Source organism: Artemia sp. Qi Xiang Cuo, chromosome 4 (genome assembly GCF_049724085.1).
Source record: "Artemia sp. Qi Xiang Cuo chromosome 4, ASM4972408v1, whole genome shotgun sequence".
NCBI classification, from domain to species: Eukaryota; Metazoa; Arthropoda; class Branchiopoda; order Anostraca; family Artemiidae; genus Artemia; species Artemia sp. Qi Xiang Cuo.
Window position 1 is genome coordinate 23,771,060 of NC_142797.1, and position 141,941 is coordinate 23,913,000.

At 36.1% G+C, this 141,941-nt stretch overlaps 1 protein-coding gene across 1 annotated transcript; it reads left to right on the top strand.

Moving 5' to 3' along the window:
• The first annotated feature begins 24,597 nt into the window (after window positions 1-24,597).
• LOC148952910 (uncharacterized) lies at window positions 24,598-102,280 on the top strand. Its single transcript, XM_089087823.1, has 9 exons — window positions 24,598-24,636; window positions 49,950-50,096; window positions 54,987-55,133; window positions 56,356-56,502; window positions 59,503-60,045; window positions 70,508-70,729; window positions 82,726-82,844; window positions 86,993-87,143; window positions 101,109-102,280. Exons 1-9 carry the CDS (start codon window positions 24,633-24,635, stop codon window positions 102,278-102,280), a joined length of 2,652 nt encoding a protein of 883 aa, XP_088943949.1. The 5' UTR covers window positions 24,598-24,632.
• Window positions 102,281-141,941: the final 39,661 nt, after the last annotated feature.

Genomic DNA, 141,941 nt, shown 5'->3' on the forward strand with positions numbered 1-141,941 from the left:
CGTTCAGGCTGGTGGACTGGGTCCCCAATACTGAGCTGGTGGACTAAGACCCCAATTTTCCAACTCTTGCATTTCATGACAGAAATTCAAAATGAACTTTGAGAAATCAAGAGAATGTAACTGTGAGAAGGTAAAGCACAGCAAGTCACTACTGAAATATTCCAAATCTTGCATTTCACGATAGAAATTCAAAATGAAATTTGAAAAATTAAGACAATGTAACTGTGATATGGTAGTTTTCGTGTGTGTGCATAAGTTTTCGTGTGTGTGTGTGTGTCAGTGTTTGTGTGCGTGTGTGTTAGTTTTTGTGTGTGTGTGTAAGTTTGTTTGCGTGTGTTTTTGTTTTTGTGTGTGCGTTAGTTTTCGTGTGTGTGTGTAAGTTTTTGTGTGTGTGTGTGTGTAAGTTTTTGCGTGTGTGTGTAAGTTTTGCGTGTGTGTGTATTTGTGTGTGTGTAAGTTTTTGTGTGTGTTAGTTTTTGTGTGTGTGTGTGTAAGTTTTTGCGTGTGGATGTAAGTTTTTGTGTGTGTATGTGTTTAAGTTTTTGTGTGTCTAAGATCTTGTGTGTGTAAGTTTTGACGTGTGCGTGTAAGTTTTATTGTGTGTGTGTATAAGTTTTTGTGTGCATGTGATTTTTATTGTGAATGTGTTATTTTTTTTTTGTGTGTTCGTTTGTGTTTGTGTGTGTGTGTGTGTGTAAGTTTTTGTGTGTGTGTGTTAGTTTTTGTGTGTGTGTGTAAGTTTTTGTGTGTGTGTGTGTGTAAGTTTTAGTGTGTGTGTAAGTTTTTGTGTGCATGTAAGTTTTTGTGTGCATGTAAGTTTTTGCGTGTGGGTGTAAGTTTTTGTGTGTGTGTGTGTGTGTAAGTTTTTGTGTGTCTAAGACTTTTGTTTGTGTTAGTTTTTGAGTGAGTGTGTGTAAGTTTTCGTGTGTGTGTGTGTGTGTGTGTGTAAGTTTTTGTGTGAATGTAAGTTTGTAGTGTGTGTGTGTAAGTTTTTGTGTGTGTGTGTGTGTGTGTGTGTGTGAATGTTTTGTGTGTGTGTAAGTTTTGTTTTTGTGTGTGTTAGTTTTTGTGTGTTTGTGTAAGTTTTTGCGAGTGTGTGTAATTTTTTGTGTGAATGTTAGTTTTTTTGTGAATGTTAGTTTTTGCGTGTGTTTTTAAGTTTTTGCGTGTGTGTGTAATTTTTTGTGTGTGTGTAAGTTTTTGTTTGTGTGTGTAAGTTTTGTGTGTGTGTGTTTTTTTTTGTTGTGTTTGTTTGTGTGTGTTTGTTTGTTTATGTTTTAGTTTGTGTGTGTGTGTGTGTGTGTGTGTAAGTGCTTGTAAGTTTGTGTTTGTGTGTGTGTGTAATTTTTTATTTGTTTAAGTATTCGTGTGTTTGTATTTTTTGGGTTGTTCGAGTGTACTGTTTTTGCGTGTGTGTGTTTGTAAGTTGTTTTTTTGTGTGTTTGTGTGTGTTTGTTTGTTTTTGTGTGTGTGTGTTAGTTTTTTTGTGTGTGTGTGAGTTTTCGTGTGTTTGTGTGTGTAAGTTTTGTGTGTGTGTAAGTTTTTGTGTGCATGTAAAATTTTGTGTGCATGTAAGTTTTCGTGTGCATGTGTAAGTTTTTGTGTGTGTGTGTGTGTGAGTAAGTTTTAGTGTGTGTCAGTTATTGCGTGTGTGTGTAATTTTTATTGTGTGTGTGTTTAAGTTTGTGTGTGTTAGTGTGTTTTTGTTCTTGTTTTTGTTCGTGTGTGTTTGAGTTTTTTTGTGTTCATTTTTTTTTTTGTTTGTGTGTGTGTTTGTTTGTGTAAGTTTTTTTGTGTGTGTTATTTTTGGCGTGTGTGTGTGTGTTTTCTTTTGTGTGTGTTTTTTTTTTGTGTTTTTGTGTGTGTTTGTGTTTTTGTGTGTGTGTGTGTGTGTGAGTTTTTTTTGTTTTCATTTTTTAGTTTTTGTGTGTGTTTGTGTGTGTGTGTGTGTGTGTGTGTAAGTTTTTGTGTGTGTGTAAGTTTTGACGTGAGTGTGTAATATTTCTTTTGTTTGTGTGTGTAAGTTTTGTGTGTGTGTGTGTGTGTGTAAGTTTTTGCGTTATATTTAGATTTTTTTTGCTTTTTTTTTTTCGTGTGCTTGTGTAAGTTTTTGTTTGTGTGTGTGTTAGTTTTAGCGTGTGTGTGTATTCTTTGGCGTGTGTGTGTAGGTTTTCATGTGTGTGTGTGTGTAAGTTTGTTTGAGTGTGTTTCATTTTATTTGCGTGTTTTTTATTTTTTGTTATATTGTTAGTTTTTGTGTTAATGTTATTATTTTTGGGATTTTTATTTTTTGGGTGTGTGTGTTTTTTTTTGTGTGTGTGTGTGTAAGTTTTTGTGTGTCTAAGCTTTTTTGTGTTGATGTAAGTTTTTTGTGTGTGTGTGTAAGTTTGTGTGTGTGTGTGTGTGTGTGTAAGTTTTTGTGGGTGTAAGATTTTTGTGTGTGTGTGTGTGTATAAGTTTGTTTGTGCATGTAAGTTTTCGTGTGCATGTGTAAGTTTTTGTGTGTGTGTGTGTGTGTGTAAGTTTTTGTGTGTGTTTGTAAGTTTTGGTGTGTGTGTATGTGTAAGTTTTTTATTGTGTGTGTAAGTTTTCTTGCGTGTTTGTTTTTTTGTGTTTGTGTGTTAGTTTGTGTGTGTGTGTGTTTTTTTACGTGTTTGTGTGTGTTTTAGTGTGTGTGTGTGTGTAATTTTTGTGTGTGTGTGTGTGTAAGTTTTTGTTTGAATTTAATTTTTTTTCTGCATTTAATTTTTAGTGTGCATGTGTAAGTTTTTGTTTGTGTGTGTGTAAGTTTGTGTGTGTGTGTGTGTGTTAGTTTTGACGTGTGTGTGTTTGTTGTCGTGTGTGTGTGTAAGTTTTCGTGTGTGTGTCTTAGTTTTTGTGTGTGTGTGTTAGTTTTTGTTTGTTTGTAATTTTTTGTGTGCATGTATGGGGACCGGGGGAGGCCCTTTGGGGCCCAGGGAAGGCGTTTGGGGATCCGGGGCCCTTGAGGATTGGGTGGTCCTTTGGGAGCCCTGGGGAGGTTTGGGGCCGGGGGGAGGACGTTTGTGGGCCCGGGGGACCCTTGGGGGACGGTTGGCCCTTTGGAAGCCCGGGGGACCTTTGCGGACCAGGGGAGGCCCTGTGGGGGTCTGAGGAGGGCGTTTGGGGGATAACATTTCGAAATTTTTACTTTTTAGTTTACTTTTTGTGGCGCATCCCTGCGGCGCATTCCTGCGGTGCCTCCCTGCGGCGCATCCCTGCGGCGCATCCCCTGCGGCGCATCCCTGCGGTGCTTCCCCCGACCCGTGGCGCATCCCCCTGCGGCACATCCCCATGCGGCGCATTCCGGGCCCGTGGTGCGTCTCAGGGCCGGGGGACCTTTGAGGACCGGGGAGAGGGTCTCTGGGGTCCAGGGTGCCCTTTGGGGGTCCGGGGGTCCTTTGAGGACAAGAGGAGGGCCTTTGAGGGTCTGAGGAGGGCGTTTGGGGGGGTTGGGGTTCTTTGGGAGCTTGGGGGGCCTTTGAGGACCGGGGGCTTCCTTCGGGGTTGGGGTAGGAGGATTGGAACCCTTTGGGGTTGGGTTAGAGGACCTCACAACACTGTTCAAATGGAACTTGTGTATTATAACGACCACAGAGTTTCACCATTAAATTCTCTTCTAAAATCTTTCCTAAAATCATCTTTTAAAATGTCTCTAACTGTTTCGCCGAAATAGTTCCATAACCTGTCTAAAACAGTTTCGCCCAAATAATCCCTAAACGTAATTCAGCGTGTTCCTTTTGTTTTTGGTATCTCTGCGCTAATGCATTTAAAATTAATAAGAAACCTGATTCCCGCGCTAAAACAATTCATCGCTAAGATGTTTCTTGGAGAATTGTTTCCATGGCCTTTGGCTATTAATATCCTTTGGAGTTCGACCAAAAGAGTTGTTTCCGAGGCAAAGACATTAATGACTTGGATCTATTCTTGGAGAATCGTTTCTAGGCGAAAATTTTTAAAGTCTGACAGATGATGTCATTGGTTGATTCATCTGTCAAGAAATGGAAATTAATTTGTTGTTTCTAAGGGGAATTATTGATTCACGATAGGTGAATTGTGGTCGACAGCACAGGTGTTCCAAGGTCGATGTTGTTGTTGTTGTAAGTGCACGCTCTCAGCGAATGTCAAGGTCGATGTTGTTGTTGTTGACACACTTTGTTTGGAAATTTAGGTCATTGACCCCATTAACCACGTGTTCTCCCTAATGACTCTATGCCCATATATGGAGTCCCGTCAGTATTCTATGCCCATATAAGGAGTCCCGTCACGACTGGCACCCCCCCCTTCTACTATGGCCTAAGCGTAATAGATCCGCCTGAGTAGAGTCTCAGGTGGGCTACCGAGTTTCAGGATCTACACATGACCGACAAGTCCCCTGGACTCCCAGGCGAACAGGGTAGCCTATATTTTTCATACTGTTTGGATAAACTGTGTAGGTAAACGGCAAGAGTAACTACTACTTCCTTAATTCAAATACTTGTGTATTTGATTTTCGAGAGGCACATCCGCCTAGAGTCTCAGGGGGGGGCCACCAAGCCACCTCGGACTCGCAGGCGAACAAGCGACCTAAGCCTAATGGGCCCGTCCGCCTAGAGTTTCATGAGGGGTTCCAACGGGGAGGTATGTTCTTGGGGGGGGGGGTTAAATTTCGGCTACTACGTTTTGCATTAAGATGATAATAAAAATTATGAAAATCAGGCATCTTTTTTTACGACATTCGAAAGGTCTTTGTCCTAATTTATCAATGAAATTCTCTTAGTACGTAAAATAAGGTTTATTTCTAGAAAATTTTCTATCACAAGCCGGGATGGGTGGAATTCGGACTTTCAAGTAAACAAACAAAATAAAAAAGAACAACTAAAAATCTAGCAACTATGATAGGGCTCGTCAGCAAAATAAAATTATTTTCAATGCAGCTGTAATGAATGTTAAAAAACATAAAAAATAATCGAAATCTACAGGATTAAACATGACACATATCTAGTGCTGTTACTAACAAATACAAAACACAATTTAGTAAAAAAGAAAGAGAGACTATAAAAAGAAGGTGCATGGTAAATAGTGTGCATCCCTTCTCGTTTACTATACTAGTAGTATTGTATTAATGCTTACGAACGCAGCCCTATCCCAGTGTACTGTGAACCATAAATGGTTGCCAGCCCCTAAAACTGTTTTTTAACCCTTTTTTAAAGAAATTTTTTACAAATGTCTCAAATACCTTTTTTGTTAAGAATATTTCAAAGATCAGATAATAAAAACTTCTGGCTCGAAACCACCTCCTAGGGTCCGGGGAAAAGCAATTTAAGCTTTACCCTGGGGGGATATATGTTTTTTATGAAATAGGTGCTCGTACATCCTTCAGAGGGGGCTCATTTGATTGGAAATTGAAAAGTCAAGAGACCTGTTGGCAACTAGTCCCCCCTCCCTCAGTGCTCTCTTTCCCCCAAACCTCTCCAATAAAACTTTGAGATGGCCAGTTTGTTTAAAATAGTCAAAACCTCATGTAGAAAAACTCTGGGGTCAACATAACCCCTCAGAGTCATAGGGCAAGTGTTTTAAGTTATGCCCTGAGAGCACATAAGGTTTTAACGTAAGGGGTGGTCGTATAAACTTCAGAGGGTGGCTCATTTGACTGTACATCGACAGTTCTAGTTACCTTTTTAAGAGTCTAAAGTGATCAGAGGGTATCTCTTCGAGGTCAACATAACCCCTACCCCCCGAGACCGGGAGAAGGGTTGCAGCTTATGCCCCGAGGGTATATAAGATTTTAATGAAACAGGTAGTCACATAAACTTCGGAGGGGACTCAAACTATTAGATATTCAAAGTTCTTGTTCTCTTTTTAAGTGTCAAAAGTGATTCGATGGCCCCTAGCCTCCTCTCCAATCAATATTCTTTTCCCCAAATGTGTCAAGTCGAATCTTTCTATATAGTCATATTGTTCAAAATAGGCAAATATCCTATAGCAAAAGCTTCAGGGATAACACAGCCACCTAGAACCCTGGGGCAAGCAATGTAAATTATAAGGTTTGTTATGTAAGTGATGGTAGTATAAACTTGGGAGGGGGCTCATTTGATTGGAAAATAAAATTTCTAGTGACCTTTTTAAGAGCCAAAAGTGGCCGGAGAATATATACTCCCCCCTGCCACAATTCCTCTTGTCCATAAAAGCCAGTGTTCAAAATGTTGACACACTCAAAGTTTGAAATTGTCCAATGATCAGATAAGGAAAACTTTGGGGTCAACATACCCCCCCCCTAGAGCCCAGAAAGGGTTGTAACTTGGTTCCCGGTGGACATATAAGGTTTTAATGGAATATTTTATTATATAAACTTTGCAGGGGACTCAAACGACTATAAATTGAAAATTCCAGTTCCCTTTTTAAGAGTCAAAAGTTATCCAATGGCAACTAGCCCACCCAAACTAACTTTTTTTTCCACAAATGCGTCCGATCGAATTTTGAGATAGTTATTTTGTTGAAAATGAACCAGAGATCATATAATAAACACAAACCCCCAGAATCTCAAAGGCAAGTGTATTAAATTATGCCCTGAGGCCATACAAGACTTTTATGGATGAGATGGTCGTGTAGCTTCGAAGGGGGCTCCTTCGATTGGAAATTGAAAGTTCTAGTTTCCTTTTTAATAGTCAAAAGGTGGCGGAAGGCGACTATCCCCCTTGCCTTCTTTACCCCAAATCTATTCGATCGAATTTTTCAGATACCCCTTTTGAAGTCCAAAGGTAAATTAACAAAACTCTGGGGTCAAAACAACCCCCCAGAGCCTGGGGACAAGTGTTGTATGTTATTCTCTGGATGCATTAAAGGTCTTTATGCGAGGTTTTTAAAATACTTTTTAGGTCAGATAAGCCCGAACCCCATTCACCAAAAAACTGAATAACGCTATTTTAATCCAAAATTTAAAGGAGCTGACCCCTGGCCCTGCCTACTTGGACTGCCCCCCCCCCCCCACCCATCCAAAAAAAATTATTAACGATATTATATTCCAAAAATCATGGGAATTCAGCTCAATTCTATTAGCTTTTCCAGAACTGTTCAAAACCCCTATAGCTTTCACTATAAACATAAGTTTGGCTACTGCCAGTTTCCCTTACGGTAAAAGCATGAGGCCTGCTGCGTATTTGGCGTTTGAATACAATGAATTATATTAAAAATATTACCTTTTGTATTTATTACAACATTGGAAATAAAATGAAAATTACACTAAAGACAGGCCAGGATTTACCGATAAGCCCACTAGACACTACTACTTCCACTGTCCTCAAAGTTTTGGAGTTTTTCCCGACATTCTTGCAAAAAAGAAGCTGCAGAAATGCCTAGGACTTGAAGCGTCAAAGCTTTAAATCCGACCCTGAGTGAAACAAATTCTTGAGCCGATGAGCTTTAGGCAATTAATATCATTATGTATAAATTATTCCGTTTAATTTATTAGTTCTTGCCAATACTTAAAGAAACATAGTTTTATTTTGGAATTTGTTTTGAAACAAAATGTTATTTTGGAATAGGGAATTTTGAAAAACTTAAAATTTTGGTAATCAAAAACGAAAAGAAATTAATAAAAAAAAACTTCCCGAAAAGAAGTTTTTCAAGGAATAGCAGAGGCTACATTAAATTTAAGATCAGAAGGAATAAAATCCTACAATAACTGAAACTCGAAACGACCAGAAATTACTATTAAAGTATAAATAAAACCCAAAAGGAACAGAAATAAAATAAACAATCATACTTTAAAAATACAACAGGTACTAATATAAATGAATAAATAAGTCTTGAAACGAGTAAAGCTTAAATTCAATATGCAAATCAAGCTTAAAACAAACAAAGATAATTTGCTATTAAGTATGAATGAAACTCAAAACGAACATGAATTAAATAAACAATCATAGCAAAGAAACATACAACAAGTACTAATATAAACGAATAACTAAATCTTAAATGAGTAAAACTTAAATTGGATATGCAAATCAAGCTTAAAACAAACAAAAATCACTGCAAACGAAAGTTTGAAAACTGCCTCATTTCCTAACTGTAGAAGTCTAAAACCTCTTAATTTCTGATAATCTTTCAAATAATGCCAAAAATCCAGCTGCCCCTCCATGGAAAGTCCACTCGCCCCATGGAAAGCACCTCTGATGTAGAATACCCCCCAGACCAAAAAAATTTCCTCCTGCCAGTTTTATTTTTGCTGAAAATTACCTATGAAAAATTTATTGCGAACGGTTCCACCTAAAAAATTCTTATGAGCACACCTTTATTTGAAAATGACTTTAATTTATGATTGTTTTCAAACCCTTAATCAAAAAAACTTTTTGCACAAAATAGGTTTTTCGAAAAAAAAGTAAAGAACTGCATTAAACCTAAAATGAACAAAAATAGAATCAAATAATCTACCAAGCAAACAAATACCAAAAATCAGTATCGATAAATAAATTAACCCCAAAACAAACAGAAATTAAAATAAGTCAAACTCAAAACGAGCAGAAATTAATGTGAGTAGGACAAAAAATTCAAATGAATTTACTGACGAAAATGTGCATTGTCAGTTTAATATACATATGCTGATATTTATTCCATAAAACTCTTAATTAATTTTTGCTTTCTTCAAGTTATAAAAGTGAAAACATTTAAAAGAATTTGTTCAGTAAAGTACAAATTATATTGTGGCTTTTAGAAAGCATATGTTTTAGAACCCTTATCAGATTATTTTCTGCTCGTTTTGAGTTTGACTTATTTTAATTTCTGTTTGTTTTAGGTTTCATTTATTTATTGATACTGATTTGTGGTAGTTGTATACTTAATACGTTATTTGTTTCTATATTTGTTCATTGTTTGTCTCTTGAGGTTCTTTACTCTTTTTTTGGAGAACTTATTTTGTGGAAAAAGTTTTTTAATTAATTTGCGTTTGTATTATATTGACATAATCTTTTTCAGGCAAAAAGACTGAGCCACTTCTGAAGTTAAAAGACCATCCCTTCCATAAAAACCTTTAATACCCCCTGAGCATAACTTACAAACCTTGTCCATAATCTCTGGGGTTTGTTTCAACCTTAAAAACCTGGTTTTATGATATTTAGACTATTTTGAATAGAATAGCTATCTCAAAATTTCTATTAGACGCATTTCGAGACAATATGACGTTTGTGAAGGGGGGAGAGGGTAGCTGCCCTCTGATCACTTTGACTGTTAAAAAGAAACACTAGAGCGTCTGATTACCAATCCAATGAGCCCCCTTTGAAGTTTATATGACCACACTTTCTAAAAAAAAACCTACATGTCCCCAGGGCACACCTTACAACCCTTGCCCTGGAGTCTTGGGGGATTTGTATCCTTATAGACATAATTTCCAGACCTTTCTGATAGGCTTAACAAAAGGGCTATATCAAAATTTTGGTTGGAAGTGTTTGGGGAAATGATAGGCTTGGAGGGAGACATCTGCGCTCTGATCACTTTCGACTAATAAAAAACGCATTAGCCCTCTCAAATTCCAATCGAATGAGCCCTTTTTGAAGCTTCTAACACAAAACTTTCTATAAAAACGTTATATGCCCAAGGGCATAACTTACGACCCTTATCATGAAGGCTATGGGGGGAGGGTTGTTATCCTCAAAGACATAATTTCCAGACCTTTCAACTACGTTGACAAAAATGACCAGATCAAAATGTTGATCAGAAATGTTTGGGGGGGGGGGCGATTCTCCCTCTGATTACTTTTGACTATTAAAAAGGGCAATAATCCTCTGAATTTCAAATCAAAAGAGCCCTTTTTCAAGTTTTTACGACAACACTTTCTGTATGACATTATATACCCCCAAGGCATAACTTACAACCTTAGCCCTGAGGGCTGTTGGGGGTTGTCACTCTCAAAAACATAATTTCCGGACCCTTCAACTGCATACAACAAAATTGCTATATCGAAATGTTGATCGGAAGTGTTTGGGGAAACAATTGGTATGGGGGGGGGCATTTGCCTCTGAACGCTTTTAACTATTATTAAGGGCACTAGCCCTCTCAATTTCAAATGGAATGAGTCGGTTTTGAAGTTTGTACAACAATGCTGGCAAAGACCTAACTTTCAACTACGTTGAACAAAATGCCTATCTCAAAATTTGGATTGGATGCGTTTGGGGAAATGGTAGGCGTGAGAGGGGTGTTAGTTGTCCCCCCCCCCCCAATCACTTTCGACTATTAAATAGGGCACTAGCGCTTTCAATTTCCAGTCAAATGAGCCCCTTTTGAATTTTCTACGACAATGCTTTCTATAAGACCTTTTATGCCCCCAGGGCTAAACTTACAACCCTTGCGCTGAGGTCTATGGGGGGAGTGTCATCCACAAAGACGTAATTTCCGTACTTTTCAACTACGTTGAAGAAAATGGCTATCTAAAAATTGTATTGGATGTTTTTGGGGAAATGGTGGGCGTGAGAGGGGTGTTAGGTTTCCTCCAATCACTTTTGACTATTAAAAAGGACACTAGCCCTTCGAATTTTTTGAAGTTTTTATTACAACACTCTATAAAAGCCTTAAATGCCTTAAAAGCGTTAAATGCCTTAAAACCTTAAAAGCGTTCTACAAAAACGCTTTCTATAAAACATTTTATGCCCCAAGGGCAAAATTTACATCCCTTGCGCTGAGGTCTATGGGCGGAGTGTCATCCTCAAAGACATAATTTCCGTAATATTTCAACTAAGTTGAAGAAAATGGCTATCTCAAAATTTTGATTGTATGTGTTTGGGGAAATGGTGGGCGTGAGAGCGGGGTTAGTTGCCCTCCAATTACTTTCAACTATTAAAAAGAGCCCTAACCCCTTTAGTTTCCAATCGAATGAGCCCTTTTTGAAGTTTTACGACAATAGTTTCTATTAAAACCTCATATGATCCAAGGGCATAACTTAAAACCTTACCCCTGAGGGCTCTGGGGGGAGTGTCAGATTTTTCAACTACGTTGAACAAAATGCCTACCTCAAAATTTTGATTGTATGTGTTTGGGGAAATGGTGAGCGTGAGAAGGGGCATATTTCCCTCCAATCCCTTTCAACTATTAAAAAGGGCATTAGCCCTTTCAATTTCCAGTCATATGAGCCCTTTTTAAGTCTATACGAAAACGTTCTCTATAAAAATCTATAGGCCCCTAGGACATAATTTACAATCCTTGCTTGGGGGGTTTGTGGGTTTGTAGTCCTCAAAATCATGATTTCCAGAACTTTCAACTACGTTGAAAAAAATTGCTATCTCAAAATTTCAATTGAATTTGTTTGGGAAAGTGGTGGGTGTGAGAGGGAGGTTAGTTGCTCTCCATTCACTTTCGACCGTTAAAAAGGGCCCTAGCCCTTTCAATTTCAAGTCAAATGAGCCCTTTTGAAGTTTCTACGACAACACTTTATATAAAAACCTTATATGCCCCCAGGGTATAACTTACAACTCTTGCCCTGAGGGCTCTGAGGGGGCTGTCTGCCTAAAAGACTTAATTTCCATAAGTTTTAATTACGTTGAAAAAAATGAATTTCTCAAATTTTGATTGGATATGTTTTGGGAAATGGTGGGCGTGAGAGGGGGACTAGTTACACTCCAATAATTTCCAACTATTAAAAAATTCAATACCCCTTTCAATTTCCAATCGAATGAGCCCTTTCACGACAACGCTTTCTATAAAAACCTCGTATGCCCCCAGGGCATAAATTACAATGCTTGCCCTGAGGACTTTGGGGGGCTGTTATCCTTAAAGACATAATTTCCAGAAGTTTCAAGTACGTCAAGAAAAATGGCTATCTCAAAATTTTGATTGAATGTGTTTGGGAAAATGGTGGGTGTGAGAGGGGGGTTAGTTGCCTTCCAATTACTATTGACTATTAAAAAGGCCACTAGCCATTTCAGTTTCCGATCAAACGAGCCCTTTTTGAAGTTTCTACGACAACACTTTCTATAAAAACCTTATATGCCCCCAGGGCATAACTTACACCCCTTGCCCTGAGGACTATGAGGGGGGGGGGCGGGGTTGTCATCATTAAAGATCTAATTTCCAAAACTTTCAACTACGTTGAATAAAATGGCTATCTAAAAATTTTGATTGTATGTGTTTGGGGAAAATGTGGGCATGAGGGGGGGGGGTTAGTTGCCCTCCAATCACTTTCGACTATTAAAATAGGCACTAGCACTTTGAGTTTCCAATCGAATGCACCCTTTTTCAAGTTTCTACGACAAAGCTTTCAATAGAAACCTTATATTCCCCCAGGGCATAACTTGCAACCCTTGCCCTGAGGGCTCTGAGGGGAATATCATCCTCAAAGACCTAATTTCTAGAATTTTCAACTACGTTGAACAAACGAAAATTTTGCTATCTCGCTATCTCGAAATTTTGATTGGATGTATTTGGATAAATGGTTGGCGTGGAAGGAGTATTGGTTGCCTTCCAATCACTTTTGACTATTAACAAGGGTACTAGCCATTTCAATTTCCAATCAAATGAGCCCTTTTTGAAGTTTCTATGACATCACTTTCTATGAAAACATTATATTCCCCCAGGGCATAACTTATAAACCTTGCCCTGAGGGCTGTGGGGGGTTTTCATCCTCAAAGACCTAACTTTCAGAACTTTAAACTACGTTGAACAAAATGACTATCTCAAAATTTTGATTGGATGTGTTTCAAGAAAAGGTGGGTGTCAGAGGGTAGTTGTCCTCCAATCACTTTTGAATATTAAAAAGGGCACTAGCCCTTTGAATTTCCAATCGAATGAGCCCTTTTGAAGTTTCTACGACAAAGCTTTCTATAAAAACCTTATATGGGGAATAGTCCTGCGGGGGAATAGTCCTCCTCAAAATATAATTTTTATCTTGAAATCAATTACGCTGAACAAAATGGCTATCTCACAATTTTGATTGGATTTGTTTGGGGTAATGGTGGTCGTGGAAGGGGTGTTAGGTGCCTTCCAATCCTTTTCGATTACTGAAAAGGGCACTAGCCATTCCAATTTTCAATCAAATGAGCCCTTTTTGAAGTTTCTACGACAACTCCTTTGATATGAAGCGCCCTGGTATGGAAAAAAAATAATACATTGTGCCAACATCGTTCTTTATCTAGGCAGCACTTTTGTGCTGCCTGTGATTCCCCGAATTCCTTGCCTTTAACGCGGAAATTTTTTCCCGGAAATCCCCTCCTCCCTCAGTGAAAATTTGGTCCCGTAAAAAAATTCCTCCGTGAAGATTTTTCCCCTGGAAAATCCCCCACCCCATGAAAAGATCCCCTAGACAATTTCAACACGGTGAAAATTTCCCCCTCACTAATATCCTTAACAATATTATCGACACACAAAATTTAGTCCACAAAAAGAAAGTAAAAAAAATAAAAATAGTTTCATACAGGAATACTTTCCCCTGAAAAGTTCACCCACTGGAAACTTCCCTTCCCATGAAAATTATCCTCCTGGAAAGCCCCCTTTTTGCTTCAAATATTTCTTTCAAAATTAAGAGACAAATTAGTGGGATATTCACCCCTCCCTCCGAAAAAAGATGTCTGTTTTCTTCTCAATAACAAACATAATTCGGAAACAATAGGTAAGTTTCATAACTTTCAAACCTTTCCCCAAAGGCTTGGGAGGGGGGGGGGTCAAAATATCCCGAAAGGCCTAGTTTTTGGACCTTTCAATTAGGCTAAATAAAATGGATGTGTGTAAAATTTTAGCGGCCAAGTTTAGGGATAAAAGAACGTAGGATGAGGGCTGACTTGCCCCCCTTTTTCAAAAATTAGGCAAGTTCTCTCTAGCTCGTAGCTTCTGATGGTTAACACTATAGTTTATGATTCGTATATGTTTGGCATCAGAGAAATAGGCTAATTCTGTAAATGTCATCTATAGATATCAAAATTCTGATTTCTGGATTTTCAGTTAGTTACTATTGAGCTGAGTAAATTTCTTTTGTATAGTTTGTTACCAGGAACTGTTTGATTGGGAAGAATTCACAAGAACAAAGAATCCACAAGAACGAGTTCACCAGATTTTTTTGTGCTATTTACTTGAGTTCACTATAGTGAAGTCAGCTTTAGTTCATCTCGAGTTATTTGGGCTTCAAATATTTCTTTCAAAGTATTTGGACAAATTCGAGACCAAACTTTACCCAAATATTATAAAGTCAACTATAGTTCAGTTGAAGGTCCTGGTGATCAAAACTAACACATGCAAAATTCCAGCAGAGTATTACCTCTTAGCGATAAGAATTATTATCTAAATCCTTATTTAGAGGTTCATTTAAGTAGACAGCCCTTCTGACTTTATTTTAAATACACTTGAAAAATTTAAGGGTAGTGTGTTTAATAATGACATTATAAGTTATACTTACAAAGGAAATAAAATTGATCATCACAATGAGAGGGACTGTGCAATTTTTTTGACTTGTACTCTTTTTCTTACCGAAGTTCATTTTTTATTCGGCCTTGATGCGCACTCTTTTGAGATATCAGCAGTCGGCAACACTAAAAAAACAGCGAAGAAAGAAAAGAAATCTTCATTTAAAAAGAACATTTACCAAACTTCTCCTATATTCTCTCAGACCATGACTACTCTTCACTGTCCACTGACCAAAATCAGCTCTCCAAAAATCTCACATTACTACTTCTTGATGCTACAAAACTTACCGTACCCCAGTCCCAAGACCCAAAAACACTGAAGAATAATAAACCCCCTAAGCCATGGTGGACAACCTCTTGCCAAGAAGCTTGGCACAATAGAAGGAATGCCATCAGATCCTTTAAGAGAAATCCATCCACTGGAAAATATATAGCAAAGCTACACGCAGAGGCAAAACTTAAGAGAACAATCAAACTTGCAAAAGAAGAGCAATGCGAAAACCTCCTCTTAGCAGTGTCCCGTGAAACGCAAGAATCAAAGATCCATAAATTCCTAGACAAGATGTGTGGCAAATTTTCCACACAGAACCCCTTCCATTACCAGCTAACTCTAAATGGTCAGCAGCTGAAAACCAACAAAGAAAAAGCTGAATTTTTAACAGATTTTTTTGAGAAGAAATTCAAAAACACCCCTAATAATTCACCTCAGATCGGCCTAACACTCCATTTTGACTTGCCTGGGTCCCAGTATCTACTCCAAAATTTTACAATGATTGAGCTAGATAAAGCAATCAATTCAATTAAACCCAAAACATCTTGTAGCCACGACCAGATCCATCCATCTTTGCTCCTTCCCATCCACTTCTTCCCATCCACTTGGAAAACATCACTCATCATCCCTATATTAAAAAAATGAAACCCAAGAAGACCCCAACTCCTTCAGACCCATTATGACTACCCCAGTTCTGGGAAAATTATATGAGAAGATAATTTACTCCCGATTGTATTGGTTTGCTGAGTCTAACCACCTCATCCCACATACCTAAACAGCCTTTAGGAAATATCATTCTTCCATTGACGCATTTGTTTGTTTAACCAATGCCATATCTGAGTGTCTGACAGATAACCAAATCCTAGTTGCAGCCTTCTTGGACTTCCAAAATGAATGTGATAATATCCAATATCGACTCCTACTGCAAAAATTATCAAAAATGGGTTTTCCACTACCTGTACTGAATTTCTTTAAAAGTTACCTATCCGAACGCTCTTTTGTTCTCCAAGTAAATTCCTACATATCTTTAAAAAGTCTGTCTCCAAAGACCTTCCCCAAAGTGCTGTCCTCAGCTGTTTCCTGTTTTCGCTATATTTATGGGATTTGAACCTACCCCAAACAAATATTCAGTTTGCAGATGATGTAGTCCTATGGTCTACCTCAAATAATTTTGAACTGGCCCAATTCAAGTTACAAAAGTCGCTTTATGCCTTTGAATGTTTCTCCAACAATTCATACCTACCCACCGCCCCATCAAAATCAGCTATAATACAGTTTCATAATAAGAAAAACCTCAAATCTGCCCTACTAACCCTAAATAGTGTTGTAATTCAAGAGCAACAACGCATCAAATATCTAGGCCTCACTCTAGACCAAAAACTAACTTTCATGCTCCACATTGAAAATGTGAGAATAAAATGCCTCAGAAAAATGCGCATCTTACAAAGGCTACTCAATACGCCTTGGGGTTGCCATGGAAAAACTCTAACAAATTTCTATAAGACTTCTATCAGATCTCAGATTGATTATTGACTAATTGTCTATGGCTCATGTTAAAATACCCTATTATACAGTCTGGAGACTGTCCAGAATACTATCATCCGTGCTATACTTGGCCTCAGGAATCACACCGAAACCAACTTCCTCCTCAGCGAAAGTGGTCCCACCTCTATTGCTACGTGCAGAGAAAACCTACTTGCCCGTTACTTTACAAAAATTGAAGGTAACAGTTCCAGTAGATTACATGATTGGCTAAGAAACCCTGGTGCTTTTAGGGGCCTTGCACGGGAATTTTCAACCACCCAAATGACCTTCCCCATACCTCCTGTATTTCAAATATACCCCCGGATACCATCCTGGGCTAACCACTACCCATAAGTAAACCTTTTGTTTGCACCAGCTATTAAGGCAGATCTTTCCGTTGCCTATGTGAAATCATTATACCACAAATTTGAGTCTCAGAGATATAACCACCATCTCCCAATTTTTGTGGATTCGCTCAAAAATGAAATCCAGGACTGCTTGTGGAGTCCACTTCCCATCTTTAGGTATAGCAGCTGCAGAAAGGCTCCAAAATGATGTGAGTATCATGAAAACTGAAATAGCTGCCATCAACATCGCATTGGAAACCATTATAAGGATGCCAAACCCTCCAAGAAACACCCTTCTTATAATTTATTCAGCATCAAAATCAGCCCTTGCCTTAATATCACCAGAGTATTCAGACTACCCAGACAATGATAGCTCTACCACTCTTGTACTATTGAACCACCTACTTAAACAAGGAATATCCACAAAATTCCAATACGTCCAAAGTCATATGAGTATTAAAGGAAACCACAAGGCAGATGAAATAGCTAAATCTGCCCTTCAGTTTGAAATAATATCTGGAAGGCCTATCCCAGTAAGAGATATAAAACCATTGGCGCCTAAAAATTTATCTAGCAATCCAACACCCACCAAATCTTTCTCCATTTACATCCCGGAAAGACTCAAAGATGTACCAAAGAATACGATCAAATGCTACTGGCCTTAACTTCCAAACTTATTACTATCAAAACACAACCCCTCTAACAGTGACAAGCCCTCTTTGCCGCCTATGCCAAACCCATGACGAGACCATCAACCACGTTCGTTTTGGTTGCCCTGTGGCAACTCTCAACCATAAAAAAGAATGGTTAACCTTATCTGCTATATTCAAGCGCCTTAGGCAAACCCCTAATATTGACCAACTAACACAAAGGAGACACTCTTCAATCGATGACGCCGAATTGTTCAAAGCTGTCTTTAACTGCCTAAATATAGGTGGTTTCATCAATGATGTATAAATTCAATTATTAAATAATAATAGTTTAATTTTTATGTTTGATTTCCCAGGATGCCCCTGACATAATCAGACAATACGAAAAATGTTAAATGGATTTATCCAAAGCCTATAACCGAAGAAGAAGAAGAAAAAGAATTTGCTGAAACAGCTTAAAAAGCTGAAATAGCTGCCATCAACATTGCATTGGAAACCATTATAAAGATGCCAAACCCCCCAAGAAACACCCCGCTTATAATTTATTCAGACTCAAAATCAGCCCTTGCCTCAATATCACCAGAACATTCAGACTACCCAGACAATGATACCTCCACCACTCTTGTACTATTGAACCAACGACTTAAACAAGGTATATCCACAAAATTCCAATACATCCCAAGTCACATGGGTATAAAAGGGAACCACAAGGCAGATGAAATAGCTAAATCTGCCCTTCAGCTTGAAATAATTTCTGGAAGACCTATCCCAGTAAGAGATGTAAACCATTGGCGCCTAAAAATTTATCTTGCAAACCAATGTCCACCAAACCTTTCTCCATTTACATCCCGGAAAGACTCAAAGATGTACCACAGAATACGATCAAATGCTACTGGCCTTAACAGCCAAACTTATCTCTATCAAAACACAACCATTCCAACAGTAATGAGCCCTCTTTGCCTCCTATGTCAAACCTATGATGAGACCATCAACCATGTTCTTTTTGGTTGCCCTGTGGCAACTCTCAACCATAAAAAAGAATGGCTAACTTTATCTGCTATACTCAAGCGCCTCAAGCTAACCCCTAATATTGACCAACTAACACAAAGGAGATACTCTTCAACTGATGATGCTGAATTGTTCAAAGCTGTCTTTAACTGCCTAAATATAGGTGGTTTCATCAATGATGTATAAAGCCTATTATTGAATAATAATAGTCTAATCTCTATATTTGATTTCCCAGGACACCCCTGACATAATCATACAATACGAAAAAGGTTAAATGGATTCATCCGAAGCCTATAATTGAAGAAGAAGAAGAAGAAGAAGAAGTTCCTACTTTATAGTAGGAACAGAAACAACAACAGCAATCAATCATTTTCAACAGAAACAACAACAGCAACCGTACAAGAAAATCGAAATATATTTTCTTGATTATTATCGCTTCTAATCAGTAGTTGTACCAAACCTATCCTGCTCAAGTCATCCTCAGGGCTATACTGTGGTGTTTATCCTTCCCATAGTATAGTGCAGACGTTTTTATATCATATATTTTCCCTTCTTATTTTATTTATATATTTTTGTCTAAAGATTTTTCAAATAGGCAATGTTCAGAAGTCCTCCAAAAAAAAACGTCCCCCCAGATCCCAAATCAAAATCCATAGTGAAAGATACCCATCATGGCTGGTCAAGCACATTATCTGAAAGTTCTAATGATGGCTCCGATTCGGAGAATAGGACAATGATAACTGTAGGTCCTAATGCAACCATAAATGATGATAATGGGTTTCAAGAGGTCCTCTCTAGAAGCTCTAAAAAAAGGAAAAAAATCTCCCCAATTAAAAGCATGTCCCCTCTCCCTGCCCAAGATTTTCCCTCCAAACACTTACGAATGGACCTTCAAATTACTCCCACTACCCCCTTGGAAATAAAAATTATCACTGCACTAAGAGTTGCAATTTTTAAATTGCTAAAATCAATGTTCTCTCTTAACATTAACAGTGATGGATCTCTGCTAATAGCTGTAGAAGATCAGAAATCAGCAGATACAATAATTAACCTTAAATCCCTTCTGAATATCCCAATTATTGCATCTAATTGGAACCCAAAACAATCACCAACAAAAATTGTAGTTTACAATGTTCCCCCAGAGATATCTACTCAGGAGTTAAAAGAAGGCCTCTCAGATAGGGCTGGAAACACAATCCCAGTTGAGGATGTTACCCAACTTGGAAAACCTAACTCTACTGGCCTAAAAACTAGTAGATCCTTCTTATTCACACTAAAGGATAAAATTGATATACCAGAAAAATTATTCCTATTTGGGCAAATCAAAACACACAAGGAATACAAACATAAGCCTATTCAGTGTCAGAAGTGTTTCAAACTGGGACACACAACAAACAAATGCAATGAAATTCTCCAAGAGTGTAGTAATTGTAAATCTTTCCATCCTAAAGAGCTGACAACTTGCAAAAACACCCAGCCTACATGCATCAATTGCAAAGGTCCTCATGAATCTACAAATAAATCATTATGCCCTGCATACAAGAAAAGAGCTCTAACACTCCAAATATCAACAGAAAACGCCATCCCATACCCCTTTGCAGCAGTGGAAGCAAATGCTGCCCAGCGATACCAAATAAAGCCTGTAATGAAACCAACCAAAACCCCCAAGTCAAATGCCCTAAATGCATCAAGCACCCCATATAAAACAATATCTTCTAAGCCCCCTAGCTCAAATCCCTATCAGAAGGAATCACCAAGCCAGCAAGCCTCGTTTTCCGGGGAGATGAGGCCAGCCTGGCCCTCCCTCCCAAGAAGAAACAAACCAGAAACACTCCCTGGAATCAATCCCTTAACCAACAAACAGGATGCACTACCAAAAATGCAATCCCCAAATATATGCTTATTCATTCTAAACTGTAATGCAGTTCAGGCCATGAACTTACATCAACTACAGAAAACAAAAATTATTGCAGAATTGGCAAAAATCTACATCCCAGATGATATGCTCATTCAAGCAAAAAAAGACCTTGCTTTACTTTAAACAAAGCTGAACATTGATACACAGTCATATGAAGAATAAATCAACAACACAACATTTATCAATACTCCAATGGAATGTAAGATCACTCACAGAAAATAAGCTAAATGAACTAATATCATTTATGAATAATAATTCCATTAATATTGCTTGCCTCCAGGAAACTCATTTAACCCAAAATCAACAAATTAATTCTCTGGGATACACTATCCTGAGAAAGGATAGATCTTCAGAGAGAAAAGGAGGTGGTGTAGCTTTATTAGTTAATAATAATATAAAATTTTGTGGCATCAATTTTCCAGATTTTGAAAATGATGTTGATGTAATTGGTATAAGTGTTTGGCTGAATAATTTAAAAACCTACATAATAAGCTTTTATAACCCTAATGGCCAAACTTCAGATGCCAAGGATTTCTTTAATTATATAAATAATTCTAATATGTTAAAAAACATCATTATTTGTGGTGATTTCAATGCCCACAGCCTTTTGTGGGGGAATAAACCAGCAAATAAAGCTGGTAAATTTATTGAGCATATGATTTCAAATAATAATGAATTAGCTGTTGCTACCCCTCCAAACCTAATTACATATTTTAACCCCAAAAGTGCCAAATTCTCCACAATTGACCTACAAATTGTGTCTTTAAATTTTTTGAACAAAATTTACATAAATAAAATTGATAGTCTGTGTACAGACCACTTTGCTATAGTTTGCTCCCTAAATGAACCTGCTGAAACTTCTTCTCATACTTCCAAATATATCAAAACTAAATCAAATTTTTATATTTTCCAAAATAAGATAAATTATGAAATTACAAGTTTCACCGAAATTTAATGCATTTCTAACACAACAGTTGACACACATGCTGAAGCCTTGACATCTTTACTAATAAATACAGCTAATCATGCTATCCCCAGGACAACACCTAAGAAAACATTCCCTAAACAAATTCCTAAAGCATGGTGGACAAATGAGTGCCTAAATAAATGGAAGATAAAAAAGGCAGCTAGAACAGAATTCATAAAAAAACCAACACCTACTACATATTTAAAAAAATTACAAGCAGAATCTAATCTAAAAAGGACTATAATAGATGCTAAATATAAATACTGGAATAATTTTGCAAATAATCTCTCCAGAGAAACGCATGAGCCAATTATACATAAAGTCATAAGCCACATATGTGGGAAAAAGACTTCTCCCAACCCACTCCTGTATGAGCTTTTACATAATAATACCCATTATGACAACGATATTGAAAAGGCTAACCTATTTGCAACTCTTTTTGTTAATAAGCTAACATCAAACAATCAAAGCAATCCGTCCACAATTCCTATGAACCCTAGTTACCAACCACGCCCAGGATCCGAGTACATAACTAATCCATTTTCAATCCAGGAATTGAATAATGCAATACATCATATTAGGTCCAAAACTAGCAGCAGCTATGACAATATACACCCTACATGGATAAAGAATCTCACACCTTCATACAAACAAGAACTGCTAAATTGTTATAATCACGCTTGGGCATCCTCTAGGTTCCCCAATATATGGAAATGTTCGTCCCTCCTACCAATCCTAAAGAAAAATAAACCAAAAGATAACCCTGAGTCTTATAGGCCCATAATGATTACACCTGTGATGGGGAAAATAATGGAGAAAATGATTTATCACAGACTCCTCTGGTTTGTTGAGAAAAATAACATGATCCCACACACTCAAACTGGATTCAGGAAATACCACTCCTCAACAGATGCTTTCATTTTGCTAACAAATGCAATAAATGAATCTTTCTCAAAAAATAATATCCTAGTGGCAGCTTTCCTTGATTTTGAAGGAGCATATGACAATGTGAACCACCAAATCCTTTTAAATAAACTTGCAAACCTTGGAGTACCTCCCAAGCTAGTATCCTTTATTAAATCCTTCATAGAAGTGCGAAGTTTCATTGTTTGTGTTGTTTCAGCCTCTTCACCCCAAAAGACAATATCCAAAGGCCTACCTCAGGGAGCAGTCCTCAGTTGCCTCCTATTTGCCCTATATCTCTGGGACATGAACCTACCCCACACGAATCTACAATATGCTGATGATCTGGTGCTATGGTCATCTGGCAACACCTTTCAGATAGCACAGTCAAATCTGCAAAAGTCACTTTTCCAGTTTGAAAAATTCTCTCAACATTCAGATTTACCCATTGCACCCACCAAGTCAAAAATAATCCAATTTCACAGGAAGCGAAACCATGTTAATGCAAAACTAACTCTAAATAAAACAACTATTCCAGAAGATAATAATATTAATTACCTAGGTCTCATGCTTGACCATAAACTTAATTTCCACCTTAACATTTCAAACACAATAAAAAAATGTTATAGAAAAGCAAATATACTAAAAAGACTTCTTTCCACACCCTGGTGTTGTAAGGAGAAAACCTTACTCCAGTTTTATAAATCACATATAAGACCCCATATTGACTATGGTCTCATTGTCTATGGTTCATGTGCAAAGACCAAGATTCAAAAATTTGAAACAACAAAAACTGATATAATTCGTATCATATTTGGTCTTAGGAAACCCACAAGCACCAAGTTTCTGCTTATGGAGAGTGGATTAACAACAATAAGGGAGAGACGTAGCTTTCTCTTGATAAAACATCTTACAAAAATTGAATCAAATAGCTCACACACATTACATAATTGGTTAAGAAATCCAGCCATGTATAGAGGTATTGCAGATGAGTATGCCAATATTCAAAAGAAGTTCCCTGTACCAGCAAAGTCTATTGCACCTACTTTCCCCCAATCCCCTCCATGGACTTGGTCATTTCCCATAATAAATACTGAATTTTCAAAATGGAATAAAGATTTAACCCCCATTGCTTTTGTTCAGAAAAAATTTGCAGAACTTAATACAATTACCTATAAAAATCACTTCCAAATACTTGTTGATGGGTCAAAAAGGAATGAAAAGGTTGCAAGTGGTGTTTTCCTTCCTCACCTGAAAATTGCAATGGGCGAGAGATTATTTAATAATTTATCTATAATGTCTGCTGAGTTAAATGCCATAATCATGGCATTAGAACACCTTAAGCAAAACCAATCTTTGATTGAAAATTCGAATAATATTATCATTTATTCCGACTCTTTATCAAGCCTTGAGATGCTGGCCTCAGCTCCTCAATATAAGTTGGACATTGACACTTATCATTGTTTCAGTATTATTGATAATCTTGCTTCAAGTGGCATGAAAACTTATTTTCAGTACATTCCTAGCCACTCTGGCAGAATTGGTAATCATCAGGTTGATGAAATAGCAAAAAATGCTATAAGTATTGACCAGCCAAGTGGGAGACCAATCCCAATTGGAGATATTTACCGATGGAGGATATCAGATATTAATTTCAATAAGATTAATCCTATCCTTTCCCCCTTTCCCAATAAGTATCTTTCTAAAATTTATCATAGAATTCGTTCTGGAACAAATGGACTAAATTTCCTTGCATTCTCATATAAGCTTTCTAATTCAAGTGGTTCAATTCCCCTGTCCCCTCTTTGCAGGCATTGTAATATGAATAATGAAACAATTGACCATTGCCTATTTGAATGTAATATGCTGACGTCTGCACAACATACCTTGCTTTCTAAACTGTTAAAATACTTCAAACACCACAAAATCCCACTATCAGCCAAGAGCCTAGCCAACTATACCTGCACACAGAGTATAGAAATCGACATCTATCATCTTATATTTGAACTCCTAGAGTCGAAAGATCTGCTGAAAGATATCTGAATATATCTAATAAATATGAGGCAATCAAGCCAGTAGCTCTGTAGCCCACAGAGTGAAGCAAAAGGAAAAGGGCTAAATAGTTATACTGAAAAGCCCGCCTGCTGTTAAATAGAAGAAGAAAAAGATAGTTAGAAAGCCTCTGAAGAAGCATTACCTGCACACAGAGCATAGAAATCGACATCTATCATCTTATATTTGAACTCCTAGAGTCGAAAGACCTGCTGAAAGATATCTGAATATATCTAATAAATATGAGGCAATCAAGCCAGTAGCTCTGTAGCCCACAGAGTGAAGCAGAAGGAAAAGGGCTAAATAGTTTTACTGAAAAGCCCGCCTGCTGTTAAAAAGAAGAAGAAGAAGCATTAGCAATAGTTTTACTGAAAAGCCCGCCTGCTGTTAAATAGAAGAAGAAGAAGAAGAAGAAGCACTAACCTAGAAAATTCTAGTAGCTCTGTAGCCCACAAGGTGAAGCAAAAGGAAAAGGGCTAAATAGTGTTACTGAAAAGCCCGCCTGCTGTTAAATAGAAGAAGAAAAAGATAGTTAGAAAGCCTCTGAAGAAGCATTACCTGCACACAGAGCCCACATAGAAGAAGAATTCTAGTGAGTAGGCTAAACCAAAGGAATATTGATGGGCAAGGATTTTTTTTTTAAGGATTCCGTACCCAGGATGTTTTTTCTGGTGGGGGTTTACTACAAGATTTATTTTGGGGGGCGTTTTACTAAAAAAAAAAAAAAACTCCAAAAGCATTAAAAAAATGCTTATAAGTACTATAAAGTGTAAATTTTTACCAAATCATATTATTGACTTACGAATAAAGTGAATATACCACTAGATGCCTTTTTTTATGCTCTTTTCAAAAATAATAATTATTTTTGTTGGAAATGAATTATACCCCCACCCCTATATATACCAATTCAGGGGGTCAATAAATACCAAATCATAGTATTGAGTTTCAAATAAAGTGAATACACCATTCGATGCCTTTTTTATGCTTATTACAAATAGAATAATCATTTCTCTTGGACCTGAATTTCAGCCCCCCCCCCCCGATATAGGCTATACCTAACCCAACCTAATCTAACCTGGTATTTGTTTAGCCTTGTGACACCTCATAAGGAGACATGTTAAGAAAACAATTCTTACTTTAAAATATGTATAATGATCCTAGTTCTTATATTATCCAAGGGGAGAACCTTTATCATCAAGTCTTTCCTCTAAAAATCATCAAAAGATAAAAAGTTTCCAAATATCACCACTTTTTCAATTCAATGTTTAATTATTTTTAAATTGCCACCAAATAAGTTCTTTTATATATTGCATTAATGCTGGTCTTTTTTATATTTTTTTTTTTAAATATCAGTGGCAAAGGGCGAATAGCAGTGGCAAAGGGCGAATAGCAGTGGTGTAAATACAAAATATTAATAGCAGTGGTTAGGTTAGGTTAGGTTACAAAAGATGCACGGAATTTCTATAATTTCAATTTACCACTACTTTTTCTTTAAACATATTTTTTGACACACGTGCTAAACGCTATCTATAAAACAACTTATTTGGCAGCAGTTTACAGTGGCAATTTCAAAAGACTTAAGAATTGAATTAAAAACGTGGTGATATTTGGAAACTTTTGCTTTTTTGAGGATTTTTAGAGGAAAGACTTGATGATAAAGGTTCTCCCCTTGGATAATATAAGAACTAGGATCATTATACATATTTTAAAGTAAGAATTGTTCTCTTAACATGTCTCCTTATCAGGTGTCACAAGGCTAAACAAATACCCCTAACCCTGAATTGGCAGTTATAGGGGGGGGGGGGCTGAAGATCTATTTCAAAAGAAATTATCATTAAATTAATAAAAAGCATAAAAAAAAGCATAGAATGGTGTATCAAATTTATTACAAAATAAATAAAATTGTTTATTATATATTGACCATTCAGGGTACATATTTGCACATTAGGGCAGGTGGGGGCAAATTTTATTTCTGATTTAAATAGGAGGTAAGTTTAAACTTTACCCACACCCCCCTATTGTGCAAATATATGCCCTGAATTGGTATACAGGGATGGGGGTAAAATTCATTTTCAACAAAAATGATTATTATATTTGGAAAGAGCATAAAAAAGGCATCAATTGCTATATTCACTTTATTTGTAGGCTAAGTCAATAATATGATTTGGTAATAATTTACCCCATAAAGTAGGCTATTGTGACTTGAAACCCCTTTTTGTATTTTTCAATTATATCTGGATAAAAACATTTTTAGTAATTCATTTGTTCTACTAGGCTATATTTTGGTGAGTCACAATCTTGCCTACAAAATATGATTTTTTTTTTTTTTTAATTCAACCTCAAGTAGTAAAACAAATATATTCAAAATTCATACAAAATAAAAAATGGTTCTAAAGCAACTGTAGGCTACCTACATAATTGAAGAAAAATTCCTTAATTTTTTATAGAAAATCCAAGCGTCATAAAGTTAATCATTGATTGCTGTTTCAAATAGTTATGTTTTTGCTTTTCCTGAAACAGGATAATATCATAAATCCTTGTCAGCAGCACTTGTAAGTTTTTTCATTTAAATTAATGTCATATGTAACCTATTTACAAACACAGTAAAAGATATTTCTTGATCTTATACTTGTTTTGTTCCTGCAAGATAGACTTCCTGTATCTCAGGAACAGCATAAGTACCTTTGGGGTTCTATTTTTTTAGTTTCTGACTTGTTATATCGCTGACAGTTCTTTACTTGTGACTTCTTCCAATGCTTAGGGCCACTCATAGCCATTCAAAACACTGCCAGTCAGTTATAAGCACACAATAGGCCTATATAGTGGTTTCAAGTCACCCCCTACAACATGGAAAAATGGTTAGATTTACTTCAAGTAATTACCTGTTTATCAAATAAAAAGAAAGACATGATAGTTTCATGTTCCCTAGCCTAATTTACAGACAGATAAACAAAAGATAAGTTTTGGACATATTCTTTGATATAATGTTGATAATTATACAGTTATAATTTTGTGATTGCTAGGTCTTGACAAGTTAGAATTGACTGTAGATTAAACAAGAAAAGTGAAAGAAGAGATAATAAAACTAGAAACAATATTAAAAAAATGAAAACCAAAAACAATTAACCCCCCTACCCCTAAATGTATTTAAGCTACTCCAACCCAATCCAGGTAATAAGAGTTCAGCCTAATGCAGGTTAAATTTTAATTACTTATAGTTTTATTGACAAGTAATTCTGATTTTCCCCTTCTCTTCTTCACTTAATTAGTTGCAACTCCTTTTTTTCTTATTGTTAGATGTTTTTGTTCTTTTCTGGTTATTATCAGCATTGAACATGCTTGTTTGATGCATCTTAAGATGTTCTTTTTATATATCTTGGTCTTTTTGTGGTATTGGTTTCCAATCCCTCTGGATTTTAAAAAAAGGGACTAGAACTCTTAATTTCTGATCCAATGAGCACACTCCAAATCTTCTGCAACCTTGAGTTGAAGGTGTGGATGAGGAAGGGACAGTCCTCCTCCTGTACAGAATAAATTCTGCTCACTCAAAGTCAAAACAAGCAGAAATTAACATAAGTTGGGTGCAAAACCTCTATGCCTTCCCAAGACCAGAACATAATTTTTATTCTACTGAAAAAAAAATACAAATGAATTTGCATTGTCAGTTAATATACATATACTGATATTTAGTAATCAAAATGTTAATATTATTTGATTTATTAAAGTTATAAAAGTAAAAACATTTATACTTTTTTCCAGCAAGGTGCAAATTATGTTCTGGTCTTGGGAAGGCATAGGGGTTTTGCACCCAACTTATGTTAATTTCTGCTCGTTTTGAGTTTGACTCAGTTATTTATTGTAATTTCTGTTCATTTTGGGTTTCATTTATTTATCAATGCTGATTTGTGGTAGTTTCTGGCTTGGAAGATTATTTGATTTTATTTTTGCAAATTTTTTGTTTAATGGTGTTCTTTACTTTTCTTTGAAAAAGTTATTTTGTGTAAAAAGTTTTTTTAATTAATTTCTGTTTGTTTCATATTGACATAGTCTTTTCAGGGAAAAAGAAAATTGTACTTTAAATCTTTTCGTTTTTAAGACTTTTTAGTTTGGCCTGCTATTTGTATGCTGGAGAAAAATTTTCTGCAATTTTTAACAACATACACCCTTTTAAAAATCTGGACACAAATAATACTATAATACTGTTTAATTTAGTTTCATACCTCCTGTAGTTGACCTGAAATGGAAAACTTGATACCATCTGCAAAAAAAATCTGTTTACTGTCTTTGATAGCTTGGATACACTTACACTCTTTTGATTTGCTTGAATTTTAAGAGCAGAAGTAGCCCCGAAAGTTTGAACATAATACCCTCAGTCATTCTTGGGATACTGCTGAGATCCCTCATTGGAAATTAGCATTATCACAGAGCGTTTTGATTTAATCTTAGGGCAAAATTTAGTTTTTTCAACATAATGGGCAAATGGGAGGGTGGGAGTGGAAGGGGGACTTGTTGCCCTCCAATCACTTTTGACTATTAAAAGGGCATCAGCCCTTTCTATTTTCAATCAAATGAGCCCTTTTCAAAGTTCCCACAACAACTCCTTTGATACTAAGTGCCCTGGTCTAAACAACAACAACAACAAAAATTAATGCATTATACCCACATCAATCTTTACTATAAAAATGTCAAGCCTTCCAATCACTTTCGACTATTAAAAAGGCCACCAGGCCTTTTGATTTCCAATCAAATGAGCCCTTTTGGAAACAACAATGCTTTCTATAAACACCTTATATGCACCCAGGGCATAAATTACAACCCTTACCCTAAGGTCTGTTAGGGTGGTTGTCATCCTCTAAGGCCAAATTTCCAGAACTTTCAACTACGTTAAACAAAATGGCTATCTCAAAATTTTGATCGGCTGTTTTAGGAGAGATGGTTGGCGTGAGAGGGGTATTAGTCGCTCTCCAATCGCTTTCAACTATTAAAAATGACACTAGCCCTTTCAATTTCCAATCAAATGAGCCCTTTTGAAGTTTCTACAATATAACTTTCAATAAAAATCTTATATTCCCCCAGGGCATAACTTACAACCATTACCCTGAGTGCTGGGAGGGGGTCACATTCTCAAAGATCCTATTTCCAGAACTTTCTATTACGTTGAACAAAATGGGTATCTGAAAATTTTGATTGGATGTGTTTGGAGTAGTGGTGGGCGTGAGAGGGGGGTTAGTTACCCTCCAATCACTTTCAACTATTACAAAGGACACTAGCCCTCTCAATTTCAAATTGAATGAGCCCCTTTTGAAGTTTTATGACAACTCTATCTATATAAACCTTATATGCCTGCAGGGCAGTACTTACAACCTTTGCCCTTGGGGTTCTGGGGGGTTTGTCATGCTTAAATACATAATTTTCAGAACTTTCAACTACGTTGAACAAAATGTCTGTCTCTAAACTTTGATTGAATGTTTTTGGGGAAATGGTGGGTGTAAGAGGGGGGTTAATTACTCTCCACTGACTTTTGACTATTAAAAAGGGCAATTTCAATTTCCAATCAAATGATTCCCTTTTGAAATTTCTACAACAACTTTCTATATAAACTTTATATGCCCCCAGGGCATAACTTACAACCCTGGCACTGAGGGCTCTGAGGGGGGTCATCATCCTAAAAGACCTAATTTCAAGAACTTTCAACTACATTGCACAAAATGGATATCTTAAAATTTTGATTGGATGTGTTTGGGAAAATGGTGGGTGTGAGAGGTGTGTTAGTTGCTCTCCAATCACTTTCAACTATTAAAAAAGGTACTAGTCCTTTCAATTTCTAATTGAATGAGCCCTTTTGAAGTTTCTGCGCTTTCAATAAAAACCTTATATGCCCTCAGGGCATAACTTACAACCCTTACCCTGAGGGCTGTGGGGGGGGAGGGGGGTGTAGCGATAAAATGAAATTTGTAGCGGTAAAAGAAATGACTGAGGCAATTGTGGTCATAAATATTGACCTTGTCAAATCTAATATCATACTTTAAAGCTGTGAACTTACACCTAATAAGTTCTTCGATAGCGCCACTTATAGCGCTTAAGACTGTGCCGTTTAAGGCGTTAAAGGTCGCACCGTTTCCGCTGAGTGAATTTTTCTTAGGTCGAGTGATAGGCTAAGCAAACAATAAAAATGATAAGAAAATCGATGGTTCTGCCGGGTAATTTTACAATCGCATTGTTTGGTTTGAAATCAGATTCCTTCTGGGAACGTACCTTGGAGACATACGAACTAATTACCTGTCGTGTGACTAGATACAGACGTATAAAATAAAATAAACACAGAATAGGAAAGCAATGGTTTTATTGAGACTTACATGTTTATGTGTACAGCAATGGGTCACTTCAAATGACGGCAAATAATAACCAAGTCTCTACAATAACTGCATAATTTGAATCGCAATGCCTGAATGCCAATATAATTCTGTCGACAATAATAAGAGCACGAAAAACACTTTTATTCACTATATATCTTAAGCCCTGATCATCTGCCGTGGGAGCTACCCACGATTAGCCTAAGTCCTGAGGCGGGCCAAACCCTCCGTCCAATAATCCGTCTTAATTATTTCTGATGATTAAAACGTTCACACGGCTCTTATAATTTAAACTTCTTTAGAAATGTAGTGTATAGCATCTTTTTTATTGCCCACTATCTTAGCGAAATTCAAAGCTGGATAGTGCCGTGCTTTGTTTGAGACTAACTGCAATTTTTTCTCTTTGCTGATTAAGGACTTTTCTTTTTTTTGAAACTAGATTTAAACTTAATTAGAGGAAGTCGGAATTATCTTTAGAAAGAAGGAACTTTATTCTTTGTATTTTAAATTTATCATTTTACTCATGTACATATTACCCTTCCCATTATATAATGACGTCCCGTCATTAGAACTTGCTTGCCTTTGGGCTTTTGAAATGTTTGCAATTTATTAACTATTTATTCTACATAATTTTGATTTATATTGTATTATTATTATTTTTTTTATTTTGGCTTAATCAGGAGTGCTAAAAGTTTTCTCTATTGCTTTTCTTATTTTATTCTACATACCTATCTAAAATTCATCTACCGGACTAAGATTATTCATGGTTCTAGCCTAGCTACTATACTAAAGATTTTTCTTTCTACATCTAACACGGATTACTTTTACATTTACAACAAGGTTGGGGCTATTCTACCTTTACATAAGATTTATTTTTTTGAGAATTCACCTTTTACAATTTTTTTTTATTTGCTTCCTATCTACGCTAAATTAAATGAATAGTACGAAAACGCTACACATAACTCTATCTGAACATCTAACACTACATATAAGAACGATTTAAAACACACAACATTGGGTTTACCAGGTTCACTGGTAACATTAGAACATTTTCACTGGGGATGTTTGCTACGCAACGTTAATGATAGGATATTGGGATTTTTTAGTTATCGAAGTTATTAAGAAGTAACATTCATCACCATTCATGTCCGTTTAACGTACTCAATCCTTCTGTTGTAAATTATGGTCCTTCACTAATTTCGTCTTGGCAAAATTTTTAAAGCACTTACAATATAGTTTCTTCATGGAACAGATCGAGCCTGATTGTGTTCATGCGACAAGCTTTCTCTAATTGTCAACTGGGAAATGATGCTTCCAATTACAGGTGTGGAAATATGCTATCAGAGTTCATTCTCACCTGCTTTTTGATAGTTTATATGGTGCCTTGTCATTAAGGGGTCGAACACTGGGAGTGCGTTCATTTTCTTCTCAGCATATTATTTTTTGGGATATTTTAAGGCACATAGAGAATGCATTTCTCGTATAAAATTGTTCATTCGTGCACTTAGGGATCACAGATCTCTTATAAAATTGTTAGTTCATGGCTTACGTCTATTAACCTTTGCGGTGATTCCTAGGTTAATCACAGGGGAATTGAAGTTTGGATTTGGAACAGGTCGACATCAAACTATAGTGACTCCTTCGACATATTGTCTTTAACTTGTGGGAGGGGTATACTGTCACTGAGGGGTTAGTCACTGGGGTTAATTTTGGTTTCTATAATTCAATGGTGGGTTTCCAGGTCCATTTTTCAGAAATTATCTCGTAATATTATGGGATAACAGAGATATGAACTTTCCACACAGAGGGGATAGGATGGATCCATAATGATTATCAAAGGCGATATTTATGTACTTATATCTTGTACTGGTCGATGAGGTTCTCAGAATTTATGTGATTATATAGTTCGATACTGCACTGGATACTGAGATTCCAATATAATGTTACCTGGTACGTAATATGGTTCATGGTCGAGGAAACAACGATCAAAGGTAACTGTTGTTTCCGTAGACGAAGCTGGGATGAAAATTGCCTGGAGTGTATGGTGAGTACTCTTCGTTGGTTGAGGTTTGATGAAAATAGATGCTACTAGGTTGTATCTGCGCTGGACTACGCATTGTAATAATCGATTTCCAATATGTCGATCCACTTCCTGTAATAAAAACAACGAGGCAGAATCACACGCTCTTTAAAACAAATAGTCATAATATATAATAGACAATACAAGCAGGTGCATTTCAGGGTGAAGATTACCCTACAAGACAATATAAATATACACTTATATTACTACATAACACGACATTATTATCATGTTGGTTTCAAATGCGTATAATTCCCATTGGGAAATCTAAGACAGAGATGTCTTCAAATTTGATTTGAGAAAGGAAACAACAATGAAAGAATTATTTAATTGCTCAATACATAATTAATTCTACTCTTTAATTTAAAACAATCCTTTAAACATAGGTAACTTAGAATTGTTAATTTTGAGGTCTAATGCCACAACAACTTTCATTCCTGTATTGTTCACGCAAATCTTTGCTGTTTAAGAAACGTATTCTGGAGCGTCGTAGTCACACGGTTTTACGTAAACAACCTTACAATGAGGGAACAAGACATAGCAAGGACGAGTGGAGACCACTATACCCAATCGTTTTCTAATGTCTTCCCTTTTTATTGGCTCAAAAGTTCTCATGGGGTTCCGGGTTTAACCTCTGCATTTCAGCTGCTTCCCCGTGTTCTTTTCTTAGTTTTCACCTTCTTAGTCTCAGGGTTTTTCCGTAAGTACAAGTCAATGGGGTTCTTATGGTCAGTGAAGTTGCGATTACGAAACATACGACGAGTAGCATGTTCCACCAGAAATGGGTTGAGAACAATCCATATCTATTATCCACGTACGTTAATCTCTGGTCTTCATTTGTAAATAGGGGGATCAGGGAATCTTATGCTTCTCTTATTTTTGTAAGCCTTAATGTTCCTTTATTCTGTTTTATTTTGGACCGTATCGAGGTTTTCATTCCTCATTCTCTATATTGGGAATAGTTTACGACAGGTTAATTGCCTTGAAGTTGGTTATTTTGGGACTTAATATATTTGTGGTCGTGGTAATTAACGGCGTTCGAACAGTTGACTCTTTAGTTACAAGTCGACATCCTTGTTTTATGGTTATTGTACCCACATTTTGTAACAGTAATTCTGTTTTGTAACTTGGGTCTATTCTTTCTGTATTATTGTAACAAGACAAAGTTCCAACAATTTCTCTTGGAACAGAAAATAACCAAAGATCATTTCTAAGGTGTATGAATATTTCTCACTTAGTACTTCCTATCACGGCTTCTTTCAGTTAGACTGGATGCATTGTACTGGAATGGTACGGGTAGACTTTTTATATAAAAGGAAATTATTCGAATTAATTATATGCAACTTTCTTATTAGAATTTATTTTCGGGAACTGATATATGTTGAACAAAATTTTTCTATAGCGTTTTTATAATAGTATGATTTTTACTCATAAATTAAAAGTTTTTAGATTATTGTTCTTTATGACGCCTATCCATAAAAATCTTTTAATCCTATACTGATTAAGTGTAATTCCATCTATCGGGTTTTTTACCGTTATACCCGATTGTGTCGTTACTTTCTCCTCAACTTCTTGCGGTTTTTTCTTTTTAGTTTTTGCTAGCGAAATGAGATCAAATTTTTTTGTATTGTTTTTTCAAAAATTCTTGCCCTGTTAATTTGTGTCCTTTACGTTTGTAACTGCTGAATTCGGTCTTGAATTCACTATTTTTTTAACTACTATATTTTCTGATTCTCCGTCAGACTCTTCGGAACTAGTTTCCGATGATTCTGTATCATAAGTTTTAGAATTTGCACCTTGCGTTTTTCAGGTATCACCTCCCCTTCCTTCGTACATTTCTACTCCTCTGGTAGTAGAAGGTTTATTCCCTAAGTCCTCATCTTGAGTTTTCAACTCGGGAGATTTGAAAGAATCTTGAGAGCTTTTGGAGGAATCAAGGGTTTTTGCGGGGTTCCTCCGCTGTTTAAATGCCATGTCTTTAGGGGGATGGGGCATTCTTTGCACTAGGGTTTCCCTCCATGAAGTCCACTGTTTAGGCTTGACCTTGGACACAGTTCTATCATGATATTGTCCTTGCTGGTCATCCTTGGGAGTTTTTTTCTCGGGCAATTCACTTTGACTCGTTTTTATGGGGAAATTTATTAAATCCATAGCTTCTCACAGATTTGTTTTAGTTGAATCTTTAGGAGGAGTTTTCTGTAAAGTAATATCGAGGGTTTCTACAGCTCTGTTCAATTCTTCCTGCAATGACAAGGGCCTCTCTATTGGTGTTGCTGGGGAAACAATATCGTCTGGAAATCTTTTGGGAGGACAAGGGGTCGATATTCTATCAGGGAAAAATTGGGTTTTTGGAGATATTGTATAATCTAATTCTCCCGCGCTCTCTGATGAATAAATTTTTGGATTTTTTGGCGTTTTTATTTCAAGAAAAAATCCTGGTATTAGGGATTTTTTCTTAGGAACAACTAGATTTTTCATTGCTAAAAATTCTTCAAAGTTTTCCTCATCACTGTCATCTTCAAAATAATCTTGTTTAAAATTAAAGGGTTTTAGCTCTGCCAATCTTAATCTAGGGGGCTCATTTTCTGAATCTGACAATTCAATAGAAGAGGATCGTGATACCCATCTTTCCAGACAGTTGGATCTTCTTATTCTGCCAACATATGCCCTGTAAGTTCTTCCACTATTGGGGTTCTTCATTTTAAAAGTATAATCGTTATCGTACTTTTTGACTATTCTGTACGGTCCAGAATATTTGTTGGAAAGTTTTTTGCCTTCCGTTTTTGCTTCGTTCTTTAGGTAGACGCAGTCTCCTATTTTGAAATCTATGCTCCCCTTGACTTTGGGTTGGTTTCTTAGCTCTTGGTTTATTTTACATTTTTTCAACTCTTCCTTAACTATTTTATAAGTTTTCGTCATCCTATTAATGAATTTTTGTTTGTAATCCTCCGAGTTATTATAATACTGGCGAGATTCAATAATCTCATCATACGGGATTCTAAAATCACGACCAAAAAGTAAATAAAATGGACTATCTTTAGTTGTTTCTGAGTAAGCAGTATTGATTACGTTAGTTAAATAAGGTAAGAATTGATCCCAATCGTTCCTGTTGTCTTTTGTATAAATACTTAATACGTTCGAAAATATTTTATGCCTATTTTCTACTTTACCATTAGCTTGTGGGTGATACGGATATGTCAACATTTTCTCTATGTTAAGAAAACTCACTAAATCTTTTGTTAACTTTGAAACAAAATTACTTCCGCTTTCACTTAAAACCTTATTTGGAATACCAAATTTTAAAAATAATTTCGCTAACGCCTTACTTGTGGCGTAAGCGCTTTGATTTTTTAATGCTTTTGCAATAGTAAAACCAGAAAAATGGTCTATAACTGAAAGAATACAAGTATGGCCTCTGTTGGAAACAGGCAAGCCTCTGCTGGTTTCATATAAGTCAAATGAGACAATATCGAAGGGGAATCTCGCTACCGGGACTCTTCCCATTGGAGGATTATGATATGCTTGGGTTTTTTTTTATTAAGTTACACGCTTCGCATGTACTTACAAATTCTTTAAGTTTTGTTATTCCCGACGGCACGTAAAAATATTGTTTTAATTTATGGAAAGTTTTTGTTACTCCTAAGTGTCAACCTGTATGTGAATGAAAATAGTCGAATGCACTAGCTATTTAGTTATGGGGTAATACAGGTATTATTGAGGTTAGGTTTCTATTTGTCTCAGCAGTCACGACTCTACATAGTATTTCTTCATCAATATAATAGTAAAAATTGTCTATCTCTTTTCTAAGAGTTTTTAATTTATCCTGTAACACATCGTCATTCACAAAATAATTAGTTAGTGCTATAAATCTTTTGTCCTTTTTTCGTTTTCTTTGAATATTTTATATAGACAAGGAACAACAGATGTCCTTATTTTCTTTTACTTAGCCATTATTTTTGTTTTTCTTACAGTTATGTTTGCTCCTAGCGTGGATAACGTTAGCTTCATTTTTCTCTGTTTTCTATGGCATATTTTCTGGGTATCTACTCAAAAAGTCGCAAGCTACATTTTGTTTACCTTTTAAATATTCAAATTCGTAATCTAGATCTTGGATTTTCATAATCCTTCTATCTAGAATTCCCGTGGGGTTTTTAAATGTGCGTAGGTAGTGGAAGCTTTTATGGTCTGATTTTAGTATAAATTTTTTACCATTCAAATAGTTTCTAAGTGTGTCCAATAGGCGATTTATAGATAATAACTCTAGCTTTGTTGAGGAATAATTCCTTTCGTCTTTTGATAAGGTTCTACTCGAATAGAACATAACTTCTTCTATTTGATTTTTTTTAGACGGTCTCCCTAGAGGAATAGAGTTTTCTACCGGGATTTTATGTAAAAGAATAGTAAAAATTCTATTTGAACTAGCATTAGCTGTGTCCAAAAATTTTCTGTTTTTAATATTAGAAAGCAATAATATTGGTTCAGAAGTGAGTGTTTGTTTGAGACGGTCTAGGGAAGTTTGAGCTTCCTGGGACCAGGTAACATTATGGGAGTTCCCTTTAGTTAATCCCGTGAGGTGTTTCGCAATTTGGGCGTAATTGCGCACGAATTTTCTAAAGTAGCGAGTAAGACCTAAAATTCCCCTTAATTCTTTCATTGTTCTAGGGGTTTGAGGTTTTCAACACATTTTATTTTATCAGGGTCTGGGGATATCTCTTCTTGTGTTACTACTACTCCTAAAAAATAAAATTTTAGGTTGAAATAAATTTACTTTTTCAGGCCGGCATTTTAAATTGCCCTGTCTGAACTTCTCGAACACCTTAGCTAATGTTGCTAAGTGTTGTTCAGCGTTTTCTCCCTCGCATATGACATCATCAACAAAATGAATGATATTCTTTAATCCTCTTAACAGGTGAAATAGGGGTCTACATAGCGCCCTTGAACTTGTTTTAAGTCCAAAAGGTACTTTTAAGTATTCATATGAACCACATTCAGCCGTAGAAAACGCAGTTCTATAGACATCTTTTTCGGCTATTTTCACTTGGTGGTAGCCTTGGGTAAGGTCCAAAGAAGTAAAAATTTTGTTTTTGCTTGAAACAGAGTCAAGAATGTCATCTATTCTTTGTAAAGAAAATTTATCGCTAACTACTTGTTTTTTGAGGGCTCTCTAATCTATTGCAAGTCTTTGGTCTCCATTCTTCCTTGATACTATTGCCACTGGTGCACCATATGGACTTATGCTGGGACGTATAATTTCATTTTTTTCTAATTCCTGGATTTTATTTTTTAATCACTCTTTATGGTTATACGGTACACGATATGGTTGTTTCGCTACGGGGCTACCAGTCGATAAAAATGAGTCTTAATTAAATGGCATCAGTCCGATGTCATCTTCGGATTCGGAAAATAAATCTTTAAAATTCCATAATAATTCGCATAATTTTCTCTTAAGTTCCAAGTCCGTAATATTATCCATATTAAATTTGTTTAAAAATTGCGATTAAGTTGGAAGATATTTGTTATTTGAGGTTTTAATGCCGTTAACTAGGTTTGTTTTAGAATTTTCCCATCTATTTAAATCATTTTCCGAGATAACTTGGATTTGAACTAAACACGTCCCCTTATGTATTGTAATTGTATCATTTTCGTGGTTATTAGTTACCCAAATAAAACCTTCTCCTTTGTTGTAAGATATAATCTGTTCCTCACATAGTAGACTATCGTGAATTTCATTTGACGGGGTGACAAACCATATGTTAGATTTGCTAACCACTGGCTCGATCATCTGTGTTATTTGAATGTCTTGCATCGTTTTGTGAGGGACTTTCGTTTTCTTTATAGCGAATCCGTAATATTTCTCTTTATTTTCATCATTTATTAGATTCATACTGGCGCTATGCTGTGCCATTGCGGCATCTTGCGGCGTCACGCTGGGTTTTACTATGTTTTTCCATAATTCCGCTATGTTCTTGATTTCGTTTGACCTGTACTGTCGCATATCTCCTATTTTTATTTTCGCAGATTCAATACCCTTATTTTTCAAATTTACTTCATCTCTGCAATTTCTCTCAGAATAATTGAAAAAATTTTCAACTATGCCATGTCCTTTTTGCGAGACATGAGGTTCAAAAGATTGTGACATTATACAACCAGAAATTCTATTTACTGTTACATTGTCTTCGTAATCTCCGTTACAATTTCTTAATGTAGAAATTCCTTCCCCTACCTAAGCCAGTTAGACAAGCCTTTTGTTCGTTACGTCTAATAATACTCTATTAGACCTTAAAAAATTAGCCCCTATAATTGCTTCATACAGAAAGTTACCGCAGATTGTAAAATTTGTCGGAAATATTCTGTTATTCCTTTTTACGTTTTGGCAAATTGAACCTCTAGCGTCCAATTTATGTCCTGTCACACTAGTTAAATTGGGATTATTAAAATTTCTTTGTTGTCTAATATGGGGAGACAACATATCAAATAGGCAAGAGTTTATAATATTCACTGCAGCACCAGAGCCAATTAAAGCCTTAAAGTAAATATTTGCCACACAAAAGTCATTAAATATAGGTAACTTATTATTACTATCACTACAAGACAGTACTACTATTGTTTTGAACCATTAAAATATTCTGGGCACCTTCAGGGTCCAATTTATATTTCTGAGGGGCCTGAATCATTTCCCTGTGGAATTGTTTCATACGTCGGTATCTGTAGTGGTGATTAAGACACGTGAAATTTCATAGGCATATCTAATTGATTCACGTTTGTCTTTTGATTTGGTCTGGTATTACTACTATAGTTTGGATTTTTTGTGTCAGTGGCAGCAGTTGGCGCTGACTGCAAATTTTGTTGGCTTGAAAAGTTTTCATTTCTCGTTGGCCAATTAACTATTTGGCGTCTGCTTGAAAAATTTGTATTTCCCGTCGGCCGATAATTATTTTGTGTATTGGGGGGAGGGTTATAAAAATTTGGTTGGTACGCGTTGTAAGGTACTGATTGGCACAATTTTCCCTGGCTATAGCCTAGTGCACCACCAGCGTTAAAATTTGTTCTTCCGAACAAATGGTTGCCATAATTTTGCCTACTGCCGACAGCAATTCTTGGTGTGTTATTGGGGACATAACGGCACTCCCTCGCGATGTGTCCAGGTCGATTACTAATATAGCATCTTATTATTGTATGGTTATTTTCATAATTAGATTGTTTGACAGGCTGAAAACGTACTGTTTTCTGCCTAGCGGCCTCTTGCGTATCATTTCTTTTTGGCACTGGGGAGTTATCCCTTGAAAAGAAATTGGGAGACGCCTGATCGCCCTTGAAGATTAGGTTCGCGTTTGAATCGTCTAGGCTATTTATTTTCGCTTTAGTGTGATTTGCGACCATCGTGTCGACTTCGATCAATCGATCTACCTCCTGAACTGCAAGATCCGACATCTGAATATTTTTGGATATTACCATTCTATATAGTTTTGGGGGTAGCCCTTGCAAAAAGGTATTTAGTATTACTTTTTCATACAGTTGTCCTGAACCTCTTCCGTATTTTTAATCTTAATAGAAGCATGTCGACTAACGTTTCTAGCTCTTTTTTTGTTAGTTCTACAAACTTGGCCAATTGGATCTTATATTCGTCAATATTTAATTGACTATTGTACTGCAGGATAGACTTTGCTATTTCTATATATTTCGAGACTAATTTTCGCATTATTGATTGTTCTTCTAAGTCATTTGACATTTTTTTTGAGTTTGAGTAACTTGAAATAATTTTTTTTTTCACTTTACCTATTTCGGGGGAAGCCATTATCTCCTATGAAATAATTTATAGGATATTCTGTAGTAGCCTATCGGTTAGAGGCCTAATCACTTTATTTATGAATCTATATCTTTCCAATAATTAAATTTAAATTATAAATTCGATAGCGTCATTAGTTCGCATGATTTTCTCCAATTTCCGACTGCACCATATGTAGCGATAAAAGAAATACCGACCGACGCCATTTGTAGCGATAAAAGAAATAACTGAGGCAATTGTGGTCATAAATATTGACTGCGTCAAATCTAATATCGTACTTTAAAGCTGTGAACTTACACCTTATAAGTTCTTCGATAGCGCCACTTATAGCGCTTAAGACTGTGCCGTTTAAGGCGTTAAAGGTCGCACCGTTTCCGCCGAGTGAATTTTTCTTAGGTCGAGTGATAGGCTAAGCAAACTATAAAAATGATAAGAAAATCTATGGTTCCGCCGGGTAATTTTACAATCGCATCGTTTGGTTTGAAATCAGATTCCTTCTGGGAACGTACCTTGGAGACATACGAACTAATTACCTGTCGTGTGACTAGATACAGACATATTAAATAAAATAAACACAGAATAGAAAAGCAATGGTTTTATTGAGACTTACATGTTGAGGTGTACAGCAATGGGTCACTTCAAATGACGGCAAATAATAACCAAGTCTCTACAATAACTGCATAATTTGAATCGCAATGCCTGAATGCCAATATAATTCTGTCGACAATAATAAGAGCACGAAAAACCCTTTTCTTCACTATATATCCTAAGTCCTGATCATGTGTTGTGGGAGCTTCCCATGATTGACCTAAGTCCTGAGGTGGGCCAAACCCTCCATCCAATAATCGGTCTTAAATATTTCTGATGATTCAAACGTTCACACGGCTCTTCTAATTTAAACTTCCTTCGAAATAATGTGTGTAGCATCTTTTTTATTGCCCACTATCATAGCAAAATCCAAAGCTGGATAGCGCCGTTCTTTGTCTGAAGCTAACTGCAATTTTTCTCTTTGCTGATTAAGGACTTTTCTTTTTTTTTGAAACTCGATTTAAACTTAATTAGATGAAGTCGGAATTATATTTAGAAAGAAGGAAATTTATTCTTTGTATTTTAAATATATCATTTTACTCACGGTACAGGGGGGTTGTCTTCCTTATAGACCTAATTTCCAAAACTTTCAACTATGTTGAATAAAATGGCTGTCTAAAATATTGATTGGATGTGTTTGGAGAAAAGATGTGTCAGAGGAGGGTTAGTTGCCCTCAGATCACTTTTGAGTATTAAAAAGGGCACTAGCCCTTTGAATTTCCAATCGAATGAGCCCTTTTTCAAGTTTCTACAACAAATATTTCAGTAAAAACCTTATGCACCCAGGGCATAACTTATAACCCTTGCCCTGAAGACTTTGGGGGGAGTGTTCTGCTGAAAGGTATAATTTCCTGAACTTTGAACAAATGTGTGGAACAAAATGGCTATCTCAAAATCTTTATTGGATGTGTTTGGGTAAATGGTGGGTGTGGAAGGGGTGTTAGTTGCTTTCCAATCACTTTTGACTATTAAAAAGGGCACTAGCCATTTCAATTTCCAATTGAATGAGCCCTTTTTGAAGTTTTCTAGGACAATGCATTATATAAAAACCTTATATGCCCCCTGGGCACAATTTACAACCCTTTCCCTGTGGGCTGTGGGGGGGGGGGTGTCATACTCAAAGACCTAAGTTCCAGAACATAAAACTACGTTGAATAAAATCTCAAAATTTTGATTGGATTTGTTTTTGAAAAAGGTGGGCATGAGAGGCGGGCTAGTTGCCCTCTAATCACTTTCAACTATTAAAAAGGGCCCTAGCCCTTTGAATTTCCAATTGAATAAGCCTTTTTTGAACTTTCTACAACAACGCCTTCTATAGAAAACCTTATATGCCCCCGGGGCGTAACTTACAACCCTTTCCCTAAGTGCTCTGGGGGACTCTCCTCAGGAACATAATTTTTATCTGGAAATCAACTATGCTGAACAAAATGGATATTTCAAAATTTTGATTGGATGTGTTTCAGGAAATGGTGGTCATGGAAGGGGTGTTAGTTGCCTTCCAATCACTTTCGACTATTAAAAACGGCACAAGCCACTCCGATTTCCAATTGAATGAGCCCTTTTCGAAGTTTCTACAACAACTTCTTCAATATGAAGGGCCCTGCTCTAAAGGACAAAATTAATGCATAATACATTGTGCCAACATAATTCTTATATGCCCCCAGGGCATAACTTAAAACCCTTGTCCTGAGGGTTGTCGGGGAGTGTCCTCCTCTTTACTTAGTCCCTGTTTCTTGTCTTGTTCTCGGTGTCCCTGTTCTTTACTGAGGCAGCGCGATCGTGCTGCCTATGATTTTTAAAACAACTTTCTGTATAAACCTTATATGCCCCCAGGGCATAACTTATAACCCTTGCACTGAGGGCTCTGAGGGGGTTATCATCCTAAAAGACCTAATTTCCAGAACGTTCAACTACGTTGAACAAAATGGATATCTCAAAATTTTGATTGGATGTGTTTGGGAAAATGGTGGGCGCGAGAGGGGTATTAGTCACTATCCAATCACTTTCAACTATTAAAAAAGACACTAGCCCTTTCAATTTCCAATTGAATGAGCCCTTTTGAAGTTTCTACTATAATGCTTTCAATAAAAACTTTATATGCCCCCAGGGCATAACTTACAGCCTTTGCCCCGAGGGCTGTGGGGGGAGAGGTTGTCATCTTTAAAGACCTAAATTTCAACAACTTTCAACTACATTGAATAAAATGGCTATCTAAAAATTTTAATTGGATGAGTTTGGGGAAAAGGTAGGCGTGAAAGGGGGATTAGTTGCCCTCAAATCACTTTCTACTATTAAAAGGGTACTAGCCCTTTGAATTTCAGATCGAATGAGCCCTTTTTCAAGTTTCTACGACAAAGATTTCAAACCTTATATGCCTCCAGGGTATAACTTATAATCCTTGCCCTGAGGGTTGCAGGGGAGTGTCCTCCTCAAAACGATATTTTCTATCTGGAAATCAACTATGCTGAACAAAATGGCTATCTCAAAATTTTTATTCGATGTGTTTGGGGGAATGATAGGCGTGGGAGGGGGGGGGGCCTTGTTGCCCTCCAATCCCTTTTGACTATTAAAAAGGGCACTAGCCCTTTGAATTTCCAATTGAATGAGCTTTTTTTTAAGTTTCTACGACAACGCCTTCTATAAAAACCTTATATGCCCCCAGGGCATAACTTAAAACCCTTGCCCTGAGGGTTGTGCGGGAGTGTCCTCCTCAAAAACATATTTTCTATCTGGAAATCAACTATGCTGAACAAAATGGCTATCTCAAAATTTTGATTGGATGTGTCTTGGGGACAGGTGGGCGTCGGAGGGGGGGGGGCTAGTTGCCCTCCAATCACTTTTGACTATTAAAAAGGGTACTAGCCCTTGGAATTTCCAATCAAATGAGCATGTTTTGAAGTTTCTATGACAACGCCTTCTATAAAAACCTTATATGCCCCCAGGTCATAACTTAAAACACTTGCCCTAAGGGGTTTGGGGGAGTGTCCCCCTCAAAAATTATTTTTCTATCTGGAGATCAACTACGCTGAACAAAATGGCTATCTTAAAATTTTGATTGGATGTGTTTGGGGAAATGATGGGCGTGGGGGGGGGGGGCTAGTTGCCCTCCAATCACTTTTGACTATTAAAAAGGGCACTAGAACTCTCAATTTCCAATCGAATGAGCTTCTTTTGAAGTTTCTACGACGACCCCTTCCATATGAAGTGCCCTGCTCTAAATAAAAATAAATAAATAGTACATTGTGCCAACATCGTTCTTATATGTCCTCAGGGCATAACTTAAAACCCTTGCCCCGAGGGTTGTGGGGGAGTTTCCTCCTCAAAAAAATATTTTCTATTTGGAAATCAACTACGCTGAACAAAATGGCTATCTCAACATTTGGATTGGCTGTGTTTGGGGGACTGATGGGCAGGGGGGGGGGGCTAGTTGCCCTCCAATCATTTTCGACTATTAATAAGGACATTAGTCACTCCAATTTCCAACCGAATGAGCCCTTTTCAAAGTTTCTATGACAATTCGTTTGATACGAAGTGCCCGGGTATGGAGAAAAAAAAAACATATTTTGCCCACATTATTCTTTACTTAGGCAGCGCTAGCGTGCTGCCGATGATTCCCCTTTATATGGATCATTTTGATTGATTTTGTCTTCAGAAGCACGGGAAAGGCAATGGGAGACCATGGAACAGTGGTGGATCTAGGGGGCAAGGGGGGAGCGCGCCCCCTAGCTTAGTCTAAAGTAGTGTAATTATTTAATTAACTCAAGTTTGCATTAATTAAACTTGCTCCTAATGCAAGTTTATTGGATCAACCTATTTTGTACCCCTCTAAAAAATTTTACCAGGTCAATTTATTTTGTCCCCCCCCCCTTCTTAAAGAAATCCTGGATCTGCCCCTGCCATGGAATGAAATGGGGTGGAAGAAATCTCCTTGAATTAGATTCTACTGATGGTTTAAGTGTCCTAGATCAAAATGTGAGCAAAATGAATGAAATTTTAGAGGTTTCGCACGTTCAGGGTACTAGAATAGGTTTGAAAATAAATATTAAGAAGACTAAGTCACTAAGGCTAGGAATAAGTAAAGATGAAAAGGTGACGTTGGGTAACGAAAAAATTGATCTGATGGAAATCTTCACTGACCTTGGTAGCATTATTAGGAAATACGTTGGGAGCAGTGAAGATGTTAAAAGTAGAATAGTCAAGGCTCAGGGTGTTTTTTTTTCACAGTTAAAATTTTTTTTGTAAGAATCAGAAGATAAGTCTGCAAACCAAGATTAGAATATTGGAAGCTACAGTGATGGCAGTGGTCAAATATGGCTTGGAAGCATGGGAGCTCTAAAAAGCAGATGAAGATTTGTTTGATGTTTTCCAGAGAAATTGCCTACGGATTGTTCTGGGTTCCCAGCTGACTGACTGTATTTAAATCAGTAGACTGTTCAGAAAGTATGGTTCAATCCTGCTCACTAGGGCTATAATGAGAGAAAGGTTGAGGTGGCTAGGGCGTGTTCTGCAGATGAAAGAGGACAGATTGCCAAAGATTTTGATTTTTGGCCAACCATCTTGGGCTAAACAGAAAGTTTTAATGACTGTATTAAAGATGTTCTGGCGGAATTATTTTGGGGCTATTTTCCACGTGTCTTGATTTCTGGGAAATAATTTCTATGGAAGGGGGTATTTTTTAGAATGATTGAGAAACCAATTAGAGATTAAAGTCTTGTTCAAATGGAAGAATGCTAAGGAGAACTTTTCAGGCTGAAATGTCTGCCAGCAATTTTACAGGGAGGGGGGGGGGGTTCTCAGCAAGGATGCAACTGTCTGGTAGGAATTTGACAGGGTGAAGGTTTTCTTTACGTTGGATGAAATTTCACCAAAGGAGATTTCCGTGAGGGGGAGGGTTGCCCCCTCCATATAGGAAGGGTGTTTCCCTTCTTAATACCTTGCTCTTTATGCTAAAGTTTTACTGTTTGTCCCGATTTTTTAAGAGCATTTACTGAAACACAGGGGCTTTTTAATTAGAATAGGAAGCTTTTTCAAAAGTGCTAACTGTTTTAGCATAAAGAGTAAGGTAATGAGGAGGGGGCAATCCTTATGTAAGGAGTAAATTTTCCAAAATTATTTTGCGAATTTTCTTGTATTTTTTTTGTACAATGAGCTAAATTCGAACCTCAAATTCAAATTCATTTAATTCAAAAACAAGACATAGCTCTCGTGGGCAAGGCTCAAATATGATGTCTCTTAGTCATAAATAGCAAAATAAAGTTGTCTGATTAAACTTCATCAGGATAAATAAACTAAAAAATAAAAACACCTGAGATTGAAAATAAAATTGTCTGATAAAACTTCGTCAGGATAAAATAAACTAAAGAATAAAAATACTAGAGATCATTGTAATATTTCACAAAGCTTGGCACAAAGCTTTTACTGTAGCGCATGGTATTACAGTGGACTGGGGTCAGTTTTGGAATCTTCTCAGCCACTTCCCTGGGGGGGGCGAGATCTTATAGGGACAAAAGGTAGGGGAAGAAATGATTGGTAGATGGGATGTTGGAGGAGGGAGGAGCCAAATCTTTGACATAATTTTTCTCAGCGGGAAGAAAGGGATTCAAGTTTAATTTCTTTGAGGTAAAAGGAGTAAGGTAGAGGGGAACTGCCATAAATGATTTGCAGTGATCTCTTCTGAACTCGTCCTATTTTATCAGTTTCATCCTGGGTAAGGGCAAAGTGCCAAACCAGACAAGCATATTCACCTAAGGGGCGGATGAAAGTGCAAAATATTAGTTTCAGCTTGTCCTTAGGAACTCGAGATTTTTTCAGTGTTTTTAGCATTTGGATTGCGCTGTTGGCGTTTTTTTTACAATTGTCTTTGTATTCTCCCGGCATGAAAGGTCAGAAGAAATCACCACACCAAGTAAATTTATTTTATGACTTATTAGCTCGGAAGCGATAGGAGGTTCAAAAGACGGTTGAGTATTCCGAAGAAAAGAAAGTGTCGTGACCAAGCATTTGTCTTTATTCACGACCATGTTTAGTTCAGCCGCCTCTGAGGTAACTTGGTCGATGAAACCAGGAGCATTGCTCTTCAAATCCTCAGATACGACTTCTGTTAAGGACAAGTCGTCAGCGTATTTCCATCTGTCCCCCAGCTCAGCAGCAATTTCATTTATCATGAGTAGGAAGCCCAGCAGCACAATCACAGTTCCTTGTGGAATTCCGCAAAAAACTGGCAGAGAAGTGGAAAATTGGTCTTTATACTTTAGAGTTTGCTCTCTATTTGTCAAGAAGCTCTTGATGATTTTAATAATAAAGCTGGGTATATTTTTTTCGCCAATTTTTTCTAAAAGGATTTTTGATCAATAAGGTCAAATGCTTTTCTGAAATCAATTGCAATTAAATTTGTTTATTTTTCAGGTTCATCCTGGTGTTATAAAATAAAGTAAATTAAATTAACGAGGTAATGAACTGTTGAACACTTAGGGGTGTTACCAAATTGCTTTCGATCAGGTACTTTCAAAAAATATTTTTTCAGCCATGCGGCAACAAAGCTTTTGTATATTCTGCTAAAAACTGAAGTAAATGTGATCGGCCGGACACCAGAGAAATCATTAGCTGCTCTCTTCTTGGGAATGAGGGTAATAAACCCTTTCTTCCATTTCTTTGTAAAATATCCTGTTTTTGTTATATTATTGAAAATTATCTGAAGGGGAAATGATAATTCTTTAGCAAATGCTTTAATGAGAGCAACTGGAATGTCAAAAGGGGCAACGGAAGTTCTTTTTAACGAAGAGAGTTTACGGATTATAATTGCCGATGAAATATCAGCAATTAAATTATCATCTGAAAGAGTAGTTAAATTTACTGGAGGATCCTCAGGTTGCAGAGGGGGGTATGACTGCACAATTGAAGCAAAATGGGCATTTAAATCATTTGCAGTTTTCTCTAGAGGCTCCTCCTTCTTGAATTCAACTAGTTGAGAGCTTTTACCAGTCAGACTTTTTACTTTACTGAAGAACTGCGAGGGCTTGGACTCCAAAAGATGGTCAACTTCATTTTCCTAGTAATTTGCTCGTGCCTCTTTGATTTTCCATTTTATTTGGTTTGCAAACTGTTTTGCTTGGTTCTATTGACCTTTTCGTATTAGGTGCAATTTATGTTTTATCAGTCGCTTTATTTTTGAATTTACATATGGTTTATCACTAGAACAGAATTTAGTGTTACATTCAGGAAAGCACTCGAGAAATTTTGAATTTACCTTATTATGGAATATGTTGTGCTCTTTTGTTTCTGTTAGTTGAAAAACGTCCAGCAATTAAATAACTGAAAGTAAGGTGCAACATTAAAACTTAAAAACCAGCAGAAATTATTCCGTATTTGAAAAGGGTTTGTCCCCTCCTCAACGCCTAACTCTTCACACTACAGTTTTTATTGTTTTAAAAAGTACAGTTGTAACAAAGAGTCAAACTTTAGTGTAAAGAGCGAGGTGTAGAGGAGGGAACAGCACCTTTCATATACGGAATAATTTATATTCGTTTTTAGTTCTAATGTCATTCCTTACTTTCAGTTAAAAAACTTTTTTTTCATTTGATTCAAAAAAGAAAAGCCTATTGCTAACACATAGTATTTACTATTGGAAAGTAAACAGACGTTCTTGCAGGAGACAAATTTTTCTTTAGGGAATTTTCAATGGTAGGATGTAGGAGATGCCCCTCTTAAATACTTTTCTCTTTAGCTAAATTACGACTTTGTATCCCAATCCTTTACAAACAAAATGTGAAACACAAGGTTTGTTAAATTAGAATGAGATAGCTTTTTGAGCATTCTAAATTACATTAGCGTGAAGAGCGAGATATTGTGGAGGGGTATCCTCCCCATATCGTAATAATTTCTGTTCGTTTAAGTTTTAATGTTGATCCTTACTTTCAGTTGCAAAAACGTGCTATTTTTCTTTAATCACTCTAAGGTGCAAACAATTTTCTGGGAAAAACATGAAATGCCGCTGATTTTGAATAGCCAAAAATTTTGAATAGCCATATTTTATTTTTCTTTATCTGGAGGCTGAGCCCATGTAATTTCAAATCTAGATTTTTGTGGTAAGCATTTATGTCATCAAAGCTTCTTTTTGTATTATTCAATGTTTGGAAAAAATTGTGTAAAATATTCTTTGATTACAATTTTTGGTATTGAACTTTGGCAAAGCAAAGAGTTAATTAGTTTGAGCAAAAAAAAATGATTTGAGATATCAAAATCATTATAACAAATATAAAAAGTGAAACATTGATATATTGTTTCATCAAATTATTGCCCAAAATTTCTAATTTAAAGCAAAACATCCCATTGTAAAACTCATCTAATAACGGACTTGAAGCAAAAAAGTGGTTCGCTTTGGATGCATCAGCTAATTGCCTATAGTTATTTAGATTGCCCCTGTATCGCCTTTGTCAAAGTAGGGTTAATCACCCATGCAACGATTGAATGTCACGTAAATTACGCAAATAAGGTCCAAATTTTTCTGGGGTTCTGACTATAAATGACCCGGTTCAACTCAAAACAGGCAAAACTACCATAAAGAGGAGTAGGGCCAATGCCCTCTTCCCAACTAAAGACCTGAACATGATTTATACTATATGGAAAACTGTCTTTATTTAAAACTTGGTGCGAGTATTTCTCATAACCTTTCATAACTTATTTTAACTTGGTGGCAACCGTTGTAAGAGCCACATAGAGTTGAGCCGTTTTTGGATGTCCCTTGTTCCCCTTTATTGTCTTCTAGGAATGCTGCTTGTGATGCAAAATCCCTAATGCCCTTTCTTTATTTAGATTGACAGCCTTTTTAATTATCCTTGATTTGTTGGCCATTATTGGCTTGAAGTTGCCTCTGGTTTTTGCTAATATAGTTTATTTTAGAATTATTTTTATTTTTGGATGTCCCTTGTTCCCCTTTATTGTCTTCTAGGAATGCTGCTTGTGATGCAAAATCCCTAATGCCCTTTCTTTATTTAGATTGACAGCCTTTTTAATTATCCTTGATTTGTTGGCCATTATTGGCTTGAAGTTGCCTCTGGTTTTTGCTAATATAGTTTATTTTAGAATGTCTTTTGTAGTGTTTTATTTATCATTCAGTCGCTCTATCTTTCAGAAATCATGGATCTTTTGCAAATTGAGAACGATGAACCTTTGGAAGTTGCAAATTCTGTTCTTTCATCTAATGATTTAGACACTCCTAAGGGCAATTCTTGTAGCACGTCCCAGATTTTGTTCAGCTCTTTTACATTAAAGGAAGAAGGTAAGCTTTCAAAAATAAAGTGTAAAAGCCTCTTTTTGTTTAGTCTACACTTTGTTTGTTTCAATCTACATGTAACTTGACGTGATTCTATCTTTCATGGAATTTTTGTTTTTGTGATGGGATTATTCTTTTCATTGGTGGGAGCAGTTGCCTAATTTTCTTTTATATGTAAAAATTATTTTATGTCTTTTTTATTTATTTTACTACTAGTCTTACTAGTCCTTTACTGCTAGTCCTACTAAACTACTCCAACTTCTGCTGCAATTCCAACTACTTGTAAGGCTGTGAGTTATTAAGGGTTAAAACACTCCCAGCATTATTTCCCATGTTGGTCCTAACTCAAGAACTTAGAGGTCATCAGTTGAAACTTGTTAAGCAGCCTACCCTATCCAGAGCCCGCGCTCAATTCTTTTGTTGAAGAATCCTCAACACTTGCAATAAGCTCTCTGAAAAAAACTGTTACTGCTGAATCTGTTGACATCTTGAAACGAAGACTGGAAGCTGAGTGGTCCTCCAGAGAGTGTATACTCCACTGGGGAGCTATGGATCAGCACAGTGCACATGGTCACTAAAGAATCCTGAATTCCACTCAAATTGTCAACTCTGGATCTCTACAACGAGAAATCCTTAAATTGCTCCAAGCTGCAATTGAAGGTAACTTAAGGTAATTAAGGTGAAAAGGGTACCAAAAGAGAGTCAAAAGAGCGCATCAGCAATGGGTAGTCAAAAGTGATTGAAGGGCAACCAACTCCGCTCTCCACACCGCTCATTTCTCAGAACACATCCTATCAACTTTTGAGACAGGTATTTTGTTCCAGTAATAATATTTTTGGGGTCCAGTAATTATGTTTTTGGGTTATCAACCCCCCAGAGTCCTCAGGGTAAGAGCTATAAATTATACTAGTTGCCCATTATAAATATATAAGGCTTTTAAGTATGGGGTGGTCCTATAATCTTTGGAGGGTGCTCATTTGATTGGAGGTCAAAGTTGTACCTTTTTTAAGAGTCAAAAGGGATAAGAGGGCAACTATCTCCCCTCCCCTACGTCCTTTTTTTGACAAATGCATCTGATAGAAACTTTGGGACAGCCATTTTGTTCAAAATAGTCCAAAGATCATATAACAAGGCCTTCAGGGTTAACACAACCCCCTCCCAGAGCCTGGTGGCAAGGGTTGTAAGCTATGCCTTAGGAGCATATAAGGTTTCTATTGAAAAATTGGTCGTATAAACTTAGGGGAGACACATTTTATTGGAAATTGAAAGCTCTAGTTCCCTTTTAAGAGTCAAAAGTGATAGGAGGGTGACTAGACCCCTGACGGCCCCCTGACGGCCTCTTTTCCCCAAACTTATGTGACTGAAGATTGTGAGATAGCCATTTTGTTCAAAACAGTCCAAATATCCTATAAAGACGCCTCCAGGGCTGGCAAAACCTCCCAGAGTCCAGGGGCAAGGGTTGTAAGTAATGCCCCAAAGGCACCTAAGGTTTTTATGGAATGGGTGGTCGTATAAACTTCTGAGGGAGATCATTTGATTGGACATCGTAAGCTCTAGTGTCATTTTTATGAGTCAAAACTCATTGGAGGACATCCACCCCCCCCCCCTACCCATACCCATCATTTTCCAAACACATACAATCAAAAATTTGAGACAGCTATTTTGTTCATAAATGTTGAAAGGTTCAGTAATTATGTTTTTGGGGATATCAGCCCCCCCCCCCGTCCCTCACAGTCCTCAGGGTAAGGGTTGTTAGTTAGGAAACTCGTCCATTCTCTACATACAGTATATATTATCGAGAAAGGTGGGCATGTTAAACCTTTTACTTTCCAAAAAGACGAAGGGTATTCGGTGAGCCTTTCAGGGAATATTGAGGAGAGTATTGAACCAAATCAAAGCATATTATGTTTATATGGGTTTTCAAATAGGCGTAATTCAGGTATGACTGAGTATATTAACTTTGAACTTTCAGGAAATGATCAGGGAGATGATCAATTGGATGACAAGGCAATATTAGTATGCTACTACTACTGCAACTGCTACTACTTCTGCCCCTAAAACTACTGCTTCTGTAGTGAATACTACCAAGGCTGAGGATATTGAAGTGAATATCTTAGGTAACGTTGAGGGAAATGTTGAACTAAATCCAAACATACTATAGTCATACAGATTGCTGATACAGGCGTATCAGCAATATTTTTGGAACAGCTTACTGTATCAAGATAAAACATCTGGCACATCTTGAGATGGATGTTCAACTGACCAAAATGCGACATGTACCTGCTACTACGGCTACTATTACCACTAATACGACACTATTTCTGCTACTGCTGCACCTACTACTACCATGATACTAGTTCTATTAAGGCTACTTGCATGAAAATGAAAATTTGACTGAATATTGAGGGGGAATTGGAATTAAATCAAAGCACTCAAGGTGCTTACAGATTGTCAAAAGGGTTTACCTTAAGAACGGATTTGGGTATTAAGTTGGCACTTTCAGAGAATGCTTAAAGGGGTAGATCAACTGACCAAAAGGTAGCATTTGCATGCTACTGCTAACACCACTGCTACTTTTACAGATAGTACTACTGCTACTAAACTACTCAAACTACTATTTCAATTGCAACTACTGATAACGCTAAGAGTATTAAGACGAAAAGGGCGTCAAATTGGGTCAAAAAGAAACATCAGCAATATTTTTTGGAATGGCTTACCGTATTAAGATGAAGCTTCCAGGTTGTTATGAGGGAGATTTTCAACTGACCAAAAGGCAACATGTACATGCTACTACTTTTATTATTATTGCTGCTACTACTGTTACTACTACTGCTAATTCTACACTACTTTACTACTGCCTGTCCTACTACCACCACTACTACTATGATGCTAATGCTTTTAAGGCTGAGTGCCTAAAGGTGAAAATTTGAGAGAATATTGAGGGGAAATCTGAACTAAATCAAAAGACTATGTGCATGCAGATTGTTAAAAGGGCATAACTACTTCTTCTAGGACTTGATGAGAGGGATGTTCAACTGACTAAAGGCAATATATTAATGCTACTACTTCTATAAGGACTATTGCTACTACTAGTAGTAATACTTCTGCTCTGACTACTATTACAACTATGTCTAAGGGTATGAAGGTGGAATTTTTAAGAAATGTTGAGGGGGAAGCTGAACTGAATCACAACACGTCGTCTGTATACAGGTTGTCTAAAGGGCCTATCAGCAATATCTTGGGAACAGTTTCTTGTTTGAAGTTGAAACTTACAAGACTTGTTGTGGGGGATTTCGAAGCAACCAAAAGATAATTTTTGGATCCCAATGCTACTGCTTCTACTCCTACTGCTACCACTGCTACTATTATTACTAGCTAAGGCTACGATTATAAATTCTACTGCTGCCTCTGCTACTGCTATTAATGATGGTACTGCTACTAAAGCTAAGGGTATTACGGGGGGAAATTTTGGGGAATATTGAAGTTGTATTGAACTAAATTGCATCACACTATGCCTACACAGGTTGTCAAAAGGGTGGATAAGCAATGCTTCAGGAACAGGTTATGGTATTAAGTAAATACTTCCAGCGTGTGTTGAAGGGCATGTTAAGAAAACGTAAGTTGCTATGTGCATACTCCTACTATTGCTACAACACAAGCTAAGAGAATTAAGGAGAAGTTTTAAAGGAATATTTCAGTGAATGTTGGAGTAAATCAAAATGATTATGAGCATGTAGATTGTCAAAAGGGTAACATAGCAATATCTGAAGAACGGTTTTCATTATTAAGTTAGACCTTTCAGGGTAAGTTGTGGTGAATTTTGAACTAGGAAGAAGACACTATGTGTATACTATTAATGCTACTACAACGATTATTGTAACTGATGACGCTAAAGGTTCTAAGGTGAAACTATTAGGAAATGTTTAGGGAGAGCTTCAATTAAACGAAAAAACTATATGCATGCAGTTTTTCGGAAGGACAGATGGGCAATATCTTTGGCAACGCCGCTCAATCATTGACAGCAATATCATTGAAACTTTTAAATGAGCTAATTTAATTGGAAATTAAAAGGCCTAGTGTCAAAAGCTCATCAATTTTCCAAAAATATCCAATAAAAATTTTGAGATAGCCATTTTGTTCAGCAAAAAAAAAACTGAACAGATGTAAAATATGATTTTCTTTTTCAATAAAAAAGACTATGTCAATAAAAGCAATAGAAACTGATTTGAAAAGTTTTTTCTGCAAAATTATGTAAATTCAAAGAAAAGTAAAGAACTCCATTAATCCAAAAATGAGCAGAAATAAAGTCAAATAATCTTTTCAAGTGTAAAACTACCACAATCACTATCAGTAAATAAGTGAAACCCAAACGAATAGAAATTAAAATAAATAACTGAGTCAAACTCGAAACGAGCATAAATCAACATGAGAAGGGGTGACAACCCCCATGCCCTCTCAAGACCAGAACATAATTTGCAGTTCTGGACGTAACTCTGTTTGCGTCGTTTGACACGAAGTTGTTCAGAAAGGGGACGCTGACAACGTAGCAAGTGCATTCGTCAAGGTCATCAAAAACTTTCCGGGCATTGAAATGTTTGAGTCTTGGGCTGTTAAGAACTGGACTATATTCACAGCTCTTACTTCACTTTTCAGAGGTCATAGCCACCTGAATCTTAAGAAAACTCGTCTGAAGTTTCTTACCAAAAGCCCTATGATATGGCTGGCCATACCATTAATTTTCAATAAAAGCACATGGTATTCGAGGCAATTTTCAAGCCAAGGCTCCTCTTTTGAGAGAATGCTACAAAGGGTTCATTGCATAGTTTGCTACACGTTTTGTCTAACCATCTGTTCGGTCGTGTTTTTTTTGTGTCATTTAATCAGTTTATTTTTCAGAAATTGCAGATCCTTTGCAAATTAAGAATGATGAACCCTTGAAAGTTTCAAACTTGTGCCATTCATCCTATGGTTTGGACACTCCTGAGAGCAGTTCTTGTAAGTCATTTCAGGCTCTGGTTGGCTCTTTCACGTTAAAAGAAGAAGGTATGCTTTCAAAACAGAAAGAATGCAAAAGCCTTTTCAATTTGTTAATTTTACATTAGGCTAATTTGTTTTTATCATATCAAGCATTAACTGCTTGATACGTAACATAATTTTAATTTTTAAGAAGTAACGCAATTTTAATTTTTGTTATGTGTGAAGAATTTAGGGCAAATGTTCTGAATCTCGATGCTCCAAGAAGACTTAATAAAGTTATTTTAATTAATTAACGTAAAATGAATAAGTTAACTAGCCTGTCGAAGTTATTAATGGAAAATTCATCATTAAAAAAAATATAAGAACAAAACGGCCCTAAAGACTATTCTTACCTAATATTCTAACCTAAAGACTATTCTAGACTAAGAGAAAATAAACTTTCATGGCTTAGTGAAATTTGTCAAAAATTGGTAGATTTTGTCAGAAAAATCACTGGCAGTTTTAAGACAAAACTCATGCAAATTTAATTAAACTTGAAAATTTTTCATTTTTTCATTTTTCCCGTGCAGCAGAGTTGCAGAGTTGCCGTCTAGCAGAGTTACCATCTAATGCTTAATGCTAAAATAGTTTGTCAGCAGATTCGGTCAGTAAATGTTTTTAGCCAAAAAACTGCTGGCAGTTTTAAGCTAAAAAAAGCTTCAAAAATTGTCATTGCTAGTACAGTTGACCCTGGTATTACTCCACCCATTCTAGGTTTGACCTAATCAAGATTGAACCAACTGAACAGTGATCAAAACATTAAAACAAGCCTCTCAACGACAAAGCAGAAACTATTTCCTCTGTGAACTGTTTTTTTTTTTTTTCAGTAAAACAGGATTTGCATAGTGTAAAACAACACCAGAAATGGTCAAATCAAATATTTTTCTACACTTATAGAGAAAAAACAAATGCATAAGTTGTTACAATGATATTCTACAATTTCAGTATAAGCAAAATACGTATTCAAAAACCTGCCAAAATATGAGTATGCAACAACTTAAAAGAAATATTTCCCATGTCAAAGTTGAAACTAAGCTGGTCAGCCATTTAAGTTTTTTCAGTATTTTTATTTCTTCAAAATTTTGGAATTTACAATTAAAGCCTAAGCAAGGTGTACAAGGCAATTTTCAAGCAAAGGCTTCTACTTTTAGGGAATAAAACAAAGGGTTCATTGCATAGCTTACTGCGCGTTTTGTCTTGCCATATGTTCAGTAGTGCTGTCTTGTCGTTCAATTGCTTTATCTTATAGAAATTGGGGATCCTTTGCAAATTGAGAATGATCAGCCCATGAAAGTTTCAAATTTGTCTCATTTATCCTATGGTTTGGACACTCCAAAGAGCAGTTCTTGCAACTCATCTCAGGCTCTCTTTGGCTCTTTCGCATTAAAGGAAGAAGGTATGCTTTCAAACAGAAAGAAGGCAAAAGGCTTTCCATCCTTTAGTTTATTTTACATTAGATTATTTTTTTTTTTCACAAATAAAGCATAAACTGGTATTTTGACTTTCTTGGTATCATTCTTTGTGAAACTTGACCTGATTTTTTTCTTTCAGGGAATTTTAATTTTTGTATTGTGTGATGAATATAGGGAAAAGGCTTGGAGTGTCTAGATGCTCTCAGAAGGCTTAACAGAAAAATGTAAATTAATTAACGTAAAATCACTAAATTAAGTAGCTAGGTCAAGAAATTATTGAAAATTTTCTAAAAAAAAAAAGAAAAACGATCCTAGGTGCAAGCTGTTATCTAGAGTCTGTTTTAAACTAAGAAAAATGGAGGGGAGGGGGTTTCACATATTTATTTAAGCTTTTCTTTTTGTTCTTCTCCTGAATCTTGTTTCCAAGCTCAAAATTTCAGAATATATTTCTGAGAAGCGAAGACAAAAAAAAGAAAAAAAAAATTAAATTGAAAATTGTCAGCAATGTGTAGACATTTGGAGGTAAAGGGATCATTTAAAATTTTATTTAAAAAACGTGTTTGCAAGACTTTCTAATAGCTTCTCTAACGATGTATGTTTTCTCCTGGGCTTATTACCCCTGATGATATACCCTCTTTTCTTTTTTTAAAGTATTTGGCCCCTTTTTATTCCAAAACAAAGGAAGGCATGTTTTGACTTATTTAAACCAGGATCATGCAACGATTTTTGCAATTTTTCCTTCTGAGGCTTATAATATTACGCTGATGAGGCTCATAATATTACGCTGTATTTAACGCTGATGAGTGGATTTTCAACTCTATATTACTCTTGAATTAACGGTTTCTCTTCCCTGTTTAACCATTGAATCATTTATAAACCTATTTAATGACAAACATCCTGATGAAACTAAATCTCGCAAGGCCCTGTTTTGACGTCCTGATGAAATATTTGAAAAAAAAAATGAAAATTCTCTTTATCTTTTAATTAACACGCGATTGATGTTGTTTGCGGATAAATTTAATATTTATTGTAATAGTTATAAGATAATACTTACTGTAAGTGTAAGCAAATTGAAGAGGCCAGAACCGCTCCTGCTTTCCCCCTAAAGATGACCCATGCCTATTGACTATCCGAATTTGAATCCCCTCCATCCCCCAATAAAAATGTTGGAGCGACGCCCCTGACTGGAGGTATTCAAATATTTTCCTGAAATAGCCATATCCTAAAAAAAAAAAAAAAAAAAAAAAAAAAAATTCCCTTCGCCAAACTGTACGGTTTGCAAATCAGCATTTTGTCAAGAAAACGACAAAATGAATTAAAAATAAAAAATTTCAAAAAATGCTCCTTTTTTTTAAAGAGGTCATTTCCGACTTCCAAGTGTTCAGGTATCGCTCAGGGAGGAAAAGTATATATAAATATATAAAACGCCAACAATGTTCCTTTGGCAGCACTGCAAACGAATAAAATTTTTATAACAAATTGCTAGATGCATATTGTGTACAATCCAAAGGTTTGTCCACTTATGTGTATGCAAAGCAGAGTGCCCCAGGTTTCATGAAAAGGTTCTATAGTTAGCATAGTATGAAATTTAAGTATGTCCCTGTATCTCAGAATTGTCAACCATAATAAACTTGTGGTCAGGCTAGAGGGGATTTAATGACCTTCTGTAAATGTACCATCCGTTTCAAATCTATTGATGTGTCTTTTACCCTGACAAATATCCTGGCTAATTTTTTTTCAAGTGTGATTATTTTTCCGAAAAGTTCCTTTTAGGTTTTAGCCCAAATGGAAGTCACCCCTGCAAAGTATGTGGGGATAAGTCAAGTGGAGGGCATTATGGAGTCATAACCTGGGAATGATGTAAAGGAGAAGGTCACAAAGGAGCATTGTAAACTATGAATGCCCTCGAAAAAAGAATTGTGTGGTCGACAGAGTCAACCGAAAATGATGCCAATATTGTCGACTGGAAAGTGTTTGGCATTTACGATCATTTGGTATCATATTTTCTCATTTCCTACAATAATGTCTTGTTTTTGCCATAAATGTAACAATAGCAAAATGTGCTTTATTAATTTTTAGTCAATTAGAATAAATATGATTTTATTGGAGAAATAACCACAAAAGAAGGAAAGAACTATTGGGAATTCCTCCTGCTTATGACTTTTCCACAGGACCTCCTGTAAATTTTACGGCGAATGAGCACACTTTCTGAGGACATCTGCTCACACTTCTCAGGAAAGGTCCCCCCCTTCCTCTCCCTTCATGCCCCCTCGCCTCCTACCAAAGGTTGCTCCTATGTGTCTTACAAATTTTAATTCAAATATTTCTTCAAGTAAAAAAATTCTAGTGCACTATTTTTGTTTTAGTTAGAATTGATTTGATTATTTGACAAAGGGGGGGGGGTGCATAAGATTTTTTTTCTCTGTCTTATTTATGTCCCATAAATATATGAATATCACTTCTGATATTTTAACTCACCTTTCCATTTCAGTTGACTTGGGTTTCTACAATTATTGAATAAATGTCTTGCAATACCAAATGAATCTTTACATGGTGTAAGACATGGAAGCCAGCACACCGCACCCTGCAATGGTTTAAACAAGTGGCAATGTTCAATTTAACATTTCTCTTGTGAAAGGTTTCCAACAAGTGACGACCATGGTTGTCAATTTTTTGTCCAGGAATGTTTCCCCTGATCATCCAAAAATAGCTAAAATGTATCCATCTATAGATCTTAGAAACTAGGGATTAATTTTTAGTAAATATCTAGATTAACTAAATACAGCATTCAGAAAGCTAAGAAACAAACTTACCTCGAGAATCCAAATATTTTATTGCACCTATTTATCGATAGTTTATTGCACATATTGAGAACACTATTTTATACTCTGTATCTTTCTCACCTGGAATATGATTCCTTGATATATTAATAATCACTATTGACTCATAAGTCAACTACCTGACATTTTTCTCTGATCTTCTAGGCTCTTTCCGTAATGATTGTTCTCAGAAGAACCGTGGTGGACTTGTTAAGGATTTGTCAAGCACAGGTGAAATTATTAGGCTGACCAGTGTGTACAACAATTCTAAACTACATAGAAAAATCTATCTAAAAACAACTGTTGAAATAGAAAAGCTAACAAAACGCACTATTAAAGAAAACTGCTGTGGTAAATGGCGGTGTAGTGCTTGTGGAAAGATTGAAAATTCTTTTTATTTCTTACAACTGCATAAGTCGACAAACTGTGAAACAGGGATGTCATTTTTCTGTGAAATTTGTCGTAAAGAAATAAACAATTACCCAGATTTTGCCATTCATTATATAGAACATGAAGCAGATAAAAAGAAGAAGTGCCCCATCTGTTTATGTCCGAATGTTCATGACATAAAGGAACATGTAATTGTAAAGAGACATCTTTCTGAGGATATTACTGGATTTAAACTGACTGCTAATAAATGCAAGAGAAGCAATGAAAAGGCAAAACCGGAAGTTTTTTTCAATTCCACCATTGATGGATATTGTCTAGGTATTTATTTGTTACTAATGTAGTGTTCACTATAATTCCAAGTGAACCCAAATTTTTGAATAGCTTAAACTTGTTTTAATATGCGTAGTTGTTTTCCGGATAGAAAATATTTTTTTGAGGAGGACACTCCCCCACAACCCTCAGGGCAAGGGTTTTAAGTTATGCCCTGGGGGCATATAAGGTTTTTATAGAAGGCGTTGTCGTAGAAACTTCAAAAAGGCTCATTTGATTGGAAATTCAAAGGGCTAGTACCCTTTTCAATAGTCGAAAGTGATTTGAGGGCCGCTCGCTCCCCCCCCAACGCCCATCATTGCCCCGAAGAAAGCCAATCAAAAGTTTGAGATAGCCATTTTGTTCAGCGTAGTTGATTTCCAGATAGAAAATATATTTTCGAGGAGGACACTACCCCACAACCCTCAGGGCAAGGATTATAAGTTATGCCCTGGGGGCATATAAGGTTTTTATTGAAATTATTATCGCAGAAACTTGAAAAGGGACTCGTTCGATTTGAAACTCAAAGAGCTAGTACCCTTTTTAATAGTCAAACGTGATTTGAGGGCAACTAACCCCCCTCTCACGCCCACCTTTTCCCCAATCACATTCAATCACAATTTTTAGATAGCCATTTTATTCAATGTAGTTGACAGTCTTGGAAATTAGGTCTTTAAGGATGACAACCCCTCCCCCCCATATCCCTCAGGGCAAGGGTTGTAAGTTATACCCTGGGGCATATAGAGTTTTTATTGAAAGCTTTGTCGTAGATACTTCAAAAGAGCTCATTCAATTGAAAATTGAAAGGGCTAGTGTCTTTTTTAATAGTTGAAAGCTATTGGAGAGTGACTAACGCCCCTCTCACGTCCAACATTTTCCCAAACAGATCCAATCAAAATTTTGAGATATCCATTTTGTCCAATGTAGTTGAACGTTCTGGAAATTAGGTCTTCTAGGATGATAACCCTCCTCAGAGCCCTCAGTGCGAGGGTTGTAAGTTATTTCCTGGGGGCATATAAGGTTTATATAGAAAGTTGTTATATAAATCATAGGCAGCACGATCGCGCTGCCTAAGTAAAGAACGGGGACACTCGAGAACGAGACGAGAAACGGGGACTAATTAAAGAGGAGGACACTCCCCCACAACCCTCAGGGCAAGGGCTTGAAGTTATGCCCTTGGGGCATATAAGAACGATGTTTGCACAATGTATTATTTATTAATTTTTTCCTTTAGAGCAGGACACTTTGTATCGAAGAAGTTGTCGTAGACACTTCGAAAAGCGCTTATTCAATTGGAAATTGGAGTGGCTTGTGCCCTTTTTAATAGTCGAAAGTGATGGGAAGGTGACTAACACCCCTCTCAAGCCCACCATTTCCCTAAACACATCCAATCAAAATTTTGAGATAGCCATGTTGTTTAACGTAGTTGAAAGCTCTGGAAATTTGGTTTTAGATGATGACAACCACCCAAACAGACCTTAGGGTAAGGGTTGTAATTTATGCCCTGAGGGCATATAAGGTGTTTATAGAAAGCGTTGTCGTTTCCAAAAGGGTTCATTCGATTGGAAATCGAAAGGCCTAGTGCCCTTTTTAATAGTCGAAAGTGATTGGAAGGCTTGACATTTTTATACTAAAGATCGAAGTGATTATAATGTATTATTTTTTGTTGTTGTTGTTGTTTAGACCAGGGCACTTTTTATCGAAGTTGTCGTGGGAACATCGAAAAGAGCTCATTCGAATAAAAATAGAAAGGGCTAATGCCCTTTTTAATAGTCGAAAGTGGTTTGAGGGCAACTAATCCGCCTTCCACTCCCACCCTCCCATTTCTGCTCTTAAAATTTAACCAAATCAAAATAGCGTAAGTGTATTCAAGCTATCAAAGAAAGTAAACAGATTTTTTAGAATGGTATCAAGTTTTACATTTCAGGTCAACTATAGGAGATATGAAACTAAATGAAACAGTACTATTTGTGTCCAGATTTTTAAAAGGGTGTATGTTGTTAAAAATTGCTGAAAATTTTTCTCCAGCATACAAATAGCAGGCCAAACTATAAAGTCTTCAAAAACAAATAGATATAAAGTAATATTTTGTTTTTCCCTGAAAAGACTATGTCAATATAAAACGAATAGAAATTAATTTAAAAAACTGTTTCCACAAAATAATTTTTTCAAAGAAAAGTAAAGAACTCCATTAAAAAAAAATGAGCAAAAATAAAATCAAATAATCTACCAAGCATGAAACTACCACAAATCAGCATCGATAAATAAATGAAACACAAAACGAACAGAAATTACGATAAATAACCGAGTCAAACTCAAAATGAGCAGAAATTTACATAAGTTGGACGCAAAACCCCTATGCCTTCTCAAGGTCAGAACAAAATTTGCACTTTGCTGAAAAAAATTTAAATGTTTTTGATTTTATAACTTTAATAAATCAAACAATTTTAACATTTTGATTGCTAAATATCAGTATATGTATATTAAACTGACAATGCACATTCATTTGTATTTTTCAGTATCTATCACCACTTTTATATGGTTTACATGGTATTCCTTAGCTCATCCTCGGTAATCCGCTTTATATCCAACGGTGCATCCATAGGGAACGATAAAGTGGATCCGAAAGATGGAGTTGAATACTAAACTTGAGAGTTTAAAATTTGATAATGTGGAAGATGGTTGGAATAATTTTAGAACAATAATTTGTGAATTTGCTGAAGGTGTATTAGGGAAGAAAGCTAGAACTGCAGCTAAGAATATTAGTGAAAAACTTTATGCTTAATAGAAAGGAGAAAGGACTTGTACAAGAATTATCTGAGTGATAGATCATATGAAACAAAAGGAATGTAAAGAAAGTGGAGAAAGCATTAAAATATTAACTAAGGAGGTGTGAAGTGGAGGCCATGGATAAAATTGCCGAGGATCTGGAAGATGCAGCTAGACGGCATAATAGTAAAATATTGTGCTGACATGTTAACAAATTGAGAGGGAGTTGTCAATGAGGACTTGGCCCAGTTAAAGATTAGAATGGGGCCGCAATTAACGATAAGGAAAAAACTAAAGAGAGATGGTTCGAACATTTTGAGAATTTGCTTAACCGAGATAGAGTTGCAGGAAAAGATATAGAGAAAAATGAAAAAGTTTGTGATACCTTGGATATGAAGGAAGATTTGTTTTGTGAGGAGGAATTAGCAACAGTACTAAAAGGATTAAAAAATAATAAGGCTCCAGGTGCTGATAGGGTGGTAATGAGTTTCTTAAATATGGTGGCTCTGAGGTTAGAAATAAGTTACTGAAAATTATGAATATGATTTTTGAAAAAGGGGAAGTACCTAACGATTTTAGGAAAACCACTTTATAAGAAAGGTGATAAAAGTGAGTGTGGTAATTATCGAGGCATTAGTCTGGTCTCTGTAGATAGTAACTTACTTAGTAATATGATACTTTTTAGACTGAGAGATGCCATAGACAAAGTTTTGAGAGAAGAACAGTAAGGTTTTAGAAAAGGTAGAGGATGTGTTGACCAAATTTTCACTCTTAGGCTAATAAATGAGAAGTGCCTGAGTTTTCAAACACCTTTGGTCCTCAGTTTTATAGATTATGAGCAAGCGTACAATTCTGTTGATAGAAGATTTTTAGTAAAGATTATATCCTTGTATGGTATACCAGACAAATACATTAAAGTGATTAGTGCTATGTACGAGAATAACACGGCTGCGGTTAAGGTAGGAAATGGGGTTAGCAGCTGGTTTTGTATTAAATGGGGAGTTAAGCAGGGTTGTGTTCTATCCCCCTTTATATGGATTATTTTGATAGACTTTGTTTTAAGGAGCACAGGAAAGGCAATGGGAGGCCACGGAATCAAATGGGGAGGAAAAAGTCTCCTGGACTTGGATTATGCTGATGGTTTAAGCATCCTATATGAAAGTGTGAGCAAAATGAATGAAGTTTTTGAGGTTTTGCGAGTTCAGGGTGCTGGAATTGGTTTCAAAATTAATGTTAGGAAGACTAAGTCACTAAGGCCAGGAATAAGTGAAGATGAAAAGGTGACGTTGGGTAATGAAAAGATTGATCAGGTGTGCAGCTTCACTTACCTTGTTATTATTATTATAAAGATGGTGGGAGCAGTGAAGATGTTAAAAGTAGAATAGCTAAGGCTCAGTGTGTTTTTTCTCAGTTAAAAAAAGTTTGGAAGAATAGGAAGATAAGTCTGCAAACCAAGATTAGGATATTAGAAGCTACAGTGATGACGGGGTCAAATATGGCTCTGAAGCATGGACGCTCCGAAAAGCGGATGAAGATTTGCTAGATGTTTTCCAGAGAAATTGCTTAAAGATTGTTCTGGGTACCCGGCTGACTGACCGTATTTCTAACAATAGGCTACGAAAAATGTGGTTCAATACCGCTCTCTCGGGCTATAAGGAAAGAAAGGTTGAGGTGGCTAGGGCACATTGTGCGGATCAAGGATGACAGATTGCCGAAGATTGTTCTTTTTGGCCAACCGTCTAGGGCTAAACGGAAAGCAGGTCATCCCCGTCTGGGGTGGGAGGACGTCATAAAGAAAGACTTAAAGGAAATTGGAACTTTGTGGGCGGGTGTAAAAAGGGATGCTTTGAATAGACTGGGGTGGAGGAGGAGCGTGCTTTGCTGTGTTGGCCTCAGGCGGCTTGGTGCTGCGGTGAGTTTTTAGCAGTAGTAGTAGTAGATCAAAATGCCATGAATTGTGACCTCAAGATAATCAATGGATCAACAGGAGGTTTTTAGCTCCTTTCTCTCATCTTGAAAAAGTGCTCCCTTACATATAGTATGACACGAATGCTGCACTGACATATGCATTTATTAATAAATTGTCATCTCATAAAAGACATCAATGCTGAAGTTGCTACCATTGTTTTTGATCAGTCATCAGTAGAGGAAGACCTTTTTAAAAGAATAAAACGAATTTTGTCTTGATATAGTTTGGTTTTCTACCGTTTTGTGCCACAGAACGTCAATATTTGCCGAAAGAGATTCCGAAGATAACCAATCGATTGGTCATGGTATGGAACTTTTAATGTAGATTTTGACCCCTTCTCCCATCTTGAAAAAGGGAAAAATATCGCTTTTGCATGGGGTAGCAGGCTCTTGCAAGATGCAGTGCGATGCTTAATGACTCATTAAAAGCTAAGCCTCTCTGTATGTGCGTCTTGTAACTTATCTAAATAGCTCCATCGTAAAGTATCATAGGGTACCTTTTGGAGTGGAAAACCTAGGAAATGTAATAAGGGTATCACTATAACCTCCATCGTCAAAAATCCTTAATTGAGGGTATATAGTGTCTGTTATGTATTCTGCCCTTTCTATTTCCTTTCCACTCCGGGTTTTTTGAATAAAATGCCTAATAAAAAAAAATATAATTTCTTTGTTGCTTATTTTTATGACAATAATCGAAAATTTATTCGAAAATTCTTCAAAGATTCTGGTGACAACGCACTCCTTGAACTTTTTAGCTATGTGACAAAATTACAGATATCTTTTGGGAAAGTTCGAGGAGATTAGTAATTAAGATTTTTTTTTTTTAATCAACTGCACATGTTTAAAAAAATTAAAACGAGCCAAAATTAACTTCAAAAAAATTCTTGCGGAAATACTGGGAAAACTTGAAACTTTAAACAGACAAAAATTATCGTTTCGCAGATTACGCAAAATACGTATACAAAACTAGCTGTAATGTCATGAGCATAAGCTAAAATTGACAAAACTAGCTTAAATAAACAAGCAATCTACTGAAAACTGAGCTTGGTTAAAGTTTTTCGAGAATTATAATTATATACGCTACTAAAAATTGTCATAGCACGGACAGTGAAAGACTAACATGCATAACATGCTATTGTTTTTTGGTAGGTTTTATGTTTTTGCTAAATCGTGGGGTTTTAGAACTCTACAGAAAATGAGAAATATATTGAGTTGGCTTATTTAAATTATTCTTGTAAATATATCTCACTTAATCTGCAAACTAATAATTTTTTATCGTTTTAATTTTCAACTTCGCTCCTTGTCTTTTGAATTACTTGTAATAATGGAGGGTTCAAATTCTTAATAAAACTGTATGGCATGAATCATTAACCTTTTTTGATGACCCTGGGCCGGGTTTTTGAGGAGGGGGGATTACCAAAAAAATTGCATTTTTATTATGTTTTTACGAGTCACACAAACGTTTGGGGGGGGATTCGACCCCTTAACCTTTCCTCTGAATATGGCCTTGGACATAGCTAAACTTTTATGAGGTGATGAAGCTAATTATCTGTCAAATTTTTATTTTAGTTCACAGTTATTTTATTGAAAAGGTTTTTAGTGACTTTGATTTTTGATTGATTTCTATGTTTTAGTTCTTAAATTGTAATTCGCTTGAAACGGCTATTAGTAATAGCTGAAATATTAGCTTAGGTTTTATTTTATTTATTGTCTTCAGAAAATGTTTTCAGTAACTTCTTGTTGCTTATATGATGGAAAAGCAGCGTAGTTTGCATTCTTATTTAGTTTTATCTGCTTAAAACAAACGGTCCTAGTTAAATCTTCCTTGAAAGTTGATTCTTTTTATTATTATTAATATTATTATGAAGTGCCTGAATAAAGTCCTGGTAAGCAAATATAATTCATGATGTCTTCTAACCATAGACAATTTGAATGTTTTCTTGGTGTCCTGACGTCACCTCATAAGTTTAAGTTTTTTTTTGTTTTTTTTTTGTTCATAAGTGAAATATTATTCCACATTCACAAACTAATGAATAAATTAAACAACACTTTTGCGCTGGGGAAAACCTATGAGGATTTGAGCTCGCGCGAAAGTCCACGTAACCACTTACCTATGAACTCAACTATTTATTTAGACCTCAACTATTTAATTAAAACTATTATAAATAAACCAAAAATAAATAAACTATACCCATATATATATATATATATATATATATATATATATATATATATATATATATATATATATATATATATATATATATATATATATATGAGAAAAATAAACAAATAACTGAATTAAAAATAATAATAGATAAATGAAAAAAAAATAATAATAAAAAATCCAGTCTCCATCACTTCAATGCTCACCCCCCTCCCCACCCTGTCCCTCCAACCCCACCTTAGCCCCTTCCTACTCTTACATCTCCAGATCCTCTGCTTCCCCTACCAGCCATAATAAAATTCAACAATTTCCCCCCCAAAAATAATCCTTTAAATTCTTTTTAAACTGAAATACGTGTTCTGACGCCCTAATGCTCAATGGTAGCTTTTTTCCATACAAATGAACCCAGGTGCCTCATTAAAAATGAATACCCGGTACCACGACGCAAATCAACAATTATATTATCACTTTGCCTAGTTCCCTAATTATGCATGTCACTATTAATTTGGTAAAAACTCTTAAAAACAAGAGGGGTTAAACCATTCATACCTTGAAACACAAATACTGCAGCTTTGCAATCTCTTATCTTACTTACATTAAGGACCTTCAGGGACCTAAAATAAGCACAGGTGTTATATTTATCCTGAACATACCTACCAATTGTTCTAACAGCTTTATTTTGTAGAATTTGCACTCTTCTATAGACTTAATGACTCTTATACACTCTTCTAATAGACTTAATGAAGTGAAAATCTCCAGCCTTTCTATGCAAGATTCGCTTTCCTCACCAGGTCCTTCACAGATGAGGCAAGCAAAGTTCAAACGGTATTAACAGCAAACGAGATGACACACATCTTTCAAATAAAGACGTATGATATCGACATTGATGAAGTAAAGCAGCGGACCTAACACTGACCCTTGTGGTACTCCACACGTCACTGGAATTGCTGCTGAGCTCACGTAATTCAAAACTTCTTTGAGGGATCTCCCTGTGAGATACCTTTCAAACCATTTTAAGAACTTTCTGCGGACACCTAACGACTCCATCTGACTCATTGGAGTTTGGTTTGTATTGTATAGATTTGAATCATTTGTATCAAATGCTTTGAGCATATTTATATCAATTCCATTCAATGGGTTTATTTACAAAGACAAAAAGTAAATCGCACATAACTCAAAATACTCAGTCCATTTCTGGACGCCGAGAACCACAATCAATATCAATTCGACATAATATGCAGATTGGTCAGTGCTCTTACTCTCGGACACAAATTTCCCTCTGATTAATAGAAAAAAAAAATGACAATTACCTTCCTACTCTTTTCCCCAGGGGAAGCCACCCTATCATTAATAATAAAAAAATATCATACTTAGTTATTTATATTTTAATCTTAAACGTTTTAGTTATCATACTTTACATTATTTATCACACTCTACTTTCACTTTTCTTTTGTAATGCCAATAAATAAGTTTTCACTCTTTTTTAAATGACGCAAGGGAGCTCCTACCTCTCAGCTCTTTCGTTTGATTCGTCTCAGTTTGATTGTAGACATTTCAGTTAATAGTCTTTTCCTGAAATCCAATTGAGTGTTTATAAGAATTTTATTTTTTCAGCGTAATCATCTAGTCTAGATCCAATTACCTTTCCATATAATTTAGAGAAAAAAAGAGAATAGGAATGGATTTTTTATATAAGGGGTCATCCCTCTTACCTACTTTTTGTTATAGCATTATCTGAGGAAAAGAAAAAAAGATGTTGTATGTGCTAAATATCGTGGTTTCAGCCACGTTTCTTGATTTTGAAGCCGATATATTTCCCTTGATTTTCTAGCCAAGGGACGGTAAGTTTTCTATGTAGGGGTCTCGGACAAGGTGGTTCTAATAGTGTACTTCTTGTTCTGACTGTATTTTTAGGAGTTATGGGATATTATAGTTCCTACTCATGGAACTAATTTGGAGTGAGTTTCTACCTCACTTTGGTTAGAATTCTCATATGCCTTCTTCTTAATAGTAAGAGATAACATGGAATTATTCTCTTATGTTTGATAGTAAATAGCGCGCGATTCTAAAACATAATGGTATCAAGTGTTGAAAGAGAGATATTCGTGTTTCTTCATGAAAAATGGTTTGTTCCATTGTACTTTAATCCTATGGTAACTGAATCCCGTTCTACTGAATCTTCTTGCATCTAACCCCAAGTATAACTGAAACCCTATGCAACTAAACTCTCGTACAACTGAACCCCCGTGAAACTTACCTTCATGTAACTGAACCCTCGTGCAGGTGAAACCCCGTACAACTCAACCCGTTCAATTGAACCCTCGTTTTACTCAACCCCCCTGAAACGAAACCCACATTTAGCAAACCCCGTACAACTGATCTTACGTTTAAGGGAAACCCGTTCAACCGAAATTTCGTGTAATTCAATTCTCGTTCACCTGAACCATCGTGCAATTGAACCCCCGAGCAGCTCAACCACCGTTTAACTGAACTCTTGATTAACTAAACCCAGTAAAACATAACCCTCGCGCAACTTAACCCCATTTAGCTGAACCCTCGTACTACTCAACCCCTTTTTAATTGAGCCCAATGCAACTCAACTCTCACTCAACTGAATATCCATTCAACTCAGGTCCATTTAGCTCAATATTCATTCGACTAAACCTCGGGTAATTGAACCCTCGGGCAACTCAATCCCCATTTACTAAACCCCCATTTAACTTCCTTGCAGTTCAAGCCTCTTTTAGCTTGAACCTCACTAAATGCAACCCCCGTTTAACCCAAACCTGTCTAACTCAACCCCCATTCATATCAAGTGCATTCAGCTCAACTTTCTTCAAATCAACAATTTAACTGGAAAACGTAATTCAGCCCGTTTTGTTGGAAGTGACACAAGCTGACTCAAATGAAATTGTTTTTAATTATTGGTTAATTATTTTATTTTTTTTTGTGTTCCTGCGAGGTTGAACTATCCCTCCCTCCCTTCTTTAAAAACAATAGTTTATCCTTCTGTCCTATAAGTTCGAAAATTAGCGAAACTTTTCTTGTAAAGGACCCGAAAAACTATATACTATTTACCCCCTTATTAAATTATGGGTAGACAGGGCTTTAGACAACAACCTGAAGCTATTATCTTATAAAACTAATCCAAATGAATTGACACTCAGTGAAAACAATTTAACTCAGTGAAAATGTATTTTACTGTTGAAGACGATGTCTCATTAAACTCTAAATGTAAACCTTCACGAAGATTTAGTTTAAAGTAGCTCTCTCAAGTGCGTTGGGTCAAAACTGAGAGTACTTGCAAATAAGAATGCTTTCATTTTTCAATTAAATTTCTTAATAGGTGACACATTGTAATCCGAATATTTACGTGTGGTGGAAATACTAGTTGCGTTTATCCTTCTTGAGTTCTTGAATTTCGGCTCAACATTGATTTTGCCTCAACAATGCTCTCTATTATCTGTTTATTTTCCTTGTGTTCAAAGAAGAAAGAAAGAAAGAAAGAAAAACCTTGTGTCAGAGTTGAATACTTTTAACTAAGCACTATCTGTTTTATGATCACAGGTAAAACAGCTGATGTACTGCAATCTGTCGAAACACAAAATATTGAGGTCTCTGTTACATCTGCGAAGGTGGATACTGTAAAACTTTCTCCTGTTTCCAATCAACTTATACTGGATAATCATTTGCAAGCTGATCAAGGAAAACCAGATCTCAGACGAAAGAAGAACAACATCGTCTACTTTGAATTCTCTGATTCCGAAATAAACAATATCAGTGAAGAAGGTAAGAGATTCATTTTAAAGCGAATGAGCAGAGAGGAGAGGCAGGGATCCGTTTTCCCGTAGAGTCTGTTCCGAAGGACCCTTTTCTCAAGATATCTGGGTTACAGCGGTAGTTAGCTACCTAGTAAGAGACGATTTCGTCCAATGTTAAGAAATATAATGACCCATAACTCCTAAAAATAAAGTCAGAAAAAAAAGTACACCACTAGAACCACCTTGTCCGATACCCCTATATTGGAAACTTACTTTCACTTAGCTTGATAGACAAGGGATATATATTGGCTTGACAATCAAGAAAAGTGGCTGCTACTACAGCATTCTGCCTAAATGGCATCTTTTTTTTTCTTTTTTTTCCCCACAGATAGATTGGTACTGGAACATCGTAGAGAGTTGTTCACTGGCTCATTTTAAAGGAAATTACTAGATCTAGTGAAATTTGTAATTTAAAAAAAATATTTTAAATATAATCAACTTTTCCACTTAAAACTGCATTTGTATGGCCAATCTTGATGAATAACGTCATAATCGCAGGTAGTATTAATATATGAAGTAATAAGTGAATGCGACATTTATACGTGCTTCTCTTTTGACAAGTTAATATAAGACATACATAATGGTTCGATATAGTTCATTGTAAATGGGGAGTATATAAGTTTCAAGGGATATAGCTGAAACCTAGTAAAGAAAAAATAACAACGCATAGTGACTAAAAAATAAGATAATACAAGCATCTTCTGAAATATCGCTTATCTGGGGTATGGTGCTATACTGAGGATTGTGTCTTACTATTCAAACTAAGAAAACGCCGTAGGCTTTTTCCTGTTTGTAATCTGCGTTTCTAAAAAAGAGTTATGCGATAGTTAGTTTAAAGTTATTATCATACATTTTTTCTTGTTCGATTATTTGAAACGCTAATAGATAATATCCATGCGATTCGATCCCTGTGGCAACTGAGATTGAACTTTGAGTTCAGTATTATCAAGCAGAGACCAATACTACTGTGGCACCATAGAGCTAATCATTAGATTCTAAAATACAGAAGTTATAGCTGTATTTCTTTAAACATCATATTTTTTGTTTAAATATTGGGCAGAAAGAATCCTGTCTCAGTTGATCAATTGAGTTCCGAAAATTAAGTGAATTTATTATTTATGTTCTGCGGAGGAATAATCTTTATATCTCTGAGTACCGGACTTGTGTAATAGAAATACCGAAGAATAGTTACGAAGCTCTCCTTGTCCCTCGCTTGTGACTTGAGTCATATACATTTTTTATCATCTGAGTCAATTGTGGGTAGACACTGCTATAGTTTCTTGCTGTAGAAAACAACATCAAACTGATATTTTATTTACAACATCAGGCTGATATTTTTTTATTAATTCAACAGTAAATTGGATATTATAAGATGCATTAAAAACAAAAAACGAATATTAAACAAAAAATACATACCCTTTATCCTTACCACGACTCTGTGGCTTGTAGAGGAAATTTTTGAAAAAGAATCATCCGTTCCAAATATGTACATCCGGTGGAAATACTAGTTGCATTTATCCTTCTTAAATTGTTTAATTCTACTTTAATCGTAACGAGGCTTATCAATTCAGTTAAGACATTTATGCTTAAGATAAGTCGCTCTAGTTGTGCTATTTTTCTCTTTTAATATGAACTGAAATTTACTTGATAACAGATAGACTGCGTCTACACTTTTCTCTATTTGCTATATATTTTCCATGTGAGAGACTGAGAGATATTTGTTAAACCAAACAACAAAATCACTTTTAACAGCCACGTCGAGAAGTATTTTGTCTGAAGGGCTGTAAAAAATACACTAAAAATGATACAGGACTAAACTCCTTACCACAAACATTAAAAAAAACAAATTCAACTTTAACATCAAAAGCATACCCCGAGAGAGCATAATTACTTATTCTATTATTTGTGTTTATATGATTCCCAACGTGAGGCTTAGACCCCATCCGTTGGAACATAGCGATAAATTGACGGGTCATGGGCAGGACGTGCACTCTTTCGCTGACAAAAATTTAGAGGCCTAATTGTCAAACAAACATTTTTAATATGAATGATGCCACATTCAAGTACATTTAAAGAGCAAAAGAAGATATATGATTGTAGTGCAGTTACATCATGCTTTGTATCAAAGGTTTTTGTATAAAAGGACGATCCGAAAAACAAATTCCAAGTTAGTGGCTTTTTAACCTTTCTGTCTTTGCAGTGTTGATACCCACAGTGTCACCCGCTAAAATAACACAGTTTCATTCCGGAGACTTTTAGTCACATCACTAACACTGAAACAACAATTAGGCATATCAATAATAAACAACAACATGAGAAATGAGCCAATAACAGATCTCCGTGGCACAGCACAAGTGAATGAGCGCAGTTCAAATTGTAAGCAATCCACCTCTACAAGCTGGTATCGGTTACTAAGGAACTTCCGTACAAGATCGAGGAGTTTACCTTTCTTCCCCTACAGCTCACATTTTTCCAAGATTAGACCGTGGTCAACTGAGTCAAAAACCTTCATTAGGTCTAGAAACACTTCAGCAGTCTTAAATACTTAAATGCCAGATGAATGTTACACCCATGTACATTTAAGAACAAAAAAGGTGAATGATAGTTGTGCCATAACGTCATGCTTTGTATAAAAGGTGTTTTATGCTGACAATGTTTTTGATTAGTATAAGATATACCAGAGGTGAATGCGTGTTTTGGTAATAACAAATACATAATTTTGAATAATGAAATTTAAATATCAAGAGGTGGAGGGGGACATCAATATTTTGGAAATATCTAGGTAGGGCATGACCCAAAATCGGTTGGGAAGCATATGTTCTAAAGCCACATTAATTATGCTTGTAAAGAATACCAATGCATCCTTAGTCTTCTTATTCTTCTGGAATTCAAATTGATTAATATTCAAAAGATTGAAATTCTCAAAAATTGGTGCTAACCGAGAACTAAAGGATTTTTCAGTAAGACGAGAAATTACTGGCAAAACTGAAATTAGGCGAAAATTACCAGGACCATTTCTATCACCAATTTTATATGGTTTACATGGTATTCCTTAGCTCATTCTCGGTAATCCGCTTTATATGCAACGGTGCATCCATAGGGGACGATAAAGTGGATCCAAAAGATGGATCTTCTGGTGATAAGGAAATATTATCGGCTATTTATGAACCTACTGAAATAAAATGTTGCTGAAACTCATTGCAAATCGTAAAACCTTCTACAGCTATGGCCCATTTACTGTCACTTCAGATGGTAGAATATTAGGACTGAGATGGTAGAATATTAGGACAGAGATGGTAGTATATTAGGACTCTGACGAATAACACTATAGATTAATTGCTAGGGCTTTAAGGGGCTACCTTCAGCTTCCTTAAATTTTATGCTAAATTACATTTTTTTTTAGCCTCGCGGAGAAGATTATTCAAGCCATTATGAAAATCACGGTATTGTTCTTTGCTCTCATCCGTAGGTTTTAAAGCTTGTACCTTAAACAATCTATCAATCTCTTTCATTTACTTTACGAAGAAGATCTATTGTTATTCATGACTTCTTCCCGTTATGTTTTCGCCCTTTCATATTCCTTCTTCCTTAGGAAGACTCGATATCTAACCTGTTGATGTTGATGTAACCTAGAATGAAACAAGGTCATTGCTGAATTGCACTTTCGCCAGCTGTTCATGAAAACTCTCAAAAAACTTGATTATGAAAGTCGAGAGCATAATGATGACTGTTAGCAGATTAGCATGAGCATTAAGCACCCTGGGTGAAGTCTTTTTCAACTAAGCACCATGTTTTTATTATTATAAATCCCATAGCTAATATACTGCCATCTGTCTAAACACAAAATCTGGAGTTTTCTTCTATATCTTCAGATGTGGATATTGCAAAAATTTCTCCTGTTTTCAATCAACTTATGACGGACAATCAATAGCAAGTTCATCAAGGAAAACCAGATCTCAGACGAGGAAAGAACTATACTGTTTACTGTGATTTATCTGATTCTAATATAAAGGATGTCAGTTGTGAAGATTTCACATTCATTTTAACAGTGACAATGAGATGAGAGTCTGGGACCCTTTATCCTGAGAGTCTATTTCAAAGGATTTTTCTTCTCGATTTAATCAAAAATAAGGCCAAATAAGGAACTTTTCTGTTGTTTTAATGCCTTCCTTCTTGTCTTTCTTGCTAGTTTATGGCAAGAAAAGTGTGTGGCAAAACAATATTTTATACTTATATTATTTTGGTCTTCTCAATTTGGCAGTTTTCGAAAGGTTTTGAAAGTGACGCAATAAAAATAAAAAGTATTTTTTAGTAGCTTATGCTAGAACAGCGATAAAATCATTCTTTTATGAGCCAAATATGATTGCTTCACGTTACAATTGAACGCAGTAGTGATATCGGAACACTTAACTGGCCTAATTGCACTGGCAAACTCACAAAAATAAGAATCAATTCTACAAAATCTCAAACAACACTTTTATGTTGAAAGTTTTTTAGACCAGGTTACTTCATATTGAAGGAGTTGTCGTTGCAACTTCAAAAAGGGCTCATTCGATTGGAAATTGGAAAGGCTTGTGCCCTTTTTAATAGCCGAAAGGGATTCGAGGGCAACTAACACCCCTTCCACGCCCACCATTTTCCCAAAGGCATCCAATCAAAATTTTGAATAAACATTTTGTTCAACGTAGTTGAGAGTTCTGGAAATTATGTTTTTGAGGAGAAAACTCCCCCTCCCCCACAGCCCCCAGAGCAAGGGTTGTAAGTTATGTCTTGGGGGCATATAAGGTTTTTATAGAAAGTGTTGTTGTAGAAACTTCAAAAAGGGATCATTCGATTGGAAATTCAAAGTGCTAGTGGCCTTTTTATAGTCAAAAGTGATTGGTCAACTAACCCCCCTCTCACGCCCACCATTTCCCCAAGCACATCCAATCAAAATTTTAGAGATAGAAATTTTGTTCGACGTAGTTGAAAAGTCTAGAAATTATGGCTTTGAGTATGAAACTCCCTCCAGAGCCCTGAGGGCAAGGATTTTAAGTTATGCCCTGGGGGCTGGAATGCTCTTATAGAAAGTATCATAGCAAAAACTTTAAAAAGAGATCGTTCGATTGGAAATTTGTAGGACCAGTGCCCTTTTTATTGGTCGAAACGGATGGAAGGGTAATTAACCCCCTTCTCACAACCATCATTTCCCCAAACACATCCAATGAAAATTTTGAGATAGGTATTTTATTCAACGTAGTTTAAAATTCTGGAAATTATGTCTTAGAGGATGACCATTACCCCAAACTTCTCAGTGCAAGTGCAAACAGTTTTTTATAGGAAGTATTTTCGTAGAAATTTAAAAAAGGGCTAATTCGATTAGAAATTCAAAGGGCTAGTGGCCTTTTTAATAGTCGAAAGGGATTAGAGAGCAACTAACCCCCCTCTCACGCCCACCATTTCCCCAAGCACATCCAATCAAAATTTTAGAGATAGACATTTTGTTCGACGTATTTGAAAAGTCCAGAAATTATGGCTTTGAGTATGACATTCCCCCTACATCCCTCAGGGCTAAGATTGCGAGTTATGCCCCTGGGGCGTATAAGGTTCTTACAAAAAGCGTTAACGTAGAAACTTAATAAAGGGCTCATTGGATTGGAAATTGAGAGTGACCTTGCCCTTATTAATAGTCAAAAGTGATTGGAGGAAAACTAACACCCCTCCCACGCCCACCATTTCCCCAAGAACATCCAATAAAAAATTTTAGATAGCCATTTTGTTCAACATAGTTAAAAAGTCCGGAAATTATGTCTTTTAGGATGACACTCCCCCTACAATCCTCAGTGCAAGGGTTGTAAGTTATGCCCTGGGGGCATATAAGGCTTTATAGAGAGTGTTGTCGTAGAAACTTCAAAAAGGGCTCTTTCGAATGGAAATTTAAAGGGCTAGTGGCCTTTTTAATATTCGAAAGGGATTGGTGAGCAACTATCACCCCTTTCACTCCCACCATTTTCCCAAACACATCCAATCAAAATTCTGAGATGGACATATTGTTGAACGTAGTTGAAAGGTCCAGAAATTATGTCTTTGAGGATGAAAGTCCCCCTACAGTCCCCAGGGCAAGGGCTGTAAGTTATGCCCTGGGGGCATATAGACTAGTTTTTATAGACTTGTAAGAGCAGCTTATTATCAGATGTTGAGTTATGGTTCTAAAACGATATGGTCATCCCAAATTTGCTCATTACTAGAAAGAGTGGGAATGCCTTACTTATGGAATGACGGTCTTGGTTCCCGTGATTTACCAACAGATTAAGAAGGCTATGTACGATTTATCTTAGAGGGTCAAGAAATTCAGTATTGGCAAGGGCTGGTTTTAAACTCTACAGCATTGAGACATTATAACCTGGCTAAACCTAGTTCTAGTGAGGAAATTTATTTTAAATTTAATTTACCGGCTATGATTTTATGTCGATGGATTCAGCATAGGGCGAATTGCCTTTCAATCCAGAGCAGGCAAATGGTGTTCGACAGGGGGATAGTACATCCTAATGGTCGGTATGTGTGTCGTCTTTTGTAGAGATGAGGACGAAGATTTGGACCATTTTCTCTGAAAGTGCCCGGTGCTCTCTGATTTAAGGGAAAATTACTTACGTGGGATTGTTTTGCTGCTTCCTGGTATTTTACAAAGTAGTAATCCAACCACAATATTTCGTATTGGTGCGTACATAGACAAGGGATTGGAAGGAACGAAAAGTTTTTACAATAAATTATAATTTTTCACATGGAATTACATTTTTTTCCTAGAAAAATTACCATAAGGTATTTTTTGCTATGCATCATGTTAATGTATGTTTCGTAATTTGTTCTGTTGTGATTTCTTTATTTTTCATAAATTTTTGTGTGTATGGAAATACACGATCTATCTATCTATCTATCAATAAGGTTTTTTTTTAGAAAGCGTTGTCGTAGAAACTTCAAAAAGGGCTCAATCGACTGGAAATTAAAAGGGCTAGTGCCCTTTTCGATAGTTGAAAGCGATTGGTGGGCAGGTAACCCACTTCTCACGCCCACCATTTCCCCAACCGCACGCAATCAAAATTTTGATATTCATTTTGTTCAACGTAGTTGAAAGTTGTGGAGATGAGGTATTTGAGGATGATAACCACTCAGAGCCCTTAGGGTAAAGGTTGTAAGTTATGCCCTGGGGGCATATATGGTTTTATAGAAAGTGGTGTCGTAGAAACTTCAAAAAAAGCTCATTTGATCTGAAATTGAAAGGGCTAGTGCCCTTTTTAATAGTCGAAAGTGATTGGAGAGCAACTAACGCCTCCCCCTCACGCCCACCATTTCCCCATATCCAATTAAAATTTTTGAGATAGGAATTTTCTTCAATGTAGTTAAAAGTTCTGGAAATTATGTCTTTGAGGATGAGAAACCCCCAAAACCCCACAGGGCAAGGGTTGTAAGTTATAACCTGGGGGCATATTAGGTTTTTATAGAAAGTTTTTTCGTAGAGACTTCAAAAAACGCCCATTCGATTGGAAATTGAAAAGGCTAGTGCCTTTTTTAATTGTCAAAAGTGACTGGAGGGCAACTAACCCCTCCTCTCACGCCTACCATTTCCCCAAACCCACCCAATCAAAATTTTGAGATAACAATTTTGTTCAAAGTAGATGAAAGTTCTGGAAATTCGGTCTTTGATGATGACCCCCCCCCCCTCCCCACAGCCTTCAAGGCAATGGTTGTAAGTTATGCCCTGGTTGCATATAAGGTTTTTTATAGAAAATGTTGTCGTAGAAACTTCATTCTTCATTCTTTGAATTTGCATTCTCATTCAAAGAATGAGAATGGCTAGTGCCCTTTTTAATAGTCAAAAGGGATTGGAGGAAAACTAACACCCCTCCCACGCCCACCATTTCTCCAAACACATACAATAAAAATTTTGCAATAGCCATTTTGTTCAGCGTAGTTTAAAAGTCTGGACATTATGTCTTTGAGGATGACACTCCGCCCACAGTCCTCAGCGCAAGGGTTGTAAGTTATGCCCTGGGGGCATATAAGGTTCTATAGAAAGCGTTGTTGTAGAAACTTCAAAAAGGGCTCATTCGATTGGAAATTGAAAACACTAGTGCCCTATTTAATCGTCGAAAATGATTGGAGGGCTACTAACTCCCCTCTCACGCCCACCATTTCCCCAATCACATCCAATCAAAATTTTGAGGTCAGAAGTCTGAAAAAATTAATTAGGAGCATTAATTTTGGAGTAAAATTATTTATGTGAGTGATGTCATTTTTAAATACATTCGTATTGCAATGACGTTGTCACAATTGTCAAACTTATGTGGAAAAATTGAAGATTTCATCTATGGATGGTAGAAATTATTGTTAGAAATCGAACTTGCTGTAATAATCAAATATCTTTATATAGACCGCTGTATGAAAAGACATTTAATCGCGTAAGAGCAAGAAAAATGGTAATTACAAAAATATTTTTATATATTTTAACAAGGGATTACAACAATTCAGAAACCTTAAAATAGAAAACCAAAAATTTGAAGCTTAGTAGAAATCGTTGTTAAAAAAACATATTTACCGAATTTCTTTTCTTATAAGTATAAGCAATGTCTTTTTAAGATCTAGCTACCCCTGCAACCCAGATGAAAAAGTTGTCAAGTTCAGTTCAGAATCGCTAAAGTTATTATGTAAACTATATAAATATTTACGGTGCCTGAGCAATAATCTTAATGTTGCGATTCAAGCAAGAAAAATACCTGAAAATTTTAAAATTAGCTTGTTCTTTTGTTAGATAAAATCAACTTGCTACGGGATTAAGCTTACAGGTTTGAAAAAAACGTTGTTTTGTTTTTTTAAAGTAAAGAACTCCATTAAACCAAAAATGAACAAAAATAGAATCAAATAATCTACCGAGGATGCAAATACCACAAATCAGTGTAATAAACAATTGAAATACAAAACAAACTGAAATTAAAATAAGTACAATTTAAAACGTGTAGGAAAAAATTTGTGTAGGGTTCTAAACCCTAAGCTTTCTAGAAGCCAGAATATAATTTGTACTTTACTGAAAAAAATTCAAATGATTTTACAGAAAAAAATGTGCATTGTCAGTTTAATATACAAATTTTTGATTTCATAAAGTTATAAAAGTGAAAACATTTAAAAGAATTTTTCAGTAAAGAACAAATTATATTCTGGCTTTTAGAAAGCATAAGGTTTAGAACCCTACTCAGATTTATTTCTGCTCGTTTTGAGTTTGACTTATTTTAATTTCTATTTGTTAAGGGGTTTCATTTATTTTTTGACACTGATTTGTGGTCGTTGTTTGCTTGGCAGATTTATTTGATTCTATTTTTGTTCATTTTTTGTTTAATGGAGTTCTTTGCTTTTTTTTGAAAAATTTATTTCGTGCAAATGGTTGTTTTGATTAATTTTTGTTCGTTTTATATTGACATAATCTTTTTCAGGGAGAAAGACTGAGCCTCTTCTGAAGTTAAACAACCATCCCTTCTATAGAAACCTTAAATACCCCCTGGACAAAACTTACAACCCTTGCCCCTAATCTCTGGGGTTATTTTTAACCCCAATAGCCTTGTTATATGATATTTCTACGATTTTGAATAGAATGGCTATCTCAAAATTTCTATTAGACGCATTTCGGGACAATACGACGTGTGTGTAGGGATGGGGTTGCTGCCCTCTGATCACTTTGACTCTTAACAGAGCACTAGAGCGTCTGATTAACAATCCAATGAGCCCCCTTCGAAGTTTATACAACCACGCTTTCTATAAAAACCCTATGTGTCGCAATGGGCATAACTTACAACCCTTGCCCTGTGGGCTGGGGGATTTGTTATCCTCAAAGACATAATTTCCAGACCTTTCTGAAAGGCTGAACAAAGAGTTGTATCAAAATTTTAATTGAAAGTGTTTGGAGAAATGATAGGCATCGGAGGGGGGGAATTTAACCTCTGATCACTTTCAACTAATAGAAAAGGCACTAGTCCTCTCAATTACCAATCGAATGAGCATTTTTTGAATTTTCTAAGACAAAACTTTCTATAAAAACTTGATATACCTCAAGGGCATAACTTACGACCATAACATAACATAACTTGTGATGAGGGCTATGGGGGGAGGGTTGTCATCCTTAAAGACATAATTTTCAGACCTTTCAACTACGCTGAACAAAATGGCCATATCAGAATGTTCATAGGAAATGTTTGGGGAAATGATGGGCGTGGGGGGTGGGGGCATTCTCCCTCCGATTACTTTCGACTATTAAAATTTCGACTATACGATAGCCCTCTCAATTTCAAATCGAAAGAGCCCTTTTTGAAGATTTTATGACAGCACTTTCTATAAGACATAACTTACAACCTTAGCCCAAAGGGCTATGGGGGGTTTTCATACTCGAAAATATAATTTCCGGACCCTTCAACTAAGTTCAATAAAATGGCTATATCAATATATTTATCGGAAGTGTTTGGGGAAATGATGGGCGGGGGGGGGGGGCTTTCACCCTCCCATCGCTTTTGACTATTAATAAGGGCGCTAGCCATCTCAATTCCCCTTTGAATGAGTCCGTTTTGAAGTTTCTACGACAACGCTGGCAAAGACCTAATTTCCAGAACTTTCAACTACGTTGGTAGTTGAATATCCCAAGGTACCAATTGTCACTTTACGAAAAAAATATGGAGCCGTTTTCCAGACAATTTACATACATAAATTCATATACCGTTATTGCTCCTTCATATATATATATATATATATATATATATATATATATATATATATATATATATATATATATATATATATATATATATATATATATTATTAAAATGAAAATCAAGCACCGAGCCTTATCTTGGGGGGAGGGGGCTACCTGTTTAGAACCCTTTCCCTCAAAAATTTTGTGCGACTCGTACAAAAGTAACAGAAAAATATGTAAATAAATATTTGAACCCAGAAACCTTGATAATCACTAATATATTGCAGTCAATGGGTCCTGCGTAACACAACTTGTAATTTGAAACCGGTGTGAATATGTATATATATATATATATATATATATATATATATATATATATATATATATATATATATATATATATGTATAATTGATATATGTTATAATTGATAAACACTTGCAATTTTATTTAGTTATCCCTTCCGCCGCGAATTTGGGAATAAGAAAAAAAAAATCACTTGGCTTTTTCCTTGTTTTGCCAGTCATGAGTTTTTTTTTTTTTTTTTTTACAACTATTAAGGCTATTAAGAACTTTTCCTTTGACCATACATTTTTTTTTCTGTTTGATTACCTAGATCTTACGGCAAAGTTCTGCGTGTCCCCACTATTTAAACCTTTTTTAATTGTCAGTTCTTCCCACTTGACCTTCGGCAAATTGACCGTTTTCTTGTTTCACCTGGTGTCTGACATAAAAAAAAGGGGAAAGTAAAAGGTGGTACGATTATGAATTCAACAAAAAGCTTTCTACTAATTTTACAAACAAAAACATATGAATTTTGGCCCAGGAAATTTACTCGCTTCTCGTGCACTGTCTATAACTGAATATTAAAATTAATTTGTTTTGGCTTTCGCTGGTGATTGAAAACAAGATTAATCTTTAGGATTTACTTTATCTTATGCTACAAAATCTTTGAAAGGCGATCCTGGGGCTTTTTTCTACGATTTAAGGCGTCAAATAATCACATATTCGTGTAGTGTTTGTGAATAAATTTTCGAGAACATACTGCTGAGAATACATTGGTTTATTATTATATTTGTGATGTCAATTTTGTATTCTAAAAAAGTTCAAAACTCGAGCGAATGCACAAGCTCTTGTAAATGTTTTGTGCCGTAGAGGTGGGGTGTTATCATTCAAAGTGGCATTATGGTGCTATAGGATGATTGTTATGAGGCTAATGTGTTGCTTTTGTATCTGTAATCACAAATTTATATTATAGAACAAATCCATTGCTTCAATAGTTCCCCGAGTTCTAATAAAAAAAATTTGGTGTGCAAAGTGTGTGGAGATAAAGCAGTGGGTCGTCGTTATGGTGTTACAACTTGCGAAGCTTGCGAGGTAAATATATGCTGTATTTTATATATTTATGAAATTTCCAAGGAATATAAACAGATTCAAGGTCATGCTATTCAGACACCCTTCCCCCCCCCCCAAAAAAAAAGATCTTTAATTTTACAATGTGTGTAACATTTAAGGATTATTTGCTAATAATAACATTCAGTCAATGACGAATATGAATATGATTCACTTGCGAATATAAATTCTGGCTGTATCTACTGCATCTTGAGCTAATCTGTATCTACTTTAAGGCATGAAAAATTGGATGGCATCGTCTTTTTTTATAGAAATTGTACATTTTAATGAGAGTACTTTACGTGATTTGTCTTTTTCATTTTATTAAGACTGTTAGCCAAAATATCTATTTAAAGTTTAAAACATATTTTACATTGGTATAACTAATGTATTGCACCTTATTTATTTACCAGCGAGGGAATACAGATTCACTCAATATTATGCTATTATGACAGTTGCCAAAAACGACCTGTAGCGGTCACGACGTGACCGAGTCAGCCTACAACTCGATCACTGTCCAAAAAAACTGGAAAATTCTTGAAAATGATGGACTGCCCCTGAAATTTGTCTAATTGCTTAAAGCATACTACAAGGGTTCTGTGAGCCGAGTTCGAGTTTACGGAGAAGAGACTGAAGAATTTCCGGTTGACTTTGGAGTAAAACAAGGCTGTGTCCCGTCTCCGACTCTGTTTAACTACTGTATTGATTGGGTGCTTGAAAATGCTTTATCTTCTCATCCAGGAGTTCAGATTGGACAGAACCTTTCACTTGGAGACTTGAATACGCTGATGATGTCGGAATCCTTTCGGACCCAGAGAAACCTCAAACTATGCTCGATGAGGATCCCAGCTTTATATTGATGGATCTTCTGACGCCGATATTCAACAGCGATTGTAGAAAGCACAGAGGTTATTTGCTTTCGTTAGAAAACCGTTGTGGAACCGGGATGAAATTAGTATAAGAACTGAAGTTCGAGTCTACCTGGCTTTGGTTCAAACAATCCTTCTTTATGGATACGAAACTTGGTCAGTAGAGTGACTACATGAAAATGCACTGAAGTTGTTTTAGCATACCTGTTTTCGTAGAATTCTTCAGTTAAATCTGAATGATCGCCTGTCGAACGTGGATATATGACAAATCTGTGGTATCAAGGGATGCGTTGTCATCATGATCAACAAGCGTCGACCAAAACGGTTGGGCCATGTCTTACGGAGGCCAACAGAGTACTTGCCTCACCGAATCCTTCTAGCTGAGCCACTTAGCTCATGGAAGACACGCCATGGAGGATAGCGGAAAATCTGGTGGAACCTTGTTAAATCAGACCTCAAACTTATTGGGGGGCACAGAAGGTTCGGTCACATATGGACAACTCAATGGCTTCCATTTGCAAAGCAGGTAGCAGAAGACCGCACTGCATGGTCGAAACAGGTTTTGAAGATCTTTGATACCGGGCAAGGTGGAAACGCCTGATTCCTGCCACAAGTACAAGTAAGTGTTTTTTTTTTATACAGATAGTAGTTTGTAGTCATTGACAAGGCTGTGATAACATTGGCATATTGCAATATCGGGATTAAGAATTGAATTTGTATTCTTTTTTATACAAAATATTATATTTTAGTGCCTTTACTGTAAACTGGATTAGCTTTCTATTTGATTTGGCTGTAAATCAAACCAATTTTTATTTAATTCAAAACTATATTTTTAAAGGTTGATTACTGGTATATTACTAACGTAAGACGAGATACAGGCTATTCAGCCCAACTTGGCATCAAGACGCTGCTAGACCAAATGCTTCCATCGGCTTCTATCTTCTGTGAATGATCGAATAAACTCCAGCCACGCCTTGTCTTACTTGTGATCACACTGTCGGAATCCCACAAGCGCTTCGACATCCTTTCTGACGACGTCATGCCAACATTTCATTTGGCCATCTGGGTTTTTCTTTCATAAGGAAGCAGGGGCTGCTAGTAGTACCTGGCGTGTCAGGGTTTCTTCCACGCGCCTTATTGCGTGGCCCAGCCACTTGAGACATCTTTTCTTCGTCATGGTGGAATCGTCTCGCTTTTTTCCGCATACTTTCGTCAGCCGTTGGTTGCTGATTCTTTGCGCTAGCTGTATGTTGCTAATTCGATCATTTTCGGTCGAAAATGTAAACATTTTTGGTCAAAGGTGTCAAGTTGATGCTCTTCCTCTGCTTTGAGGGGTCAGGTCTCACATCCATATAACAAAATTGAAAGCACCCATGCTGAGTAGATCTTGAGCTTCGTTACGAGGTTGATTTCCCTTCTAGTCTAAAGTGGTTTGCGAAGCTGGCCAAAGATAGACCAAGCTTTGCTAATCCTGCCTTGAATCTCAATAGTAGCTCCATTTTTTAGCATCTATCGATGACCCTTGGTATTTGAACTCTTCCACCCTTTCAGTATGTTCTCCACTGAGGCATATAGGAGTGTTCTGTTTGGTTGAAAGAAACTTTGTTTTGGTGATGCTGATCGTGAGTCCTGTCTCACTAGCCTTATTCGCGACTCTTTCTATTATGTTTTGTGCTTTGGGCAGAATCTGCGAGTGGAGTACCATCGTCTGCGTATTCAATGTCAGAAATTGTTCATTTTGCCGAAAAGGCGACACCATAATCTTCTTTCAATGCGTTTTTCATAATCCAGTATATAATATAGTTGAAAAGAATTGGTGAGGCTAGACATCTTTGACTGATGCCATATGCTATTTCAAATAGTTTTGTTAGCTCACCATATCATAGGATACCCAAGGTGTTTTTATAGTATGTTCTTAGCAGGTCGACTATTTTCGTCGGAACACCGTCTCTGAGCATTATTTGCTATAGCAAGGGTCGTAACCTCGTGTCAAATGCAGCGATCAGGTCAAGGAAGACTGCGAAGCTATCCAATCCGTGAATGAAATATTGGTGAAAAAGAAGTCGCAGGGTAAAGATATGGTCCACACAGTCTAATCCAGGGCGGGAACCTGCTTGTCCGATGCTCTCGCTTTTTTCCTCTTGAAAAGAGGAAAAGAGGAAGAGCGTAAAGATGCTCTCGCTCTTTTCACCTTGTCCGATGCTCTCGCTCTTTTCCAAATCGGTTCACCAAAACTATTGCAAAAATCTTCCCATCTATGTCTATTATTAAGACTCCCCGGTAATTTTTACAGTCTCCTTTCTGAAATATAGGGATTCTAGATGTGGTACGCCACTCCTGGGGAACATATTCAGCATCCCAGACTGTATTAAGTAGGTTCGTTAGTTCTTCAAAGAGTGCCGGGCTTGCTTTGTATATTTCTGCTGGTAAGGAGTCCTCGGCCGGGGTTTATATTTTTTTAAGACTTCACTGCGTTTCTGACTTCTTCCATTGAAGGATATGCATAGCAAGAATACTGCTCCACGAGTGATAGAGCTACTGGTTGCATATTTTGGCTGGAGTGGGCGGAGGAAGCTTATGGCGTAGCCCAGCCTCTCCTTTTTAACAGATTATTGAAATGTTTTTTCTATCGGTTCATTCTTTCTAGTCGCCCTGTGATAAACTCCCATTTGATCTTTTCACATTTTCTGTGGGGGTATTTGTTTGTTTGTTTTTAAGTTCAGCTCTCTCAGGATCCTATATTGTTTACGAGTCTCATGTTTAGCTGCAGCTTTTTTTAGGTCGATAACCAGCTTTGACCAGTAGGCATTTTCATCACTCCTTTCCAGCCTATGAGTTTTCTTGCCGAGCTTATAGCATTGTCTGTGCTTATAGCAATGTCTAGTCAGTGACAAAGATGTAACAGTAACTTCCGACAGTAAATTCTTTTGCGTCTACATCAACTGGACTAATATATCTGTAAGGAAACTAAACATTTGACGACAATAGAGTTTTTACTGAAATTGTATTTCTAGTGCTTGTGTTTGAAAGTTGGACATTTTTATAAATTTCAGTAGACACTAAGTCCAACTATCTTTTATTATTTAAGGTTAAAATCCTTTTTCTCTAGGCTGGTATGTTCACAACATTTTTTTGGGGAAGGGTAAGGGCCAATCAGTATACCATCAATTCCATCGACTAAAGAATTAACAAAATGAACCTCCGTTTCGTGAATTTTCTTGTTTCCCTGAATAAAATGTCAAAAGATCTATATTTTAATTTCAGTTGTTTTTCCGAAACAGTACACTGAGGCAGACTGAATATACTGAAGCAGATTGCCTAAGAGAAGGAAAATGCTTAGTAAGTTGGGTGAACAAAAGTGAATGCCGGTTTTGTCGCTTCAAGAAGTGCCTTGCTGTTGGAATGTCAAGAGACGGTAAGTGGTTATCTTTAGAGATTTTTTTTTTTTTAAGAAGCCGACTTCTATCCAGTACTTCCATGCAGAATACGCTCTTTTCAGTTCCTCTGTTCGTCACCTTCGTCACTACATATGCAACTCCATTTGACTGATTTTTGTTCTGTAACACGGCATGCATTGATTCTCATCTGTGTTGCCAATAGGGATCTAGGCAGTAATTTTCTTTCTAATAATAAAAAATAGCGAATTTTTTGTAGATTTGAAGTAAGAAGTTCCCAAAAATGTGTTAAAATTTAGAATTTTGGACGGGTCCGTGCCCATTCCCCCCTCCCCCCTACTGACGCCTCTTTTGTCGGATGGGCGTATTTGGGTACTCCTTTCAGTCGGTTGCCTGAATTTCAAAATCAATTTTTCGTAAAAAAAATAAAATAAAACAATAAAAAATACATACGGCCCGTTCTTGTTCTAGAACTGGTATTATCAGCATTTTTTCGTTTGTTTTCTTTTGCCACGCAATCTTGTACCAGATTTCTAGTAACAATAATTCTTATTAATATTAAGTTTTGAAGAAAAAAAAATCTTCAGCTGAAAATTAGGAGCAATGTTAAAATTTAAAACAAACATTTATTCTGTATATTAGGGGGACTCCATTCTCCTCTTCTATCCCTTGCTCTTTACACTGAAGTTTAACTTTTTTCCTAATTCATTAAGTATTTAAGCATTTTATAAATTTATCATAACAAACAAGGGAGAGGGTACAGCTCCTCTCATTTGCAGAATAATTTCTGTTCGTTTTAAGTTTTAATGTTGCTCCTTACATAACTTAAGAGAAAAAAAATCTTAAAATGAAGCATGAAAGGTAGGGACAAAGACCACTTAATTACGTCACTTTTGTCGGATGGGCGTATTTGGGTGCTCCTTTAAGTTTGTTGCCCGCATTTCAAAATAATTTTTTATAGACAAAAAACAATAACTATATATTCGGCACGTTCTTTTTCTAGAATCGGTACCTTCAGCACCTCTTTGTTCCTTTTTTTGCCACGCAATCTTGTACCAGATTTTTGGTAACAATAATTCTTATCAATATTAAGTTTTGAAAAAAAAAATCTTCAGCTGAAAATAAGGAGCAATATTAAAGCTTAAAACATAAATTTATTCTGTATATTTGGGGGACTCCCTTCTCCGCTTCTTTACGCTAAAGTTTGACTTTTTCCCTAATTCCTTGAGTATTTTAGCATTTTATTAATTTAGAATAACAAGCAAGGGATGGAGGAGGGTATAACCCCTCTCATTTGTGGAATATTTTCTGTTCGTTTTAAGTTTAATGCTACTCCTTCCTTAACAAAGAAAAAAAATATTTTTAATGAAGAATTAAGCAAACGGGACTGCGGCCTGTAGAAGGAAAAAATAAACTAAACAAGGGATATTTCGCCTGCATAAAACAAGGCGTCTTCAGCGCTAAATATAGAAGAAACTAAATAAAAGAACTAAAGATTAAATAATCTATAAAATTGAATAAAATCTAAAAACAATAAAGATAATGTTAGCGTCAATATTAGCAATAGTTGCAAATTTGTTTTTATTAGACATTAGTGTTAACAATATTTTATCTATTAACGTAGTCAAAATTTCCATCCTAGTTTAAAATTCAAAGAGTATTCCACCAAAATGAATTTACTCAAAAGGAGGAGGAGTAAGGATATCATCATTGTGCACAAGCTTTCAAATAACTATCAAACTTTCAATTTGCTCACAATTAGATCTAGCACATCAAGTCGAGGGCGAACTCTTATGCACCGGGGCCATATAAGGTTTTCATGAAAGGAATGATCGTATAACTTCGTCGGGGGTTCATTCTCTTGGAAATTGAAAGTTCTAGTTCCCTTTTAAGAATCAAAAGGAACCGGATTAGCCCTCCTGCCTTTTTACCCCAAATCCATCCCATCGAATTTTTGAGATAGCCATTTTGTTAAAGTAAGTCGAAAGATCGGATAACAAAAACTCCAGGGTCAACACAACTCCTCCCAGAGCCTTGGGGCAAGTATTATATGTTACCGGTGGGTATATAAGGTTCTTATGCGATGGTTTTGAAAATAGTTCAAAGATCAGATAAACCAAACCCCCAAGCACAATCCAAAAACTTATTAACGATATTTTTTTGCAAAACTTAAGCGAGCTGACCCTTGGCTTTTTCTGCATGGCTCTACCCCCCCCCCCCCTCCAAGAAAAAAGAAACTTGTTAACGATATTTTATTCCAAAATTATTTTCAACTCACACCTTTACCTCCATGGCCCAACCCCCCAACCCCCCCCGAAAAAAAAAAACAAAAAACTTATTAAACAATATTTTATTCCAAAACCTATGGGAGCTGACCCCTGGTCCTCCTTGGCCCGATGCCCCTCCCTCTCCCCAAATATTATGAATGATTAATCATGGGAACTGACCCCTTGCCCTATTTCCATGGCCCCTGACCGTGAGTATACATGTAATCAAAAGGACACATCAGTATTATCCCAGAAATGGATGAGAGTGTTACGTTGAAATTCAATACTACTAGTGGCACTACTTTTTCTGCTGCTACATCTACTATTGAGTTCAGAGTTTTATTCACCAATAAATACAAAATGGAAATGTAATACCCTTATTCCTCTCGAAAGGCTGCATGGCAAGGGATACAAGGGGAATACAAAAAAATACAATATACACAACAACCAAAAAAAGAGAATAATAGCCATAATATACAAGATTAAAAAGAGAACATGCCTGAGGCCTGGGAGTCAAAGCGCAGAGAAGACAACCATACAGCATCAAATAAACACTCAGGGAACATCAACTCTTCAGAAAAAAAGGAAAAAAATAATATTTTTTTAAAATAAAATAAACAAATAAAAAACAAAATGCTATTCTGTTTGATTCTTAACTAAATGTTCCTTAACAATCCCTTTAAAAGTCCCAAGCGAGTGGCATCTCTGTACTGAAGAAGGTAGGGAATTCCAGACCTGTTGACAAAAAATGAGAGGATTGAAATCTGATCGCATAGTAGGGGGTGAAGGAATGCAGATATTAAATAAAGAACGAAAGCCATATGTATCTGAATCAGAAATAAACACAGGATTTTTTTGAAGAGATTTTGGTAGATTGCCATGAAGCTGATAAAAGACAAAAGAAGCACAAGAAAGAATGTAAATAAACTGTAGATTTAAAAGCGGTGTTGGTGAGGAATGGTTTGTGACCATAACCAGACGCCGTGCTTTGTTATGCATGACAGAAAGTGACCGCAGTGTAGAAGGAAAAGCGGACATCCATACAATGGGGCAATATGAAACAGACTGTACAAGGCCGAAAAAAGAAGCTTCAGAATAGATCCAGGAAATGTGTGTCCAAGTTTTTGAATGATACCCAAACTCCGTGAGACCTTAACCATAATCATCTCTATCTGTTTCTAAATGAAAGGTTCATCAAGCAGGATACCAAGAAACTGGACCACCCTATTCTCTGCTCTACATAAGGAGCCTTGTGACACCTGAATTTGTGTAAGCTGAGGAAAACCTAAACCAATTCTAGAAAAAAAAGAAAATGTGACTTACCAACATTCAAGGCCAAGTGATTAGCATCAAACCATGAAATAACTCCCGAATATTGCCACAAGGTTAGACTTGATATCACATTCCGTCTTCCCAAAAGTCCCAAGAGTGGTGTCATCAGCAAAAGCAACGAGAAAATCTTCATTAGAAGTAGTATTAGAACAAAAACAAACATCAGGATGGCACAGTTTGCAGCATGCCAGAGGCCTGGTGTTTTAACTGCCGAAATCAGATCATTAACATAGATCAGAAATAAAACTGGACCAAGAACAAATCCCTTAAATACGCCACAATCTACTTTAGAAGGGCTCCGGAAAAGCGGATCAATTGAAATAAGCATACCAGAAAGATAATATTCAAACCAAAAGAAAGCATTTGATCTTATAACAATATACGATAGTTTCCAAAGAAAAATCCGATGAGTCACGGAATCAAAGCCTTACGAACATCTAAAAATAAAGCTGCCGGTATATGACCAGAATCTATTGCCGAATGAATGTTATTCAAGAGAGCTGTGCAAGCATGCTCTGTAGAGTGATTCGCTCGGAATCCAAACTGGAAATCATGCACAAACTTTTTTTGCATCAAGAAAACTAAGAAGCCTGGACAGCATAACCTTCTCAAAAATTTTGCTGAAAACAGATAGGAGAGAAATTGGCCTGTAATTAGCAGGATCGCTCTGAGAACCACCTTTACACAGCACTATAACCTTATCTCGCTTGAGAGATTCAGGGAAAATTCCTATCTCGAAAGACAGATTGACAAGCTTAGCCAATGGTGACAGAATAGCTGGCAGAATGGCACGGATAACCCTTGTAGGAATTCTGACTGGCCCTGAAGACGATGATCCTTTAAGAGTATTCACAATACGAGCTACCTCAAACTCAGAAACAGAGTTCAAAACTATTGACTTTAAACATGAGGGTCCAATATAGGCTCTGAAATCACAACGGGAAGTTGCAGACCTTGCAGAGGAAGCAGTTGTCTTTCCTATATTAGTAACTAAATCAAAAGCGTAAGTGCATTCTAGTTGTCAAAATGACACAGATGTAATATCAAAGGAAGAGAACAGAGAATTAAGCTGAAACTTTCAGGCAGATTTGATTGAGATTTAAAACTAATTCAAAAGGTAATATGTGCATGTTGGTTGTCCAAACTAGCGCAACAGCAATATCTCAGAACCGGCTGAAGGTATTAAATTGATAGTTTCAGGGCTGCTATTTCGACCAATTCTACTACTTGTTGAAACTAACTACTAAGTTGAAACTTTCAAATAAAGTTGACGGGGACGTAAAACTAAGTCAAAACGCATTGTGTTTATCAAGATTGTCAAAAGTACGTCTGTACAATTTGCCAGGAACAGCTAAGGGTATTACGTTGAAACTGTCAGGGCACGTTTTAGGGGTGTTCAACTAAACGAGAAGACCATGTGGGAATCGAAAGTATTTAAAAGGGCGTATATGCGATATCACAGGGACAGCTAAGGGGAGTAAGTTGAAATTATCTCGGCATGCTGATGAGGTTTTGAACTGATTCAAAAAAAACTATGGGGATCCAGATCGTCCCAACGGCGTACTTGGAATGACTGGTATTAAGTTGAAAATTTTGGGGAATGCTGAGCTGAACCTTGAACAAATCAAAACACTATTTGCTTGCAGGTTGTTGAAAGGTCGTATCAGCAATTTCTCGGGAATGGTTGGGAGTATCAAATTGAAACTTTCAGCCCCACTACTAATACTGCCATAGGTTAACTACTTGTAACTAGTCCTGCGACTACTTGCGACTGTTTCTATTATTACTACTTTAATTTTGTAAACGTATGAAAATGAAACATTGTCCACCTTAACTCTTGAAATTCCGTATATTTCTTGTTTTATTTTCGATGCCTATCCATAGCTGGTTTTTTACAAAATAAATGGTCAAAAGTCTCATGCTCGGGCTAAATTACAGTCACAAATACTAGCAAAATCAAAGTTACGCACGACTGCAGTGCCAATTATATGTGCCATCCAGAAATTTCTCGAGTTGAAAATTGTTCAACTTTCATTCATCAAATTCTTGACTGACCAATCAGAGTTAAGAGCTAATGCATAATTTTATGTAAAGAGCCATATTGAAGATGGAAACAGTCCTAAAGATGGAAGTTTGAAGTAGTTTTCTGTCTGTACCAAGAACTGATAAAAATAAGAAGAAGTATAGAAGTAATTTAGTAGGGAATAGTTGCAGACGAAATTGTTGGTTGTACAAGCTTTTCAAACTGATTTCATGCCACTTTACTTTTCCATTTCTTAAATAAAAGTGTGTCATCAAAATTAAGAAAAGTCCCTTGTTATTATTAAACTTTGGTTTACATATTGGTAGTTGTGGCTAAGATGTGGGTCAAACATTGGAGAAAAAATCAATTTTGAAAAATTTACGATTTTGATCGTGGATTCAGATCGTTATTTAGGGACGTGCTTATTGTAAACAGTAAGGAAATACAAGAATGACATTATTTACATCTTATTGTACAAAGTAAATTTACAGAATGTGTTTTAAGTAAGGCTACATAATTTTTGCTAAAATCATCTTTTTCAATTCCAGGTTTCAAAGTTAAAATTAAATTTTGGGGTGTTGTGACCTGATTCTTTTGATCCCTTCCCTTTTTCTAAAAAAAAAAAAAATTGGGGGGCTGTTGGTAATCAGTGTTTTTTTATCAGTGTTGCAGTCGAATTTGTTTTTCTTGGATCCGACACGGCCCAAAGAGCCATAAGGAATGCTATCATGGGTAAGAATCGAAAGTAATTGGAAGGTACTCCTCCCTTTCCATACCCTTGTTAGTTACCCGTCGCCTCAATCCCAAAGATAGTCGATCTAAATTTTAAGATAACAATTTGGTTCATAATTATTTGAAGGTCAAATAACTATTTGTCAAGGGATGACATGTTCCTCTCAGGTAGTATGTCTACAATAACATATTGACATTCATTAAACGAAATGATTTTTAGTATGCACTGAATAAAAATTTAAAATAAAAGTTGGAATTAAAATGGAAGGAGCGTAAGTGAGACAAATTGGCAGTCTCTGGTAAACAAGCGAATAGGTTGTATTACTAAGAAGGGGTATGTTTGATCCTGGGTATCTGAAAAGGGTAGGCCCTAAATATATTAAGATTAAGGTTTCAGAGATCGTTTTGGGGAATATTAAGCAAATTGACAAGAAATTATGTGCATCCAAATTGTCGAACGGGCGCGCCTGGAATATATCAGGAACAACTAAGGCTATAAGCTTGAAACTTTCAAAGCAAGTTGCGGGATATGCTTAGCATAGGTGTCAAGAAGGCAATATGCAAAAATATTTGCGGGTTTTATGTTGGAACTTTCGGTGCATGTTTTTGGGAATATTTAACGTAATCAAAAGGCAATTTGTGCATCAAAATATTATGTGTATCCTGTATATCAAAAGGAATATCTGCAATATCTCGGGAACTGCCTAGGGTTTTTTATTTCGGAATTTTAGGGAAAGTTGAGGGTGATTTTTAATTATATGAATATAAAATTATGCGCATTCAAGTTGCCTAAAGGCCTATCTGCATATTAAACGGGATGTTACGCTGAATCAGAAGACGCTGGATGTATCAAGGTTTTCAAAAGAGTAAACTGCCAAATCTTAGGAACAGCAGAGTATCAATTTGAAAAAGGGAATATTGAGCGAGACGTAGGACTAAGTCAAAACCATGTTTGAGGTCAACAAACACATCTAAGATGTTAAAGGGGTCTATATGTAATATCTCACAAATGGATATGGGTACCCGGTTGAAACTCTTAGGAACGTTAAGGAGCATGTTGAATTAAATCAGAAGACCCTATGCGCACCCAAGGATATGCAACATTCTAGGAGTGACTAAGGATTTAGGATTTAGTAGAAAGTTTTAGGTAACATGGAGAGGGATGCTCAACTAAACAAAAAGAAACTATAAGCACAAAAAAGACAAATTGGCTGAGGTCATTACACTCATGTATTGATAAAGATATTATTTTCATGCTAGCTGATCTTTTCTTGCAAGAACTGACGGTAGTGTAGCATAGTCCCACCAGTGTTGTCACGGGGTACGTTCTATTTATGATGTAGGTACACTGAATAGACAGCCCTGACCTGTTATCTCTAATGCTAGTATTACCTCACTGCAACATCAAGTCGCCTAAGGCCAACACAGCTACATACTCAGGACAATCTTTGGCTTTCTCTCATCCTTCATTCATTGAACTGGTCCTAACCACCTATCCTTTCTCGCATGATAGCCCTAGAAAGCGAGATTGAACATCATTTTTCGTACAGCATACTGTTTTAGATACGGTTAGTCAGTCGGGTACACAAATCGATCCGTAGCTAATTTCTCTGGAAAAATCACGAGACCTTCATTAAGGTTGTGTCACCGGAAAACATTAGGCCTTACGCGCAAAATTTCCTCTCATCCCTGAAGGATTGGAGGAAAAATCTACAGAAGGCTGTCAAAATATGTGCGGTTAATGAATGGAATTGCCTTATCTGTCTGCTTTAGTTTCGTCAATGTATAGTGAATTAAGTAGTCTGTAAGGTGGGACTGAGGATGAACTCACGAAAAAACTACAGGACGAGTTTTCCCGATTCGTGAGAGTGTCCTTCACAGTAAAAAGATAATCTTTTGGACACTATTACTCATTCTATGTACAAAGCCATCAATTTGCAGTTCCAGTCGCGGTTCGATGTGGTCGAGAAAAGTCTGAATGATTTAAGATCATAAGGAATCTAGGATAGTTATAAATTGATAAAGCTTGAAAGTAAACTGGATGACATAAATCAAAGTACCTTTCTGGAGAAAGTTATTATTTCCGGTATTTACACTTCTGCCCGTGATTTAGCCAACCTTCAAGAAAAAATTATTGATTGCTCAAACTCTCTTATGGGCCTTTGTTTTGACATATCCTTCGTTAAGAACGCTAGACGTCTTGGAGCTGCGGATCAAACTAAAGCTCCCATTGAACTTACTTTGAACGTCGGTTTACACTTTGTGAAATCGCAAGAACCTAAAAGGTTCTCAAATTTTTGTTAACCCTTTAAGCCCTGAATATTTTTGCTGAGCAGGAAAATTCTGATTTTCTAGTATAGGGCTCATTTTGACCTTAGAAAACTTGAGGCTGTGTTAGAAAACAGTTAGGGTACATATTCATAAAAATCTCAATTCCTGTCAAATGACGTTAATGGGAATACAAGGGTGAACCAGGAAGGCAGCTTCGTGCATGCGAAAAATATAAAAAAGGCACAATACATATACACAAAGTTAAGTTTTAAACCCAGTGAGTATGGTAGATCATGAAGCAATTCCTGTCTTTGTTCAGACACAACGCAACCTCACATTTCTCACAACGAATCTGTGAAACCCCCTATTTCCCTTTTGGGCACTTTTCATAGCGGTACTGGGCTTCTCGACCTTCTAAATGCACAAGGAAGTGATTTACTCGGTCATACCGGACGCTTTCGATCGTGTAAGTTGATCGGCAGCTGGTTGGGACGGCGAAGGAGCCGGAGAATCTTGGCATCTTTTTACTGGTGAGGACGGCCAGCTCTTCGTTTAGAGATCTGCTCCTCATATTCACACTTCAGCAGTACTTCTGTAATTTCGTTCCGGAACTCGAAGAGTGACACTGGTCCACTTTCACGTCTTTTTTTCAATTCGATACAAGGCAACGAGATGATCCAGCTTGTCTACTCTTCCCATATTGCAGTTATAGTGACCAATAACGTCAGGTCTTTTCACATCAACCTTCTCCTTCTTCTCGTCACTTCATCTGTTCACTACTCCACTTGCACCTGCACCACAATAATTCGACGGCATGTTTACTGCGCTGTTGTCAAACCAACGCACAAGAACGAGTCCCTTTTCAATGTCGCTAACTTCGTCCCACGACCATGGTCCTTTTTTCCTAATATCATTCTCATCTGCAAGCTTTGCTTTGGCTATCCGGCCCTTTCTGATAGTTCCTGCTGTCAACTTTTCAAGCAGTGATAACGTTGTAAAGTAGTTATCGAAATAAACTTTGTGATAGACATGCTTGTCAATTTTTCTCCAGCAGACTAAGAACAATGGCTCCTACCAAACCCCCAACTGTTTCTCTGTGCTCCTTCCCAGTAGGGGTACTCTTTCCCTCATAAACTCCAAAGTCATACATGATACCAGAAGAACCATAGAGAACTAAGTTTTTCAGTCCCCACGGTCTCCGCTTTGACTTTATGCATTGCTTCATCCTCGTCTGGCCTTTGAAGGGGATCATCTGCTCGTCTAAACATAGGTTTTCCTCCCTTTCAAGCCCGAAGCACCGCGCTCTAACAAGGGATAATACAGGCCTGACTTTCCATAACGCATCATTTTCGTTCCTGTCCTCTTCGGACGCAAAGTGGAGATGACTCCGTAATTTGTGGTATCGATCTGTTGGAAGTGTTCTTGCGACTATGGGAAGAAAGTACTATTTGTTCCAGTAAAGTCTTATTTGCGAAAGATTGAGGGGTCCCATAAGGATTGAGGTCCCAACCATTTGGCGTATCTCTTGGGCCAGACTTTTGCCTCTGACTACTATAATTTTACCGTCTTTTCAGCCAAAATCTCAAAAAAATCAAGCGGAATATACTTATAGAAGTATTCGACAGGAGCGAGCCCCTCAGTCTGAGAGTCCCAGTCTTGTTACTTTACTTACACTGACTTTCGAAAATTCTGACAGCCACCTAGACTGCGCTAGTCACTAAATAGAACTCTCATTGATTAGTTTCGGCTATCTAGTTTTAAATGATATTACAAAAGTAGACAAATAAATGATATGTCTACTATAATTTCTAACTAGAAATGACCCACCTCTAACAGACTTTTTCCCACTTTTTTTCTAATTAAATTTTCGTCCACTGCAATGTTCCGAACAATACGTGTGATACATCAGGTAGATGTCTCAAGAATACAAAGAGCATGGTTTTAGTTACTACTTTTCACACTAGATAGCATTTGGTGAGCAAAAATTAGCCACCCGTCATTTGACGGGCTCCGGGGCGAAAGGGTTATTGCGTTCACGAAACAAAGACAAGCTGGTTTTAGATTAGTGCGCAATAAATTTGAGGCAAAAAATGTGTGGACGATGAGAGGTGTTATATATGTGAGAACCGGTTCTCATACTATTACCCTATATGATCATTGCTGATGTTGCCAAAATTTGCAGTTTGGAGACCTTCCGTCTTAATAATGATTAGTTATAAATTTGTAATCTGTGTCGGATTGGGACTTTTTTCAAGAATTTCTGGATTCGAAGTTGAAACTAGATACCATTTTAAAGACTACAATTTGTGACAGTGACCTACCAAGTGTAAATGAATTGCCGGAATCTGATTTTTCTACGAATGGTCACCAGCTGCCCAGTGCTATTGGCCAGTGTAAAATTCATCGAAGTCCACTACACTTCTCAAGATTTACAAACTACTCATAGCGAATTCAAGTTCTTACTAGTTTTGAGTCCACGTGACGTTGTTACTGTTTGTGAAACCTTTTTATCGAATAATGCTCCTGTTTCCATGCTGGATATCCCCAATATTAAGTTCTTTTTCCGCAGCAGGAATGTCTTTAAGAAAGGTAGCTTAGTAATTTATATTTGAAATAGTTTGTCTTCTATTGTCATGATTGATAGGTCTGTTTGGGAAGAATGTATATGCGAGAGCTTATTCCTTGAAGGTTCTCCATCAGGATGCATACCGTTTATTTTATGTTCTTTTTACAGAGTTCGGTCTAGTAATCCTGCGAGATTTCATTTTATGTTTTTGAACAAGTACTTGTAAAGCTACCAGAGTGCGAAAATGCAGTTCTAATGTTGGGTGATTTAAATTTTGGCCTGTTAACTTTGGAGGCTAATGTTAACAAAGATTTTCTTCAAAATATGCTTTTATCAGGCTTCCTACATAGCATTTTCTTCCTATTAGAGTGACAACAACCACTGCTATCCTGTTGGACAATATATTTTTCTCTGTCCATTCATTCTGAGTAGTAAAATCGTCCGGGATGTTGTCTGATATGTCTAACCACTTTCGAATTAATGCTCTTTCCGAAGTTACCCAAAATTCTTTTGATCGGCACAAGCTTTCAGGAAAGAACAAAGATAGACGGCTAGAAGTGATTAATTTTCAGTCATTATGTCAGCTTATTGATAATCATGATTGGTGTTCTATTTTTGAATCAGATAATTGTAAATGGTAACGTAAAAGTGTCTCCATTAACAAACCATATCACTTCGTCCGAATATTGAACGGAAATTTGACCTATGGATTTCTGATTGGATTGTTTCGTCAATAAGAGTTGAAAATAAAAACTATAAAAAGAATTAATCAGTGAAAACAGAGGATCTGTTTCAAGATTACTGTTCATATAGAAATAAATTCAGTTCTACTATAAGATTTAATAAACGTAGATATTTTAAAGATACGAGAACTAGTAATATAAATCTGGCATGAGAAAGACTTAGAACCGTATGAATAAAAAAATTCGTCCAAACCACTATTAGTACTAGTGTTGATTGTCTTGATGCTTTCGGTTATTATTTTAGTACTGTAGGAGCTAAGCAGGCATCTAGTATAAATTCATTCGAGAGCCTCCTGATCTTGATGATTTTGTCCCTTCTGCGAATGAATTTTCGTTTTACGATATTTCCGCATATAGTTGCATCCTTGATTTTTATTCATCCTATTCAAAAAAACATGAAGAGCTAACTGTCGAAAAAACATACGTAGGGAATAAAATTTTAAAGAAGGAAAAACAAAAATTCAGTGTTTTTACGTGGAGCGATTTCTCAGTTCGATTGGAAAGCTCCGTTCTAGCCAACCAGCATCAGGGGGTTATACCTCCCCCCCCCCCCAAATGTTTGTCTGATTCGTAAAAATGGATATAAACAAATATTTTATGGTTTTTTTTTAGCTTGTTTTTGTGTTTGCGAATCATCATCAAATAAAAAAAAAACTGCTTTGAAACTTAAAACTAGTTCTACTGTAGATGATTTTGGATTTTCTACTCGAATCGTCAGTAGCAAGTAGCATGATATGTTTCTTCTCTCCTTGCACATAACATATATTTAGTTATATGTTATATAACATATATTTAGTTAATGAAGCTATTTGCACTCCGACCACTTTTGACTCTTCAAAAGGGCACTAGAACTTCCGATTTCGAATCAAATTAGCTCCCTTCGAAGTTTATACGACCATTCCTTCCATATAAAGTGCCTCTGGAAAAAATAATAAAACATTGAAGTTATACGGCCTTTAATACTGGTAAGGCTATAGCGTTGCCCCTGATTAAAGAACACTGATCAAAATAGATATAGTTTGAATTACAATAAAGTGTCACAGTAGGCTTTAGAAGATTTGGAGGGCCAGTAGTAAACCCTTGTTTGTAATAACGTTTTGTATGCTTGTTTTAAGTCTGACTTAAAGCATTCGTTTTAATTTTTACTCATTTCAGGATTTATTAGTTCATCAGTATCTGTTATCTTTGTGTTTGATTCGATTATTAATATTAATTTATGTTTGTTTTGGTTTAAATAATAGAACTTATTAATTGTCGCAACTGTATTTGCTTTAAGAAATAAGTATTATTTTTGTGTTCTGATGATTTTTAGAGAATTTTATAACAATATTAACTTGTTCATGTTTTTCAATAAAGTACAGATTGCACTGCAGCTTTTTGGGGTTTTGAAAGAAACGGCAGTCCGTACCTTATTTTTGGTAACCTTTGTTCGTCTAAAGTTTAACTTTATTATCCGTTGAAATCTAATTGGAGTATGGCTTATTACTCTTGCGTGGCTACTTCTGTTCTTTTCAAGGTTTGGATTTTTCTTTCAATCTTGAATTTTCTTTCAAACATTTAAATTTATTTTTTGTTTAATTTTAAGACAGATTGTGGAGTAACTGGAATCAATCCTTTTCTTTAATGGAATGGTGAGATTAATTTTGAATCATTTATTTTTTCATTTGTCAAAGAAATAACAAAATTCTATATTCAGACATTTATAAAATATATATAAAAACTTGAGTTTTATGTGAATTTGTTTATTATTTCTTTGAACTTTGCGTAAAAACATGTGCTGGAGACGTACTTAATTTGTTCATGATGCTATTGCAAAGCTAATCGGAGCCCCGAAATCCCGGGTGAAAGTTTACTTTTAAAATCATTTTCTAAGTTGGACCTGAAACAAAATTTCTGATCATAAATTGTAATTACTTTAAAAAAAAGTAAACAGAATCAAAATACTCGGAGTTCTTTATTTTATTCAATAGGCTCGAGAAATTATTTCATTATCTTGTTTAATATCGTAATTCAATTTTTATGAATAGTTAGTTGCTGATTTTTTTTTTTAGAACCAGACGAATATAATGGCGTACATTATAATGGCAAAAATACAGTGTTTAAAAAAATACCAACTATGCAGTCGCCGGAAAACACTTTTGTTTGTAGAATTTTCAATGAATCATTTTCTCTTCGCCTTTTGTTGCTAAATCATGTGAAAGCTCATGACAGAATAGAAATTCAGCAATGTCAGATTTACTGTTCACAACTCAAGAAGAAGTATCATATTGATATTCGTTTTGACCCTCTACGTAAGACCAGAAATAAATTCGAATGTAATATCTGCAATAATTCGTACCCTCATCGCAGATCCCTCTATATTCACAAGCGAAGACACACTAAAGGAAAACAATGCTTGTGTTCCTTATGTGGCTTAATCCTGGATAGTCCAGAGAACCTCAATCGTCATATGCAAATCCATTCTGGTGAAAAATGTTTATTGTGTGACAGATGTGGAATGCAATTTCGACATAGAGAATCTCTTAATGATCATATTAAAATGCACCTTCGGAAAGAGAGTGGGCAGACTTCAGAAAAATTATTTGAGTGCGAGATCTGTAATAAGACATTCGCAACTAGAAGGATATATACATTTCACGTAAAAAGACACACTCAGCCAAAAACACATGGATGCACATTCTGTCAAAGAAAGTTTTACACAAGAAGGCCACTGATCGAGCATATGAGGACCCATACGGGGGAAAAGCCATTGGAGTGCCAGACATGTGGCTATACCTGTGCACAATATGCTAGCTTATATACTCATATGAAATGTCACAGTATCGAAAGACCTCATAAATGTGAGCTTTGCAATAAGGCGTTTAAGATCAGAAAGACACTGGACGACCATTTAAATACTCACACTGGTGCTAGACCATATAAGTGCAAGCAATGCGACAAGGGTTTCGGCACAAATGGTGCTTTAAGAGTCCATAAGAAAAGTCATATAGGAAAGAGATTCAAAGAAAAGAAGTACAGCTGGAGCATATGCAGCGAAGTGTTTGCAGATTCTTCTTATCGTGACCTACATGTTGCTTTACACGCAAATCCAACCTCATTCAGTTGCGAGTTTTGTAGTAAGAGCTTCAATTATAAGAAAAACTTGGTGGAGCATGTGCAGCGTCTGAATCCTGATCGTAATCCATTTAAATGTAAACTATGTTGTAAACATGTGATTCCTTGAAGAAAATTCGTGTTCACATTACCTCTCGTGCTGGTGAGAAAAAAGAGAAATTGCCAGAAAAGAAGAAAAATCAAAGTAAACATATTGAGGTGGAGGGAAGGAGGAATGTTGAGAAAGAGGTGAATCTGTTTGTATGCAATTTTTGTGAGGAAGAGTTTATGTCAGTTGAAGACATTCTAAGTCATTTTAACTCTTTTCATAAGCATTCTAAGTAGGAATTGATTGTAGTGTTAGTTTTATAACTTTTTGTTATTTTTAGCGGAAGGGGGTCTAAATTAGCCTGAATATCTATTATACATTTTGGTTTGCAAAGAACGGAAACGAATAAAAAACGAATGATGAATAATTACCACTTCATATCTGATTGTTAGAATCAGCAGCAGCTTCAAGATGCAACCAAGATGGTTTCGTGTCCATATTGCTATAATTTTCCATGTCATGAACGAACTTATTTTTATGAATTGATTTGATAGTTCAGAATTACAGAATCCTTAGGATTTTGGATTCATTTCTTTGAAATTTAGCTCATTCCTTTTTGTTTTTAGAGGAACTTAGATTTTAAAAACTGTTTGTATTTTTCTTCTGCACGTACCACTTAATAAAGATACCGAATAAAGATATTTTAGAATTGGATATTTTCTTCAATAATTATGTAATAGGCTTATTTTTTTGAATTTCTTGTCTGCTTTGTAATGTTGTTTATGGTCTTTTACTGCAATGATTTTTTTGGGCTTGGTATATTGTGTTAAATTTGGTACATGGTTTCATCTCCTATTATTATTTCTTAAATAACTAGAATAAAATTTAGTTTAAATTTCATTGTTTTCTGAGCATGCCCTTGCTAGCTTAGCGTTTGATGTTCTGCTGATTAATTTTGTGGGTGTGTGTGTGTGTGTTTATTTATAATAAGCTATTGTCTTACTTTAAGAATGTTTGATAGAATTTTAGCATATCGATCAAATTAAAATACATTATTTTTCAATAAAATATATTTTAATCACGGAGAAAATTGATACAATGATGTGATTTTAAGATTTGAATAAAAAAATGTTTGAATGAATCAGGCTACAGTTGTTTATTTTTAGATTAGATATTTAGAAATTAATGAATTTTTTTTGTCTGTTTGACCATATATTGGTCCATCAAATTTCTTTGTTAAATTTAGAATAAGAGGTAAACTCTTATTTTAATAATAAGAGTTGTAAGAGTCCTGTAAATCCCGCAGTTTTGTGACTTGTGCACAGCTGGAACTCGATTTGAACGAAAAGATATTTATATTGCTTAGTTTGTTAGTTTGAAAACTATCCATTTATTAAGATCATTTCTAAAACCACTTTGGCCTGACATAACAAAAAGAAAGAAAAACGAGCAAAAATGGGGTTTTTAGCTCTCAAACTCATTCAATGCTGTTTCGTTTTGGTTTGAGTGAATGAATGTTTTTCTTTTAATTTCCAGAATCTCAGTTATTTACTTGTATCCGTCAATGGTTGATCAATTTTGAGTTTATTTGCAATTATAAATATTTGTGAATGAATTTCTTCTATTGTTGTTCGGTCTTGTGTTTTAATTCTTAAATTTTTTGGTTTTTATTGATTTTTATTCATTTTTTAATGTTTTATTTTTCTTTCTTTGTTTTTTTCACATTCACATTGACTTTCCGCGTTTTATTTGTTGGTTTATTCTTCGGCACTCGCATTGATTATATTTTTGCGTTTCGCGCTGAAGAAGAGAGGCGTTTGTCCCCTCGAAATATTCGCTTTGTTGTGTTTTTTCAGTATTTTCATTTGGCCTTTAAAAACCCCATTTTTGCTCGTTTTTCTTTATGTTATCCATTTATTGAGCCAAAATTAAAATATTTCTAAAATTGCTTAAGGATCTAAAATTGCTTAAAAAGTAGGAAAAGTTGCTATTTTGACAAATTTGTCTATCATTTTCAACGTTTTCTAATCTTAAAAAAATGTAAAACAAAATTTAAAAATTTAATTTTGCTGATTGACAAAGCTGAAAATCAGCTGTTGAATGATAGCCACAGAATCACCTTATGTAGAAACTTTAAACGGCAAGACGGTTGAACAATAACATACCAAGAAGCTGCAAAGGGAACACCAGCCTAAAGATGACATAGTTACGTCAAATATAACTGTAGCCAATAGAGAGCAGAGCTCGATGTTACAGCTTAATACGATACAGCTTAATACGAATATCTATTAAGCTTCAATGTCTTGTGTGGGTCTAGGCGTTTACGCTCCAGAAAATACCCCCGGAATATGCCCCCTTACGCGGAAAACAGCTCCCACCACCCACGGAAAATAACAATCATTAAGGTTACCTGTCTCACCTTCATGCATGTCAACATATATGCCATTTTCTGGCCTATTCACATGTACAATTGTTTAAGTTGGATATTTTTTGTCGGAGGTTCTCTGTTAGAATACAGAAAAAGCTGAAAATAGTCGGGGATTCCCAAATTTCGTTTCATATCGATATTTTCATTTTGACCTTTTTAAATCTTTTCAACCACATTTCATAGATGGGTCCAATATAAGAGAGAAAATGGGATATTCTGTAATATCAAAAGAAATACAAGTGACAATTACAGGAATACTCGAAGGAGTTTCGATCTTCGATGCAGAAAAGACAGAAACAGAAAAGGCATTAAACCTTATCAATAGAGGATGCTCATAAAACAGCAAAGTAGTAGTTCTTTCGCAAAGCAGGCTGCCAATCGTAGCAATAAAAGGAAATATTCATGAACCTGTTACGTTATGGAATCCATGACGAATTAAAAAGGTTTTAGGAAAAAGATATAAAAGTAGGAATACAATAGTGTCCAAGCCATTATGAAACAGATGGTACTGAAAAAACTGATAAATTAGCAAAGAAGGCTACTCTTCTAGGCTCAGGATGTTCAGAGTGTACAAATTTTATTCAAGGTATCGAGTAATTAGCTCGTTAATAAGGAAATTCGGAATAACTTTGAAACCTGGACAATCTTGCAATCGATATGAAGAATTATTTAAAGGAAAAAAAAAACAGATAAAATATATAATATACTTTTTGTATTAGTATAACAAGGAAAGCAGCAAACATAATATTTCTATTGAAAACCCAACTGGCAGCAAAGAACATTTCAAGAAACTCAATTTAAGTGGAACCAATATGTGTGATTGTGCACGTGGAATACAGTCTACTCGTCACCTGCTGGAAGAGTTCCCGAATACAGGAAACAAGAAAAAGTTTTTATTTAAACAAATATGTGACTCGTGGAGCCTCAATTATGTTGAAGTGTCTGTATTATTCCCTCCCACAAAGTGCAAGCGACTATGGCATTCTTATTAACAGTATAGCAAATGTCTATCTCCCTCAGACATTAAAATGATTTGGTTGAGATTGTTAAAATTCTCAAGATGAAGAAGAAAGAAATTGCATGGTGTTTATGTGCTGACGTCTCCAAATAGCTTATTTGGAGACAAAAAAAAAACTTGTTTTTTTTTGTAATCTAATTTCTGATAGTTTTTTTTCTAATAACGTCGGAAAATCCTGCTGCTCCAACATGGAAAGCCTTCCTTTATGGAAAGCACCTCTCATGTAGAACATCCCCCCCTTCCATGCCTGGAAAACTCCTCCCGACAGTTCCATTTTTGCTGAAAATTGCCCCCAAAAATTTCTTGCGGACGATTCCACCTAAAAATAACTTAACCCCTGGGTGGGGTTAAGTTATGTTCCGGGGACACAAGGTTTTTATGGAAGGGGTGGTTGTGTGAAGTTTAGAGGAGGCTCATTTGATTGGAAATTTAAATTTCTAGTTCTTTTTTAAGAGCCAAAAATGATGGAGGGCAACTAGCCCTCCCCCTCCCCTGACCCCCTCTTCCCCAAACGAATCCGATCAAAATTGTGAGATAGCCATTTTGTTCAGAAAAATCCAAAGAACATATAACAATGCCTTAAGGGTGGACACAACCCTCCAGGGGCAAGGGTTATAAGTTATGCCCCGGGGCATGTAAGGTTTGTATGGAACGGATGATCGTACAAACTTCAGATCTAATAGGGGCTCATTTGATTGGAAGTTGGAAGATGTAGTGCCCTTTTTAAGATTCAAAACTGAATGGAGGGCAACCAGCCTCTCCCTGACAAGCCTATCATTCCCCAAAACATCCATAAAAATTTTCAGGGTACTATTTTTTTCAGTATTGCTGAAAGGTCCAGTGATTACGTCTTTGGGGATGTCAATCTACCCACAGTCCTCAGGGCAGGGGGGGTGTAAGTTAGGCAATTTGCTCATTGTGTACATATAGTATATGTTACTGAGAAAGGTATGCAAGTTTAAACTTTACTTTCCAAAAAGACGAAGGGCATTCAGGTGAGTTTTTCAGAGAATGTTGAGGGGAGTGTTGAACTAAATCAAAATAAGTAATGTGTATACGGATTGTCAAAAGGGCGTAATTCCTGAATGAATGGTTATATTAATTTGGAACTTACAGGAAATGATACGGCAGATGATCTAAAAGGGGATGTTTGTATGCTACTACTACCACACTACTCCATTTATAATACTGAGGGAAAACTTAAACCAAATCAAAAGACACTATGTGAATGTACATTGTCAAAAGACTTGATTTGGAATCTCAAGAATTTATTTGGGTATTAAGCTGGAACTTTCAGAGAAGGCATATGTTGCATCTGACCAAAATGCAACATATACACGCTACTTTTAATACCTCTATCACTGCTACATTTACTACTACTACGTCAACTACTACTTATATTGAAACTGCTTGTAAAGACATTACGCTAATACTTCTGCTGCTGCTAGTACTACTGCTATTACTATTAATTACTCAAAAAAAAACTTGCACAAAATAAGTTTTTCAAAAAAAAGTAAAGAACTCCATTAAACCAAAAATGAACAAGAATAGAATCAAATAATCTACCAAGCATACAACTACCGCAAGTCAGTATCAATAAATAAATTAAACCCAAAACAAACAGAAATTAAAATAAGTCAAACTCCAAAGGAGCAGAAATTAATCTGGGTAGGGTTCTAAACCCTATGCTTTCTAAAAGCCAAAATATAATGTGTAGTTTACTGAAAAAATTCAAATGAATTTACTGAAGAAAATGTATATTGTCAGTTTAATATACATATGCTGATTTTTATTCCTTAACATCGTAATTAATTTTTGATTTCTTAAAGCTAAAAAAGTGAAAACATTTAAAAGAATTTTTTCTGGGAGAAAAACTGAACCTCTTCTGAAGTTAAACAGTCACTTCTTCTACAAAAACCTTAAATATCACCTGGGCACAACTTACAATCCTTGCCCCTAATTTCTGGGTTTTTTTTCAACCCAAAAGCCTTTTTATATGATATTTAGACTATTTTGAATAGAATGGTTATCTCAAAATTTTTATTATACGCATTTCGGGACAATACGAAGTGTGTATAGGGGGGAAGGGATAGCTGCCCTCCGATCACTTTGACTCTTAAAAAGAGCACTAGAGAGTCTGTTTACCAATGCAATGAGCCCCCTCCGAAGTTTATAGGACCACACTTTCTATAGTTATGTCCCCAGGACATAACTTACAACCCTTGCCCTGAGGGCTGGGGGGATTTGTTATCCTCAAAGACTTAATTTCCAGATCTTTATGATAGGCTGAACAAAATGATTATATCAAAATTTGGATTGGAAGTGTTTGGGGAAATGATAGGCGTGGGGGGGTTTTGCCCTCTGATCACTTTCGACTAAGAAAAAAGGTACTAGTCCTCTCAATTTCCAAATATATAAGTCCTTTTTGAAGCTTCTACGACAAAACTTTCTATAAAAACCTTACATCCCGAAGGGCATAACTTTCGACCCTTGTCCTGAGGGCTATGGGTGGGGGGGGGGGGGGGTTTGTCCTCCTCAAAGATGTAATTTCTAGATCTTTAAACTACGTTGAACAAAATGGCCATATCAAAATGTTGATCGGTAATGTATGGGGAAATGATGGGCGTGGGGAGTGATTCTCCCTCTATTACTTTCGACTATTAAAAAGGGCAATAGCCCTCTCAATTTCCAATCGAATGAGCCCTTTTTGAGTTATTACTACAATACTTTCTATAAAAACAATATATGTCCCCAGGACATAATTTACAACCTTAGCCCTGTGAGGGGGTTGTCACACTCAAAAATATGATTTCCGGACCCTTCAGCTACGTTCAACAAATTGGCTACATCAAAGTGTTGACAGGAAGTGTTCGGGTAAATGATGGGCCTGGTTGGGGCACCTAATTTCCAGAACTTTCAACTACGTTGAACAAAATGAATATCTCAAAATTTTGATTGGCTGTGTTTGGGAAAATGGTGGGCGCGAGAGGGGGGTTAGTTGCCCTTCAATCACGTTCGAAAATTAAAAAGGGTACTAGCCCTTTCAATTTCCAATCGATTGAGCCTTTTTTGAAGTTTCTACGACAACTCTTTCTATAAAAACCTTATATGTCCTCAGGGCATAACTTATAACTCTTGCCCTGAGGGCTGCGTGTGTGTGGGGGGGGGGAGGGGTTGTCATCTTTAAAGACCTAATTTACAAAACTTTCAACTACGTTGAACAAAATGGCTATCTAAAAAGTTTGATTGAATGTATTTGGGGAAAAGAGGGGGGTTAGTTGCCCTCCAATCACTTTCGACTATTAATAAGGGCACTAGCTATTCCAATTTTCAATCCAATGAGACCTTTTTAAAGTTTCTATGACAAAACTTTCGATAAAAACCTTATATGCCCCCAAGGCACAATTTACAACCCTTGCCCTGAGGGCTGCTGGGGGGGGGAGGGTTGTCATCCTCAAAGACCTAATTTCCTTAACTTTCAACTACGTAGAAAAAAAATGAATATCTCAAAGTTTTGATTGGATGTGTTTGGGGAAATCGTGGGCGCGAGAGGGAGGTTAGTTGCCCTTCAATCACTTTCGACTGTTAAAAAGGGCACTAGCCCTTTCAATTTCCAATCGAATGAGCTCTTTTTGAATTTTCCACAACAACTTTCTATAAAAACCTTATATGCTCCCGGGGAATAACTTGCAACGCTTGCCCTGCGGGCTGGGGGGGGGGGGTTCATCATCAAAGACCTAATTTCCAGAACTTTCAGCTATGTTGAACGAAATGGCTATCTAAAAATTTGATTGGATGTGTTTGGGGAAAAGGTGGGTGTGAAAGGGGGTTAGTTGTCCTCCAATAACTTTCGACTAGTAAAAAGAGCACTAGCCCTTTGAATTTCCAATCGAATGAGTCCTTTTTCAAGTTTCTAAGACAAAGCTTTCAATTAAAACCTTATATGCTCCCTGGGCATAACTTATAACCCTTGCCCTGAAGACTGTGGGGGGATTGTCCTGCTCAAAGATATAATTTCCAGAACTTTCAATTGCGCTGAACAAAACGGCTATCTCAAAATTTTTTATTGGATGTGTTTGGGGAAATGGTGGGCGTGGAAGGGGTGTTTGTTGCCTTCCAATCATTAGCCATTTCAATTTCCAACCGAATGAGTCATTTTCGAAGTTTCTACGACAACTCCTTCGATACAAAGTGTCCTGGTCTAAGGAAAAAAAAATACATTGTGCCAACATCGTTCTTTACTTAGGCAGCGCTATTGCGCTGCCTTTGATACTACTACAAATAACACCACTTTGACTGTTATTACAGCTATGGCTAAGGGAATGAAGGTGGAATTTACACAATTTGTTTTTCAGGGGGGGGGGCGAACTTAATCATAACATGCCGTCTGTATGCAGGTTGTCAAATGGCCGTAACTGTAATATTTTAGGAACAGTTTGGTGTTTAAACTTGAAACTAACAGGGCTTGTTGTGGGGGATGTTGAACTAAACGAAACAAAATATTTGCATCCTAATGCTACTGCTTCTACTCGTACTACTACTACTGTTAGTTCAGTTACTATTATTACTTTTTTTTACTACTGCTGCCACTAAAGCTAAGGCTACTACTATTAATTCTACTGCTACTACTAAAACTAAGAGTATTAAGGTGAAAATTTTGGGAAATATTCAAACTATATGGAACTAAAACGAAACACACTATGCTCACACAGGTTGTTAAGAGGATGTATCAGAAATACTACAGGAACGGTTAATGGTATTAAGTTTAAACTTTCAGCGTGTTTTGAAGGGGATGTTCAAAAAACTAAGAAAAGAAAATACTTGCATCCTAATAATGCTGCTTCTACTCATACTACTACTAATATTATTACTATTCTATTACCCCTACTGCCACTAAAGTTAAGGCTACTAATACAACTTCTACCGCTCCTATGGTTATTGCTACTACTAAAACTAAGAGTATTAACGCAAATAATTTGGGAAATATTCAAACTATTGGAAACGAAGTCGAAACACACTATGCTCACACAGGTTGTTAAGAGGATGTATGGGAAATGCTCGAGGAATAATTGATGGTATTAAGTTGAAACTTTCAGCGTGTTTTAGAAGGGATGTTGAAAAAACTAAAGGTGCTATGTGCATACTACTACTACAACTGCTAGGGAAACTTATAGTATTAAAGTGAAGCTTTCAAGCAATATTTTGGTGGATGTTGAAATAAATTAAAAAGTTCTAGTACCATTTTTAAGAGTCAAAAGAGATTGGAGGGCAAGCAGCCCTCCTCCCAAGCCCATTCATTTTCCAAAACACATCCAGTCAAAATTTTGAGACAGCCATCTTGTTCTGCATAATAGAACAGTCCAGTAGCTATGTCTCCAGGAATATTGGGTACGTCCACCCCCGCCCACCCCCACTGTTATGTAAAAGGCCCATTATGCTTTAAAAATAAATCAAAAGGCACTGTGTATATGGCTGCCTATAAGACACCTCAACAATATATCGAGAACGACTGGGAGTAATAAGCTGAAACTTTCGGGGCTACTATTATTAGTACTTCTGCTCTTACACTTTGAATAAATCAAAAGAGTGTAAGTGTATCCAAGTTGTCAAAGAGCATAGAAAGAATTTTATGGGAATGATATTACGTTTTTCTTTTCAGGTCAACTTGAGGGGGTATAAAATTAAATTAAATAATACTTTTTTTGTCAGGATTGAAAATTGGTGAAAAAATTCCTCCAACATACAAATAGCAAGCCAAACTGGATTCTTATAGAAAAAAACCAGTAAAGATATAAATTTTTTTCATGAAAAATCCATGTCAATAAAAATTGAACAGAAATTAGTTTAAAAAACTTTTTCCACAAAGGAATTTTTTCAAAGAAAAATAAAATTAACCCCAAATAAACCAAAGATGAGCAAAAATAAAGTCAAAGGATCTTACAAACGTAAAACTACCGTAAATCACTATCAATAAAGAAAAGAAACCCGAAACGAAAAGAAGTTGAAATAAATAACCCAGTCAACCTCAAAACGAGCAAAAATTGACATGAGTAGGACTGAAAACCCCCATGCCATCTCAAAACCAGAACATAATTTGCAGTTCTGGAGGTAAATCTGTTTGCATTGTTTGGCACGAAGCTGTTCAGAAACGTGACGCTGACAACCTAGCATGTGCATCTTGTCAATGATCATAGCCACATGGATCTGAAGGAAATTTGTCTAAAGTTTCTTACCAAAGGCCATACTCACATGGCAGTCGATGGTCTTCACGGCAACATGAAAAGAAAATATCTGCGGTTAGGCAGTTAGATGATTTAAAAGTATTTGCACGGTTATCAAAGAGTCATTAAGCAAGCCGGTAGAAGTATTGCCAATGCAAATTGAAGATTTCTGAGTGTGGAAAAATGAACAGAAGTCGGGAAAGCTCGCGTTCAAAATAACTGATGTTGTGGAAGTTAAGTTTGTCAGAGAGCATTTTTCGCTTTTTTGCAAACTCGGTTTTGTTGAAAGGTCTTACTCCAAGCGTGAGTTCTTGAAGAAAAGGGCTTTTATCTGAATATAGAACCACGAACAGAGGCGAAAAAGCAGAAACTCGTGGACAATCTTATACCCTATTTCTCCACTTGAGAAAAGACATTTCTAGGATTCTCTTCCGTTTTGTTTTGGTGTCTGGAATTTGGGAGACAAAGAGAGTTACGACGATGATTTGGACTCAACGATGTACCAGTGAAAGCTTGACGTGCCACTGAATCTTTGTATTTTTTCAACCATTTTACTTGAAGTAGGTTTTGCATTATAGTCTTTATTTTTCACATCAACCAGGACTTAATTTTTGTACTAAGATAATAGAAAATTCACGATTTTGCTCAGTCTTTCTCCGAAATCCCTCGGCAAAACCGTGAATTTGATTCCGTTTTTTTCTATAACTGGGTCTAGGAATAAACTTTCAACACGAGACTAAAGCAGAAATATCAAGTTGAAAAACACCAGCCATAGTACTGATAACCCCAATACCCTGAAACTAGATCTAAAAATAGCCTGTGACGCAAAATCTACTCATGTTACTGATGGGACTCCAAATATGGGTGGTGACCTACTTTGCAGAGAGACGTTACAATTCTATCAATTGACAGATTACAGATTATTGACAGATTGAGTCAGTGTCTCGGTTTCTTAACCCTTTCTTCTATGAAGTTTTAATTGTTATCATTTTCAAATATCTGTATGAGTATGATTGACAAGGTGAATCCATTGAAAGTCAAATGAATAAATTTTTATTTGGGTTGGATGAAATGGATTTTTACATTTTTATAGGAAGTCTACATTAAATGACTCTAACGCGGTAATCTGAAACGTATAATTGTGGTTGCTATAATACACAAGTACCAAGTGTGGAGTACAGCTAATATAAATTATTGTTTATTATTGGGGTATGCATAGAGTTGAAACTAATAAAGTCGTAGGCGCTGAGAATAGAATTTTAATATAGAATTCCGGCCACCGAGGAACCCAACCTCTAAGGGCCCCAATACCCCCTCCCCCAAATTTTTGGCCCTCCCCCTATTTTTTAATTCTTTTTTTTTTTTTTTTTTTTTTACTTTTGTTTAACTTGTATTATTTATATTTTTTTAGCATAAAAATTGTTTTTAACTTTTTTTTAAATCTCTTAAAATGACAAAACAAAAAAAAATCCTATTTAATATTCTCGAAATACAAAATGAGAATGATATAGATATTAGTCGTGATTTTTACTATTAGAAAAATAATGTTTGTAGTAGCACTTTTCTTTTTTTTACTTGAAATTTCTTCGGACCTCAATTTTTCAACTTGAGCTCAATCTTCAACTTAATTTTTCAACCGAGTGTATTCTTATTAGTCAAAAATAAAACTCAAGTTTCTTAAATGATCAAATACTTTAATAGAGCAGATATATCTTAACCGTGTGTATTCTTATTAGTCAAAAATAAAACTCAAGTTTTCTTAAATGATCAACTATTTTTAATAAATAAAGTGTATCTTAATCATGTCTATTCTTATTGACCAAAAATAAAACCCAAGTTTCTTAAATGATTAAATATTTTTTAATAGATCTGATATACCTTAACCAAATGTATTCTTAATCGCGTGTATATTACTATTAATCAAAAACAAAACTCAGGTTTCTTAAATTATCACATATTTTTTAAATATCAGATGTATCTTAACTGAGTGTATTCTTATCAGTCAAAAATAAAACTAAAGATTCATAAATGATCAAATATTTTTAATAATTCAGATGTACTTTAACCGTGTGTATTCTTATTAATAAAAAATAAAACCCAGTTTACTTAAATGACCAAATATTTTTTAATAGATCAGATGTATCTTAACTGAGTGTATTCTTATTAGTCAAAAATAAAACTAAGTTTCTTAAAGGATCAAATATTTTTAATAAATCAAATAAAAGTTTGTGATATCTTGGATGTGAAGGAAGATTTGTTTTGTGAGTAGGAATTAGCAATAGTACTGAGAGGTTTAAAAAATAATAAGGCTCCAGGTGCTGATAAGGTGGTAAATGGGTTTCGTAAATATGGTGGCTCTGAGGTTACACATACGTTACTGAAGATTATGAATGTGAGTTTTGAAAAAGGGGAAGAAATTAAGCCACTTTATATGAAAGGTGATAAAAGTGAGTCTGGTAATTATCGAGGCATTAGTTTGGTCTCTGTAGGTAGTAAATTACTTAGTAATATGATGCTTTTTGGACTGAGAGATGCCGTAGACAAAGTTTTAAGAGAAGAACAGTGCGGTTTTAGAAAAGGTAGAGGATATGTCGATCAGATTTCACTCTTAGGCTTATAATTGAGAAGTGCCTGAGTTTTCAAACACCTTTGGTCCTCAGTTTTATAGATTATGAGCAAGCGTTCGATTCTGTTGATAGAAGAGCTTTAGTATAGGTTTTATCCTTGTATGGTATACCAGACAGTTACATTAAAGTGATTAGTGCTATGTACGAGAATAACACTGCTGCGGTTAAGGTAGGAAATGAAGTTAGCAGCTAATTTTGTATTAAATCAGGAGTTAAGAAGGGTTATGTTCTATCCCCCCTTTATATGGATTATTTTGATGGACTTTGTCGGAAGGAGCACAGGAAAGGCAATGGGAGACCACGGAATCAAATGGGGAGGGAAAAGTCTCCTGGACTTAGATTATGCTGATGATTTAAGCATCCCAGATGAAAGTGTTAGCAAAATGACATGTTTTAGAGGTTTTGCGAGTTCAGGGTGCTACAATAGGTTTGAAAATTAATGTTAAGAAGACTAAGTCACTAAGGCTAGGAATAAAGGAAGATGAAAAGGTGACGTTGGTTAATAAAAATATTGATCAGGTGGGCAGCTTCACTTACCTTCGTAGTATTATTGGTAAAGATGGTGGGACAGTGAAGATGCTAAAAGTAGAATAGCCAAGGCTCAGTGTGTTTTTTCACAATTAAAAAAAGTTTGGAAGAATAGGAAGATAAATCTGCAAACCAAGATTAGAATACTAGAAGCTCCAGTGATGACAGTGGTCAAATATGGCTCTGAAGCATGGACGCTCCGAAAAGTGGATGAAGATTTTCTAGATGTTTTCCAGAGAAATTGCTTAAGGATTGCTCTGGGTACCCGGCTGACTGACCGTATTTCAAACAATAGGCTAGACGAAAAATGTGGTTCAATACCGCTCTTTAGGGTTATAATGAAAGAAAGGTTGAGGTGGCTAGGGCACGTTGTGTGGATGAAGGATGAAAGATTGCCGAAGATTGTTCTTTTTGGCCAGCCGTCTAGGGCTAAACACAAAGCAGGTTGTCCTCGTCTGGGGTTTGAGGACGTCATCAAGAAAGATTTAAAGGAAATGGAAAGTTCGTGGGTGGGTGTAAAAATGGAGGCTTTTATTAGATTGGGGTGGAGGTGGAGCGTGCGTAGCTGTGTTGGCGTCAGGTGGCTTGGTGCTGCGGTGATTTGTTAGTAGTGGTAGTAGTAGCATCTTAACCGTGTGTGTTCTTATTAATCAAAAAATAAAACCCAAGTTTCTTAAACGATCAAATGTTCTTTAATATCTCAGATGTATCTTAACTGAGTGTATGATTATTAATAAAAAATAAAACTCAAGTTTCTCAAATGATTAAATATTTTTAATTAATGAGATGCATCTTAACCGTATGCATTCTTATTAATCAAAAATAAAACCCCAAGTTTCTTAAATGACCAAATATTTTTAAAGCGTCAGATGTATCTTAACCGAGTTTATTCTTGTTAGTCAAAAATCAAACTCAAATGTCTTAGATGATCAAATATTTTTAATAAATCAGATGCATCCTAAGAGTGTGTATTCTTATTAATCAAAAATAAAACCCAACTTTCTTAAATAATCAAATCTTTTTTAATAGATCAGAAATATCTTAACTGGGTGTATTCTTATTAGTCAAAAATAATACTCAAATTTCACAAATGATCAAATATATACAACAAATCAGATGTATCTTAAGCCTGTGTATTCCTATTGATCAAAAATAAAACCCTAGTTTCATAAATGATTAAGTAGTTTTTTAATAGATTGGATGTATCTCAACTGAGTGCATTTTTATTAGTCAAAAATAAAAGTCAAGTTTCTTAAATGATCAAATATTTTTAATAAATCAGATGTATATTAACCGTCTGTATTCTTATTAATAAAAAATAAAACCCAAGTTTCTTAAAAGATCAAATATTTTTAATACATCAGATGTATCTTAACCGACTGTATTCTTATTAGTCAAAAATAAAACTCAAGTTTCTTAAATGATCAAATTTTTTTAATAAATCAGATGTATCTTAACCGTGTATATTCTTATTAATCAAAAATAAAACCCAAGTTTCTTAAATGATCAAATATTCTTTAATTGATCAAATGTATCTTAACCTAGTGTATTATTATTAGTAAGAAATAAAACTCTAGTTTCTTAAATGATTAAATACTGTAGTAAATAAGATCCATCTTAACCGTATGTATTTTTATTAATTAAAACTAAAACCCAAATTTCTTAAATGACCGAATATTTTTTAATGCATCAGATGTATCTTAACCGAGTGTATTCTTATTAGTCAAAAATAAAACTCAAGTTTCCTAAATGATGAAATATTTTCAATAAATCAGATGAATCTTAACAGTTTTATGTAACTGTATGTATCTTAACAGTGTAACTTAACAGCCCACCTGCCGCACCCCCGGCTACCTATAGCCAAATTCCTTTCTTATTACCTAGGTTACATTATGTTAACTGTTTTTAATCTAGTTTTTTTTGGGTTCAATAAGCATTCCCGCACGCCTACCAAATTTTGGCTGTAGGTAGCCGGGGTGCGGAAGGTTGGCTCCTGGTAAACTGGTTTTGTCAATCTGGGAGCACTGGGGTTGATTTTAATTCCCCGCACTATTCATTTTAAATTACTCACACTGCTGATTACAAACAAACAACACTTTACATTTTCTTAACATTTTACATTACTTAATGAATGTTTCGGCTATAAGCCGTTTGATTATACATCTTGAGTATTGAAAATGTCTGATTTAAATTCACTTTCAGTCAATAAATTGGTAGTAAATTCTGACTTACTACTGGATTCACTAGACGTTGATTTTGGACAAGGTAAATGTATAGGTCCTGGATACAAAGATTATCTTGGGAGATGCCAACTACAAGCTCTTGCAATGCATCAGAAATTGTGTGCAATGCATCACGAGCTCTTGCAATTGGCATAATACATGAATCCCAAATTGGCTGAACTTGCATCCAACTTTGGTTGATATCGGCAAAAATTAACCAGGAATGGGTTGTAAAAAAAAACTAGGTCTCTGGTCTAAAGAAAAAAACTTTTATATCAGTATACAAATATAGAATTAACGTTTTTATACATAAGGAAAAAAATTACACACTAATATATACAAATAATTTTTTTTTTGTTAAGTAAGAGGCTAATTATTTTCTTACTTGTCTTCTAAACACATTGTGCCGCTAAAATAGAAATAATTCAGTCTCTGGTTGGCTTTTAATTGAATCTTTATTCTTTACACATTAAAATTAGCATTAAAATTTAGAAAGATTTATATATTGACCAAAAATCACAAAACTTAGATAGAACAATAAACTACTGGTTAAAACTTAAAGCATTTATGAAAACTAAAACACGGTATATACACAAGCATCGGAATTAATTCCAATTAGTACTTTGTTAACTGCTTATAAAGCATTAATACAGAATACTTCTTGAACAACACAAAAAGCAAGACTTTTGTTTTCAAAAAAACAAAAATACTCAACATATTAATTCAATATACTTATATTGATAATCCGAAATCACATAAGTTATGCTGTTTACATAACTTAGTTGCTTAAAAACAACCCATGATTACGTACCCTTACAATGTAAAATTCACTGCAACGTGATTTTAAAAAGGTAAATATTGTATCCGCTATTTATATTGGAAGAAAAATGTACCCTAACAAATAGATTTATAAATTGTCACAGAGAACCGTGATTAGCCGCTATTTAAGGGATTAGCCACAGTTTTTATAATACGACTTTGTTATTAAAATTTATACATTTTCATGAAAGCCAAGAACATCTCTCAGATTATCATTGAGATGGATCATATTGTCGTCAACGGGTGAGCTAATGTAAATCCTGCCGTGTTCAATTGAATAATTAAATTGGAATGTACCTTTCTTACGAACAGAGATTTTTTATTGATTGTACGACCCAAATCAGTCATATTACGAAATTTTATGTATTTCAGTGTGACATTCACTAGATTTAAGTGCTTCTACCCATTCTTACTCGAGAAAGAGTGACCAATCGAATGGTATAGCTTTTATCTCATATGTATGATCTTTTCTCAAAATATCATATGTATTGATACGAACAGTATACGAACAATGATACGAAGAGTATCACCAACATTGAATTTCTTCTTTTACTTCTCACCACCACCGCCATCACCATTGAAATATTGTTTAAGAAAGGTGTCAAGTGTATTGGCACCACCGTCTCGGTGAACTTCAATTGGCGTTGAGTTGGACAGGGATCGATGAGGACGTTGATTATAATTCAACATGACTTTATCCAAATCATGAATAAAAGCATGAATAAATTCTATGTGCAATATCTTGAAATTAAAATGAATAGTTCTTATCAATTGTTCAGGCAATGCTGCCTTTATCGGACTATAACTATGATAGAACATTTTAATATATTTCAATAGAAACTTCTTTACATGAGGATTAACAAATTCACTACCCTGATCCGTTTGAATCTTTTTTTAGCAATCCTGTTCAAGGATGATTTCAAGAGATTTATCAACTTAATCCCCTCTCTTTGACTGCAGCAGAATGGCATATGCATAGTGACTAAAACCACTGATTACATGTAGAATGTACCTGTATGGCTCATTGTGACGCCACTGAATCTCGTCTAGAGTCAAAATATCTGCTTGTAATATTTGCAATCCGAAAAAGGATTTAGTTTTTCGATAGTGACTACCACGAACTCTTCGATTACGATGTAGAGTTAATTTTCATTCATTCTATATATACTCTGCCGTTAACTCCTTTTCAAGTCCATTGACTTGAGCAAGTGTGGTGGGTGAACTTAAACTTTCCACTTCACCAATATTCTCATAAACAGGTTTCATTGTTTCAACCATTTTGAACGTAAACACGTAGTGAAGTATCCACTGCCCATTTGCATAGTAACAGGTGATGGTGAGGAAGAAATGCAGTGACATCAAGACGTCTTCGCTTGAGTCCCCCATTACTCTTGTCAAATCATTTCCACTTGGCATGCTAGTATTTTCCGAAAATGATTTAAAAACCTCTTTTGATATTTGACCAAAGTCCTTCAATTGTTTCAAAATATGTCTATTACCAATAAGACATTTAGGAAAGTTTCATGAGTTTAAATATTTCTGCAAATGAGTGTCAAATGATACAGGTCTTTTACGATTTGTGACCAAATCTGACAATTAATCAAGTAGAATGTAGATCTTGTTATGGATTATAACTTGATTCCCATTAGCATCAATTTGAACATGTTCCCTTTCAGTGAGAAAAATCAAGAGTCTTTTACACTGTTCATGGTAAGAATGTTATTGTTGAAGAAGACAAATGAAGAAGACAAATCTTCTTCTTCTATTGGTGTTGTTGTTGTTCGTGGTGGTGTTGATGGTGTTGGAGTTATTTACTTTTTTGATCAATGATATTTATATTGAATGGTCTCTCACGATAGTATTTATGTTTGTCAACTCGACAAAGTGTGTTTTGAAGCAATATTAATTTTTCATCGTCGGCAATTGTCACACTGTTAATGAGTTTATTGAGATTGTCCTCAAAATGCTCCTTTGGGCAAAGGTTGAGTTCAATTGGAGTCAATTTATAGGGTTTGGCCATCTAGAGAAAATTCTTTACAAGTCCTGCAATGATTTGTAGTAAAAGTGTAAAGAAGCTACCACCCGCTTGAAGAAGTCGGTTTCTTTTAAAATCGTTTCCTTTATTTTTACTTGCTGCTGCTAGGGCACGTACAAGTGAGTGATGTTGCTTAACACCTTCTGGCAGTTGAACATTTCCTTCAGTTAAATTTAAACAAAGTTCTGATATTATATTAATGAATTCTCAGTTGACACCATGTTTTAGTATGGCCTACCTAAGTCGTGGGCTTGAATTACCTAGGACGGTAAATAAATGTCGATGTTCATGTAGTTTCTTCATTGTCATAATTACAACTAACATCCTTTTTTACTGTTCATTGGCAGATATACAGTAATTTCATTGTCAAAAATATCAGTGACTACATGTAAATCCTCGGGTCTGTTCTGATTCAGGTCCAGTAGAATGTAACCAAAGAGTTTACTGGTAGCCTGATTGTAGGCCGAGAGTAGAACTTTCGGTTTACCCGGATACACTTGTCTATTTAAAGTTATGAGGGAACTGGAATCACGAACAACCCTGTAGATAATATAGTAGGTGCAATTCAACGCAAGGATTTTCATACACTTGCTCTGATGAAACAAATTGTGTAAAACTAGGGTTACGGAAATCCGTTGATGATGAGATCGGACAGTGAACAACTGTATCATCTCTTGAGACCATTCTTCAATGGAATCAGCTAAATCATCAATAATCTACCAAGAGTTTGGTTCAATGCTATTGAAAATGTCAATTCCGTGTATGAATTTTCTGTCTGGGGCAATAGTTTTTATTTTATCATAGGATTCTTGCCAAACATTGTAGCAATAGTAAATTTTTTTGGATTTTCTAAAAACATTTTATAACAATTTTAAATTATTTTTGTAAAAAGTGTCGTTGTGCCAGAATTTGACGATCCGGAAAAAAACGATCTAAATGGAGTTTTAAATTGATACTTAGGTCATTGCAATATCAAAATACAACTGACTGTAGAATGCATCTGTCTCTTGAGTAAATAATAATTTCACTAATATGATTCGAGAACAATACATTTTAAAGAATAATACATGTTTTTATTCACAAGTATACGGCACTACAGAAAAATGGTACATGTTTGTTTACAAGTAAAAGGCACTAAAGAAAACTAATACATGTTTATTTACATGTAGAAAGGGCACTAAGAAAAATAAATTCAAAACAATAATACATTTTTTACAGTAAAAAGGCACTACAAAAAACACTTATTACAATTAGAAGGGTCCTCCCGGAAGGGCAAAGCGGTCGCTAGCGGAAGCCAGCCGAAGGCTGGATCCCCCCCGGACCGGTGACGGGCGTGGGGCCATAGAAACAATTAAAAAAATATTTACAAAATGAAAAACAGTCACATAGAACAACTCTACATTGCCAAGAAAACACTGCTGAGTTTAGGAAAAAACACATCTATAAAAAAAGGATCCCGCCACCCACCCACTCACGATTTACTATTGAACTTTTTCCCGACCGATGTGATGTCTATGGTCTTGACATACAACTCGGTCAGAAATTATATAATATCTGTGGGGTAGCACAGTCTCGCCATCCACACACACATAGACTTTAGCCGATAGGGGGGACATGGCAATTTTATCCACTAAAACTGTGTAGTTTTTAAATTTTAAAGGGCGAATCACTATGACTTTCGCTCTTGTAACTAAACTACTTTTCACACAGTTTCTATAAACACTCATGTCCAAATTCTGATTCACATCGTTTCTAGGCACCCCCTTGCAATTTTTTGATTACCTCATTGTGTGTTTTCACAGAGTACACCTTTGGGCCTGCTGGCACACCATTGGAAATCAAGTCACTCCCCGTCTTGGATTTTAACATTAATAATTGATTTGGAGCCTGGCACTTCACTAGCTCTCGAATGGATTTGTCCCGATTGGTAAACTCCATTCGAGAGCTAATGTACTCACCCTCTCCCAAATCTTCTACTAAATTTGCGGTTTTAACTTTTAGCAAAAGGGAATCGATATCCCCCTAATATACTTGTACTTCTCCCTCCCCAGGCCATTGGCGCATACACACATCTTAAAAGAATGACAACATGAGTTTTTTTTGAAATTTCTGTTATTGCGCTGCCACCTGCAATATTATTCTTTAAAATAACGTTTTTTTCCTATGCAAGAGGACCATATCGGAGTCTATTATGGTGAATGATGTGAAGTTTGGATCGGCAACGATTTGAGCACATTCCCTTGGGTTGGTCACAACGTCACGACGACTTCGATTCCGTGCACTCTCGCAAATTTTACCGAAGACTGAATTCAAAATGAGTTTAAAGATTTTCTTTTCAACCTGCGTTTTCTCTTCGGAATGTTTACTGACAAAAGTGTCAATAAAAGTTTTCAAATTGGGTTTTTGGTCAAATTGGAGGGATCTATGTATCTTTGTGACCTTGAAACTGTTGGCTACAATCCACCGAAAAAGAACTTGACGTACAACGATATTCTCTTTTGGATGAAGGTCGGCGATAAGTTTTTGTTTTGAAGGTGTCTAGTGCACACCCCCATTCTATATCAAAAAAATATTGTATGGACTCTAAGAGTCCCTTGTCACCGGTCTGTTTATGCACGGGAAAATGAAATCCTTCACCGTGTCATGATGTTCCACCGGTATTTAACCATCGATTTCAAAAACCATCCTTGTGCTTCATTCTCCTCAACATTGGGAATATTGAAGAAATTTGAAGCACGAGGATTGTTAAACCATTTGTAATTACCACACGGAAAAGATTAGTGAGACATTGCCGACGGATAAAGGGAGTTCATATCCAGAAAAACTGCATCTGACTTTACACCGGTGTCTTATCCAGTCGGGTCCGTTTTAAGGATACGATCTCCGTGGAAAACATACCCTCCCCTCTTTAATATTTCTACGAATAGATGCTGATCCACGTCGGTGATCAAGCCTATTTCCTGTTTATTGATTTTAAGAATTACATCCATCACCAGATGAGGAGTGGAAAAATAACAACCCAAATCCAACCCAAATTCCCCATAAATTTTATCCGCGTTCTTACACACAACATCCTGCTACGTCAATACATCACTTGCCAGGTACAATCTACAATAATCCCACCCATTTTTACACCCTCCCTTAGCCAAAACTCTCTTGGCAAATTCCTAGTCGGCAGTGGTGCATTGACGATCGTAAAGTGAATCGTAGAACGAAGCGATGGACGGCAATTGTTCTTCACGAAGCCTCGTGGCGGAGTTGTAGTACTCATACGGGTATATGCCCTTACGCGTTCATAAATATTACATTTCACCGTCTAGAAAGTGCTGTCTAATGAGGGGGAAACTATTAAAATCGTCGCTCTTAGTAATTGAATGAGTTTTCTTAGGGATTTGGAGAAGAAGCTAAAGGAATCTAAAAAACGGATTTTATTCAAGCTCATTTTATCATTAACTATTGTTTGTCATTTGAATTCTAAGAGCAGCAGCTTTTCAGACGATTTGGGTATGATATTATATGAAAAAGTACCATCTACCCATGCGTCATCTACAACTCCACCTCGTTGTAATCGAGACATTGCTGGTAAATCGAATTTCAAGTCATAGCTGGAATTGTGCATATAAACAGGTAGAGAACATTGTTGCCTAAAGTTTAAATTACGTGATTGATGGGCCACTCAACGAAACATACTCAATCCCGATGCAATCGAGTTGCCCAACTGATCGTGGTCGCGGACCATCCCTTTACACCCTTTCCCCTTGCCCCCTTTCCCTTACCCTCTTTCCCTTTACCCTCAACGAATTCCCTCTTACAAACCAAACGCGTTTTTTCAGTTTTAATGGCCAACTCGTCTTCTGGTGATAGAGTCATTGGATAAGATGTATTTCGCAGCCGTGAGATTGACTTATTTGCTGTTTTTATAAGCGCTGTGATGGGTGAGAACATACAATCCTCCCCACCCAATCTCTCAACTACCTCTGCCAATTGCATGGTATTACACGAGTCTCTTTGAGCATTAGCATAAGAGACTGCGATGGCCTAATGTTTTTTTAACATGATTTAAATTCCATGGATTGTTCACATCTATGACTGCGGCTTCGCAGTCTAAGGCCAACTTGTCACTCTATTGGAGTGAATTCTGAAAGTTCTTTAATCGCAAGATGGCTCTGTCACTAAGATGGCAAGATGGCTAAGTGTTTGCACAGATTGACAACCACGGCGCTTGCGGGCTTCATATGATGTTTTAACTTTAATTCTGAACGGAATCTAGACAGACACGTTAGACAATAGTAACCTGTCCCATTACACCCTTCTTTACCTTCCTCCAGAGCCCTACCAATATTTGATATTTGAAAAAGAAAATACCAATTGAATTCACTGGCAGGTTTGTAAAAAAGCCATACCCAATCTTGTGCGTGTTTGTGTGTCTGTGTGTGTGTTTGTATATGTTTAATATGATGCTTCAAGGGCAGCCTGGTATATGAAAGAGAAATTATTTCATATATTTTATTATTTTCTTATTATTTTTCTTTTATGGGAAGGAGACAGTTGTATTAAGCTGAAAAAATAATATTTTTACTGTTTATTAACCTAAGACTTTAGGAGTTGAACCCTAATATTACTTCTTTTTTTACTTCCTCAGTTACGTTGGACACTAACATTGAAATGGTAAGTTTTTTGGCATTAAAACATTGTTCACACACACAAACTTAATAACCCACTATTTTTTTTAAATAACACGCACACTGACACGGATACACACACACACACACAAGAGAGGGAAGATTAAATTTTTATACGTAATCATAGAGAAAGTTGACCGATTCCATGGGACTATGAGCTTAACGTTGTGGCATCTTGCACGGGTAGGGCAACAGCTTGCGTGGTGGGCATGGCAGCTTGATAGGTGGCAGATGGTTGGTGTACGGCTGGTCTATAAGAACCGGCATACCTAATCAAAGAAGGCCTTGTGGGTCTAGAAGAGCCAGCAATGACCGATTCCATTGGACCATCAGGTTGACGGATGGCAGCTTGCATTTGTGGGGTGAAAGCTTGCATGGTGGGTGTGGCAGCTTGATAGGTGGCAAATGGCTGGTGTACGGTGGGTCTGTAAGAACCGGCATACTTAATAACTTTAGGCCTCGTCACCATTACAGGGGTTGCATCATCTACTCTTGCCTTCTTTGTGGGTGGTGGGAGCTCTGGGAAATGCTTGAAAAAAAAATTTAAGTTTGTTTTTTAATGAAAAAAACATTGAAATGAGAACCATCAGTCCTCATCAATGGGAGTAGGGCAAGAACATGAATGTGATTGAAAATTAAATTAAAAAGTGTCATTCTTTTTTTGCTATGATTGTTTTTTTATAATGTGATTTTAAGATATGGAAAAAACAAAAATTGTAAAATTTCAGTCCATTAATAAAAAAACTAGGTAAAGAAACAAAATGTCACTAGAAACAATATTTTTCTAATATAAAACTCATGACAGAGACATTTATATCATCCACAATTTGTACTTTTAATTGTAACAGGTGATTTTTTTTGTTAAATGTTATTTGATATGATTTTAAGACATGGAATAAAAAAAGCTGAAAAAATATGTCGAAAAAAAAGTTTGGGGGCCTGGAGGGGCTGAAGGAGGACTTGAGGCCCTAGTGTGGGACTTGGGAGACAGGTGCAGGACTAGGGGTCCTGTTTGGGGTCTCAGGGTTCCCGTATGTAACAACATAATCAGATACCCCGGAAATACCTCCGCAGAAAACACCCTCGCGAATAATACCCCCCCCCCCGGAAATTAACCCCCGCAGAAAATACCCCCGTGGAAAATACCCCTTCCCACCGGAAAATATTCCCCAGAGAAAATAACCCCCCGGAAAATATCCCCCCGTGGAAAATAAGGCTTTCCAAATTTGAGAATTTTATTTGAGTTTTATTTTTTAACTTCCGTAGGGTAAAGGAGTTTTGGTACTTCTGTATTATGGGCAATTAACTCAAGTTTACGCTGTGTGAAGCTCAAGAACAAACCGGTTTCTTCGTTCGCTTTTTTCAGCTTAGCGTGAGACAAGACAAAGACAAGTGACAGAATATACGGGAAATATATAATTTGGGCTATATATTTGCACATAAGGGGGTGGTGGTAAAGTATTTGGACAGTTTCAAGTCAGGAAGCAATTCTTTTTAGGTATGGCCACTAAAAAATTACAGAATAATAGCAAGGTATCTGGAAATTTTGTTAAGTAAAAAAAAAAAAAAAAAAAAAAAAAAAAAAAAAAATAAAAAATACCAGTATAAAGTAAATATAATGTTTCATTTATTTTTTTTATTGTTTTTTTTTCAATGGCCGTTTTTCCAAGGATTAAGTACTATTATTAGGTTAATGTAGTGTTTCTTTGAAGTGTATAAATTGATCGCTGATCAAAGTTTATGTTATTTGTGCCTTACATTAATGTTATATTACTATGTTCATGGCCGTATATTTGGCTTTAAAATACGCTTCTCTACTTACTTACTGTAAATATAAGAAAATTTAGAAGACCAGAAACACCTCTGCTTTCCTCTGAAGGATAACCTATTGACTATCAGAATGTGGACCCCCTCTTACTTCGCCAATAAAAATGCTGGAGCTACGCCCCTGCAGGTTATTTTCTAACTTTTTTTTGTAGGATCTCACCCCCCCCCCCAACCACCCATTGTATTTAAGTAGTCGTTCTTAAGGAATTAGGACAAAAGGTCAAAACCTTAGCGCAAAGAGCAAGGTCTTGTGGAAGGGGTTCAAGTTTTGATGTTGCCTTACTTTCAGTTGAAAAAACTTGCCTTTCCAAAAACTAACACACAAATATCTGTCCAATAAGAGAGTCATACTCACTCCCGCCATTTACCCGTGCAGCCATTTAAACATTTGGCTCTCTATCCATGAAAAATCCCGGTACTTATGTGTTATACGCCACTCACTCAAATTTACGATGCATAAAACTCGAAAAAAAACGGTTTCTTCATTACTTTAGAAACAAATTTGGGCTATATATTTGCATATTAGAGGGGGAGGGGGCAAAGTATACCGGGTCTGCATGGAAAGTGTGTTAGGTACAATTATTCTGCATAATAATAATAATGATAATAATAATAATAATAATTTATTTATGCCCTCTATATATACATGGATGTACACAGAGGAGTATAGGAAATAAATGAAGAGAAAACTGAAAAACAAAATTACACTTCTAACGAAAAGGACGACAACAAGTAGCTTATAATACTCAATAACTCATGAATATATAATAAATAGCTTATAATATCTCATTAGTGCATAACACTAGAAACACTCATAAAACATAACGCATAAACACTCATAATACATAACGCATAAATAGCTGTTTTATTAAAGCAGTGGCGACAAAACTATTTTTCCATTAAACGATACAATGAAGGGGACATTTATTCTATTTTCTCTAGATCGTCTAAGAAATCGGTCGTATTGTTGATCCATTTTAACAGTAATATCAAATATTCCAAATTTTCGTATAATATACCTATTTTTGAACCATAGTGGAATTCCAAGGAAATATTTACAAAACCGGAAAAAGTAAACGCAGATACGAACTTCAAAATGGAACAATGAAAAATACATGAGGTGCAAACATTGAATTATAAGTTATAGCAAGTGTTTGTTTATCAAAACAACCTTTCACCCTGACTAGCAGGCCATAAGTTTTCCCAGTACAGACGATAGCCCCAACTCCCGCGTAGCTTTAATTGTCGGACCAAAAGGCAAGCCAAGGTATTTAATGGAATCACTATTAAAAATATTAAGTGATCCCACCCTAATTGAATGACACTGGAAATCACTGTTATTGTTAGCCACTAGGAATTCTGTTTTAGTAGGTTCAATCTATAACCCTGTCTTCGTAGATGTGAATGTAATCTGTTAATTACATTCTATATTGATATTAAATTGTCCGAAAATAAAAAATATCATTAGCATACGACAAGTGGATAATATCGATACCGTCAATCACATATGGGGGTAGGTACGCTGTTGCTGTTCTAACTGCGTTATTAAATATGACGGGTCTAAGAACTGACCCTTGTTTTACTCCACGCCGTAAAGATATTCGGTCTGAAAGTCGCCCTCCTGAAAAAATTCTCACAGATGAATTACCAGACCAAACCGTCAAACACTGGCTTATAAATGGGTTCACTCCACTACGCAACAATGATTAAAAAGAATGGTTATGCAACATACTATCAAACGCTTTTGAAATATCAACTCCACACACAAATAGCTGTTTTTTAAAGTTATGATGATGTTCCAATATTTCTATTACACCACTTCGAAAACCTAAGTGATGGTCCCCCACATCACAGTTTGCTGATAAATATAGGAGAAAAATATTTTCAATAATTTACTAATAACAGAACAGAGTGCTATAGGTCTATATGATGAACAATGTGAAGGATCCTTGCCCTTCTTGCGTATACAAACTACTTTACCCTCTCCCATTAAAGAAGGGACATAATGCTGGATTACTATTACTTGATATAATAAGGTAAGATGTTCTAGCAGTTTTGTAGCACCATACAAAATGTGCTCTGACAACAAACCATCTAGACCTGTGGCCTTTTCCCATTTTAGTGATCTAATTTTAATCAAAACCGAAGATGGAGAACAACAATCTAGGTTTTTGTATGGGTTCAACTGAGAAAAATGCTTATATAACAGTTCCCGATAACTCAATTCAGTTGATGATGGGTTGGACGAAAATACTGAAGTAAAGTGTCCATACCATTGTTCCAGTGGGATTTGGCCTGATAAATCAGCTGATGATTGCGTTAATCTATTAACCTCTTTAAAAAGTAACTTTGGATTATTCCTAATTTTGGTTGATATATCTTTTACTTGTTGTTTCTTCCATGTTGCTACTAACTTTATATATTTCTTTTTGTTGATTAAAATATTTGGAAAAGGGGGCCATTTCTCGGTTGGTCACATTGATCCCAAATATGATACCATAGTCGATGTTTCTCTTTCGCTTCATCCAACCCGGATATAACAGACCATCCCTTTTTTTGTGTATTTTTACAGACTCTAATAACAGGAACCGCAACGGAAGCTGCAACTTTCGTAGCATGAACTGTATTTCATCATAATACATATCTAATTCCAACGAATGAAATTTTTGAGACTTTGACAGGAGATGAAAAGGAATTCTAATTCTACTGAGAATATCATCTAATACACAATGTATACGTTTACGTCAATCCTATCCCAAAGCTGTTTCGGAAACCATTGCGGACTACAACGTATATGACAAAACACGTTTAAAACAACAGACACTTTAAGGTAAGAATGATCACTAATCAAATTTTCATCCGATACTTTAACAACAGACTTTTTTAACGATTCAAGATCTGAAATTATAAAGTCCAAATTTGCCACGCTACCTGAATTATGAACACAAGTGTAATTTCTGCTATTCGTTGCCCTTACATCTTTCGGAAGTGATGATGATAAGATCTGGGACCATGGTAAACTAGGAATAGTAACGTCAGTGTTAAAATCACCACAAAGAAAAATTACTTTACCAGACGCTCGTATTTTATGAGAAATTTTTGAGACACTTGCACATGCTTTAGCAAAACGTTCATTAGATTGTTCATTTCTGTAATTAGTAGGCTTATAATGCCACTAGAGGGTCGACCTCCTGTGATTTGCTTGCTTGCACAACAGAGTTAACTAGACCTTTAATAGTTGATTCATGTCAATACGTATAGATAGATAGTGATAGTGATATATTTAATTAACAAAAAGTTTAAATACAAAAATCAATATGATTCACCGAAAACCAAACGGTTGACGTGGGGTGAAACAGGTAAAAAAAAATAATACATACATGTAACATCATTCTAATTCATTATAATAAGAAAGAAAGATAAAAAGAGAGAAAAGAAAAGAAAGAAAAAAATAAATAAAGAATAATAATTAATAGAACAGGGACAGCAACTACATACCATATTCATGTTGTGGGGTCGCACTCACAAACCAACAAGCAATGACAACTTAATTTAAATTAAATCAAATCAAGTCACCTCCAAAACAAACAAAACTAGAATTCATACTTACTTAATAATTTTTCTTTCAATTTTGCTTTAAAACCACTAAAATTTTTCAGTTTCTTCATATCATTTTCCAAATTATTCCGTAAATTTATACCCTTTATAATAAAAGAAAACGTGGACCTGGCAGACACTATAGGTGGAGTATAATAATCATTTTTACCCCTAGTATTTTGGTTATGTATGTTCCATCAGCTGTAAAACTAACCGTTAAAGCACTCCGGCAGCTGCTTCATATTGTACCTATACATAAACACTAATATATACAAATTATGAAGACCCGCCGCTGGCAATATCCTGAAATCCCTATAGACTTCTCGAACCGGTTCTCTTTCTGATTTTCCTGATAATACTCTAATAGACTTGTTTTGGATAATTCGCACAGGATTAACAATTGAATAAAATGTACCCATGCATACAGAAGAACAATACAAAATATAGGAATGGATTAACAAAAAATGGAGAAGCCTAAGTATACTAATCGGAAACATATATGCAAGTTTATGGATCATCCCCAAATTACGCAATAGAATCTGGGATAAAGTTTCAATATGGGATCGGAAACTGAGAGCGTCATCTATAATAATGCCAAGATACTTTACTGCCTTTTGACGAACAATCATACCATCTTCATATGCTATATGCTGTATACATGGATAATAATTCGATGCCCTCGAAAATATAAGAAAATTACTCTTAGAGGGGTTCAACTTTAGCTGATTCACTCTCAGCCGTCTTGAAACCTCATTTAGCGATTCTCGTACACTCTCTAGGAGCAATCTCTCTGACTTTGCGATCACCACTAAAGAAGTATCATCAGCAAACATTGGCACTGTAGCCGCGCTATCCTTTTTGACGATCTCACTCATTCTTGTTTCCAGTTTACTAACAGACTGTGGAAGATCATTCACAAAAATTAAAAATAATAAGGGTCCAAGTACCGAACCCTGTGGAACTCCACACTCAAATACAATTTTTATGAGAACCCATATTACCAATTTGAACATATTGTTTTCTACAAGACAAAAAAGAACGTAAAAACGAAAGAGCTGGACCCCTAATCCCATAAATTTCACACTTCATTAACAGAATATCATGACTGACCGTATCAAAAGCCTTTACAATATCTAAAAATACAGTTGCCACTTTATACCCATTATCCAGCGCCATATTAATAATGCTAGTCAAATATATGTTTGCTTGCTCAGTAGTGCGATCTTGACGGAATCCAAATTGTGTAGGAGTATATGTTCTCTGGTCTTCCAGATATTGATAAATTCTGACCGAAAAGCATTTTTCTAGTATCCTAGACATAATGGGTAAAATCGAAATTGGTCTATAATTTTCAACATCACCAGTATTCCCTCCTTTATGTATTGGTATTACTTTCGCTGACTTAAAACAACTTGGAAACACTCCCTCTTTTAGACACTGATTAATTAATGAAACAAAATTTTGAGCACTCACATCCCGAAATGTTTTCATTGCTCCGATTGATAAAGTATCAGAGTCAGGATTGGTAGCTTTGATGCTATGAACATTTTTTCGAACTTCAGATTCCTGAACATTTTCTAGATTTAAAGTGATTTCCAACTTCTTAGGAAGGTACTTTTGGAAAGCCTGGTTACCGGGTTTGCCTATAATTGACTCTTTCACTCTCCATCCAACTGTCGAGAAATGGTTAGCAAATACTTCACAAATTTCCTCTGGATTTTTAAGACTGGTTCCATCTTTACGGAATATTTCCTGAGGGATTCCTCCAGATGATTGTCCTAAATTGCTTCTTATCACATTCCATGTTTTCAACGGATTTCCAGATGCTTTTTCAAATTCTATTTTATAATAATCTTGTCTAGCTCTTCGCAGGAGTCTGTTTAGGGCATTACGATAACTTTTATAAATTCGCTCATTTATACCGCAGGGATGACGTACCTTTTTCTCTTACAAATTATTCTTCTTATTTATCGATCTCAATAAACTCGGAGTAATCCAAGGCTTTTTTGAAGGTTTTCTTCTATTGTTGTTAATATTCTTAGAGCATTTTTCCAGGGATTGCTTAATTATTTGGTAAAAGACTCTGAACTTAGAGTCAATATCCGCAGAGATTGAAAACTCTCTAATTTGAAAATATATTATCCAGATATTTCGATGACGTCCTCCTAACACGAGTACTAATATTAATAGCAGGGATATAACCAAATGAAATCATCAAGTTTAAAAATCGGTCTGTAATTGATCCATTATCCAATAGATCAATGTTAAAATCTCCCATTATAAAAATAGGACTTCGATGTGGGATCTTTTCCAATTGTTCTTCAAGTAATTCATAAAACTCAATAAGAGATCCTGACGGTGGCCTATATACAATCAAAACATAACCACAACGTCCAGACAGATCTAACTGCAAAATAAAAGACTCAAAAACCATTTATTTATATATTAAAATATCCTCTCGGACAATGGCCCGTATATCAGAACGTATATACGCTGCCAGTCCCCCGTGTCAGCGAAGTTGACGATTTTTCGTTTAAAGATTATAACCTGAAATATGTAAAAGTTCCGAATTATAATCATTTAACCAAGTTTCAGTCAGTCCAATTACCTGACAAAGAGATAAACTGGAAATTTCATTTATAAAATCTAAACTTGAATTCAATCCTTGGCAATTCAAATGGAACACATTAAATCTATCCGAAACATTACTACATGCCATCTGCATTTGGTTTACGAATAAATAATTCCTAGATGTTCCTTCTTTACGACCTTAGCACTGATACGTGAACATGGTGGTAGTGAACTTACCACCGATGAGGCAGAATCATTATCTTTCATAAACACCATTAGCCTATCTTTCCGTTGCTCAACATGTTCGACTTTGTCTAAGCATCCTAAATTTGAAATAAACTCGTGCTGCTTGGTGGGGTTGGAAGACTGCATACTAGCAGGTAGATTACTGAAAATAACAGGTATTGTAGTTTTTTCCGGGTTAGAAAAGAACGGCCGCAAACGGTTTTGTTCATCCATATCTGTGCTAATAGACTCTTGTTTTTCAACGAGGAAATTTAGCATTCGAACACAGTCATTTATTCTTGATGCTACACTAGTATTTGGTTCGCTTGGGAAAACCGGAACATCTGACGGGTCCATAATCACAAATCGTGGAACAGGAGGATCTTTCAAGATTCGGTCCGATAGCAATTCTTAAAAGTCGGCCATAAAAGCAACACTCGGATGTGAGCCTCGGCGCCTCTCAAGAATATCCACTTTAAAATCACGACAGATTTCAGTAGTCTCTTTAAACGCATCTTTTCCTAAAATTTCGCTGCTAGTTTAACAACAACGTCCTTATCTGCCTTGTTAATAACTTGTCTCTGTAGAAAATTCGAAACTGGACCAATATACACTAAGTCCATTTTACAGGGCACGAAAACTTACTTTCCCATAATCTAAATGATATTAAAAAATCACAGTCCTTATTCGATCAAACCGCCTGTAAGTTATAATATTTCGTTATCAGAAAATTTGTAATATTTTGCAATTTTCTCACTTTCAACAGTTTCGCAAATTTTGCTATCCAATTAAATACAAAGTATAATCCAGCTTACCTCCTCACACTTCAAAGACTAACTGAATGTCTGAATACTTTACCCCCCCCCCCCTAATGTGCATTATGTCACTCGTCTTTGTCTTGTCTCGCGCTAACCTGAAAAAAAAATTAACGAAGAAACAAAACTCAAAAAAAGTTCTCAAATTCGGAAATCCACATTTTCCGTCGGGGGGTTTTTCGGCCGGGGGGGGGGGGGTATTTACACGGTGTGTATTTTCCCGGAGTTTTTTCTGGGGTGTTTCCACGGTGGGATATTTTCCACGGGGAGTATTTTCCGGGGGTATAATTTCCGCCGGATTTCCCGGTATTATTTAAAACGATCAGAAATATGGTTTTTTAAACAAGTTTTTTCAACTGAAAGTAAGGAGCAATATTAAGACTTGAAACAAACAGAAATTATTACGTATACGAAAGGACTGGGAAACCCAGGGGCAAATCTCCAGCATTTTTATTGGGGGGTAGGGGAGCAAAAGGGGTCCATATCCGAATAGTCAAGGGGCGTGGGATATATAATAATTTTTTTCTCCACATTATGGGGGGGGGGGCAACTGCCTCCACCTTGCCGCACTCAAACGAAGCCCCTGGAGAAACCCCCTCTGTATAAAAATAATTTATCTTCGTATAAAGTAATAACTTCGCTTTTTGCCTTCACTTGAAAAAATGTCGTTTTTAAATTTAATTTTTGATCGTTTTTCAAATAATGCCGGCAAATGTGGCTCTCCCTCCATGATAAAATTCTCTCCTCTTAAAGCAAAATCAACCGTAGAAGGGTCGATATAATAGTGTTTTTTTTTTTTTTTTTTGTTTTTTTTTTAACCAAGTAATTACCTCTATTACATTATATTATCCAAGCTTATTGATCTCGAGATTATATATATATATATATATATATATATATATATATATATATATATATATATATATATATATATATATATATATATATATATATATATATATATATATATATATATAAAGCAAACTCTGTCTTCGGTCGCCTTCTAAAAACAGTCTTCCATAAACCCCAGATCAGCCACCTCTCCAAAGCACGAATATATTCTGCTTCGGTTGCCAGCGTTATGCTCTATTCTGCCGAGACTTGGTCGCTGACTCAGAAACAGACGCTGAAGGTAGATGCCACCAAGACAAAACACCTCCAAAAAATCGAACGCTCCCGATGGTCCGACAGGGTACGAAATTTGGAAATCCTCAGGACCTTCAAAGTCCCACCCCTGTCCAAGCAGCTTGAGTCTCGCTCGCTGCGTTGGTATGGTCATCTGCTCCGTCTGCCTGCCCAAATACCCGCCCGGCTCTTCTTCGATTTCGACCCAGCTGCAAACGGCTGGAGGCGTCTTAGGGGAAGACCACGCACCAGATGGGCGAACGTTATCCGTGATCGGCTCGCCTCCAGGAACATCAACCCGGCTGAAGCGACAACCCTCGCCCTGAACCAACCACTCTGGAGAAGACTGACGGCGCTGACGACTGGTTCCCTCTACGCTGGTGACGCTGCCGAGCAAGAGCTTTAAGTAAAATATATATAAATATATATATATATATATATATATATATATATATATATATATATATATATATATATATATATATATATATATATATATATATATATATATATATATATATATATATATATATATATATATATATATATATATATATATATATATATATATATATATATATATATATATATATATATATATATATATATATATATATATATATATATATATATATATATATATATATATATCTAAAATTGAGCTTATTGTTTTCCAAATTTATCGCGTTCTGTTGCTTGCATAAGATGATCTTGAGTGTTGAATTATCATATACTCTTTTTCTCGCGTTATTTAAAATTAAAGATTTTTTTCATTCTATCTTAGCTTGTAATGTAAAGATGCAGATTTTAATGTTTTAGCTTTCCATTAATCTTTCTACAAACCAGGTTGGATATATAAAGGGTCAAAATCGTTAATGAAGTTTTTTCAGAATGATGTTTCGACCAGTAAAGAAAGTTGGGTAAGGTTATAATAAATTGTCGGCACATAACTGTGTTCAATATTGTCATCTAATAAGAGGCAACGTTTTAGCGTTGCCTCTTATTCTTATTCCATATGAAGTTCCCAGAGGCACTTCATATGGAAGAGGTCGTCGTAAAAGCTTCAAAGGGGGCTCATTCAATTGGAAATCGAGAGTTCTAGTGCCCTTTTTAAAAGTCAAAAGGGATTGGAAGGCAAAGAACACCCCTTCCACGCCCACCATTTGCCCAAACACATCCAAATTGTGTTTTTGAGGAGGATACTCCCCCACAGCCCTCAGGGCAAGGGTTGTAAGTTATGCCCTTGGGGCATATAAGCTTTTATAGAAGATTTTGTCGTAGAAACTTCAAAAAGAGCTCATTCGTTGGAAATTCAAAGGGCTAGTACCCTTTTTAACAGTCGAAAGTGATTGGAGGGCAACAAACCCCCCTCTCATGTCCACCTTTTCCCCAAACACATCCAATCAAAGTTGTTAGATAGCCATTTTGTTCAACGTGGTTGAAAATTCTGAAAATTAGGTCTTTGAGGATGACAACTCCCCTACAGCCCTCAGGGCAAGGTTTGTAAGTTATGTCTTGGGGGCATATAAGGTTTTTATAGAAAGCGTTGCTGTAGAAACTTCAAAAAGGGCTCATTCGATTGGAAATTTAAATGGCTAGTGCCCTTTTTAATAGTCGAAAGTGATTGGAAGGCAACTAACACCCCTTCCACGCTCACGCTCACCATTGAAGACTTGCTCAGTCTTCAGAGCAAGGTTTATAAGTTATGCTCTGGGGGCAATTATGGTTCTTATGGAATAAATGTTCGTATAAACTTCAGACAGAGCTCATTTGATTGGAAATTGAAGGTTCTAGTTCACGTTTTAAGCGTCAAAAGATATTGGAGGGTAACCAGCCCCCCCCCCCCCCCCCCGCCCTTTTTTCCAAACCCATCTGATAAGAACTTTGAGATAGCCATTTTTCCAAAAGTAGTGCAAAGACCATATAACGAAAACTCCAGGATCAATAGAGCCCCCAGGGCTCGAGGGCAGGCGTTGTAAGTTATGCCCTGGGGGAATATATGGTTCTTATGGAAGGGATGCTCGTAAAAACTTCACAGGGAGCTCATTTGATTGGAAATTAAAAGTTCTAGTTCAGTTTTTGAGAGTCAAAAGAGATTGAAGGGCAACTAGCCTCCCCCCTGGCCATTTTTTCCCGAAGGTATTCGATAAAGATTTTGAGATAGCCATTAAGTTAAAGACGGTTCAAAAGTCAAATAACAAAAACTCAGGTGACGAAACAACCCCTAAGGACCCGGGTGCAGGCGTTGTAAGTTATGCCCTGGGGCATATATGGCTCTTATGAAAGTGATACTCGTATAAACTTCAGAGAGGGCTCATTTGATTGGAAATTGAAAGTTCGAGTTCATTTTTAATGGTCAAAAGGGATCTGAGGGCAACTAACCCCCTCCCCCCACGCTAGTAGAAGGGCCTTATTGACTCCGACGCGAACCACGTGGTTTACGGTTTTTGTCAGTGAGAATTTGAAAAAACAGGAACTTTGTCACATTTATGGATGGTTTTATGGATTTTGTCAGTGAGAATTTGAAAAAACAGGAACTTTGTCACATTTATGGATAGTTTTATGGATTTTGTCAGTGAGAATGAAAAAACAGGAACTTTGTCACATTTATGTCTGTTTTCTTGGATGGTTATGTGTGTTGGTCGATTTATTTGATGTTTTTATGGATTTTGTGAGTGAGAATGGAAAAACAGGAACTTTGTCACTCCCTTCTTGTTGTTGTTCGATGCAGATGTTATGAGTTTCCGGGAAACAGTATTTGTTATTGTTGTTCAAGCCAAATGTTATGAGTTTCCAAGGTAACAGTTAGATCCCCCTTCTCAGCCAATCAGAGGACTTTGTTTACATGCAATGCAATGTGATTCAATTATCAGAAAGTATTGTGACACAATGGATAGAACAATTAACATAATTGATGAGCTTGAGGCCTTGGCAGCCGCAATTAGCAATGTAAGTACATTTTATTTTCAAATGAATTTTCCTTGGACCTCCTCCAGTCTATTCAGCTAAAACGTAAATCTATTCCTTTGCCCTCAAACCCCCCCCCCAAACCATACAATCTTTATACTCGATGGAAAACGTAAATAAATTCTTTTACCCTCAAACCCCCTCCCACACTGTTTTACAATCCCAAATTCTTACCAATAGAAATACCTTTTCGTTAAATTCCTTCCTTCTATTTTTCCAGCTAAAGCGATCACTGACTTCTGTCAATTTTTAATGAAAATGCCGCTCTGTTTTGACACAAGACTCCAGTGTGAGGCCTATAATTAGCTTTCACCCTTTCCGGTTTACAAACGCGGTCAACGGAACTATTCTTCCGTCAAAATTAAAACACAATGATGCAATAATTAAGCTAGACCTACACAACCTGTATGGAAGTAGAGAAACAAGTTATTTTCGAATTAGGGTCTAACAATATCCCCCCCCCCTCCCCCTTTGTCTTACAATTCCAAATTCTCGCAAAAAGAAATACCATTTCGTTAAATTCCTTCCTTCTATATTTCCAGCTAAAGCGATCACTGACTTCTGTCAATTTTTAATGAAAATGTCGCTCTGTTTTGACACAAGACTCCAATACGAGGCCTATAATTAGCTTTCACCCTTTCCGGTTTACAAACGCGGTCAATGGAACTATTCTTCCGTCAAATTAAAACACAATGATGCAATAATTAAGCTAGGCCTACACAGCCTGTGTGGAAGTAGAGAAACAAGTTATTTTTGAATTAGGGTCTAACAATATCCCCCCCTCCCCCATTGTCTTACAATCCCAAATTCTCGCAAAAATAAATACCTTTTCTATAAATTCCTTCCCTCTATATTTCCAGCTAAACCCCCCTCCCCCCCCATTCTAATACACACATCACTTTGCAATGAAAACGAAAATATATTCTTTTACCATCGAAAGCTAACCATCACAAAAAGAAATATCTTTTCTGAAATGTATTTTTCATGTAAGCCTATCGACTTCTGTCTATCTCTTAGCTATTAACCCGCAATGTTTTGACTTGAGCTCTCCGCAAAAGCATATAATTACTGTGTCAACCTGTTTCGGTGTGTTCACGGTATAGGTCTAGTCAAAGGCTTTGTTTTGACTGTAAAATTCAAACGGTTTTAAGCAATAATTCATCTATGCCTATGCACACTGTATATGAGAAGAGAAATGAATTCTAAACAAAATAATTGCCTACAATATATGTAAAACAGTATGTAAAAGGGGGGAGGGGGCAATACATTGCTTCTAACAGCTTCGTTGTAAGTAAATTATGTAAAAGGGGGAGGGCAATGCCTTCAATTCTACCGCCATCAGTGTAAAATGAAAACAAACTATTTCTTCGCATTAAAAGTAAGGGTGGATTCGGTGTGTAGACATGTACACCCATTGACAAGAAAACTAATGTGTAAATATATGCATTGCGTCTCTAGGCATGTTTTTAATTTTTTTCAAGCTTTCAATAAAGTTTCTTTTATATTCACGGGCGTGAATCCAGGATTTTTGTTGGTGGAGGGGGTTAGCACTTTTAATAGTGACAAAATAGAAAAGATAATTGCTTCTTACCTTAATTGCTTCTTCGTCATTTAGTAATTTTAGCTATAACATTTGAATAAAAGGTAGTAAGATATGCCTTTCGCTTGAATAAAACGCATGATTAACTCAATGAGAGGGTAGACATAGGGTGGGTTAATTTTCCTAAATTTAGGGAGCGAGAGAATATGGCTTTTTTGCTTTACTTCTTTGCGATAAATACTTTTCTAGACAAAATTATGGCTAATAATTTTCTTTCCGTAAAAAGGGGGAAATTATTTTGATTTGATTTTTTCTTCTCTTCTTTAAGGCAAATTATGAGGAATTCGCGGCCACTACATCGATGAGACCTATGGCTGGTGCAAATAGTGAAGAATGCTACTCGCCGACACCCGCTAAGAGAGCAAGGGCCAATAATGCGCCCCCTGCGAAGGCTACTGTCATACAATATGATCGCTGGCCAAAACCCTCCAGTTCCACAGTGCCTGCCCAAGTACAGCCTCTCAGAAAACCAAAGAGAGAGTGGGTAAACAGCTACAATGCCGAAGCCCCACCTACACAAGCTTTTTCAAGGGTCTCGGAAGCTGTCCCGGCTGCACAGCCATATGATATTGCTAGCCCAGCTGCGAAAGAAATTAACGTCACCGGTCCCTCCACCCTCCAACACACGTTACCTGGACCTCTAATAGCTGCCCTATCGACGTTAGGTCAGGAGGCTACCCTCCAACATGCACGTTACCCGGACCTTCGGGCACCCAAGCCCAGATGGATTATGCAAATGTAAGCATTTTTTTCCTACCTATCTATTTCCTCCAATGTTTTAGTCCTTTTCAATTCCAATATAAACTTATCGCAGCGAGATATTAACCCCTCACCCCCACTATTACATATCTAAATGTAATTTTTTACAATGAAACCACTCTTTTCTAATCTTTGCTATCTCATATAGTTTAGATACCATTAAAACTCAAAATGCTATTCCATTCACAATTGAATATTATCTTGCTTTAATCTTTGGCTTAAAGCTACGCACAAGCATATAAATAGATCTGTTTCACCCCCTTCTCCTGTTCTATCATTAGTAAGGGTTAGACTGCCATGTCTAGGCTTTTCAATGCTTTTAACATAATTCTATTGTTTGGCCAAGAAAATTAGCTGTGAATTGTCTGCAAAATTAGGAAATTGGAATTCTATGTAAGAGCGAAACAACTTATACCACCAAAAATAATAATTGCTATTTATGACATTACTGAAAAGGGGGGGGCCTAGTCGCCATCGAATCTTTTTGGTCACTTAAAAAGCGCACTAGAACTTTTAATTTCCATTCACATAGTTTTAAGAGAGATTACTCCTTTTGCCGCAGATTGGCGTCCAAATTTACACTGAATATTTCTATTGTGCCAAAGATTTTAGTGAAGGGGGAACAGACTTAACGGCTCTCAACATTTTGAAGTTCAAACTCGTTCATCTATCCTTCATATTTAAACTCATGTGTTTACTGAAACTGTATGGACTTAGAGATATTTCAACTTTTGAAGAGCACTTTGAGAAGGGGAGCTGGGAAGAGCTCTGAGGGGCACTACATGAAGCGCCGTGGGCCAGGAAAGCGCCGCAGGATGCGCCGCAGGGATACGCCGCAGGGATGTGCCGCGAAAAAAAAAAAAAAAAAAAAAAACTTCTACGTAAAGCGCTGTTTTAGATTATCTTAATTTTAATTAACTAAATGCTTTTAAGCAATAATAATTTTAACAGTAGGGATGATTTGAAAATATGATATTTTTCATTTATAGGTCGGTGCGTTTGCCCCATATTCACCGTCCAGTAAAGAAGGGGAAGAAGAGGCAGTGGAGTTTCAAGACAACAAAACATGGGACGATATCATTGAAGTAATTTTTAATATTGATGAGTATTTAAATGATTTGTTTAATGAAGAAGCTAGTACAGTTGAGCTGGTAAACTTGAGCCCAAACACTTTGAAGCTTTTAGATGATTTCACCCGGGATTTAACAGAGACCCCTTCTCCAATCTCCGATACCATAACGAGTCCACTTCAAACAACTGAAGTGGAACAGAGTCCAAATATTGTTGAACAACTTGGGGGAGGGGGTACATCCCTCCCCGATTTTCTTTTGTCCAATACAATTTTAAATACTATAGTTGTTTTCACTGCAACGTTTAGGGATCCCATTAAAACAATTAATGAGAGGAATTTTTCTTTCGATACAGTAGAAATAGTGCATGCCTATTTAGATAAAATTCGTGCAATATTGGAGAACCAAATTCAGTTGTGGGGGGGTAGGGATTCAATTAAGGTTTCAATTGTTTTAAAGGTTTTTTATTTGAATGAGGGGAAAAGTGAGGTTTAATATCATTTTATACATTCCAAGATGCGCATAATTTATCCAAATTTAGAAAATTTTGAGGGTGTTTTTAGTGACTGGGTAGGAAAAATTATTGCGCATCTCGAGAACTATAAC

Bases quoted from the DNA above. Each gene is read 5' to 3' on its own strand.
- LOC148952910 (XM_089087823.1), top strand. The intron at 50,097-54,986 runs GTAAGCTTTCAA...TTTATTTTTCAG, and splicing joins TTTTACATTAAAGGAAGAAG to AAATTGCAGATCCTTTGCAA. The intron at 87,144-101,108 runs GTAAGTGGTTAT...TTTTTTTTTTAG, and splicing joins TGTTGGAATGTCAAGAGACG to AACCAGACGAATATAATGGC.